This window comes from Gouania willdenowi, chromosome 8, assembly GCF_900634775.1.
Source record: "Gouania willdenowi chromosome 8, fGouWil2.1, whole genome shotgun sequence".
Classification (NCBI taxonomy): Eukaryota; Metazoa; Chordata; class Actinopteri; order Blenniiformes; family Gobiesocidae; genus Gouania; species Gouania willdenowi.
Genome location: NC_041051.1, coordinates 28,648,915 through 28,793,093, shown reverse-complemented (window position 1 = coordinate 28,793,093; position 144,179 = coordinate 28,648,915). Strand labels below are relative to the sequence as shown.

Here is a 144,179-nt window from a genome sequence, read left to right as displayed (position 1 = left end):
ATCTCCTAGCTCCCAGGCTAGCGTCCCTGTATCTCCTAGCTCCCAGGCTAGCGTCACTGTGTCTCCTAGCTCCCAGGCTAGCGTTCCTGTGTCTCCTAGCTCCCAGGCTAGCGTTCCTGTGTCTCCTAGCTCCCAGGCTAGCGTTCCTGTGTCTCCTAGCTCCCAGGTTAGCATTCCTGTATCCCCTAGCATCCAGGCTAGCGTTCCTGTATCCCCTAGCTTCCAGGCTAGCGTTCCTGTATCCCCTAGCTTTCAGGCTAGCGTTCCTGTTTCTCCTAGCTCCCAGGCTAGCGTTCCTGTGTCTCCTAGCTCTCAGGCTAGCGTTCCTGTGTCTCCTAGCTCTCAGGCTAGCGTTCCTGTGTCTCCTAGCTTTCAGGCTAGCGTTCCTGTTTCTCCTAGCTCCCAGGCTAGCGTTCCTGTGTCTCCTAGCTCTCAGGCTAGCGTTCCTGTGTCTCCTAGCTCTCAGGCTAGCGTTCCTGTGTCTCCTAGCTCCCAGGCTAGCGTCCCTGTATCTCCTAGCTCCCAGGCTAGCGTCCCTGTATCTCCTAGCTCCCAGGCTAGCGTCCCTGTATCTCCTAGCTCCCAGGCTAGCGTCCCTGTATCTCCTAGCTCCCAGGCTAGCGTCCCTGTATCTCCTAGCTCCCAGGCTAGCGTCACTGTGTCTCCTAGCTCCCAGGCTAGCGTCACTGTGTCTCCTAGCTCCCAGGCTAGCGTTCCTGTGTCTCCTAGCTCCCAGGCTAGCGTTCCTGTGTCTCCTAGCTCCCAGGCTAGCGTTCCTGTGTCTCCTAGCTCCCAGGCTAGCGTTCCTGTGTCCCCTAGCTGTCAGGCTACCGTTCCAGTCCCGGCTCCCCGCACCCGGCCGCCGCCTGCCCTGCCGCCAGTCCCGGCTCCCCGCACCCGGCCGCCGCCTGCCCTGCCGCCAGTCCCGGCTCCCCGCACCTGGCCGCCGCTTGCCCTGCCGCCAGTCCCGGCTCCCCGCACCAGGCCGCCAACTCCCAGCTTTCCTGTCTCGTCTTCGCCCGGCCCGCCGGAGGTCTTCCCGCCTGTCCCGTCTTCGCCCGGCCCGCCGGAGGTCTTCCCGCCTGCCTCGTCTGAGCCCTCTTCGCCGGAGGTCTTCCCGCCTGCCTCGTCTGAGCCCTCTTCGCCCGGCCCGCCGGAGGTCTTCCCGCCTGCCTCGTCTGAGCCCTCTTCGCCCAGCCCGCCGGAGGTCTTCCCGTCTGCCTCGCCGGCTCCGCCTCAGGGGAGGCCGCCGGACTCCGGGTCCCCTGCTTCGCCGGCTCCGCCTCATGGGAGGCCGCCGGACTCCTGGTCCCCTGCCTCGCCGGCTCCGCCTCATGGGAGGCCGCCGGACTCCTGGTCCCCTGCCTCGCCGGCTCCGCCTCATGGGAGGCCGCCGGACTCCTGGTCCCCTGCCTCGCCGGCTCCGCCTCATGGGAAGCCGCCGGACTCCTGGTCCCCTGCCTCGCCGGCTTCGCCTCATGGGAGGCCGCCGGACTCCTGGTCCCCTGCCTCGCCGGCTCCGCCTCATGAGAGGTCGCCGGACTCCTGGTCCAGTTTCGCCTGCCCGGCCTCATGGGAGGCTGCCTTGACGGGGTCTGATTCATTGGTTTGCTCTTTACACTCACACATATAGGACAGATACCTTCCTGACACGCATCCCCTGTTTGAGCAGTTACACTTACAGTAGGTGGTACAATTGAGCAACAAACAGAGTTGAAGACACTGTTACTGAAGTATGCTGATGTTTTTGCAGTGCAGGATGAAGACCTGGGCTACACAGACAATGTCCAACACAAGATCCCAATATTGGAAAAGACCCCCGTTAACCAGCCTTACAGACGGATCCCACCAAATGAGTACAAAGAGGTGAGGGATCGCATCTCCGAACTGCTAAAAAAAAAGAAGTGATCAAAGAAAGTTTGCGCTCCTACGCATCACCAATACTCTTGGTCTGCAAATCTGATGGCAGTATAAGACTATGTGTTGTATTGATGAAAGCCTTAACGCATTGAGTGGTGCAACGTTCTTTTTGAGCATTGATCTTGCAAGATGCTTCCACCAAGTTGCAGTCCATGAAAAAAAACAGGCACAAAACCGCCTTTATAAATTCATTCGGCTTATGCAAATTTCTACGTATGCCGTTCGAATTATGTAACGCGCCTGCAACTTTTCAGCGCTTGATGCAAGCAACAATAAGCGACCTTGTCTTCCAGATTGTTCCTGTCTACTTGGACAACCTGCTTGTGTTCTGAAAAACATTTGAAGAACACCTTGAAAGACTTGAAACTGTCCTCCAGAGACTGAAAGAGACTGGTCTAAAAGTAAAAGTTGAAAAGCGTTGCCTTCTCCAGTCAAATGTCAAGTTCTTAGGTCATCAGGTTTCAGCGCAGGATGTAGGCACTGATCCTGAGAAACTAAGTGCTGTAAAGACCTGGCCCACTCCAAGTTCTGTAAAAGAGCTTAGATCTTTTCTTTGGTTCTGTAGCTATTACAGGCGGTTTATTGAATGGTTTTCCCCAAGCCGCAGGGCCACTTCATGGCGTTGTTAATGCCTGTATTAAAGAGAAGACCCCAGCTAATACCAAACAGTTATCCCAGTCAACCTGGTCTCCAGCATGTTCTGAGTCATTTGAACTGCTCAAAGCAAAGTTAACAGATGCACCCATGTTAGGTTATGCAGACTTCCAGTTACCCTTTTTTCTAGAGACCGATGCAAGTAACCTTGGTTTAGGTGCAGTACTGTATCAAGTTCAGGGCAGTAAGAAAAAAATCTAAGCATATGCAAGTCGCAGGCTTAGAGGGGCAGAGATAAATGATAAGAATTACAGTCGCATGAAGTTAGAACTTCTCGCATTAAAATGGGTGTACACCGAGAAATTTTGCAGCTAACCCACTCTGTCACCTGTCCACAGCCAAGTTAGGGGCTATCCAACAGCGGTGGGTTGCACACTTAGCTGTGTTTGATTTTGATGTCAAGTATCGGCCTGGTTGTTGTAATTGTGCAGCCGACGCCCTATCCAGACAACCCGCTGTAGCAGAGTCTGATCCAGACTCAGATGATGCAGAGTTTGATGGTTGTGTAGCTATCTGTGACAGTCTCAGGATAGGCACTGCTTTAGGTTGTGAGTTAGCAGCTGCAGGGGTTGAGCACTGTAGAGTGAGGCAGTTAAGTGTTGTAGACCCAGACATTGACAGTGGTTTAGTCCAAACTAACATCCTCACTCTTCCCAGTTACACCAAAGCAAAACTACAAACATTCCAAGTTCAGATCCAACTCTCCAAGTTTTAAAAGAGGTCTGGGCCAAGAAACAAAAGCCCTCCTTGCAAGAGAAAAGAGCCCGACCAATGCCTGTGTGGTCCCTACTGAAACAATGGCTCCACCTCAGAGAAAAAGATGGACTGAAATTGAGGATGTAAGCCATGGAAAATGTCACCAGTTGTTGTTGCCCACCTGTCTCAAAGAAATGTTCTCACATGTGTACACGATCAAATGGGACACCAAGGAATAGAACGGACACTTGGACTGTTGAAACAAAGATGCTTTTGGGGTGGTATGCATGATGATGTAGAGCAATAGATTAAAAACTGTCAGATGTGTGTGTTAAAGTTGCCACAGCCCAAAGTTCAAGCTCCGCAAACCCCATTTCTAGCTACCCGTCCTCTTGAAGTGGTTGCTGTCAATTACACTATACTGTAACAATCGAGTGATGGATGTAAAAATGTACTTACGGATGTATTCACAAAGTTCAGCCAAGCATTCGCCACAAGAAATCAGAGAGCAGACACAACTGCAAAAGTCATACTGAAAGAGTGTTTCGTGAAATACAGAGTGCCTGAGCGCTTGCACTCAAATCAAGGCAGAAATTTTGAGAGTGCTGTGATTGCTGAACTGTGCAGTTTGTATGGGGTGAAGAAAACTCGCATCACACCTCATCACCCTCAAGGAAACCCTTAATGTGAGAGGTTTCATAGGACCTTGCATGACCTTTTGAGAACACTTCACCCTGAGAAAAAGCACTGCTGGCCTGAACATCTAGCTGAACTTATAATGTGACCCCACGCTTTTCAACTGGTTACTCCCCCCATTACATGTTGTTTGGAGTACACCCCCATCTCCCAGATGATGCTCTGCTTGGGCGGGAGGAAAGACAAAGTGAAAATACAAAGTGGCTCAGAGCCCACAAAGAGCGACTTCAGAATGCACATGAGCGAGCAAGAAGGTTTGGAGAAAGAAAAGCAGCTGAAAGAATGGTCCACCAGAATGCAAAGGTGTACTGTCCACCCGTTGAAGTGGGGCATTATGTGTATCTGCGTCATCGTCCTATTGGCAGAAACAAAGATTCAAGATGCATGGTCATCTAAAGTGTTTAATAAATTAAAGTCATTGATGAGCAAGGAACAACACATGCAGTTGTTCCAGTGAATGGAGGTCCAGTAAAAAGAGTGCATAGGTCCAACCTTCATCTTTGTGTAGGCCATGTACTACCTCCAAGGCAAGAGACTCAAACAGCTCCAGTTGTTCATGAACCAGAAGCTGATGTAGACTCAATAACACAGTGTCATTCACGCCAGTTGTATTGTCCCAGGTGTTAGCAGGTATGGTTCTTTACACGTCAAAAGCTATGGCTGATTGTTAGGAAGTCACTGAGGGGAGAATGTAGCCAGGTCAAATATAAACATTATAATTTCAATAATAGGTGGCTACGGTTCTCTGTTTGACCAGTAGGTATCACTGTTGCAGCATGTATAGTTGACAGTGGTCAGGTGTGGTCGCACACGTGACGTCACCGTGGCGACGTCTTGAGAGACGCTGAGAGCCTCGCTGACACGTTTGACACATAAAAATGGTAACAGTCATCAAAATGATGATTGAGTGCAAAAATGATTTTTGATATTGTTAACTAATGTCTTAAATAGCATCATATTCTAAGATTATATTTGCTCTATGAATGTGTACAGATGGAGATTGATGTTGATAGAGATTGAGTTACTCAGAGGCTACAGACAGCCGCGTGCCTGCGTAGTGAAGCTGTTTAACTGCGTGTTGGTGTGTGTGGAAAACAAAAATCAGATATCAAGTACATATTTAAGGTTTTTATTATTGTTTATTCAGACTTTGTGCATTTTGTGGTTAATGCAGAGGGAGGGGTAGCACTGTCCTGTTCCTGAGATTCACATGCATTTTTGAAAATGTCAAAAATCCCAAATTAATGCTGTCCTCCGATTGGAGGCTGTCGGAAATAAAAGAGTCACATTGTTCTTTGGGAGCTGCCTGCGTCTGGTGCTTTATTTTCTTGTTGTGTCCAACCACATACCAGTGTACCTCCTCCCCACTGCTGCATATATACACATATATAAATGAAGATTTTTTTTATTCAAAAAAATCCAGCAAAACTAATAACTTTCAAATATACTTCTATAACACAGCACATGCAAAACATAACCTATTAAAAACATTGGCAAATTTATTCTCAAACAATTTTAATCATTTTCATTAAAATTTCTCTGAAAGCATAGAAAAGTATGAAGAAGAATTTTGTTTAATGTTGAATATAATAAACTAAAAAAGTAAAAAACGGTCAAGTTTAAGGTGCCTAACATTTGATCGGCCAATTGTTTTAACTTTAAAGCAAAACTAGTGAATAAATATTTGTGCTATGGAGTGAACAAGAACACAAAAAAATTATTACCTCAAAACACAGTGTTATGGTAATTTTTATATTCATCATACTATCGTCAAATGTGTGTTCATGTGTACAATTTGTCATGTTTTAATACATGATGACTGCATTACTATTCGCACTTTTGAACAGCTGAGTCATGTTAGATTAAACAGTACAGATTGTATTGTACTCAGTGCAACACAGAGTCTCTGCTGAAGGCCATACACACGAACACACACACTATCAAGGATAGATAAGAGTGGCGCCCAATCTTCCTCATAATATACACATCTTCATCATCCTCAAATGTTTCCACTGTTGGGCATCTGACTCCCTCCTTCTCCTCACCTCAGGGTGGAACTTTTTCTGTTAGCTGTATAAAAGCTTAAGCTGTGAAACTGTTAGTTAGAGTGGGTCTTGCCTTTTTGCTCTGCCACGAGTCTTTTGCCTTTCATTCTTTCAGGATGGAAGCATCTTTTTTTACTCCTTTTTTATTTAATTTTATAATAAATCTTTTTTATAAAATCATCAATGCCTCGCCTGGACTCCATCATTCAACCAGAGCATAAATCATGTCTCCAAATGAGGTCAACCGCAAATTTGCCGTGACAACAGTACACAAAATGATTTTAAAAATGACACATTATTTCAATATATAAATTAAATTGTCTAAACTAAATGTAATGTATTGTGACAAAATAAAGTGTATACATATACACACAAATATAAATTAAGATTTTACATTCAGAAAAATCCATCAAACCTATTAAAAAGTAAACTATTTTTAATAAATACTTCTATAACACAGCACATGCAAAACACAACCTATTAAAAACACAGAAAAGCATGAAGAAGAATTTTGTTTAATGTTGAATATATTAAACTGAAAAAGTAAAAACCGGTTAAGTTTAAGGTGCCGAAGATAAGAATCAGTCAATTGTTTAAAGCAAAACTAGTGACATGGAATGACACTCAGGAAAACACTTAATTTTTTGTTAAAAGTCAAAGGAATTCAGTTAAATGTTAAGGTGACGTATGCAAACACAGTAGTTTACCTTATTTTGGATGTAGGCACATCTTTGGATATTCCCATGGCTTGGTTAGCAGCCTTATAAAAGGAAGGCAGCAGCAGACCAAGTGCAATCGAAACAAGAACAATAAATGGAAGTTGCAGTTTATGGCGTAGGGTCACCTGTAAACACACATGAAAAACTAAGAATAGGAAGATGACCCACAGCTTATTTATTATATTTGTGTTGGCCAATCTTAGCATTTATTCCAACACAGAAACATTTGTCTTACCATTGTAAATGTAACATTCCTTTCTGGATTATCTGAGAAACAAAACAATTAAATATAAATTTAAGGTGATCAAGATATCTTAAGTATTTTTATAATTCTTTAACTTTTGTCATGAGATGCCATGGATTCTAAAACATTTACAGACTGAAACACCTTATAATTACCATTATTATATTAATTTATAAAGACTATGGCTCACCTCTGTTGAAAAAAGTCCTCTGCCTCCTTTATGCCACTGTGGCTCACTCCCACATCACTTGCCAAGCAATGAAGGTGTGGCAGTGTCCATTTACAGTTTACCATTGGACAAATGTAAGGTGACCTCTGACAATTGAACAAGGTGTTTTTACAGACTGAAACACCTTATAATTACCATTATTATATCAATTTATAGAAACACAATGGCTCACCTCTGTTGAAAAGGGTCCTCTGCATCCTTTATGTCACCGTGGCTCCCTCCCACATAACTTGCCAAGCAACGAAGGTGTGGCAGTGTGGTAGAGTGTGTTGATTAAAAAGGTAGCAGACAACGCCACCGTGGGAATTTTGCCCCCGGAGATAGTTCTAAAGAACAAAGAATTAAAGGACTCACAGGTTCGCTCACAAATAAGGGCTGGAGACGAGATTTCCTACACTACAAAGTTTATTTTAAATCACTCAAATAAAAGATTGCAATTATTCATTACAACCAGGTGTATTTGCTTATTGCTGGGGAGGAACAAAAACCACAACTGTACATGAAGCAGAGGGTTGGTCTTGTCAAGGCAGCCAGCAGAAAAGGGCTCAACCTAAAACCATGTGACACACCAAACCAAGGACACCAAATGTGAGTGGTACTTCCCAGAATAAGGAAACATTGCCACAAGGGGTTCTGGTTGCCACGCACCAAAGGCTCAGAGCACCTGTGAGGCACAAAAGAAACAGTAAATACCCCCAGCAATAAGAAAACAAAAATCAAGGGGAAAAATAAATAAATACAGAAATATATTTATAAAGAGAAATAATCAAAAATCAAGATACCAACAATCCAATTACTGTAACTAGACAGACTGCACACTAAACTATAAACAGCCATACAATAAAAGCACACAGACAATGAAAAGTTAAAACAGCGTGCTGCACATATGGAGGGAGCAGCCCAGCCGTGCAGCAAGGTGATGTGGGCTGATCCCTGGACAAACTGAGAGTGAAAACAAGACATAAAACACAAAACAAACCACAACATTAACTCATTCAGTGCCAGCCATTTTCAGATTTTCTACCCCTCTCAGTGCCAGCCTTTTTTGAGCATTGACTGATTTTTAAAGGCCCATAGAACACTTTGTACTATGACTATCTGAGATCTGAAAACAGATTCTGAAAGATTGAAGCCTCTACTTTCATCAGTCAGAGTTGAGTGGATTTTCTTACCGTCAGTCTGCACACATGCAACTTCCTCTTCCTCCCGGACATGCCGAGTGTCACTGCTTGCCCCATTTTCTTTCATCGTTTTATCTCACCATCGCCACACTCTCCAATAGTCCATTTAGGTTCCACACATGCTCTGGTCGGGCGTGCGCTGCTGTGTGATGGTGGGAACATCGACATCATCTCTCGTAGCGCCATTTTCTGTCTCGTAAACTCCTTTCCTCTCCATCTGAGCTCTGCATCCTAAGGAGTGCTGCTACCACTTACATGTCACCTATTATTTTGCTATCTGGCTCACAGTTGAGGCCCATCCACCCCCTGTCAATCACACAGATGTAACTTCCTCTTCCTTCCGACACGCAGCGATGACCGTTTTGGCTCGGTTAGTTGATGGTTTTACCTCACAATCGCAACATTATCAATAATCCACTCAGGTCCACACATGTTCTGTGTTAGTATGTGGTGCTGTGAGCTACTGGATACTTCACAATATCACTTCATAGCGCCATAATCTCCCTTGTTCCTTCTTCTCCCCCCAGCTAATGGTAGCATCAGTGGCTAATCTCTCATCTAAAGGTGCACTGCTGCCACCTTCAGGGCACAGTTAATCACTACATCACCCTACAGCTTAGATATTGAAGAGGGACCTCCGCCAGGGAGTTTTCTAGTAATCTCCGTGAAAAACGCAAATGACGAGTTATCTCGTCAATGGCACTGAGCTTTTGGATTTGAACTGACAAGTTATCTCGTCAATGGCACTGACGAGTTAAGTGAGTTAATAATATAGCCGCAAGCGGAGATAAACGGCCCTCGCCTTCGCCGCGAAGCCTTTGCCGCGCTGCCTTTGCCGGCATTATGATATGATAGCCTAATATGAAAAATATAAGAGTATCCTATGGATGTTTTTAACCCGCCAGAACAGAGAAGAACAGAGAAGAAGACATCGAAACACGTATGAAAGTAAGTGAAAGTTGATTAGGATACTATTATATATTTCATATTAGGCAATCATATCATAATACCGGCTATCATATCATAATACCGGTCCGTCGCAAACACTTCCGTTGTGGAAACACTTCCGTTGTGGCCATTTTGCATTCGTGTTGTGACCATTTTGTATTTGTGTTGTGACCTTTTTGCATTCACCTGACACTTCCCAGCCACCGTACTAAACACCCCAAACCTGCAACCCGTTCCCACACTTACTGAGGACTTGTGTTGGCTCAGTTGCGTAGAGTGTTCTCTGCTCTTCTTTATTCCAGCAGGTGAAGCTTTAATCACCTGCTGCACTCTGCACACACTGTGTGTGTGTGTGTGTGTGTGTGTGTGTGTGTGTGTGTGTGTGTGTGTGTGTGTGTGTGTGTGTGTGTGTGTGTGTGTGTGTGTGTATGAAAGGTGATGATCCAGGGTCTGTGTGTGTGAACGGGAGTTCTGGTTCTGGAGTCAGTGCAGGTATCAGGTTCAACCACAGGGGGGCGCTACTGTATCCAACAGGAGCCACTGAAATCCTGACAAGTTCAGACTAAACCTGCATGAAAATCATTTTAAAAAAGAGTTTCTACAAACTGACATAGACTAAACTTCATGAAAGCCATCCGTATAGTACACAACGTAGGATTTTATGCACACACCAATTTACTGTTTTTGAAATGAGGTAACCTTTGGTGTCCTCTCTAACAAAGCGTGCATTAATCTCATACTTATTTGCATTTCCAGACAATGAAATCTAAAGTAAATTCAACTCTAAATATGAAGGTAAAGCAGCACTTTCTCACATCTGGAACAGAACCAACTGTCTGCTTTTCTGTAGGACGATCGACCAATCAGAACTCTGAAGGCGGGACTAAGAAGTGAAGCCACATTGACTTTCCTTAGATGATAGCTGTAATAATGTGACATACAGTATATGTCTCATTAGACCATAACTAAATCAAGAAAGTGGAGCTGCTTGTTTGTACTTTAATATAAAGCACACGCCCGGGGGGCCAAATCCAGCACTTCAGAGCATCTCCTTCGGCCCACGGCAGCAGAAATTATTGTGTAAAATACCAACTAGTTATCTCCAAATTTACAAACAAATTTAATGAAAATCCATAATATAATTTTTTCCAAAATCCTGCAATTTTCTGCAAATTATTCCATAAATTTCATAAAAACGGATCACAAAAATGTAATTAATTGAAAGTAAAGATCCTGCTGGAACTGAAATCTGACACTTATTTAATTGATACTATCATTGACGTACATATTTTATCATTTATTTATACGTGGAAGTGCAAACTAAAGCACAATGATTACATTACTAATTTTCTCTCCAAAAATCTGTGGTCCACTTAAAATAAGCTTATCCGTATTTGGCCCCTGAACTAAAATGAGTTTGACACCACTGATGTAAAGTAATGATTGGCACTTTCACCTTTCTGTTGACAGCAGTCAGCCACTTCCTGGTTAAATCACTTCCTCTTCGTGTTGAGAAGAGTTTGGCGCGTAGCATCTGCTTTAGCCTACTCAACAGCACCAAGTTTATCTGGTATAATAATGTTTATGTGTCAAGGCACCTATTGTGTAACTTTAATGAATGCTGATGCTATGATTTAAGCTACATATCATAATGCCATGAAATTTGATGTTAATTCAATTCCTGAAAAGAGAAAACCATTTTAAAAGGATAAAAAATAAATATGAATGTTTAACATCTTCTGTTCATGGAGTTTGATTCAATCTTCTCACTTGGGAAAGTCACTAAAAGCAATCACTGCAGAAAGAAAGGATAAAAAATGATCAAAACAACAAAAATACAATGAGAAAAACCATCGAACAAACAAACTTAAAAAACATCACCTGATCAAGAGACCTAATGAGTGAAGGCAGAAAAATGGGTTAGCATTAAATTAAACAGGACATTTTTATACTTTGATAGGACGTCCTCAACTCGGCAGGGCTTAAGTGAAGTGGGCAGTGAAGTGGTTCATCCAATACCATCAGTGCTGCTTTGACTTATTGAAGTCTGAGCTAATGGGTATAAACCGTATAAACCCCTTAATGGCCCACGTCACGACTGACGTTGCTGGAGGCAAAAACAGGAAATGCCGCTGGCTAAAGACTGTGGAGGCTAGAAATGCAGCACCGCCTTTTTCTGCACCGCATTTGCCGCATCGCTTTTGCCTCCTTCACCAAATTGCACTACCTTCGGCAATCTGCGCCGCCTTTGCCGCGCTGCCTTTGCTGCGCCGCCTTCAATGCGCTGCCTCAAGTTCATACAAAGACATAAGCATTGAGCTGGTTTAGGGCTGAGAGTTTAACAACTGAGTCACATTTGACGCAAATCTGACTTCGTATGTGCAAATGGGAGCATTTAAAAAAAAAAAAGAAATACATTTAGGCCAAGATTCACAGCTCCGCCCTGCAAACACCGTAAAAGTTATCAAAAATCCATGGCTAACTTTTGATGTCCCACTTCGCTAGATGATCTCCATCTACGAGAGCAGGAGGGCTTTAGCCAGCTCGTGGCGCTCGGGCCTAACAAGAAAACCTCAGTCTGCAGTAGTAAGGGAATATCTTGGAAATATCTTAATGTTCATAACAACAATAAAGGAGAGAAAAATAATAATAAATCCAAAGTCCAAATATTGTGCTTGGTTAAAACAAATAGAAAAACCGTAATATATACTACTCAATCAAAAATACAGTATCTTCTTCATTGCAGTCGCATATGCAGCAGTCACGTGACCATGTCACAGCAGGACCTAGATATTCTAGTTTTTATAGTCTGTTCTAACTTTTATTCTATTTGTATTTATTCTTATTTCCTAATTGTCATAACTCCATCCTCTTAAGACATTTGCTTTTACTTATTGTACATAAGATATCTCTTTTTACTATTAACTGTCTACACATTTCTTGTCTATTCTGCACACCCTGAGTGATCTTACTGAATGCCAAATGTAACAAGTAAATTTCTCCATTGTGAGATCAATAAAGGATTTTCTTATCTTATCTTACAGTTTACGGCAAATACAGAACAACATGCCTCAGTATTCAACAGTCAGTTGCTATATTTCAGAAACTTAAGTGTACTTGGCACACGAGAAAGAAAAGTTACAGACCAAAATCAGCCAGTGGATTATTTGGACACATCACAGATGTACACTTCCACTTCATCAGGAGAACGGAACAGCAATGTTTTGCCGTTGTCCTGGACTTGACGAGTAGCGGGGTAGATCATGGCATATTTTATATCCATGTCGCGGAGCTTCTTCTTTACGTCAATAAATGTACAAGCTCCTTTTTGTCACGGGAGAGGTGAAGATTTCTCAGGTTATCCTGAAAGTGCAGGAGCTTTACGAGGATTGACCGTGGACCTGCTTTGGGATCCCGTCTGAATCCAGGGAATTGATGGGCCCAGTCAATGACCAGAGGAGATGGGATGTTGTCTCTACCAAAGAGCTCAGCGAGGAACTGACCGACAAAGCCAATCATGTCACGGCCTTCAGATCCCTGAGGTACAGTGAGAAGGCGGAGATTTGAAGCCCTGCTGCGATTCTCTACATTTTCAACTTTTTCAGTCAGGTAAGCATATTGTTTCTCCAGGGTTTTCACCCGTGTCTCCAGAGCAGACAAGGTGCCTTGATTAGTACTAACCCTGGTTTCTAGCTCACCCACTTTAGCACCCATTGACTTAAGTGATTCTTTCATGGAATCAATGCTGATTTGAATATTCTCGTTTAGAGTCAAAGTGAGACAACATTTCGTTTTTGAACTGCTGTAAGGTGTCGGTCAAAGATTTGTTTTTTAACAGCTTGATCCATGCTTGAGTGATCTGATAGAACAGGTGTGTTGAATCACACTGCAGACGTCTATGCAGAGCTAGTTGTTCAAAAATCAGCTCAAGACAGGTGCCAGAATAGTCAACAATGCAAAATCAAGCAAAGCAAGTGGCAAGATATATTTCCATTAAACAAAAGTTGAGTAGATTAGCGCATTTATAAAACTCTGCATTACATTATACTGTTTTTGAAGTGTGCAGGAGTAGGGGGTACATGGCTTCAAGTTAAATGTCTGAAGGGGGTACGGTACTGTGAATAGTTTGGGAACCACTGCCATAGAACATCACTAATTCTACTGCTTGCGTTTCCAGCTGCTGGGAGCGAGGACAGCTGTTTTAGCCAAGGAAGAGATAGACTTCTGAACATGATGTCTGATGAGGAGCATGGCACAACTGATGGGGAAGCTGGGTGGATTGTAGGGATGTAACGATTATATTTTTTTGAGTTACGATTACTGTGAGGCAAAATATTGCGATTTTACGATTATTCGCAATTATTGACAATGAAAATAAACGGAGATATATGGATTTTTTTGCCTTTTCAAAAATGCTTTATTAATATTAGAACTTGGAACAAAATAAATGAATACAAGTTTTAAGTGACATTAAATAATCAATAAATAAACAAAAACTAAATAAATACCACCATAAAATACTAACATACAATGCAACGCCAGACATATCTGTGGTATACCGTGGGTTCTATTACCCCCACGGTTATCCTACCGCGGCCGAAAATATTCGCAGTTATTGAAAACCGGTTAATCATTATATCCCTAGTGGAAAGTTCGGCCCCCATCCTTCAGAAGCCAGGAGCTTTCTGCTCTGTGTTCAACATTACTGAAGAGACTGAAAAATGACCCCAAATATAAAGCAACCCACCACAAAAGGCTGCATTATGGACCACCCTCCAAAAGGCCTGCTCCATCTTTTTATAACCCTGAAGCAGCCAAGAGGCACTTGAGTTAAAGTTTTAGTGTGTGACCCAATGGGAACACAGTGTAATGTTTTTTAAATCAAGCTCTACTTTCAATATGTTCCTCCTGTGTCTCTTATTCTCCATGAACTGCTATTGTGATGTGTAGTTCTCACTCAATATTATGATTATTATTATTAATAATATCATTAATATTAATATTATCATTATTATTTGTGTCATTATTCGTATAAAAATGGAAGGGGCATATATGACCCTGTGTCCAGGGTGGCCTTTCAAAATCTACAAAAATAAGTGACTTTAAAGGTTGCACAAATTAACACGAATTAAATTAAATGCAAAGATACATTTCAAACATTCTAATGAACTTTACATTTTTAAACAACAAAAATACACATTTTAACCACTCTTTTTAACCTTTTAAATTATCATTTGGCTACAACTGGATCCCAGTCAGCCTCAGAATAGACTTTAAAGTTCTGCTGCTGGTGTATAAATGTGTGAATGGGTTTGGTTCAGAATACATCAGTGAGATGTTAGTCAGGTATGAACCCAGCAGGTCTCTCAGATCTATGGACACAGGTCAGACAGTGGAGCCCAGAGTTTACAGTAAACATGGTGACGCTGTGTTTAGTTGTTATGCTGCAACGAAGTGGAACAAACTGTCAGCAGAGCTGAGGTCAGCATCACATGTGAACATTTTTAAATCAAAGTTAAAGGCACTTTTTTTCTCTACTGCATATGCATAAGAGGGAGATTTTTGGTCATGTAATACTGTATGTTTGTTGATGATTTCAAATGTTTTTACTTTTGATTAAAATTTTTCTTTTAGTGTCTGTTTTTTTTTTGTTTTGCTGCAGATCTTAATGTTCTTATTGATTTTAAGCTGTTGAATGTTTTCTGAGGCACTTTTTCATCATGTAAAGCACATTGATTTGCCTTGTGTATGAAATGCGCAATGCAAATAAATTTGCTTTGCCTTGCCTACAGGTCCTGTTGACATCCAGCCTTGTAAACAGAGTATTTTTCCACTCTAATCATAAATACTGTACATCATCAAATGACTATACAAGATTTTCTCATCATTAAAATTAATTTGTAAACATTTTTATTTAAAAATCCATGTGAGTCTATCTCCATTTGATGCATTTCAGGTGGTTTTTGGAGAAGTGAAGCCGGAATTTATGCTCCTTGTCCTTCTCTCCAGGTTTCCTGAATTTCATGTATTCTTTATTTGTTTTTGAGTTTGACTGATGGCCGATGCTCACTCCACTGCACGAGGCAACCATCAAAGACCCCATTCCATCCATGAAGACCTCTGCAGAGAAGAATATTACAGTTTTAAAAAGCCGCTTTCTGGGAGCGTGAGGAATCATCACAGGATTTCTGCATCTACCTGAATGTGCAACTCGCTGAAGCTTTGGGTCAAATCCCACCTTACGCATTGAATCCGTGCGAGCGAGGAAGAAGTTGACCACCCCATCGGTCAGAATGCATTCTGGGAAACCCGGTAGAGTGTGGAAGTGTCCATCAGACGTCTTGTACAGGCACCTGGCCTGGGGTCCAGTCCCTGCTGGCTCTGGGCCCGCCGGCCGTCTACTGGGCATGGGCCTTGGCTTCTCTGCTGGGGTCTCAGGCGGGGGGCTCTCTGGGCCCTCCCCTCGAGGGGTTGGGTGTGGGGGTGAGAGTGGTAGGGTGGATGTTGGTGGGGAGCCATGGGGTTGGGGTCGGTGGCGGGCAGCCTCTCAGCTTGGGGTCTTGTTGGCATCTGGGGGGCTGCTCGGCCGTGGGGGTGTTGCCTGTGCTCCCTGCCATATTTTACTGTTGGTATGAGGTTTTTTCTGAAATACGGTGTTACTTTTACACCAGATGTAATGGGACACAGACCTTCCAAAAAGTTCAACTTTTGTCTCGTCAGTCCACAGATTATTTTTTCAAAAGTCTTGGGGATCATCAAGATGTTTTCTGGCATAAATAAGAGAAGGTTTAATGTTGTTTTTCCTTAGAAGTGCTTTTCATCTTGGAACTCTGCCATGGAGGCCATTTTGCCCAGTGTATTTCTGATGGTGGAGTCATAAACACTGACCTTAACTGAGGCAAGTGATGCCTGCAGTTCTTTAGATGTTGTTGTGGAGTCTTTTGTCACCTCTTGGATGAGTCGTCGCTGTGTTCTTGGGGTAATTTTGGTCAGCTGGCCTCCTGGAAATGTTCACCACTGTTCAATAACTTTTTTTTTCTCATTTGTTCCTGAATGTTTGGATCTCAGCATGATGTTTATAGCTTTAGAGGATCTTTTGGTGTACTTCACTTTGTCAGGTAGATCCTATTTAAGTGATTTCTAGATTGAGAACAGGTGTGCAGTCATCAGGCCTGGGTGTGGCTACAGAAATCGAACTAAGGTGTGATCAACCACAGTTTCAACAGGAGCTTGGGGGAAAAACTTTTTCACACCGGGCCATGTAGCTTTGGATTTTTTTTCTTCCTCATTAATAAAACCCTTCTTTTAAAAACTGCATTTTCTGTTTACTTGTGTTATCTTTGACGAATGTTTAAATTTGTTTGATGATCTAAAACATTTAAGTGTGAAAAATGTGCAAAAAAAGTAAGAAATCAAGAAGGGGGAAAACACTTTTTCACATCACTGTATATATACTTATTAATATAATTGTATCAATTGATTTGTTTTTATTGCTTTTTATTGTGTTTGGTGTTGCTGTGACACACATTAAGTTGTATTGTACATGAAATGTGCTGTACAAATAAACCTGCCTTGCCTTTATATTTACCATTAACACATTTAAATTTATATTTAACATTTAAATTGAATAATATTTAACATTTACTATTTAGCATTTAGATTTTATAGCTAACATTTAGATTGATATTTTACACTGACATATTTTTACAAGAAAAGTAAATATCAAATTTCACAAACATTCCTGTAAATCTTGTCAAAAGTAACATACAAATATTTCACACGTTTTCTTGCTGTTTATTTCAAACATGTGCAACTTCAGGTGCCCCTTACAACAGCATCTCCTTGTTTGTCTTGAAATGACACACTTCATTTGTCTTTAGCCCCGCCCAATTTCTCCTAAGCCATGCCCCCAGTTTTACCCCTCACTCACCCTTCCCCTTCTGCCTCCTCCTCCCTAAACACCCCAAACCTGCAACCCGTTCCCACACTTACTGAGGACTCGTGTTGGCTCAGTTACGTAGAGTGTTCTCTGCTCTTCTTTATTCCAGCAGGTGAAGCTTTAATCACCTGCTGCACTCTGCACACACTGTGTGTGTGTGTGTGTGTGTGTATGAAAGGTGATGATCCAGGGTCTGTGTGTGTGAACGGGAGTTCTGGTTCTGGAGTCAGTGCAGGTATCAGGTTCAACCACAGGGGGGCGCTACTGTATCCAACAGGAGCCACTGAAATCCTGACAAGTTCAGACTAAACCTGCATGAAAATCATTTTAAAAAAGAGTTTCTACAAACTGACATAGACTAAACTTCATAAAATCCATCCGTATAGTACACAATGTAGGATTTTATGCACACACCAAATTACTGTTTTTGAAATGAGGTAACCTTTGGTGTCCTCTCTAACAAAGCGTGCATTAATCTTGTACTTAACATTTGTATTTCCAGACAATGAAATCTAAAGTAAATTCAACTCTAAATATGAAGGTAAAGCAGCACTTTCTCACATCTGGAACAGAACCAACTGTCTGCTTTTCTGCAGGACGATCGACCAATCAGAACTCTGAAGGCGGGACTAAGAAGAGAAGCCACATTGACTTATCTCAGAACATAACACCGCTACAGCTGTAAAGACTGCTGTTTAATAATGTGACTTATATTTCTTATTCGATCATCAATAAATCCAGAAAGTGGAGCTGCTTGTTTGTACTTTGATGTAAAGCACACGTGTCAAACTCAAGGCCCTTCAGAGCCCATGTCAGCAGAAATGATTGTGTAAATTACCAACTGATTCAGTTATCTCCAAATGATTACACAAATATTATTAATTTACTACAAATTATTACAAATTACAGAAAAATGGATCACTAAACTAATAAATTGAAAGTAAAGTTTCTACTGGAACTGAAATATGTCACTAATTTATTTGATCCTATCAGTGAAGTACATATTTCATCATTTATTTATAGGTGTCAATGCAAACTATAAGCACAATAATGATTACATTACTAATTTTCCCACCTAAAATCTGTGGCTCACTTAAGATAAACTGCTGCGTATTTGGCCCCTGAACTAAAAATGAGTTTAAAACCCCTGATGTAAAGTAATGATTGGCACGTTCACCTTTCTGTCGGCCACTTCCTGGTTAAATCACTTCCTCTTCCTGTTGAGAAATGGTTGGCACGCAGCATCTGCTTTAGCCTACTTAACACCACCAAGTTTAACTGCTATAATAATGTATTAATTTATGTTTCAAGGCACCTGTTATATAAATTAATAAAGTTTTATCTTATGCTAATACTATAGCATAAGATAAACATAACTATGTGGGCTAATGACTCATTAAATGCTTTGCTAAATGCCATTAAATGTGATTAATTTAATTTAATTTATATGATTTCTGAAAAGTTCTTATGTTGCAGTTTTACAGCAGGTGAGAACACTTTTAAAGGGATAAATAAATAAATAAGAATGTTGAACGTTTGTCCATCAAGGAGCTTGATTTAATCTTGTCACTGAAGGCAATCACTGCAGAAAGAAAGGATAAAAAAAATATCAAAACAAGCACCAAAAAAAAGTTTAATTAGAAAAACCATCAAATAACTCAAACAAGATCACCTGATCAAGACACCTGATGAGTGAAAACAGAAAAATGAGATTGCGTTAAAGGAAGTGGGACGTTTTTATACTTTGAAAGGATGTCGTCAAATGGGCGGGGCTTAAGTGAAATGGGGAAGTTCATCCAATGCCATCAGTGCTGCTTTGACTCTTTGAAGCAGGGGCTAATGTGGTGATAATCCAAATTCTGACCATTTGTCAGCATCTAACATGACCTTTTGTTCTTTCCTTTCACTTCTTTCTCTTTCTCTCTGATAGAAATGTATGTAGCACAGTTCCTCGTTTCATTAACCATCTAAAATCCAATTGTCTATTAAGTGTCAAAAGAGTGAAACTGAGAGCCAAAACATTTTCGTAATCACTAATCAAGGTTAAAAAAAAATTACAAAAGACAAACATATTGATACTTAAAAACAGCCTAAATTAAAGAAGAAATTACTTTTACTTTACAACAAAGAAATCAGTGCAGTTATATAGAATAGATGTATCTTGTGTCATTTTTAATCAAAATGATCAGTGACACCATGTAGAAGCTGTTATTAAGTCCGTAATGCTCAACATGTGGCTCTTTATGTCTTCATTTTAATTATTATTCCCACAGAAAACCTTAAAAGGGGGAACTTATTAACCCCGTTTTATCTATTTCCTTTGGCCATTTTGCAACTTCTTTTTGTCCGATTTATGCCACTTTTTTCAATTAGAGGTCCCTTTTTTCAAATTTTTTGTTCAATTTTGTTAGTTGTTTTTGACACTTTTATCCAATTTTTGTTTTTTCTTTAATTTTTATGGCCACTTTTAATTCAAAGAATCTAACTTTTGCCCAATAAATACCACTTGTTTCCCTTTTCCCCAACATTTTGCATCTTTTTGTTCCATGTTTGCCCTTTCTCACTATTGTTTACCACATGTTTGCCCATTTAAGCTGCCCTTTGCCATTACACATCACCTGGTTCCTCTTTATTTGCCCATTTTTTGGCCACTCTTGACTGCTTTTGGCCCATTTTAGTCACTTTACACTCTTTTCTTGCCAAGTTTTTGCCACTTTTGGACCATTTTTGGCCACCTGTAAACATGTCTGCCTCCACTTGCTCGTCAAAAAAACAAAACAAAAAAACATAGCAGACTGGTCCGGCCCACTTTGGGTCGATGGCGCACTGGGACGATGCCCGGTATGCCAGATGGCCAATCCACCCCTGATAGTCACTCATCCTCAGGTCTACCTACAACAAACTCTAACATTTTAACAATATTTTAATCTTCAAGATTAGAAATATATGTCAAAGCATGAATCTTCTGAAGGTGAGTTGAGGTTTGAGAATCTTTCTATCGCATAAGTGGAAAATGCTGCTTCTTAAAACAGAGAAAAACTAGGTGTCCCACCATGAACAAGGCAAAGAAAAGTCGCTATAAACTTCCTCCTCCTGTAACCTAAAGCCCCAGTAATCCCATTTGAAAACCACCACTATAAAACTTCAAAACCAGGCAGGTCCAATCTAAGGGGTGCCTCGTCTTCGCCTACACATGGAGACACAGCATCTTTATGCAAAGGCCTCTTGCTAACGTGGCTAAGTGCTAACAGAAACCAGAAGTGTGTTTTAGAGGTGTGCAGGGGTTTAAAGTCGGGGGGCTGGTTAATAGGCTTTCAACACTGCTAATATGGAAAGAAGGACTGCTTAAAATTGCTGAAAGGGAGAGAACAGGGGACATAAAAGGAGAAGAAGAAAGGAGAGGAAGAGGTGACCTGTGGACCCCCCCTGATGCCATACTGGAAACCGCCAGAGGGGGGCATTTTAAAACTCACTCCATAAAGACGTTTAAGAGTTTAGGGGTTGCCAGCATGGCGTGCTGATGTTTTACGTTCATGTGTGGACGTATGTTCAGGTACTTCAAAGCCATGTTAGACCAAAGCTAACAGCAAACATTGCTGCATCAGACGTTATGTGTTGGTAACGTTTGCCCACAAACCAAAGGTTGAAAAACACTTGTTACAAATATCTATGTATTTGTTTACGAATCGCGCCTTTACTTTGAAGCACTTACAATGCCGTTACAATCACGTCTCTGGTGATTCACAAATACAAAAACACGAAGGCAAGCAAAAAAATGAATGCGAATGGAAAAACAGCTTCAAAATGAACGGAAACATCACTACAATACGTTGAAAAACTTCAACTGTTAGCTGTTGTGGTAAAATTATATTTCTCTAAATTCTGATTTAGTTCAGTTAAGGAAATTGACTCTGAATTTTGAGAACTGAACATAAAATAGTCTTGTTTCAAATTTTAAAATGGAATTAAAGTTTCAAATTGAAAAATAACTTTCAAAGCATCCAGTTTCAAAATACTAAATACAATATAAACTCATGTATTTAAATTCTAAAAGCCCTTATTCAACGTGTTTCAACATTATTTTCATAAACGTCTAATCTAAACGTATTCTACTTTCATCGTAACGTTACCTAAAATCACATTCTATCACCACAAAGTTCACTTCAGATTATGCATTTTAATAGCTAGGATTAGCCACATGGTACAATGTTCAAGTGACTCTAAATTCTAAACATAAGATTGTACGATGCCAGTAAATATTCTACAACAAAGTGAGACCCATGCAATGCTACATTGATTTTAGCTGAAGTTTTAAAACACTGAAAACTATTTTTTGCTTACTTTTCGAATTTTTTGCCCGCGTTGTGTGCGTGGAGATAATTGTTTGTCGGAACACAGCTAACCATAAGTATTGATGCTTAAGTTCGTGTTGTAGCTTTTGCATTTGTGTTTTTCTCGTATGCATTTGTGTTTTTGTATTTGTAAATCGTCTGACACCTACCGGCCACCATAGTTACGGTATGTTACCGATATCGTAGATGAAATTTGAGTCGTCTCAGCTCGTGACACCGAGACAGTCCAGGGCTCAGTCTGAATGGGCGGAAACATGCCCATAATTCTAACTTCCTTACGTCTTGATTTCAACTTGCTTTTGCATTCACAGTGCAAGCCTAAATTAAAGAAGAAATTACTTTTACTTGACAACAAAGAAATCAGTGCAATTATATAGAATAGATGTATCTTATGTCTCTTTTAATCAAAATTATCAGTCACACCATGAAGAAGCTGTTATTAAGTCTGTAATGCTTCAACTTGCTTTTGCAAAATCTGATGCAGTTCATGAGTTGCTCATTTGGGGCACTGTTACTGAAGTAGAACATTCTTCCGGTTCTTGTTCCTACTCATAAGGCTGTGCGCGCTACGGCACGGATTGTTCCAAGTCGGGACAGTTAGTAGTAAAACTGCAAACGAATAACTCCAAACCTTTTACGTTTACGCGATAAAGCGTCAATTTGATTTTGTCCGTATTCGAGTGTCTCAGTTGAAAGCCACAATATCAACACCTGACATTGTTTCGTCAACAACTTTCAAGTTTGTGAAACACCAGAAATGTTACTTTGGTTATTTTTACAGGATGAGAACGACTTTTCGATGAAAAACAGGTACAAGTTATAAAAAGTAATTTGTGTGTTTAAACAGGTGCTAGTTTTCCAAGATCATATAACATCATACCTACCGATCCAAATAACATTTTATGACAATCTAGTTATAGTTCCAGAAAGGCTAGATGTGTGAACCAGATGGACAACAGACAACAACTGGTTATCCAGAGTTATTGACTTTTTCTGTTGCTGCTTTTTCATTTGCTTCACTTTTGGCTGCACTGTCGCTATCAAGAAACTATGTAAATTCCTCAAATCAAGTAATTTTGGACAGTAATTGTCTGTTATGTGTCTTAGCCCTGCGATGGACTGGTGACTTGCTCGAGGTGCACCCTGCTTTCTGCCCTAAATCAACCAGGCTAAGCGAAATAAGCCATAACCACATAAGTGTATCTAGCTAATAGATGGACGTTCCTATCGCAAGTTTTTATAATATTTGGGTTTATCCAGGACATGGGAACTGAATTTCGTTTCCACTTAATGTACTTAATGAAGGTTTTTAAGAAGTCTTCATTGGCATGACCAGTACATCATGACAATGAAGACTTCTTAAAGACCTGAATCCTTAAATCAAAGCAAGAAAACAGAAATGCTAATTCATCAACATTTTCTTTAATTCAGGCCTTTTCTTTCCAGCTGACGTTACACAGCCGTGCAGAAAACAGCTAAAGGAGAGCTTCTGGTTTGTAAGGAAGCAGTAAACACTCCAGGTATCCCACCACACTCTGTGCTTCTCTCCTTCATCTTTTAATGTCTTAAAACCCGGTGCCGCCGGCAACAGCAGGCGCAGCGAGAGCACACACATGCTGATGCAGTAAAAAAAAAAAAGAATCTTTCAATAAGCTACATTTTAATGAACCTGAGCTTTAGTATCACCTGCAGTAACTGACTGTAGCTGTGCTGTTATATACACTATCAATGGTTTGTTTGTGCACTTTTATATTTCCCAGAATGCATTTTACCACATAGTTGACAGTGAATGTTCAACTACAAAGTGTTTGAAGGTTTAAATCCTTGACTGTATATAATTCATGATGGTTAAATGACATTTACTCATTCTAAATGTGTGGTGTTATTCATGGATTTGCCAAATAATGTGTTACATTTGGTAAAAAGGTGCTTTTTTCTTAAAAAATGTCAATACCACTAATGTTAAGACATATTTCGTGTTGCTAATGGGAAGAAGTGACTAAGTTTAGGACACTTTTTTATTTACTATCTTTACAAATACATGGGCTATGGTGATCATTGAAGCTACTTAATCACATAAGTCCCATTTTTTAAACTTGTATGTCAGGGAAGAGCAACAATCACAGCGAGGGCCACATAAATGTGTTTGTATCTGATCCGAAGGCCACATTATTAACATTTATATCAGCATTTGGAATAATGACCAATCAGAGCATTAACACATGCAGGGGGGGAAGGGTTTTGTCTTTTTTTCTCTTTGTGGTTTTGATGTTGTTTTGTCATATGTGTTTTTCTTTTTTGTGTTCTTGTTTTAATTCTGTGTGTTTTTCTGTCATTTTCTGTATCGTTGTTGTCGATTTGAGCGTTTTTGGGGTCACTTTCTGTATTTTTGTTGTTGTTTTCTGTATTTTGCTGTCATTTTGTGTGTCTTTGGAGCTGTTCTCTAGCGTGTTGTTGTTGTGTGTTTTTGTTGTCATTTTGTTTGTTTAAGTGGTTGTTGCGTCTGTCTTTAATGCCATTTTATGTTTTATGAGTCAGTTTGTGTGTTTTGGGAATTATTTTGTGTGTTATGTTGGGCTTCATATTCCTTTTAACTTCTTCAATTATAATTTTTAGAGATTTGCTTTGGGGGTCGCAAAATATTTGACTGAAGGCTACACGTGGCATCCAGGCCGCCAGTTGCCTAAGTCTGTGTCATTCAAAGATTGTTCTCATCCACTACTGATGCCAGTGTGACCCTAAACACGCTAACAAATCATCAATGTTATTTCTGGTGTTTTCACCAGTTGAAATCAAAATCTAAATAATTGCAGATGTTGATGTTGTAGCAAAAACCTGAACATGGAGTGACGTCATATCATGGGGAACACGAACCTTTGTGAAAGTGCCGAATAGTCCGAAGGGCTACCGGTTTGAAAGGCACTTCTTAAATACACAATGTTCACGGTTTCACTTTATTCAGAGAATAAGATAATGAGGGAAGATTAGCAGTAACTTTAAAAAGGTAGGAAATATTTAAGTTTCAACCTGTAACACTTTATTTCTCATAATGTATTAAACAATTGTTTCATTTTCATTTTATTCCCTCGCGACCCTGAAAATCAGGAACCAGCGGGTCTGAAAATGGATGATGGATCATCATGTTCCAATTTCACAAGCCACTAATTAATCATAAAACATGCAACCTTTGGTACAATTGAACAATTATGTAATATTTTATGAAAATCTACTTTGCAGTTTATTTGTTTTTTTTTTTTAAAAGATCTCACCAAGACCCATAAACCAAATAAAATATGCAACATTTGAAAACATTTGTCACAATGTTTCAGTGAAAATAAAATTTATACAAAGACATGTCAAGTGCAGCGGTATTTCACTCTACTACATTCATCATCATGTATTTAACTTTGTGAGTTTGAATCCTGGCAAGTAAATACGATTTTAGACAAAGCTCATTGGTGACTAGAGCTCCTGAGGGCCCCTCACGTGGTCCATGCGGGATACCTGATGCCCACGGGCCCCCTGTTGGTGAGCCCCTGCGATAAAAAACAATGACTAATCAAATCAATGGCTGCGTCTGAATAGTCCCTCCTATCTCATTTCCTATCCACTTTTCCATAACCCTGTGGATGACATCTTGGGGTTAAGGAAAAGTGTTAGGAGAGGCGTTAGGGAAAGGTGATCACGTTTGTTTTGACGATCAGACGCACTTCCACTAGGTGACGTAATAATCTGACAGCCGCGTCTCCTTTCCTCAGCTTAAGGAAGATTTGAACACTCTTTTATCATGGCTATTACTTAAACACTTCCGGGGGTTAAAGAACAGTGGATAGGAAAGGAGATAAGGAGATAAGGAGGACTATTCGGACGCAGCCACTGTCTTCCCTGTCTGACAAAGAAACACATGAAATCAATGAAAGAATCAAGTAAAAGACACTTCTTAAAGACACTTCAGTGACATCTTTCCATTCTTATATGGGACTACAATTCCCACAAAACTTTCCAAAGTTACACGACCATAGTTATTGGTGGAGTCAATAACTTTGAGTTGCCATTTCTATCTTCGACTTTAGTGAGTAAATCCCTATCAGACGATTTATGGGAACAATGTTTGTTTGGCATACAGATAAAAAATGTGATTAAGCACAGTTTTAAGATTTACCAAGGAAGCATAACACTAAAGAGATTCATGCGATTTGAGACATTTGAACTTTCAGAGAACAGGATGTGATGTTATTAGGGATGCACCGAATATTCGGCCACTGAATATATTTGGTCGAATGTTGTAAAAAAAGGAACATTCGGCTTTCGGCTTTGTGAGTAAAAAGCAAGGCCGAATAGTAGCGTGTGACGCAATGACGGAATCAAACAACGTGCAGTGGTTTAGAGTTGGAAAAGTGTGCGCGCGTTGCTGCACAACCAGCAGCAGCAGGTCTTCCTTTCCACACACAAACACAGCCAGACTCTCTCCTTTCCACTTACCGCCCTCTGTCGTCCATCACCGCGTAAAGTTGGAAGCCATTAAATTCCACAACCGAGTCCGTTGTTAGCGCTTTGAGCCGTGAATCTGGAAACATCCCCATTTTTTCCTCCTCAGTTTACAAGCTGCATAGGCCAGTGTAGCATTAGCACAGAGTGCTAACAGCTGATGTGTGTAAACAATGGCCGTGGCTCTAAGCAGTGACTCCCAACACGATCGGCAGCAGGAAAAGTAGTGTAGTTTGGGCGTCTAGTAGTGTAGTTTGCATTTACATATATGGCAATAAAGTATAATATATATTCTATATTAAACAGTAGTGTTCGTTTTAGCTGTTAGATAGTTAGAGAGGGAGGAGCTCACATTCTAGGAGGCGTGTTAAGTGACGTCACCTACCAACGTGGGCAAAATCCAACTCGCCCGTTTAAAGCTGCATTTTTACAAAATTTTGCCCTCAGAATGAGGCTAAAGGTGTCACCATTATAAAGTGATTTTTTTCATCATACCTCCCCTTTAATGCACTTTAGATTTTTTTTTGGAATGCATGTTTTGTTTTATTTGAAGGCCTAATAAAATGAAAAAACTTTGTTGTGCTTTTTTTGAAAAGCAAATCCTACTGGAATTTTTTAAAAATCTCATAATATTCAACAAACATTTACTTTCTTCAAAAAACATGTCTAAAAATGTATTCTAGGCTATTAATGCACTGTTTAAAAAAATAGTGAAAAACTTAAACGCAATCGATATTCCGTATTCGGCCTCAAATTTTCATTTCGGTGCATCCCTAGATGTAATATCACAAAATTCTTAAAAGCCACACACTCAAAGTAACTCAGGAATGACATGAACTTTTCCCACAGCTGTTTCAAATGGAGTTACAGTGTTTTAAAGGAGTTTTCCTTTAATAGAAGAGCGCCAGTAGCCTTAACGGTAATAGCAGCGTGGTGAACAGCCCCTTAAACACACTCGTCCACTCTTCTCTTCTCGCTGTGCCACTAAATGAAAAGGCTGCAGGCATTTTAAAAGCCTCATCACACCTGCTGCCACTCCAAAGTATGTTAAGAGCACAACGAGAGGCGTTTTAGGGAAGAGGGACACTACGTGTTGACGGATGCTTAGAGTTTTATTTTTCATCAGAGGGCTGGCGGACAAGAGGTGGTGGAAATGGGGGAAAACAGGATAGTGATGAGTTCTTTAGCGACTGTAAACATGCTGAGGGGAAGCAGAGGTTTGCATGATTATTCAAAGTAATGCCCACAAAGTAAGCCCACTTATATACAGTACAACTGCTTAAAAATGGTTAAATATGGATAATGTTTTTTTTATCCATTCCCTACAGCTTAGCACTGCTCTCCATGGTTTCTATTCAGTTATACAATCTGTAGCTGCATTTAATAATTACACATTAATATTTCAAACAGATGTTCAATAAATGAGTAAGTAATTCAGTTAATTCATGTAGATATAATTCATTTATTTGGTTAAAATCACAGAGAGACACAGGGGGAGATCTTGTTTTTTGTTCCATTATATTGCGTTGCAGGGGGTAATAAGTAGCTGTGGCACTCCAGAGGTGATGATAGCCTATCTGTGGTGTCTGAGAGAAGTTAATAAAAGGATATCTAAAGTTGTCATTTAAGAAGAAGACTTCAGCTTTATTCCCTTGGAGTTGATGCATCCAATGAGGTATTTTATTTGTAAAATGTGTGTGTCTTTTTGTGAGTTAATTTGAGTTTTGTATTTGAGTTTTTTTAAATTGAGTAACGTGATCCAAGGATGGATGGGAAATATAAATGTTTATCCTCAACTCTGGTCCTGGAGAGCTCCTGTTCTGCATCTTTTAGATGTCACCCTGCTCCAACACAACACTGATAGTGTCTTAGCGTTGAGACTGTTTAGACTTTAGATTATCCATCCGTCTATTTTCCAACCAGCTTGCTCCGTTTAAGAGGCTGTTTAAATTGTTTGCAAAAAGGCTAAACAGAGTGATAGAAAAACATAAACGGAGGATAGAAGGACAAAGAGAATCACAACGCAGACACAATTTAAGAGAGACATGAAGAAGAAAGAATGGACAAAAAGACAAGCAGAAGGATCAAACTATTGAATGTCCAACATAAGTTAAGTTGAACTAACAAAGCTTGGTTAAGGAAACAGGACCGGCTAAAGCACGTGTCAAACTCAAGGCCCGGGGGCCAAATACGGTCCTTTAGAGCAGTGGCTCAAGTACCCCCTTTTTTCTTACTTCTGAATCCAAGTACCCCCTTTTTTCAACTGCAACATTTTCCTTAGAAACCTATTAAAAACAACTATAGTGCAAAATAATGGAATGAATGAGTGATAACACACATTTTAAAGAATCTCATTTTGTAAATAAGTCATCGTTAAATAATAATTAAAAAAAGAATAATAATTCAAACAATTTCAAAAATCTATTTACATTTTTCAGAAATTTCAGGCGAATCCACATAGGGTCCTGATCCCAAGGTTGAAAAACACTGATTTAGTGGCTCCTAAATAGATTTATTTCTATGGTTTTTATCGTTTCTGTTCATCTCACGCCTGACTCTTTATTTGTTAATTTTCCACTTTCTCTCTCAAGTACCCCCTGTAGTACAATTGTGTACCCCTAGGGGTACACGTACCCTCATTTGAGCAACACTGCTTTAGAGCATCAAATTCAGCCCACTTTAGAAAGTATAAATGATAGAAAAAACATTTTCAGTCTAATTCAGTTGTAGATATCTCAGCCCCTCCTAATGCAAAAAATAATTAAACTCAACAATATTTATTCATTCTGATTATTCCACAAAATTGCCCCTCATTCCCAAAATCAAGGAAATTCAAATGAAGATCCTGCAGGGACTGATATACTCACATACTTTATCATTTAATTATCATTCATATGTGGAAGTGCAAACCAGGGCACACTATTGATGAGTGATGAATTAGCTCTTTGTTTGACACCCCTGGGCTAAAGGAGGAAGGAGAAAGTTAGAATGGAAACAGACTGAATGAAGGACGGAAAGGATAAAAGAGAAAGATCAACCAGTAGACAAAATGAAGATGTACGGACTAATGGACAAACAGAAGAACAGACTCTGACTCACAGGGAAGACGGAAAAGAAAAATGACCAGAAAGGTCAGATAAAGCATGAGTGAAAAACACAGGAGGAAGGAGGACAGATCAAGAGATCTAAACATGTAGAGACAGACAGACAGACAGAGCATTGACCAAAAAGAAACAAAAGCAGTGTCTAGAACACAAGTGTCAAACTCAAGGACCGTGGGCCAAATCTGGCCCTTTAGAACATCCAATTCGGCCCGCAGCAGAAATAAAAGAATTAAAAAATCAGAGAAACCATGACTCATTGTGTAAATTACCAACTAATTCAGCTGTCGATATCTGCAAAATAATACACAAGTTCAACAAAACTCCACAATATAAGCAGCACTTATATTTCCCTCATGCTTATGTCACATGATGACAGTCATTTTTAATCTCAAATTGCTAAAAGAACTCTCAATTCTTGCCAAATCCTACAATTTCCTTAAAATTATTCCACAAAATTTCCACAAATGACATAAAAATGGGTCACAAAAACACATAAGTTGAACGTGAAGATCCTGCTTTGATATTATCAGTGACGTACATTTTTTATCATTTATTAATACGTGGAACTAGAGCACAATAATGATTAAATTACTCATCTTAAGATAAACTGCTCCGTATTTGGCCCCTGAACTAAAATGACTGTGACACCCCTGACCTAGAAGAAAACGAGATACTTAGTGATGTCCACAACAAAGGATGGCCAAACAAAGAGGGCCAATCACCAAAATAGACACACACACACACACACACACACACACACACACACACACACACACACACACACACACACACACACACACACACACACACACACACACACACACACACACACACACACACACACACACAGTCTCTAATTTGATGTGTATTTAAAGCCGTCCGAGTGGACAGCTTGGTGGATGGAGGAAAATGTGGAGGCGTGATTACACACCTTTTTTCCAGCATTCAAGCACACACGCGCACACACCCCTCCCCCCACCTACCAGTGAGTTACACACATACAGACACTTTGATGTCACTGCTTTTATTCTGAAAGGTCTACAGATATTCACCGATCATACACTACTTTGTCACTTGCACAAGGCTTTTCAAGATGAGGTTGGAGGACCCACAGAATAGTCATTTAGCTGTTCCACATTTTTTTCATTTTTTATGCCTTATGACTTTACTAAAAAAAAAAAAATCCAAAATGTTTCTATTTTTATGCCTTACTATAGACTTATCTAAAAAAAAAAATGTCTGACAGTTTTTATAGAATTTCCATGACAATTACAAATGCAAAGTCTATTATCTGAACTCAATTACAAATTAACTATGATTACAACAGCAACAGATTTTTTCAAATACAATTACATTTATAATTCCGTTATAATTGTGATTAATTATCAATTACATGATTACAATTATAATTGACCCCAACCCTGCCGTACTTTTCCCAACCAGGCTTTTATGAGGCCTTTAAACGTCTTCATCCATACCTTGACTTTAGATCTTCACATTCCTCACATGTGACCACCTCTTATTTAATGTGTCACAATCCTAATCCCAGATGGAATAAACAGAAATGTTCCCCCTCTTTTCATCCTCAGTGTTGCTGTGTAACGCCTCACCTCCTTTTCTTATTCCTCACAACCTTCCAGTCAGCAAACCTCTAATCATAGGAAAATAATAGGGGTGTCAGTGTAATCATAAAAGCAGGCATATTTCTGCCTTCTGCTGCTATAATGTCCTCTATTACAGACCACAAAGCATCATGGGAAACACCTGCTTGGGAGCACACAGGTGTTGCGGCTTGAGCAGGAGAGACGGGTTCGGACAATGAGGGATGTGAGGGAACGTGTAATTCAAGGTGTTTTAACAGAACAGGTGAGCCCCGCTGCAGGAATGCCTTTAAAAGATTATAATTATATTTTTGAATGAGGGACTGCCGTCTCAGGCAGGACATACGTTTGCAGTAAACACTCTCAGGGATGTTGTTAAAAAATATATCTACTTTAAGTCTCGATTCTGTCAGTTTTACAACTGCTCGGTTTCCTGTGGAAAATCCAACTAGATTTTGCCAACTGTGTAGAGCAGACATGGGCCACATGTGGCCCTCAGCCTTGTTTTGTGTGGCCCCCAAAGTAAACGCACAGAATGATGAATCCAAAAATACACAAAATGTCTTTTTATGTAAACAGAAAAAAGTACAAAAAAATACACAAAATGACAACAGAAACACTCAAAAGACAACTAAAAGAAACAAAATGACACACAAGGCCAGTAGAAAAATACTCAACAAACAAAAAAAACCTACAAAACAACAACTTTACTGTGTGGCATGGGCCACATGCGGCCCTCAGCCTACTTTTGTGTGGCCCCCAAAGTAAACACACAGAATGATTCCAAAAATACACTAAGGGCCTATACTACAAAGATAGATGACCTCTTATCGCACTAACTTCCAGGATTTAATCAATGTGTGTTGGACTACGAAGCTGGCTTACAGAGCTAAATCACCATGGTAACTTAGGCTGAACGACTAACCTGGCCAGGACAAGTTTTTTTCTGGCTATAAGATCTGAGTGGTGGCACTTGGTGTGGGTTGGCGGGACCTGGCTGGGGTGCTTGGGTTCGCCCGCTTGTCGGTTGGTGGGTGGCGGGATGGCCGTGCTTGGGCGGCTGATAGCGTCCTCTCTTGCCGGGGGGCCGGGGCCGCCTCCCTGTAGAGGGCGTTGTATTGTGGTGCCCTGCTGGCCCTGATGCGGGCGCGGGCTTCTCTCCCGCCCGGCCGCTCCCTGTTGCGGCGGGGGGGGGCGCTTCGGGCTGGCGTGTGGCGGGGTCGCCCCCTGGACTGCTGGGGGGTGTGGCTGGTGCCTGACCGCGTCTAGGGGGTGGGGGTGCCGCCGTGCCCTGTGGGGCCGACGTGGTCTGGGGGGTGCCGCGGGGTGGGTCTCCGGCCGTGCTGCTCGGCAAGTCCCTGGGGTCCGCTGTGCCGAGTGCCCGTCTGCGCCATCTACCCTCTCCGGTGGCCCGCCATGTGGATGGGCCGGGCTCGCTACAGACAGGCCTTCTAAAATGAACACCTCACTTCACTCCCAGCTGGTCTGGCTCACTCACTTGGTGCACCACACACCCATACCCAACCCTTGGGGGGCTGGATGGTGGAGCTGAGGGTGGAGGGTGCCGCCGCCTGTGCTACTGAGTAGTGGCGCGGGGGCGGCATTCCCACCTCAAATTGCCCAACCAATCCGTCCAATTTTAATCGCATCTCAACACACCACCACCTGGAGGGTGTGACTACCACTTCCACCACATACACATATATTGCACCTCATACATTCACTAAACACACACATTCACACAGTGGATAGGGAAGTGCCTCTCCAAGGATTTTGTTTTTTACAGTACAAAATGTTTTTAATTTTTTAAATTTGCACATATTTTGTTGATATGTAGTACATTAAAGCTGCTGGTAACTTTTTTTTTTATTAGAAAAAGACAATGTGTGTCTCATAGATCAATAAATCGGGAGATAATTCCCTCAAACAGATGTAAAAGGTTTGATTTGCTGATTGAAAGTTTGTTTTAATCCACGCTGTAAACATCAGGTTTGATGACATTGTCCGAAAAGTTTTGCCCATTGCATTGTGGGACGTAGTGTCCTGTAGGCGGATGCATAGAAGTGTTTACAAGACAAGGAGGGCAGTGATTTACTTGACTCCATATTTGTTCTAGTTTGTTCCCGGATATTCAGAGAAACTGGGAAAAAATGATGAGCAAATAAAACAATGACACATTTATCCACCATAGCGTTTTAATGTTCACTGAGGTGTACTGGGACAAAAATTCAGCCCTGGCATTTTCTGTCCAGACCAGCCCACTACTTTATCAGAGACACTATGTAGAAGCTGTTATTAAGTCAGTGATGCTCAACATGTGGTTATTTATGTCTTAATTTTAATTATATTTCCCTCAGAAAACTTTAAAAGGCAAAAACTTTGTAACCTCTTTTTTCCTATTTCCTTTGTCCAATTTTTGTCCCTTTTCAAAAAGATCGGACATTTTTTTCAGATTTAAGCTTCAGATTTGCCAATAAATATCGCTTTTTTACCTTCCAATTTTTGGTCGAGTTCTTTTTGACACTATTTTTGAGATACATTTTCTTTTTCTTTTCTTGAGGTTCACTTTTCATCCAAATAAGCTAACTTTGTCCAACAAATACCACTTGTTTCCTTTTTTACCTAAACTTTGCCTTGTTTTCTTCCAGATTTTTGCCCTTCTTCACTATTGTTTGCTACATTTTGCCCATTTAAGCTTCCCAATTTCATCGCAGACCGCCTGTTTTCTCCTTATTTGACTGAATTTGGTCCATTTTAGTCACTTTTCACTCTTCTCTTGCCACTTTTGGACCATTTTTGGCCACATGTTACCATGTCTGTATCCACTCACTCGTCAAAAAAAAAAAAAATCTAGCGGACCGGCCCACTTTGGGTCAACGGCCCACCGGGACGATGCATGGTATACCAGATGGCCAGTCCACCCCTATAGTATTGAGCCCACTTTAAAAACATGCAGATAAAACCAGCTGATTTAAGGAGGACTCTGAAGTCCAACTGGGATGAAAACAGCTTTGGCTTTCTTGCACACACACAGACACACACACATACGCGCACACGCATGCACGCATGCACACGCAGGCACACACAAGCTGTGGCAGACTGTAGACCTATGTAAGGGAGTGGTAGTGTGAGTGTGAGAGAAACCAGAGCAGAGGGAACATTGACAAAGAGATTAACTCTTTACGTTCCTTTGCTGCTGATCACACGTCACCTAATCACAGAGATACTAAATAAAAGAACTCATGTGAGACTTTTGTCAATACTTTCAATATGTGTGCAGCTTTTGGAAATGCTTTGCATCCACTATAATTACTTGACTGTACTAAACATTCAAATGTGCCATCTGAGTGACCCATAAAAAAGGCTTAGGATGTGATTTGAAGACCAATCTCAGACGAAAGGGGAAGGATCTTGCTAAGGACACGAAAAAGTGGGTGGGAAATGGAAAGTTTAGACAGAATTCCAGGCAAAACGCAGAAAATGGATGAAAAAGTGCATGAGTTGTGAGTAAGAGGGGGATACTGGAAGTAAATGGAAAAAGACAAAAGGGAAGACGTGAAATCCATGAGGGAGCGACTCCATAAAACCAGAGATAGGGAAATGTGAGTAGAAACGAATGAGGAAGAGATAAAGATATGACATCGAGAAAAAACGTAGCAAGGGGATGGAAGAAAAGACAGAGAGGAAAAGAAGTCCAGAGATTTTGTAAAACATTAACTCTAAAGCATGTTGCAAACAGCGTGGACAGAACACGCCCAAATCGCATTGTCTTTTTTGTTGTTTTTTTTAGATATTTTAGGACTAATTCTGGCCATTTGAGATATTGTAGGACTCTGAATGGAGTCATGTTCAGGAATATCTCGCTGGCCAATAGGAGCAACTTATAAAGTCACATGACCACTGTGGATTTGAAATGTTATGAATACAAAAACAAATCAAACTAAAATGTGGAGATGACGACCCACCCTTGAACAAAGCTGATTAAAGGAACTTGTCAAGTGCTCCTTGTTTCTTGTGATCAACTTCCTGTGTGGTTTGATGGCTGCCGCTGGTAGTGCTACGTACTAAAATATGGAAGACAGTTCCTTACTGCCCTCACAAAAACTGTGTAAGAATATTAAAGTCTGTAATCTTAGATTTTCTAGCATCTGTTGTTTGTCTCGCATTAGCAACGCAGTCGATAGTCAGTCACCAGTTAATTTGGATACTCCTTGGACCGTAACACCACAAAATTTAAACTTGAAAGTGAGCTGCTTTTTAGGAGCTGAAACAAACACAGACTGCATGACAACAGGAGTGGCACTAGAAAACTGCATGTGGGATACCATCTGAAATACACCCTGAACAATAATATCCTCAACCTGGTCCAGGACCTGGGGAGTGAAAAGGGGTGCAACGGACTTCCCAAGAGTTTTGGTCCTGTTCAGTCCAAACAAATCTGCTCTGTATGCAGCGTGTTTGAGATCAGGGGTCACCAACCTTTCTGAAACGGCAAGCAACTTCAAAGCTAGTGAATAGTCCGATAGGCTACAATTTTAAATAATGAGAAAACATGTAACATGTTTGTACAATTTAACCGTTATGTTATATTTTACAAAAATCCACTTTGACTTTGTGTTTTTTTTCAGGGGTGTCAAACTCATCTTAGTTCAGGGGTCGAATATCAAGTCGTTTGACCTTTAAGTGGGCCTCAGATTTTAGTTGGGCAAAGGAGCAATTTCAACAATAATTTCCCAAAGTTTGCACTTTGACGTAAAAATGATACATGTAGTATGTAAGGCACCGACAATATCCAAGCAATATGTGACTAATATCAGTCCCTGCAGGATTTTCTCTTTTAAATTTCATTGATTTTGTGACATTTTTTTTATTTCATTTTGGGAAATTATGAGAGATAATTTCAGGAACAATTTGAGATTTAGGAGGACAGCAATCAGACGATAAAAGCATGGGAGTGGAGTTTCCTTGAATTTATGTATTTAGAAGGGTTGAAATATCTACAACTGCATTATTTGGAAATTTACACAATATATTTTGTTTTTTCTGCCTTTTTTTACTTTCTCCTGTGGGCTGAATTGCAGGGTCTAGGACCGGATTTGGCCCCCAGGCCTTGAGTTTGACACGTGTCTTATCACAACCCATATACCAAATCTGTGATACCTTTTGTCACAATGTTTCAGTGGAAAATAAACATTCAAAGATGAGAGCTACAGAACAGGCCTGAGGGCCCCTCACATGGTCCATGCGAGCACCATGTTAGTGACCACTGCTTTAGATGTTGAGGATGTCTTCTTTATCGCCACACTGAAATGTTGACGATTGTTGTATTTCTGTTCAGGTCTTTCTGAGTAAGGTTTGCATGTTCTCAAAAAGACAGATTTTCTCTGGTTTCCTTCCACAGTCTAAAAGTAAAGGTGAGTTCACATCCGTAAGCCGTGGCTAATGCTAACAGAGAGTGAGGTTGCAATCAAATTCCCAGCTCTGACGTTAGTGCATGGTGACAGCTTGAACATGCATAACTGCTGCTCTCTAGGAACAAGACATCAGACTTCTGTAGTAAAGTAACCATAGTGTTTGTTAGCTTTAAATCATTATCATGTAAAAGACTGAGATGTATTCTTTAATTATTTTTTTTTAGTCGACTGTGGTGGATCTTTGTTTTTACGGCTGAAATGTATTCACATCTACCTTCCCCTTTTTAAAACATCTGGCAGTGACGTCACAGATGTGGGACTATCCCATCAACCTTAAAGGGAGTGACAGATGTTCTAGCAGGAGTTTTATTTCAATAACCGAGCGACGTCTCAAAAGTCTGATTATAGATTAAACAGGGTTTGTCGTGTTGTGAGCTCCACGTGAGCGTTTTCTTCCTCTGGTAACACACAGACATTGCAGGATACAGTCAAAGACGCTGTAAAGCATTGACCTCAATGGAAAAGAATGCAAACCCTCTCTCTCTCTCTCTTTTTGTCGACTTGTCTTTCTATTTTTCTGACTCCGCCCCCTCGTGTGTCAGACAAACACATCTTGGATGGATTAAACTGCCACGGCGAGAGAGGGAGAAATAGCTATTTTTCCCATATTTGATCCCTCACTTTCTAAATGTCCTCTCACCCCTCTCCAGCTCTCTAATGGTTCAGCCCGAGAACTGAATTATCACTCAGGGAAAAACAGGTCAAAGAAAAGAGCCCAAAGCTCAGGCAGATTTTATTATAATAATGATAATCCTATACGTACAATAATTTATTAACAATCTGAACAACTCATGCAGCAAACTAAATTTAATGTATGTACTCCCAATCCCTTACTAGAAAATTTGACTAAATCCTATAATAATAATACCATAATAATGCCTAACAACAATACGAACCAAAACTCTGAACAATCCCTAAACATAACCATAACTGTCTGATGGAGTTTCATTGAGAAAGCTTACCTTAACCTAAACTTAACCATGAACCTAACCTGAATTGTAATAAAATGCCATTTTTAGACTGGGAACGTGTCCTTTTGATTTTTGTCAGTTTTGATTCCGTCCATTTGGAATATTTCCATCACCCTTCTTTAATACTCAAATGGTATCTCCTTTGTTTATATGCCACAAATGCTCCAAGTTCAAAAAATGGTTTTAAAAAAAAGGAGTTTGCAAAATCTCCACAACTAAACTATAACTTATTGAGAAATACAAGGACTGAAGAGTAGAAGTCACAGATAAAGTTGTGTGTACGGGAATATCGGCAGAATCTTCTCTAGTCTTTGTGAATCGTGAAGAGAGATTCTCAAAGTGCTGGTATTCTGTGAAACGTTGGGGATGAAAAAAGAGGATTGTATTACTATGGCTAAACGAATGATTAAAAAAATAAAAAATCTGGCGTAGGAGTTTCGATGAACTTTTTTTTAATCCACCCTCCCTCTGCCTCTCTCTCTCTCTCTCTCTGCATGCTTGTCTCTCGGCCAACCTCTGGGTTTGTTTTCAGCTCTGCAACGTCACCCTGCCACGTCGAGGATGAGAAATCTGCTTCTTTCTCTCTGTCTCTCCTCTTCACATACTCAACAAGAAAAAAGCTGTAGGAGGACAACCACAATAACCAAAAAGGCTGGATGGGTGTGTGACCCCCGTTTGTGGAAGGAGCTCACTTTGATTCCACTCAATCCCTGTCTTATTGATAACTATTAATCAATTACACATTATTCATTTGTTTGTCTGTTAGCCAACATTTTACCAAAGATAGACCTTAGGCCAAGAATCCAGATCAACATACTGATTCTGGATCAACTTCAATAAACAAAAAATCCCTATCTCTCATCATTAGCAAAATTTCAAAATTTCATATTTTGGTTCGTGATTGACCGATTATGAAATTTGCCTCAGTTATGTTGGGTTGGTTCCTCAATGACCTCGCCAAGTTTCATTAATATCAGATCTGGATTGTGCATTTCATAGGGATTCCAGAAAACTGTGAATATCTGGCAAAGAGAATATTTGGTGCTTCTCGGAGGTTGAAGCAGTTTTAATCACTGCTAATTAGCTCCGCATGCAGATTCACACCAGGCTACTTTAGCTTGGTTTTGCCGCGCTAACTTAAATTTCAAATTTCTGGTGTATGTTCTATTGCTGGCAGCATGATTACCGTTGGGCAGAAGGCAGCTGTGGAGTGGGATGGATACAGAACTGTGACAGTAAATTAGGTTCTGTGATGCACTGAGGCAGAGCAAGTCATGGAGTCAGTCGCTGTGTTTCCATTACAGATTTTTACAAAATAAAAGCAATATTTCTAAACGTCGACAAAGTATAATTGCGCTTTGAGCGTGTTTCCATTGAAGGTTGTATTGAGCAGTAGCCTTATAACTCCCATTTGTGTTCCAAACCACCTTATAACACTCCCGGTCCCGATCTCTTCTTCTGTTTACATGTACCGCGCCATGTTTTCTCGGAGAGAAGTAGTCATGTGACTAGGTCACATTCTAATGTGTATTTACGTAAAAAGTGTTTCCATAGCACTTTTTGGACACATTTCAATATCGAAACATCTGAAATCCCTCCTCATGTAAGGTTAATAACATTTTAGCGATATTTGAGTGCTTTTTCAAAATTCAGGTGTTTCCATTATCAGTTTTTATTGCGCTATTTAGATTTTGCGCATTTCCAAGGGTAATGGAAACACAGCTACTAACTTGCTTTGCCTTTTTTTTTTCACTGTACAAAATGAGTTGTAGTGCATCAGAAGTTAACTCTTGCTAAAACAATACATATTAAGGTGTTAGAGTCCTGGTCTGAAAGCAACTTTAGTCACAATGGTTGTTGTCAATGGTTGAGATAATAATTCCATACTATACTAGTCACAGACCTATAAGGTCACTCTCTGTTTCGGTAATTGTAGAGCACGTTGTCTATAATCCCCACACCTTGGCTTTGCTTTTCACTTTCACAGCCCAGTGAGGTCACTGACCTTTCAGCCAATGAGACGCTCTGTTTAGCAAAGATTGAAAAAACACGTGTCACAGACCTCTATGGGGTTCTGCAGCTCCTTTCTCTGAACTGAGGCTTCAAACACAGGATTTGCAGAGTTTCATGGTGCTATAGAGTCTATGAAGAACTCAGACTTTACAATGAAGGTCTGAGGGGTGATAAAACAAACAGTAAAGGATTAACAGATGGAGATGAGGCACCTGGCGGAGCTTATACTGTCAACCCCCGCTGACCTTTGACCTCCAACGGAGAATAAACTGGATTGTCTCTAACAATGACATCTGATCTCCCGTGTGGAAGACTACCATACACCTAAACATGAACTCCTTGACTTAAAAATGAAAATTTAAATGATCAATGTTGAAAAACAACCATGATTACCAAATACCTGAACATACATCAAATGGTTCCAGCGAGATTCATTTTGTTTATCAGGAAATTTTTATCTCCCGACATATTTCGACTGTCAACTGCCAGTCTTCTTCAGAGGAGTTCTGCTGATCGCCTTTGGTGTTGACAAACAAACCAGTTGCTAAGCTAAGCTAGCTGGACATACAGCTGAAGGCTAACAGGAACAGCCAAGGCAGCAGAACAAACTGTGTAAAGTTTATAGCTAAACTAAATACAAACGTTTCTTATTTCAGTGATAACTTTGAGAAGATCTGATCTTCTCTCATATCTCACCTGTTAGTACTCGACATAATGAAACATACCTGCAAGTATATGGAATGTAGAATAATTAGACCTGAGGCGCTATAATGCACTTGCATTGGTGGAGAAGGTAAGAAAAGCAATCAGAAGCAGCTGAACGTCCTTCTGCTGCTCCATGGAGAGCACCCGTACTGGGTGATCTGCAGCTGCACCTCAGCACAGAACAAGGAAACGCTCCAGGCGAAAGAAAAAAGTCACAGTGACGACCGTCTGCTCACATATAAACACACAGGTAAAGATTTAAAGAGCAGGTCAGCCATGCCTCAGGTGCACAACTCACAGCAGCATCACATCCTGGACATTACGTTCAAATGATTCCACCAAGTCACACATGGACGACTGGTGACAAAGCAGGTACACAAACAGAAATACATCAACTGAAAGAAATATTACACAAAATCAAAGAATGGCTCACAGTACACAAAAAGACAATAGAAAAAACACAAATTGATTCCAAAAATCTACAAATTGACTCCCAAAACACACCAACAACTTAAAAACACACAGAACAACAACACATATATACAAATTGTCCCTCATTTATCAACCAATCATAAGTTAGTTCAGGGGCCAAATACGGAGCAGAGCCGATTCAACATTAATGTGCCCTGGTTTGCCCTTCCATGCATAAATGATTTATAAATGATAAAGTATGTGAGTATATCAGTCCCTGCAGGAACATCACTTAAATATCCCTGATTTTGGGAATTTGGGGAAATTTCATGGAACACTTTGAGGAAAATTTGCCAGATCTATAAAAAATGTAGAGTTCTTTCAACAATTTGAGATTAAAAATGACTGCTGTCATGTGATAAAAGAACTGGAAAACTAAGCTGTGCAAATATTGTTGATTTGAATAGATTTTTTGTATTTGGAGGGGCTGAGATATCTACAACTGAATTAGTTGGTCATTTACAAAATGTTGTTTGTCTTTTCCACTATTTTTACTTTCTTCAGTGGGCCGAATTTGATGCTCTAAAGGGCTGGATTTGGCCCCCGGGCCGAGAGTTTGACACATATGATCTAATGGATGAATTTCACACCCTTATAAACTATACAAGTTCATTTCTACCAAAGTATTCCTGGAGTGTTTTAGAACATCAGTGACATTCCCACTCACACAGTAATGGGACAGAGCTGCCACGCAGGGCGCTAATAAAGCAACTCATGCTTGAGTGTACTTGAACAGGTAACACACAGGGACAGATATACTTTGGAATTTGCATTAATTATCCAAAGAATAAAGGTTATTCTTTCTGTCAGCCACATAGCTCTGTTTCCTTGCCTCACCGGGAATCTTTAATCCATGTTTTACAGTCAGATAAACGTGGCAGAGCCTTCCTCCTCAGCCTCTACGTCAGCACTAGGAGGTTCTCCACTCACACGTGACATCATCCACCAGCAGCCAATCACACAGTGGAAGTCAAAGTTCAGATTGTTCAGGTGAGCAGGTGATGCATATGCTCTGATGTGAGCTGAACGGGAGGCAAGGACTTCAAGGAGGAATTTAGAAAGTGAGCTTCCAATGGCTTAAAAAAGGAAAAGGGTTGAAAAGGAAAAGGAAAGGAAGAGGCCAGCTGAAAGTGAACGAATGGAAAAGCAGATGGAGGAGTGACTAAGTGCAGCCACAGAGAGAGAGAGAGAGAGAGGAATGTTTAACACACTGAACGTCCCTCAGTTGCTCCGACTTTCACTGTTTCCCAACATGCAGAGAATATCAAACCCATCCCCCTTTCTCCTGACACGCACACACACGCACACACACACACACACACACACACAGGGATGGAAACTATGAGTGGTGTTCTGCTGCCAGACAGAAATAATCAACACAGTGAAAATGTCCAGTTCAACTCCAGCTTCTCCTCCACAGACAGAGATTGACTCTCATTGAATGAAGATCATCAAGCAAACACATGTTTAACTTCAAATAACTACATTTTAAAGCAAAATACCTAATTTATCTGCATCTGAAAGAATACAAAGCTCTGAAATATTTACCTTATGACATTTATTCCGTCTAAAACGGGAGTGTCAAACTCATTTCAGTTCAAGGGCCAAATACGGGCCAGTGGGATCAAAAGTGGGAAAAAACAAACACTTTCAACATTAATGTGCTAAACTTTGCAGTTCCAGTTATAAGTTAGACATAAAGAATGGAAGGCATCAACAATATCTAAGCAATAAGTGACAGATACTTAAATGTCATTTGATTTATTTTCAAATAAATTTACAGCAGCACATGTTGTGTTAGCTCGTTAGCACTAGCGCTGCAGAAGCCTCAGGCTTCACCATCAAGTTAAAAACAAAAAGTAGCAGGTTAAACCACTGCTCATTTAACCTGAACAGATCTTGTATTATTCTAATGTTGAAAAATAACATGCAGAAGAGTCAGGTAAACCATGTATTTTTATTGAAATCGAGTATTGAAAATGAGGGCAGAAAACGTTAACATTCTGTTAATTTACACCAAAGTGTTGGTTGGACTTCATTCAAATAAACTGTGTACAGTAGTCCCTCGCTATATCGCGGTTCACCTTTCTCGGCCTCGGTTTTTCGCAGATTATTTTCACAGTGCAATTTTGGATGCATTTTTTTACAGCGTATGAACGTGCATTGTGTTCTGTGTCCTGATTGGCTAATGCTGCGTTCTCCCACCAGCAACACAACCTGCACACCTGCAATAAACAAGGGACTACTGTATTCAGGTATTTATTTCACAGTCACTCTGGTTTAATTATTATTTTGGCTAAAAAGTTACTGAATAGTTCCAGATCGAATCGTTCTTTAACCAATATCGTCCTGGAATCGAATCAAATCGTTGCTAAAACGAAGCCTTAATGATATAAATCAAAGCTGCTGGAGACGATCATTTTTATGATGAAATAAAGACATAATGTAGGCCTCATAGATCAATACACCAAAGATTGTTACCTCGAGAGAAAAAAAGGATGAAATTGCAGCTCAATTTATTTTTTTTTAATCTCCACTGTAAACAATCTCTTACTGACAATGATGGAAAAGTTGTGCCTATTGCATTGTGGGATGTGGAGTCCCGTAGATTAATATTTTCAATTCATTTTTACTCAGATTTATTGTGTTTCTTTGCCAGCCAATGAGAGCTGTGATTCAACACCATTTTTTGTTTTGGGTTTGTTCCCGGTATTCCCCGTGATATCACCTCATGTGTCTGAGTTGCCCTTAGATAACAAGAAGAGAACAGATTTGCTGTAGGTTCCTGGAGGTTTTGTGTGTCTGGGTTATTTCTCATCATTTAAAAACTCATTCTGCTGAAAATGTCTTCATAAAAGGATGTTTTCCTCATGTTGAAATTATGGTTTTTCCTCTTTATAATCAATAGGAGTGAAATTAATGTGACTAGAAAAAACTCTCCACCTGCTTCAGACATCGAGGGGTCACCAACCTTTTTGAACCTGTGAGCTACAGTACTTCATCCCCCTCACGTTTTACAGAGGGATTCATTGTTGAAACGTATTGGTCCAGATAAGTGAATGATGATCAAGCCAATCACAGCCAGCCATTTGACGAAGCCACCATTCTGAGAACGTAAACACAAAGTCAACAGTGATGAGTAAAGTGACAAAAAATGTATGGCATTTGCAACAGGTGGCAAGAAAAGAATGAAAAGTGACTAAAATGGGCCAAAATAAGTCAGGAGCGGCAAAACAAACTGACAAAAAAAGAGGAAACAGGTGGTATTCAATGGCAAATGGCAGCTTAAATGAGCGAAATGTGGCAAACAATTGTGAAAAAGGGAAAAATGTGGAAGAAAAATAGGGCAAATGGAGGGAAAAAGAAGTAAACAAGTTTTATTTACTGGGCAAAAGGTAGCTTGCTTGGATGAAAAGTCGCAAAAAATGGTTAAAGAATCGACAAAAATTGGATAAAAGTGTCACAAAGAACTTTCAAAAATGGCCAAAAAAAAATCAGAAAAAGTGGATATTTATTAGCCAAAGAAAGCTGAAATCTGAAAGAACAAAAAAAAAATGTAAAATATTTTAGAAAAGGGGCAAAAATTGGACAAAAATATGCAAAAAGGTAAAAAGAGGTGAAAAAGTTTCCCCCTTTTAAGGTTTTCTGGGAGAAAAATAATAAAAATTGACGTTGAGTATCACAGACCTAAAAACAACTTTATCATGGTTTTGCTAAATTGATTTAATAAACTAAATTGGGAGTCGACGGTTGCCCTTAGAACACCCTCACTTTTAAAATCGCTGCTCCACCCCTGCCAGTAACTTAAAAAAGGTTGGAGATAATGAGATTTCAACATGAAACACTTTACTTCTCCTAATTTGTGCAATTGTTTTATTTTCATTACATTTTATAGAAAATCAACATGTTCCTATTTTACTAGATACTAACAAACAACTTTTAACTAATTGTGAAACATGTACATTTTAACAATTATGTCATTTCTTAGGAAAATCCATGTTGTGTTTAAAAAAAAAAATCACATATCATATTACATATTACATAACACTGACCAGACACCAGATCTACAACACTTAAAAACATTCACAATGTTTCAGTGAAAATAAACATTTAAAGATTGTTCATTTAATACTACAACTGTATCACGTGCAGCAGTATTTAACTTTACTAAGTAATAACCAGAGGTGTAAAGAGTACTGATACTGTATATCCTACTCAAGTTGAAGTACTGTTACTTCAATGAAATTGTACTTAAGTACAAGTACAAGTAAGTGATACATAAAATACTTGAGTACAAGTAAAAAGTGGCTCATTTAAATAGTCAAAGTAAAAGTTACTTCCACATCCAACATTTATTTTCAGTAATAAATCTTGCCATGATTCTCTTGCATACAGTAAACATCTCATGTATAAACCTAAAAAGGAAGAGACCAAATCTTGCACAATTGGAACTTAATTTATTTTGGTTTGTCAAAATGTACAATTCTTTTTTAGATAAAATAAAAAATTAATTAAACTGAAAAAACTATTCTCAGGCTTTGAATATGGTGAAATTTATGAACTCTAACACTGAAAAAACAACCTCCATTCAATGCTGTTTTGGTGTGGTGCATTACGCTTAATCTGATTGGTCAGCTGTGATGTGATGCATTTGACTGTTGTCTGGTCATTTCGGCTCTCCTCGCGGCGGCGGTGGCGCTCCCCCAGACTCCCCGGCCTCGCCGTCATCGGCCCCCTTCGCCGAGGGTAGGCGCGGCAGCCGAAGGGGATGGGGGATGGGCGACCCGACATGCGTGGGGTGGTGTCCGGCAACAAGCAGAAGGCGGGTCGGCGAATGGGGCTGGGTCTCGAAGCAGTTTTAAACATTTTGCTTGCCTCGGCCGTGACCAAGAGTCGAACAGGCAAAAAAAATACTAGCAAAAGCCTTTTAGCCCAATGAGTATATCAGAGCCTGTGGTCACGTGACTGTTGTAAAGCAATGCATTCTCCAGGTCACATGACCCGTCCAAAGACGGTTCGTCTCTCCAAACTTACATGGGCGGTATTTCAAGAGGGAAGCCCCGCTCGGAGCATTGATACTGTCAAGTGCTTTATATTGGCCTGAGGAATCATTTACAATAACTCTTTAGGTCAAAATGTCCACGTTGTGCCTTTAAGTAGAAGTAAAATGACTGATTTGGACCAATAAAAGCACTCAAATACAGTAGCGTGAGTACTTGTAATCCGTTACGTTTTCCTCTGGTACTCACTACATCTCTTATATGTATTCATCTTTGTGAGATATTAGATGAAGCTCATTGGTGACTAGAGCTCCTGAGGGCCCCTCACATGGTCCAAGTGGGCTACCTGGGGCCAGCGAGCACCGTGTTGGTGACCCCCGATCTAAAGCTTCACCTGCAGACAACTCTGATGACTACAGTGTATATGTGTGTGTGAGAATGCTGCTGCTCTGAGTTCAGGTTGACCTCACTGACAGTGAGAGAGAGGACGAGACTAAAGAAAGAGGAGGGTGAGTCATACATGTGGACGTGGCTTCCCCCCTCTCTCTCTCTCTCTCTCTCTCTCTCTTTCTCTCTTTCTTCTTTTCTTTGGCCCAAATCTTTCACACAGCCTACATCTTTACTCCTCTTTCTTTCAACCTCCCAAACCAAAGTGAGGCCTTCAATTATCTGCTTTTGGCAAAGAACAAAATAGTAAGAGATGTAGAAGTCTTCTCCTCTGCTTTGTTTTCATGCTGAAACTACTCTAACGTCCTCGCTCACTCTCAGCTGTAATACCAGGACGTGACTGTGGTGGAAGCAACTGGTGGCCCCGGGGCCACATGCAGCCATTGGTCTATTATTGTGCAGCCCCCGAGAGTAAATACACAAACGGAGAACACGAATACACAAAAGTGACTGCAAACAAAACAAAATGTAAAGAAAAATTACACCAAAAGCAGACAAAAAGTCACAATAGAACAAGAAAAATTGACATATAAATGACTTAAAAGAAACCTAAACGACAGTAAAAAAAAAAAAAAAAAAAAAATTGGACAAGAAAAATAAACAGAAAAGACAACAGAAATAGACAAAAATTACTGACAATTATAGACAAATCCTTTGTTGTTTCCTGTATTAATGCTCTGATTGAAGAAAATGTCAGAAAAATATACAATACGGTCCAAAAAACAGACAAAATGACAAAAATATGCAAAATGTATCAAAAAAATATACTAAATTAGAAAAAAATACGCAAAATGTATCCAAAAACACAAAAAACAACAAACACAAGACAGAATATTATACAAAATCAGCAATCCACAAAATAACAGAAAAATATACAAAATGACAACAAAAATATGCAAGATGTATCAAAAAACAACAAACATATACAAACTTAGAGAAAAATATGAAAATAGACAACAAAACTATATAGACATTCAAAATACGCTAAATATATCCAAAAACAACAACAGATGCACACAAAATGTCAGAACGATATACAAAGTGACCACAAACACACACAAATACTTTGCCCTTTCTTGTATTTATGCTCAGATTGGTCATTATTCTAAATGAGGACAAGAATATTGATCATGTGGCCCTCAGGTGAGATAATCACATTTTTGGGGGGCGGGCTGTGATAAAAGTGGCTCATTTTGTGTTTAGGAGCATTAAGCCTTTTATTTGTTGACAAAAATGTTAGTCTAGCCTAGGTTTTGTCACATGAAGAAGTTGAAAATAACGCTGTTAATATTTATTATTTTGTTCCAAATTAATAAGCTCCGACTTTGCCACAATTACATTTTTCTTTGGCACCAACAGCAGCTCATTAGAGCACCCAGCCTAAACATTAGGTGCAAACCTCACGCCTTTACACTACAAACACTGGTGGTAAATCATTATTAGGAAGGGGGCCTGTAAACACACACACACACACACACACACACACAAGCATAGTATGCATAAAAAGCTCAATTCCACACCTTGACTGTTTTTGCCTGTAGCGTAAACTTCAAACAACCAATAGCTTCCGATCATAAAGACACACACACATGCACGCACACACAAGCACACACACTAGTGTCTTGCTGTGTGTGATGACAGACAGCTGTGTGTTGGGGCTTTACAGCATGAGAGGAAGTGCAGAGTCGACATCAAAGCAGCAGCTACTGCACTGACGTATGAAATAACGCTCTTTGCTTTACATACACACACAAAAATACACAAACAGCTCAGCAGTAAAGCACGTTTTACGATCTCTAATGTGACAATCTGACAACTGATCGGTCACATATGGAGGTGATAACAGATGCAAGAGAACATGATTTACTATCTGCAATGATACCCAATAATCATTGTAAAATCCCTAATTACAGCTTATTTATATATTTTCTGTACTGTCTAATAATATCTATTATTTACTTTCTGTATTTGTATTTCGAGCTCTAGCTTGCTTGCTCTTTGTGTCTTTGGCTACTGTATCAAGTTCATTTCTCCACTTTTGTTAAATTAAAGTATAATCTATCAATCTATCAAACATTTACATTTGTACAAATGCAAAAAATTTTAAAGCACACAAACAGAAGAAACACTAAGTCCATTTGCACAGAATTGTCAACTCCACTTTCTATAGTTTCTAACAGTTTAGATGATATATATTTACATTTCGAGCTGAAGAACAGTGGCTTTCAAAAGTTATTCTTAATGTCTTAGTATCTATCTATCCATCTATATACCCATATATATATATATATACACCAATCTATCTATCTACTGTATCTATATACCCATTTATCATCTATCTTTATCTATCTACCATCTATTTATCTATATACCCATCTATTTATCTATACATATATATACCCATCTATCTATCTATCTCTCTATCTATCTATCTATCTATCTACAGTATCTCTCTATCTATCTATCTACAGTCCCCTCCAAAAGTATTGGAACAGCTTGGTCAATTCCTTTGTTTTTGTTGTATACTGAAGACATTTGGGTTTCAGATCAAAATATGAATATGAGACAAAAGTTCAGAACTCCAGCTTTTATTTCATGGTATTCTATTTACATCTAGATGTGTTAAACAACTCAGGACTGAGCACCTTTTGTTTGAACTCACCCACTTTTCACGTGAGCAAACGTATTAGAACATGTGACTGATAGATGTTTGCAGTTGCTCAGGTGTTGCCTTTTAGATTAATTGCTTAAACATTAAAAAGTTCTTGTTTTTGCCTTTGGGTTTCACCTGTGAAAACTGCATTTGCTGTTAAGCAAACATGAAGACCAGAGAGCTGTCTATGGGAGAAAAGCTAAGAGAGAAGATGTAAAATGGATCAGAGCTATTGCACAAACATTGGGCATAGCCAATACAACAAATTGGAATGTCCTGAAAAAGAAAGAAACTACTGGTGTACTGAGCAACAGACATGGAACAGGTCGGCCAAGGGTATCAACAGCAGTTGATGACAGAAACATTGTGAGAGCTGTGAAGAAACACCCAAATACAACAGTCAGCGACATCACTGCCAACCTCCACAGGGTAGGGGTGAAGGCATCACAATCCACTGTTAGAAGAAGACTTCAAGAGAAAAAAACTTAGAGGCCATACCACAAGATGCAAAACACTCATCAGCAAAAAGAATCAGAAGGCCAGATTGGATTTTGCAAAGAAGTACAGAGATGAGCCACAAAGTTTTATGAACTGATGAGACCAAGATGCACCTCTACCAAAGTGGTAGAAAGATCAAAGTACAGAGAAAGAAAAGATCTGCTTATAATCATCCAAAACACACAAGCTCATCTGTGAAGCATGGTGGAGGTAATGTCATGGCTTGGGTTTGCATGCCTGCTTCTAGAACAGGTTCACTAGTCTTTATTGATGGTGTAACTCATGATGGTAGCAGCAGAATTAATTCTGAAGTCTACAAAACCATTTTCTATGGCAAGTTACAAAAAAATGGATCTATATATATACCCATCTATCTATCTGTCTATCTACCTCAGATCAGATACAATCACATTTTTGCGGTCTCTCACTGCTAAAAGTTGTCTATCTCTGCACTAAACTATGCCTGTAGGTAAGAAAGTCGCAACAGTAGCAAAACAATTAATAGAACTAATATTGTTTTCTAATATTTTTGTCTGTGTTTCCTGTATCTTCATACAAACAAATCACAGTCTGTGAGTTTATGGTAGAAGTGATGATTGGATGCAGATCATTTGCGTTATAGTTCAACATCAAGTTAAAGAGCGACAAAAATGTGTGTGTGTGCGTGCGTGCGTGTGTGTGTGTGTGTGTGTGTGTGTGTGTGTGTGTGTGTGTGTGTGTGTGTGTGTGTGTGTGTGTGTGTGTGTGTGTGTGTGTGTGTGTGGTTACACCAGAGGCCGCTCCACCCTACAGTCTGCCTCTGACTGACTGACCACAGAGCAGTGAACGCAGCACAGACGGACAGAAACACAATCACTCAGTAATGACAGCTTCTATTTCAGACTGTTTGGAAAACTAACAGCCTTCCAGCCAGCCAAGGACACACACACACACGCACACACATAAACACTGTTCTTTTTCCTTTTATTCTTCTGTTTCTCGTCCTTTAGGTGTAAGCGTCACATTGATCCAATGAACTGAATTGTTTTCGTTCATTTCCTACTTTTCCTTTAAGTCTTTTCCCAGATACACACTGTACACACCCTGGGCCTTCCACTTTAATCACATTCTACCCTCCCTCCCTCCGTAACTTCCATTCTTAACATCTTTCCTAAACTTTCTTCCTAAAAACCTTCCTTTCTTCCATCCCTCTTCCTTTCCTCCCCTCCTCCTCCTTCCGCCCTTCCTACTATCCTAGCTTCCCTGACTTCCTCCTAGTACTTTTTAAACATGCATTTCTTTGAAAAGATTTGTCTAGCAAAGATTTTGGTCACAGTACAGTAAAGATGTAAAAATGGTAAATACTACAGTGTTTGTCGTTATGACTTTGTTTGATGTAAACAACAGAATGTGCTTAAATTAAAAAGTGAAGTTTGATGTCCAAGGTTGTCTGTTAGGTGGAGAAGGTTTTGAGTTGTTTTTTAAAGGATTCAACTGTCTGTGGGGGTTTAATGCTCGTCGGTTTAGATTGGTGCAGAACTACACGTGAAATGACATTATGTCCTTATCTGCAAGTTAAAAGAAAGTTATGTTCTGGTTTTGTTTGAATGAATGCCATTTGAAAATGTCGGTCACTGATGCGCATAGCTAAGTTTACTGTGTCTCAGATCTAAACTGGATGAATAAAAACCTCCCTGTGTGCATTTTATAAACGTGTGTAGGAGTTTAGCTCGCTCTGAAGTGGAGCCATTTCAGAACCAGAGCCAAGGGGGAACTAAGTTGGGAGTGTAAATTGTTGTTTTTGGTGATGGTAAAAATTTTAAGGGTATGTATATGAAAAAAATGAGCTTGAATTATACTTTTTATTAGAAAAACTTTCAACCAAACAAAAAGGCTGGTCGCAATGTACAAATATACTCCATAGAAACTTCAGAAAAATGTTAAATAAATAAATACAAGATTACAAAAAATAAAGTTTTTAGCTGTCCTAACTTGCTGCTTAAGTACATCACTTATAGCTACAGTTGACATTTCTGGAATACCTTTACACACATGAATACCTGTTTTCAGTTCAAACACTTCCAAAAGTATAAGATTTACAGAGAACAATTGGCTCCGTCTCTCTCCATCCCTCCCATTCACATTTTTCTGCCCTTCATAAGATCTGGTTTTTAACGATGCTGTCGAGGACTGAAGTGAAAAAGTCTCCCACCCGGGGGGGAAACAGCTGGGACGGAGGACAAGAACTGAAGGTTTAAGGTTTAAGACCCTCCTGAAAACACAATGACTCGCCTCCAAACCTGCCTCTGCAGTAAGAGGAGCAGAGCAGCACAAACACCTGGACGGACAGCCGCCTATCAGTTAAAGAGACAGAGCGTCGTCTGTTTCAGTGACAAGATGCTGATTATCCACATTCATCATAATAATAAATCTCCCACTGCACTGTATAAAGAACGCCCACTGCACCTGTAAATATCTGTCTGAACACGAAACACATTTTTCATAGATTTTTTTTTTTTTAATCAATAATAATAAGCCCAATAATAATAAACGCTAACAGTTGAAAAAAGTTGAGATTTTTTTGAACAAAAAAATAAATTTTTAAACCTTATTGTTTAAAGAAGTTGTTCCCCTAGTCTGCCCATCTTTGTTGGAGACAATAAATATATCCCTATCAATAGGCTACGTGCCACAGTCCTTTAAAGTAGCTGTAATCAAACCCCTTCTCAAAAAACCTACTCTTGATTCCAGCACTTTAGCAAACTACAGGCCTATATCTAATCTTCCTTTTATTTCAAAGATTCTTGAGAAAGTTGTGGCAGCTCAGCTCTGTGAATTTCTTCAAAACAACAGCCTGTTCGAGGACTTCCAGTCAGGCTTTAGAGCTCAACACAGCACAGAGACTGCTTTAGTTAAAGTAACTAATGATCTACTCTGGGCTTCAGATGAAGGACGACTCTCAGTGCTGGTTTTATTAGATCTTAGTGCAGCTTTTGACACTATAGATCACTATATTCTACTAGAGAGATTAGAGGAATTACTTGGAATCACAGGGACTGCCCTAAACTGGTTTAAGTCCTACCTATCTGATAGGTACCAGTTTGTACACGTGAATAATAGGTCTTCTGTGTACACTAAAGTAAGCTACGGGGTTCCTCAGGGCTCTGTGCTAGGTCCAATCCTCTTCTGTATCTATATGATCCCCCTTGGTAATGTTATGAGAAAATACTCTGTTAACTTTCACTGCTATGCTGATGATACCCAACTGTATGTATCAATGAAGCCAGGTGAGACAAATCAGCTATCTAAACTTGAGGCCTGTCTAAAGGACATTAGGGCCTGGATGGACCAAAATTTTCTTCTTCTTAACTCAGACAAGACTAAGGTCATTGTACTGGGACCACGACACCTTAGATAAACCTATGCTAGCCTAACTGGCCTAGATGGCATTACTCTGGCACAAAGCACAACTGTTAGAAACCTTGGGGTTCTATTTGATCAGGACTTATCCTTCAACTCTCACATAAAACAAACTTCAAGAACTGCCTTCTTTCATCTCCGTAACATTGCTAAAATCAGATCTATCCTGTCTCAGGGCGACGCCGAAAAACTAGTCCATGCTTTTGTTACCTCTAGACTGGATTATTGTAATTCTCTTTTAGCAGGCTGCCCGAGCAAGTCGCTTAAGACACTTCAGCTAGTTCAAAATGCTGCAGCACGTGTACTGACTAAAACTAGGAGAAGAGATCACATTACTCCTGTATTAGCCTCTCTGCATTGGCTTCCCATAAAATATAGAATAGAATTCAAGATTCTTCTTCTCACTTATAAAGCCCTAAATGGAAAGGCACCAGTCTATCTCAAGGAGCTTGTAGTGCCATACAATCCCCCCACAACACTACGCTCTCAAAATGCTGGACTACTCGTTGTTCCATTCGTCTCTAAAAGTAGTACAGGAGGAAGAGCTTTCAGTTATCAGGCCCCACTTCTCTGGAACCATCTACCAACCACGGTTCGGGGGGCAGACACCCTCTCTACCTTTAAGGTTAGGCTCAAAACATTCCTCTTTGGTAAAGCTTTTAGTTAGGAACCAGCTCATAGCTCATACTTAAGATGCAATAGGCATAGACTGCCGGTGGGGGGGTCTGGCATGCTCGGTTGAAGAGAGGTTGGAGAGGGCGTTAAGAGAGAGGTCATTTAGGTTAGAGAGGGACTGGAGAGGGTCCCATTCCTCTCTCAAACACTCCCTCTATGTCTGCTTCTTCCCTTGTGTGTTTGCTCCTGTACTCCTTCTGGCTTTTGTCTTGCAGGTCCGTGGGATCCTTAGTGTGGAGTTACAGAGTCTCAACAACTCTGTCTCCACCCTTTCCTCTGCACACACCCAACACAGCATAACGTGGATGGCTGTTCATCATAGGAATGGGATCCACACAAGGTTCCTGCTGCTTAACAGAAGGTTTTCCTTGCCGCCATGATGAATTCATGTTGGGTGTGGGATACATATGTATGTGTATATACGTATATATGCATGTGTGTATCTATAAAATGAAAAGTCCGTTCTTAAGACTGCTCTACTGTAAAGTGTCTTGAGATACCATTGGTTATGATTTGGCGCTATACAAATAAAGATTGATTGATTGATTGACAATAACAACTTATGTATCATATTGTATTTTGCTGTTACATGGTAGATTCAAGAAAATGTCGAGTACTTTGAATATGCCGAAGTCAGCCCAAGTGTCCTCTTTTTTGGAAATCAAAATACGTTCACCCTTCGTTCATCAAGTGGTCGGTTTGACCAGAAATGTAACATTGTTTAATATTAAAGAAACAACAAAACGCTTCGACCTTTTTAAACCACTTTAACATCATTAGGTCACGAGCTCCGAACACCTTGATGCCCCGCCGCAGATGCTCATTATCCCATTAGCCGCGATGCTAACATTACAGCAACAGAAGCAGCGGTAATGACAGTGACGCTCGCTATGGTAATATGAGGTCTGAAAGGAAAACTCTTTCAGCTCAGCGCTCATTTCAGAGAGCAGAAAGCGTGTCATTTGTCCATTTGTTTGCAGCAGAGAGGATCCTGTGTTTTGATGAGAAAATATTCAAAGTATTTACTGTCTGTAATTTGTAGCATGTTTGGGAACGAAGTTCAGGAGTTAACGTTAGGCTTTGTTTGGAGCAACAGCGGGAATATAGTTTCACTGTTGGGTCGACCATAACATATAAATACATAAATAGCTTAAAATAATAAACAAATTAATAAATAAAAATACATGAACTTACACCCTAGGCTGCAGAATGAGGTAGCTAGTATAGGCCTGATCACCTTGACCAGGAAAAGAAGGTGTAGAAAATGATAAATCTATGAGACAAACTTTTAGTTTATGGTAAATTTGGTAAATACTGAGCTATCTGCATCCCAAGATAAGATAATCAGGAAGTATGAAATAAAGCCTGAATAACCCAAAACAATTCACTGCATACATAAGAGTAATAAAATGGTTTTTTTTTTTAAAAAAAACAGTAATATATGTATTAGACAGGGGTAAGGGTGGTTCACAAAATTAATTTTTACCAAATTTTACCATATTGCTTTTTGCCTTGTCCCAATTGACTTTGTGAGCATCTGTTACCAAAAATGGAGTCAATTGCTGCACATTTAGTGGTGGCACACCTTTTCACCATGTTGACATTGTTTCGATTTTCAGGAATAGTGTTTGAACTGTTCAAATAGTCTTACTCATTTGGTATAAATACAGGGAGAGACTATTAATGACCAAACTTACCATTATATCTTTCAAATTTCTGATATCTGTGAAAGTTTTGCATTCTTCAGTTGAGTAATAAAAAATGTGAAAAAGTGTGCCACCCTTTACCGGCGTTATATTGGCTCAATTTTTGGTACAGATGTTCAAAATGTCAATAGGAAAAAGGCAAAAGATGATCTGGCAAAATTTAAAATCAAACTTTAATATTGTGAACCACCCTAAATGAAAAATGTTATCGATGTCATGAATCGGTTCTTAAATTTCCAAATATCAATTTCAATATTTTAAATGTAAGAATTGTTAAAAGTACAATTTCAGATGACACAATTATCACAGAAACCTGTATCTTATTAAGTGTCCCCTCGTCTCCTTGTAGATCTCCATTATTGGCTCGAGCATCGGTTAGCTCCTGCCCAGCAGATGTGCACACTGGAACAAAACTCTCCTCTTCAGTCAATAATAACAGGCTTTATCATCAACATTTAGCAAAAAGGCTTTCTGAAGCAGCACTGGATGGATTCAGTTGCTGTGAGCTTGAACCAATGTGTCTTTTACATGCTCTGACTTGAACTTGCCTGCATTTTTACTGAAAATTATAACAGCCGCAGAAAAATCTGAAGCTCACAGACATTGAGGAATTTCTTGAAACGTAACAATGTGAACATACATGGAGAATGAGGAGGACAGTATTTAACAACAGCACAAACTACATGTGTGTGTTTGTGAGCGATCAGAGCTGGAGGTCGGACCAGGGAACGATGAGGTGGCGGTTTCCTCCCTTTCTTCTTCTCTGCCTCTCTTTCCTTCTGACAGACGGGTTGCATTCCACTCCCTTCCCTGTTTGAGGGGGGAAAAGAACAGGCAGACACATGGATAATGTGGAGGTATCTGTAGCATGTGTGTGTGCGTGCGTGTGCGTGTGTGTGTCAAAGGCAGAGCGGAGCAGAGAGGAGGAGTGATTAGAGGCTTGCCTGGCCAGCTTCAGACTGTGCTACGTGGATCAGATGGCAGAGAGCTGCGGCTGCTGCAGCTCATCTGCTTCATAATGTCTGCTTTCTGCTTAATTACAGCTCACCTGCAGCCGGGCCGGCGCTGTTGCCTTTGCAGGAGAGGCTGGGTGGGGTGGGGTGTGATGGGGGGGTCTAGAAAATCACCTGTGTAAATCTTTATTTGGACTTGGGGGAGGGGGAGATGGTACTACAGAAGCCTAAACACTAACAGGCTTTTATTATTCAGGGCCAATAACAATCATAATGTCTGCAGACCCCATAATTGTGCAGGCATTTCCAAACAGAAGCCACTTGCCCAAAACTGCTGCTCTGAGAAACTAGCCTCGTAACCTTTTATACAAAGATGCAAACCATCATCCAGGTTTTCCTCTGTCCATCTTATCTTAAGCTTATCAGGTATTCAAAGATCAACAGAAGAAATACAGGCTTGGGTTCTTGTTTCCTTCCTTTATGATAATAATAATGGCTAATATTTATATAGCACTTTTTTCAAAGAGACTCAATGCAAGTACAGACATCCCTCACACCAGTCATACTGGTGGTGGTAAGCTACAATGTAGCTACAGGTGCCCTGGGGCAATAATGACAGAAGCGTCGCTGCGATTTCGCGCCTACGGCCCCTCTGACCACCACCAACATTGATGCACAATTCTTAAGAGGTGGGTAAAGTGTCTTGCCCAAGGACACAACAACAATGACCTGAATAGATCTGGATTTGAACCACCTTTGGTTATTGGACAGCCAAGATTTTACCACTGAGCAACATTCATGCGAGGCAATGTGGGTAAAGAGCCTTGCCCAAAGACACATTGACAATGACTTGGATAGAGCAGGATTCGAGCCCTCAACCCTTTGGTTTTTGGACGACCCCCTCTACCACTGATCCATGGTTGCAAATAAATAGCAAATAAATAGCAAAGTACTGCCTTTTCAAATATTGGACCTTCGAACAATGTCTTTAAGCACAAATTACATGTTTGCTTTTCCCAGTTACTGAGTTTCTATTTTAAAATCATCTTCCTAAAGGAAGATATTTCTCTTTTTTTAACACGTGCCGCAATTTAGGACTTACGTCTACTGCAACAAAAAACTCCCATTAACAGATAATTGAGATTTAATTCTGGAACGTTTTAGTTTACGATCGTTAAATTCCTTTGTAACACTGCTAATTCTCTAATTATTTTGGCCACACAGACATTGAGTTTAACACATTGAACTATAGTCCGGGTAAGGAGGTTTAGATTTTCAGCTTTCAGGCTTTACAATGAAAACAAAGAGAGCAACTACAATTGTTTTTGCCACTTGAATAACGTGTAAAGTGTAGTACCCGAAGACAGCTGGAAATAGGCATCAGCATACACCCACGACTCTGAAAAGGAGCAAGCAGGTTGGAAAATGGATGGATTGATGGGTTAAAAACTTGCTCTGCAGTGTGTTTAGTGCTGTCAACAGACTACATTTATGTATCTGATGGTCTGGTACAGTACATAAACCAACTGGTAAAAATCTCTTATAACAAAATCATTGACCCTCAGACTCTCTATCGTTCTGTCTATGAGGCGCAGGTTGTCATTAAAGCCAAGTTCATATTTGACTGTGAAACACTATATACTCCCTTTAAATTAAAACTGGCAAAATTTGCACATGAAATGGGTTTCGGACTTGACACATGTTGATCTACATTTATTGTATGTGAATGCAGGTCATTTGAATATATTGCTTTTAATCCTGTGTCTCACTGGAAATCAAGTTTCCCAAATTGTTCATACGATAAGCCTGAACTAAGACGCTTGGTTTCTTGTTTTGCAGTCCAGAAACATATGTTCTAGGGCTGGCAAGCCATCTAGTAGGCCCGATTAGCCCCCAAGGTAGACCTAAGGGACCTCACTAAGACACCTTTATGCATGGCATTAAGATAAGATATCCTTTAAAAAAAAAAAAAAATGTCCCACAAAGGAGAGATTTGCAGAGTTTCAGCAGCAGATAAATAGGAATATACTGTATATACATGGACCTGTACACAGTACATACAGAAAGAGGAAAAAAATGTTGCAAAAAAGCAAATTGCACAATAAAAACAATAAAACAGAATATATACATATACAAATTAACAAAAACAATAAAAAAACAGAATATATACATATACACACTAAACTAGCTGACTGTTGTCTGTGGATTGGATGCCAACGTTCTGGTTATACATTAACTAGAATTAGCTCAAGGGTCTGTTCACACCTGCAAATCCTAGAGCGTTTTCATCGCTCTAGGATTCCTTTTGTCTGGTAGGTCCCCTTCATTTGAGCCAGTGTGAACATGCAAACAAAGAAAGTCTACTTCTTTGAATTCTAGTTGGACTGTTTCCCCATGTCTTGGCGCATTTTCAATTAAAGTCTAGAGCAATTTCGTTGCACTACAAACACAGCCATGCTTGGCTTAGACCAATCATAGGGAGTATTGATGATGACGTAGAGAGTACAGTATTATAGGTGGGAAGAAGTACCGCCAACATGGTGAAAGAAGTGCTGGATTGTTCGCCATATCATCTGTTGGCAGGAAAAGGCAGAATTTTTTGCACGCTTTGACCAATAGATAAGACGTGCTGCTTCTTTTCATGTTTTTTGAGGAGAAAATAGAATCTACACACCTTCACGACACACCAAGCAAGCAGCTCAAGCAACCTTTACTGTTTGGAGTGATTCCAAAATTGCACTGTGAATGCAATTTAAGCCAAATCAAGGTGGTAAAATTAGTCTCTGCCCATTTGGCACGAGTCTACTATCCCCATGTTAAAGCAGCCTCACTTCTACATAAACCTTTTTAAGGGGGTGGTTACTGGTTGCTGCAACATCATCAAGCATAGAAGCTGTAAGAGCTCACACTGTGGGGACTAGTTGACACAGGACAGTATAACTCTGTTTAAAACATGACTCGTGGAACTCTAAATTTAAAGAAGAAAAATTAAGTAGCTGGATTACTTAATTGCCAGTTGATAGTTTGTGACCACAAACCATTGCATCCTTTACCCTTAAATTACCTAGAATATATGTTGTGGATCTGCATTGAAACAGATTTTTACTTTCGACTCCACAAAGTTCTGTGTTCTTGCTAAAGCAAAACATACCAGTAGAAGTAAATGGAAAAAAACTTCAACAATACAACTTGACGACTACATTGAGTTTTTAAAATTGAAAATTTTCAGTTAATGGGCAACATTTTTGAAGATTTTGCCAATAAATGACAAGAAGGATCTTTACCCGGAGTTTCCACTGGATACGTCTCCGCTGCGCCACGGCACCGATCCGGTATTTCACCGCTGTCCGGTAATTCACACCGGTTGCGTTTGGAGTGCGCCGCGGTGCTCTCCGTTTGAACGACTGTGACGTCACGAGACAGATCAGTTCTCACAATATTTATATAATCGCGCGAGAACGCAGTTAAATGTATGTGTTATAAACGCAACAATAAACAGACAAACAGGTCAGTATTCCTAACGAAGGAGAACAAGAAAGTTGGAATCTCTGGATTTGTCATACACACATTTTTTAGCAACAGCCAACAGAGAAGAGATAAAACTGCACCATTCAAACATGAACTAAATCAAAGTTGCTGCAGTTTACAGTGTAGTTACAGTATGAGAGGAATCAATATAGTGGATGTGAATTTGTTTTTACACATTATGACGTTTTGGGGATGTATTTACTTGAAATATAATCTGAAGTGTTTTATTTTGAAAAGTAACCCGATATTTTATTGCGGAGTACGTGCTTAATTTCCTGTTTAGCTTCATTTGCTCTGTGCTGATTGATGCGTCGTGCTCCGGTGTCTGCCAGAGATAGAAGCCCTGCGTATATCTGGCACAGGGCACCGGACTACCGCATCTGGGAAGGAGCAGACACGCACCGCAGCGGACCCGGTGGAAATTATCACATAGACTAAAATGGAAACCTATCAGCTCCGGTGACGCGGCGGTGACGTTCCGCAGCGGAGCCGCATCCAGTGGAAATTGGGGGTTAGTGCGAACCTCTAGCAACAGGATTGTAGGGTCGCAAATGTACATCCCCATGATTTATAGTTATACAATAGAAGTGGGACAATGCTCTGAGTTCACAATACAATATGATATACGATGATGGACTCGTGGTAATGATACAATATTTTTTGAAAGGAAAAAAAGACAAAAAAATATGTTGTAAAGTAACCATGCTTTTATTTTACTTTAACTTTGAAAATATATTTGTACTCTGGGTAGGACCTTTTCAACTTAATAGGAATAGTGAAAATAAAAACAAATAATAATTTGATGTGTAGTAAATCATGTGAAATTTTTTAATAATTGCGACGAGTCATCTTGTGAAAGTTTAATAATGCAATATTTTGTTGCACGATACATCATCCCACCTTTATTATACACAAATCCATCTTCCTTTATGCTTATCCTGTGCACAGTGACTCAAGGCAAACATACAAAGGGACGAAACGGAAGTTAAAGTGGTACCATTATACCAATATAGCTGTTTGTATGGCGTTAGTGAAAATTGCTTCACTTCAGGGCTTTTGTTTTAAAATATGAGCTATATTTGGAGACTTCAGGAGTCAGTGTGTTGAAGCTATGATGATTCCAAGTAGATTAAATTAGATTCATGCAAAAGATAAAAAAGATTATTTTGGGGTTGTTTGGCAGTGCAGTGGTTGATGGGATTACTTGCGTTTCAAAAGGTCTACCTTTCCTTAACTTAGATTAGAGAAACTTTATTAAACTTATTTGCCACAGAGTTGCACGGTCTACACACACAGTCCACAACATGATGTTAAAAGCACATACAATTAAAAAAAATTTAAAGAAATAGATAAAATATAATAAAAATGCCATATGATTTAGAGCTTCCACAGAACAGACATTGCAACAATTCACAAATGTTCATTAAAATAACGGACTGCTGCCAGAATAAAAGACCTTCTTAGCCGTTCAGTGGAAGATTTATGCATCACCAGACAATCACTAAAAGAACTTCTTAGTCCAACTTTTCAAAGCCAGCAAGTCTGAGTGACATCCAAGATTTAAAGCAAACATCTGTGCATCCACAGCTCTGGTCAGAACATGTTAAACACCCAGGCTGCTGAGGCTATATCACCACAACGTGCTCAGATCCAGCTCAATGCTGGATGGATGTGGCGGACTGGGCCTTTAGCAGGCCGCTATTAGATCATCATGGAGTCAGGAAGCAGAACCAAAACTAAAGACTAGATGAAGTACAGCTCCGTTTCAGGACAAGATCCTCTTCCGACCCTCTGATGCTCCTATGGATCAGGTTTCCTCCAGTGCAGCCGCCCCCCTTCCTTCCTTCTCCTCTGCTTCCAAAACTCCAACTCTTCTGCTGTGAAGTTATAGAAGGAGGGACCTTCTGTTTTTCTTATTCTTTCTGTCTTTTCCTCAGGTTTTTTTTTTCCTTTGAAGGAGGTGTCCATTCTTGTCTTCCCTAAACGTAAGCTCCAGCTGCAGGAGGAGAGTAATGAGGGTGCGTCCCCCCCCTGGATCCCCAGAACCTCCCAGTTCTTCTGACTCCCATATAAAAGCCCCAGTGGAAAGTGAGTGTAGGCAGTAGGGAGTTTTCTGCTGGGGTCAGGAGGACTGTGAACCGAAGAACGGACCCTGCCCCAAACATCCGTGTATGAGTGGAGTTTAGCAGAAAGATAACCTCCCCAGCTTTTTTCTTTCCTCTCTTGCCTCAAAGAGTCTACATGTCTAGTGGCATCTAGACATGTTCAGCTTTGTGGATTTGCGGCTTGCGCTGCTGCTCGGCGCAGCAGTGCTCTTGGTCAGAGCGCAGGGCGAGGAAGACAGTAAGTTTCATCACTGTTTACCGGAGCTTCTCATCGCTTTTTTTGTTTTGTCATCCAGACCTTTTAAATGGTTTTTGACTGGTGGACTGAGTTGCTGCACGGCTAGACCTAGAAGAGGAGGAAAGATAAACTGATGCAAGAATAAGAACTTTGATGCGTTGTTCACTTTTCTCTGTAAATAAAAGGATAGAGAAGCAGTAGATGGTGTACGTAATGCACTGAGCATCTCAAGGCCTCTCCTTCCCTGCCTCTGCTTGCGTTCCTTTACGACTTTCTGCCCCCCCTCCCTCCACTGAGCATGCAGAACGAGTTGCTGCAGGTTTTCCAGTCTTTCCTTCAGGCAAAGCTTTTTCAGCGGAGACTAAGAGAAATGCACATATTTGAACTCTGTCCTTTTAAAGAATTAGTTTCCTTCTCTGTCCTTTTGATTCATTTTAGTTGCTTGACACAGCTGAATGTGGTGACTTCACCATGAATAGCAGGTCTGCTTGTAAATGTTGCCAAAGCCTGATCAAGGCCTGCAGAGAAACAGCCTGAGGCCAAGACTAGAGTTGGACAGGTTTTTATGTATATCTGTCACACAGGTATATAAAAAAAAACTTTTGGCTTGAAACAATTCCAAGAGTTTATTTTAAAAAGGATGAGATTGTTTCATCTGATTTGAGTTTGATGACTGCGGCATAGAACAGTTTCCCTTCCGAGTTCCAACATATTGCTCTTGCGAGCAGACAAAGGAAAACTCTGGAGACGAGAACCTCAGAGCTGAAAATCTACTTTTCCAGATGTTTCTCCTCTAGTCTGAGAAGGACTCGACCACTTGGCTGTCTATCCAAAGCAGATGTGCTTTCAACCATGCCTACTGTCTCATAGCGCCACCCAGAGGCTCGTCTGCACATCTGAAGACACATCTGGACGCCACGTCTCTCTCTCTCTCTGTCTCTTTCCACCTCCTCCTTTCCCCTCCTTCTTTCCACCCTTTCCTAATTACAAACACATGCAGAGTGTTTCCACCAGCTTCTGCCAAGTCGAGCGTCTGCAGCTCCTCTCTGAGCTCAGCACTTTGGCACGCTGGGAGATTTATAAATCCTCTAAAAGGAACCTCGCTTAAGTTTAGATGATCCCGATACATACAAATGAGCAGCAGTGTAGACTTAACGTTGACTCACAGCTGAAAGGAAGATCGCTCCTTGATCTGTGGGCAACGAGCACCTTTCCAAGCAAAACCACTGCATGACCTGCATTCATCCCCAGCATGGCCTCCCAGTCACCTTTGACCTTTCTGGTTTGATACTGAGGCCCTAGTTTCCTGTTCAAATCTGTACAAACACAAACTCCCCTGAAGGGTGAACTAATGTTACCTTTTAAACCATTTACTAACAAATGGTGGATTTTGGGATAATCTGCTGTTTTCTAATGGGCTTTAAAGCAGCCTAATCAGCTTAAAGTGATGATGAGGCCAGAGAGATAAGGATTTATTTCTGAAAAAAATTGATAACTTAAAATATAGTTTCCATAAGTTTTTTTTTTTTTTTTTTTTTTTTTTTTTTTTAATTTGTATTCCTTATATTTTAATTTTTTTGTTTTTTTTAATTATTATTTTTTGTACATTTTATGTATTTTTTGTGGCCTATTGTGGGGTCACTAAACATATTATTACAATAATAATTGTTATTATTTATTATGATATCTATTTTTTCTGTGAACATGCGTGTGCACCTGTATGTATCTGTGTGTGTGTGTGTGTGTGTGTGTGTGTGTGTGTGTGTGTGTGTGTGTGTGCGTTCATGCCTCTCACCTGTTCCCATGTCCATCATCACCCTCAGAATTGGACACAAGCTGCACCTTGGACGGCCAGGTGTTTGCTGACCGTGACGTGTGGAAACCAGAGCCATGTCAGATCTGTGTGTGTGACAGCGGCACAGTGATGTGCGATGAGGTCATCTGCGAGGACACCACCGACTGCCCCAACCCCATCATCCCCCACGACGAGTGCTGCCCAGTCTGCCCCGATGACGGTAACCCTCCCTGCATTACAAAAGCACAGCACCAACAACATTAAGGCTACTTTTTCTCCACTTAATCACCTTTTTTCATCTCACACTTGGCTGCACATTAAAGACATGTATGTGATTTATTAGATGCATCTAAAAGCTATTGGATTGTATTCTCTTTAATTATCCCACTTCTTTTCTGTTTCTGTCTTCCTATTGTATCATGAAGGTTTCCAAGGACCAGTTGAGGTAAATAATTTGTACTGTTTTTTTAATCATCATGCAATAATAGTTTATTGTTATTTTGACTTCATAAATTAATGATACAAACAATTCTTTAAGCTCAGTGACATAGTTGTGCACTACACACACATATATATATTGTCATTATTATTCATATTTTTATTATTATCCTACCATTTCTGTTTTTGCACCATCCACCAAGACAAATTCCTTGTGTTGTAAACTACTTGGTAATAAAACTTTTTCTGATTCTGATAGTTGATCCATATAGTCAAAGTCTACCCTATAAAATTAGTATTTTTTTCTGTTAAATTAAGATCTTTTTAACCTCTTCCTACCTCAGGGACCCAAAGGACCACGTGGACCTAAGGGAGACCCGGTAAGCTACTGTTTGCTTTACATTTTAATTCCCTTGTGGCACAATCTAATAACACGATGCCTTCTGAGGGCCAACTCTAAGGTCATATGTGTTTATGTCGGCGCTCACGCAGAGACAGTGACAGATCATCAGAAAGTGCTCGTGTTTACTTTAAGACTTTAAAGATCAGAGCCTAAAATGTGAGGAATTCTAAATAAACCTGACATGCCTTATTGTTGTAACATTAAATAGGATTGAGTTTGACGTATTATACAACGGGAATATCTTATCAAAATCATTGAAATCTATTGGATTTCACCAACACCTGTAATATTTGACACATTTTAATGTTGGAACTACTTTTGATCATATTAAGGAATCTCTATCGTGTTCTTTAGTAGAACTACGTGAGGTAACTTCTGGAGAACTAAACTTGAGCACATTTGATTGCATCGCAGCACAAAGTCGTGACAAAAGTAACAATTAAATAACAGTGATGAAAACGATTCACATCCACAACTTTTAACATGAGCAGAACTTGGTTTTCTCAGTTAGAAACGGTTAATAAAACCCATCATGAGAAAGTTTTCTTCACCACTAAACTCTCGTTTACCACCCAATGCAAATTCCTCAGTCTCTTTCATTATGGACAGATTTGATGGCAGACAAAAAGGAAATATAACATTTAACACCCAGATTTAGTCTGATGATGTCACTCTCACAGGCAGTCATGTGACCTTCCAACACAGACATGTAATTTTAACTCCCTGTTGTCTTTTTAACCCCAGGGTCCTGCTGGCCCCCCTGGTAACGATGGTATCCCAGGTGCGCCTGGATCACAGGGACCTCCTGGCCCCCCTGGCCCCCCTGGCCTCGGTGGAGTAAGTAGTTGATTATTTTATAACTGTTTTTAACCCATTTGATTCTAAAAACGGTTACATGACCTTAATGCACATGGTTGATTTTATGGAGGAGGCGTGGCTTTGCTGACGCCATTTACGTTTTCTCACATGGTCACAGAGAAATAAACCAAATTTGTGTTTTACACACGAACTACTTGCCTGCACAATTTAAACAGTAGTACAGTAGTAAATTACATTTTAATTCTTCATGATAGGTATAAGTAAAAGGGATAGTTAAACAAAATACTAAATATTTATACTAAAATGTATTCCACCTTTATTCATGTAGTCCTTCCTGTTGGGTGTTTGTTTTACATGTCAAATGTGTAAGTTTCAGCCAACTTTGTCCAACTCTAAGTCAAAAGTATGAAAAGTTAAAACATTATATTCAAAACGACTCATAACAACAACATCAAGTGTGAGTTAAAATAAGGGGTCAGAAGGTCATGACTTATTTAACTGAACGGAAAGATGCCACAACAACTAAATGTGGTTCAACTTAGCCTACTAATTGATTTAGAATTAAAACAAAGTTAACATTTGTACATAATTATTAATTAGGATATAAATATCAAATAAATGTGATTATTTAGTATTTTGTCATTTAAAATTTTATATTGTCTTAATATATTGAGGGCTCCTATTAACAAACTGCTTTATTCATGAAAATCTATTCAAAGGTCATGGCTTAGAGTGTAATGAAATCATTTGAAGATGAATTTTGAGAGCTTAAAAACACAAGCTGCATTTCAGAGTAATCAGTGGAAGGTCTTATCTTCCCACGAAAAGTGAAATTCCCACAATTACACACCAGTGGCCTAAACATCTTAGTTTAGCAATAAATAAACCTACATGAACCTTGTTACTGTGCAGATTATTTATTTTATCAGTTATTTTAACTAATTCACTGCTAATGGAGTGTAGGATCTGCTCTGGGAAGGCTATGCAAATCTAAAAATATGAAAACATGCTATTGCTGAATAGTATCCTATGCTATTGTAAGATTAGCATTGAGATGCTAATCGATTTCCCCAAGCTAATAGTTAGAACATGAAATAATCAATCTTTACAAAGGTCTTTTATCTGATTTAACCATTTCTGAGCGCTCTGGTGTGTAGAATTGTAATTATAATTATACTCAGCTAACATCATGTAATGTTCCCTCAAAGGATGCTATTGTTTGTATGCTAACCTAAATGACTTTCTCTGTATAATATTATAATTTTTTATATTATAATTACACTCAAATATTGTAATATTGTAATACCCAAACGGTGACAATTCTTAAGCTCATTAAAATTTTCCTGCTTAAATAAAGGTAAAAAAAAAAACGACAACAGAGAGCAAGCTGACATTTTAATTTCTGTTAAAAAGGCATAATCTTCCTATATTATTCATCGGTATAGTAATAATAGTGTACCTTTGATTAGAAGTTAATGCAATCAAAACTCAGATGAATAATATCAGGAATTGGTATCCTTGCCTTAAAATCAAATCATTTACGTAGTAGCTTGAGGTTTGGCGATAAAGGAGAGAAAAGATTTGGAAATTTGATTGAGAAAATCTGTATATTTAGCAACTTGATGACATCAAATGCTCTATCCAAATTTGCTGCTTATCTAATCTTTCGAGGTTTATAAGAGGTTCAAAATGTATGGATTTCCATTTCAGTTCTTCATAAAAACAAGTTTTACCTAATATGCCACCTTCGTTTGCTCACTCTTTACTATGTAGGCATTTCATTATATTTTTAATTGTCCGTTTAGATGTTTATAGCAAACTAGTCATTGTCCTCTTAAAGGTATCAGTAGTTCCCTAGAAAATCCCTTTGAAAAATCAAATGGAATAACAATATTATTATTAAGGAACACAATAACACGCCAACTGCTATTTCTGTTATCAAACTGGAAGTTTTATATCATGTCTGCAGTGGTAATAGTTGTGGAGATATGTAAGCAGAGAGGAGTTATTTTTGTACTTTTTGTTAAGTTTTATTTAATAGAGTTTATGAAGATTTATCTAAATATTTTACATACAGTCAAATTCATGTCAACACGCTGTTTTTCTTACATTCTACACTTTCATTTGAATATCACTTCTTTATCCGTGTAACACTAGAGCTCAGTAAGCTCAGTATCTTCATACATTTTTGTCAGTGAATAACAAATCTTTTTTCCCCAACAGAACTTCTCCCCTCAGATGTCCGGCGGCTTCGATGACAAATCACCTGCCATGCCTGTTCCTGGCCCTATGGTAGGATGTGCTTCCATAAATACATGCAAATGTATCTTAACATTACTAATAGCAGTGGATCATCGAACGTGGGCTCTTTTTGATTGACAGGGACCAATGGGACCTCGTGGACCTCCTGGACCTGCTGGTTCCAGTGTAAGTCTAGTGTCTTTTTGATTTCATCAACAACTACTTAATGGTTTTCTTTGATTACTGCATTAGTCAGAAACTTTGGCAATACTTTCACACATATCTTTTAGGGTCATTAAACAAGAACTTTAATAATTGCTGGTGGGAAATCATAGATATAAGGAACAGAGGACATGTAAAGATTAAAAATGCAAACAATACTTAAAGGCCAAAGCTTGGGATTCAACAAAATTTAGCAGAAGTTTGACATCCCAGTGAGACATGTTTGCTACCAAACGTTAGTAAAACTCATTGTCAATAAAGATTTGAGGATTTAAAGCCAATTTTCTGTTATTAACACCTTTGAGTGACCTGATCATTAAATTCTCTACAATTAAGGTATCAAGGCAATTCACCTCAGGGATCTTTAAAACCAGATACAGTATTCTCTCATCTCCTAAAACCAGATCCCTTACTAACTTCTGTATTTTTGATTGTTTCTCTATACAGGGACCTCAAGGATTCACTGGCCCCCCTGGTGAGCCTGGTGAGGCTGGATCTGCTGTGAGTATTACCAACAATGGGTGAAAATAACACCTGAGCACCTGCCTGTTGACTTTCTTACCTTTGGTGTCTTTCTGTCAGGGTCCCATGGGTCCCCGTGGTCCTGCCGGCCCCCCTGGAAAGAACGGAGAGGATGTAAGTGAACCAGATTTTTTTTGTTGCTTAAATACTCAAAATCCTCAAAACATTTGTTCATCATTAAACCTTTCTTGCTTTCAGGGTGAGTCTGGCAAACCTGGTCGTGGCGGTGAGCGCGGACCCTCTGGCCCACAGGTAAGGAGCCAGACACACATCTACTTTAAATTCTTAACAACTGAGATGGGATAACGGTTTTTTTTCTTTCTTTAGGGAGCTCGTGGCTTCCCAGGAACCCCTGGACTGCCTGGTATCAAGGGACACAGAGTGAGTTGCATCAACCAGTCCACCTGAGATTTTCTACTGTCATCATGATAAAGATCTCAAAATTAACAAATGTATTCTTTTCAGGGATTCAGTGGTCTTGATGGTGCTAAGGGAGATTCTGGCCCTGCTGGTCCAAAGGTGCATGTTCTTTTTGTTATTTTAAACACATGTCCATCTAAACATCCAATAATTACTTGGGCAGTAACAGTGACCAAAAGTAGCCTACTTCAAGATGATGCCTTTTCACTTGTATAAAGTTCTTTAATTGTCGTTGTTTTACAGTGAGAAATGTTACTTGACCATTAAGACATATTCACAACTCAAGGAATAGACTAAATCAAAAGAATTTTCTTTTCAGCAACATGGCAGCTAGTAATATAATAGCTGCTACTTGTAGCAGCCATAAGCAAAGTAAAGGTCAAGCTAGCAACAATGGTTGCGAGCCTTCAACTGATATTTTAGTCTTCAGTTTGTATTGTTTTCTTCAGCTCACTCTCCTGTATTTAATTGTTTCCATCTAGGGAGAGGCTGGAGCCTCTGGTGAGAACGGCACTCCTGGTGCTATGGTGAGTAAAACAAGCTATTTTTCTCAGTTACAAAAAGTAGTTGCAATCTTGTTCCTCACCTCAACTGAAGTTTAGTACTTGTCAATACAAAGTGAGCTTATCCTATTGTGGTCTTCCTCAGGGACCTCGTGGTCTGCCAGGTGAGAGAGGTCGCACTGGTCCTTCTGGAGCTGCCGTGAGTCTACACTCAGACATGCATGGTCACATCCTATGCCAACCAATTAAACCATAGCCAATTCATTTGCAAGCAAACCGAATGACTTATTGGGTTTGTTATTTTGATGCAGGGAGCTCGTGGTAACGATGGTGCTGCCGGTGCTGCCGGACCCCCTGTAAGTCTAATTTCAAGGTCTAGCTATTATGAAATGTCTTAAAGGAGAGTGGTGATTGTACCTTATTAAGGTTACCATATCAAATTTATTAGTTAGATATCTCATCTTCGTCTGAATATCTATGATCTTTTGCTCTCAGGGTCCCACTGGCCCCTCTGGACCTCCTGGATTCCCTGGTGGCCCTGGAGCCAAGGTACAACCAAGTCAAACATAATGCATACTTTGCTTTTCAGCACTTTCTACTTTAAAAATGTTACATTTTCATTGTAAAGTTATAGCATCATATAACGCTATCTTCTCACTCATTCAACATTATTTGATAGACTTAATGCATTTCATATTAGTTCAATATGAATTTCTATAACACTGAATTTAGGATTATATTATATTTTTCTGTTTTAAAAAGACATTGGTTTATCCTTAGTGTTGCTTTGAGTTTTTAGGATTCAATTACTCTCATTAGTTATCTTTATTTTTCATTGGAGGTCCTACTCTGGCTTTACTAGCTTCCAAAAACTTCACTCTGTGCAGGGAGATGCTGGACCTCAGGGGTCTCGTGGATCCGAGGGACCCGCTGGTGCCCGTGGTGAGCCTGGAACCCCCGGACCTGCTGGTGCAGCTGGACCTTCTGTGAGTGTACATCTTAGGCAGGCTCAGGCACAAAAGAGTCATAAAAGACATGTTCATGCTTGAATTGTTCTTTCTTTTAGGGAAACCCTGGAACAGATGGAGCCCCTGGAGCCAAAGGAAACCCTGTGAGTAACTTTCCATAAACATTTACTTCCTCCATATTAGGTTAATGAGTTTGGGTACCATGTTGGCCTTAACAATTAAGTATAGTGCATTAATGCTTAATCTAAGGTCAGTTTGAGGCTGCGTAGTTTATGAATTGTTGTCTGCTGCCCCCTGCAGGGTGCTGCTGGAGCTGCTGGAGCTCCTGGTTTCCCTGGACCCCGTGGACCTCCAGGACCTCAGGGTGCTGTTGGTGCCCCCGGAGCCAAGGGTAACAATGTGAGTAGAATGTTTTTTTTAAACAAAGTGATTTATGTGTCTGTATAAATCTTTGTTAATGAAACTTATGGCAAAGTGTTTACTCACTGAATAAGCAAAGCTGTGGTTCTTTGATACAGATTTACCAATAGGTTAATAACTTCTCATCAATTGTTATGGTTTTCACTGTAATGTTTTTGTTGTTTGGTTTTGTTTTTAATCTTTATTTTGTGCATTCTCACAGGGTGAAATCGGTGCCCCAGGAGCCAAGGGAGAGGCTGGTGCCAAGGGCGAAGCTGTAGGTTTACCCCAAATCAGTGAAAAACCTCCCCAAATGAACATATTCATTCAGCTTCTTATCTCTTTGGCATTTTCTCCAGGGTGCAGCTGGAGTTACAGGAACCCCTGGACCTGCCGGTGAAGAAGGCAAGAGAGGAGCCAGAGGAGAGCCTGGTGTTGCAGGGGCTCGTGGAGCTCCAGGAGAGAGAGTATGCTTTTTAATTTATTTTAACTGTACAATGTTGTGTGAATACTTAAGATCATGTGTGTTTTGGTTTCTTGTTAGCTGCAACATCTACTTGTTTGTAAAGCTAAATAAGGTAAATTTGCTTCTACCATCAGGGTGCCCCTGGTGGTCGTGGTTTTCCTGGTTCTGATGGCCCTGCAGGAGCCAGAGTAAGTTCACCAAAACCATGATGTATAATGTTAATTCCTACTGTATTCAAAATTGTAACTTAACTTATCATTGTCCAACCTCCCACCTAGGGTGCAGCTGGTGAGCGTGGTGCACCTGGTGGCGTAGGAGCTAAGGGAGCTACTGGTGAGCCTGGTCGAACTGGTGAGCCTGGTCTTCCAGGAGCAAAGGTGCGATTTGTATGATTAAACAAATTGCAAAATAATCCTCTTCTTATCTCACAGACCCTCACTTACCCTCACTCACTTCTGACATTTGTTCTTTAGGGTATGACTGGCAGCCCTGGCAGCCCTGGACCTGATGGCAAGACAGGAACTGCTGTGAGTTCCTGTTCAGTCAAATAAAACTAATCTGAATCTAAATCTAAATACACTTCCCATAATCTTCTAAATCTATGAAAAAATCCTCATAGGGATCCCCCGGACAAGATGGTCGCCCTGGACCTCCAGGCCCTGTTGGTGCTAGAGGCCAGCCCGGAGTCATGGGATTCCCAGGACTCAAAGGAGCTGCTGTGAGAATAATTTAACACCCACAATACCAAACAGTCGAACTAAAACTTCTGAGGTGATCCCTGAACTCATGATCTCTGGTTCTGTTGATTTCTACTGCATAGGGTGAGGCTGGAAAGTCTGGTGAGAGAGGCGTGATGGGACCCACTGGCCCTGCTGTAAGTTTCTATTGAGTTCATAACACTTACTAGCATAGAACTTATGCGTGTGGGCCTTAAGTCTAAATACACAGCTGTTCTTCTTCTTAGGGAGCTCCTGGAAAAGACGGTGAAGTTGGTGCCCAGGGTGCACCCGGACCTGCTGTAAGTAATCACTTAGACACAAAAACGTTCACTTTCAAATTCGTCATTCCCTGACAAATTGTGATCTGGTCGTATTTAGGGTCCTTCTGGTGAGAGAGGAGAACAGGGAGCTGCTGGAGGTCCAGGATTCCAGGGTCTCCCAGGACCTCAGGGTGCTGTTGGTGAAAGTGGCAAGCCTGGAGAGCAGGTAATGTCTTCATCATACTAATGAATATGCTAACATGTGTTAGTAGACATAACCAACTTCAAAGTATTTGGCTTACGAACTTGATTTTGCACAACTTCAAATCTCTCTTGTCTAGGGTGTGCCCGGTGAGGCTGGAGCCCCAGGACCTGCTGGATCAAGAGTAAGTTGCTATGATCATAATCACAATTACATTTGCTATTATATTACCATACAATTAATTCACTGATTATCAACAAAGCTAGACCATCACTGTCAATACTTACTGGCTTTAAAGGATACTGAGCAAATATACCAAGCTACTCAACAAATCTTTTTCAAATTCATTTTCTGTCCTGGGCAGAGGTGCTAAAGCATATCGCTCTTGGACAGGATTCCTCTCTCTCTCGCAAGGCTAATTCTGTCAGTTTAGAGAATCCAGTAGATCTTACAAGCAGTGACACTTCTTTTCCTTTTGGCTGTTCCCTTCATGGGTTGCCACAGTGAATTGTCCATCTATCCAAACCTTCTGCATCATTTTCTCACACACCAACTTACTTCAAGTCATCTCTCAATACATAAACATTAATTTCTTCTTCGGTCTTCCTCTTGGAAGTTCCAACCACAGCATCCTTCTACTGATATATTCACTGTCCCTCCCATCTCAGTGTGGCCTCTCTGATTTTATCTCAAACATCTAACATCTAAACATCTGTGCCATCTCTCTGATGTACTCATTTCTGATCCTATCTATCCTACTCAATCCCAAAGAGAACCTCAACCATTTAATCTCTGCTACCTCCAGCTCTGCCTCCTGTCTATTCCTTAGTGCCACTGTCTCTAAGCCATACAACATGGCTGCTTTCACTACCATCATGAACACCTTTCCTTTATTTATTGCTGATCACACATCACACCTGACACTTTTCTCCACCCATTCCAGGCTGGTTGCACACACTTCTATTTTAAATACCTGGAGGAATCCTTCACAAACTCTAGCACATGTACAGTTGTCAAAGAATAAGTGGGCACTCACCAACAACCTGTTAGCTTAAAATTAATATCATTCTGCAGGCCATTGTACTATTTACTGATCACTGTGAATCACTGGGCCTCCCCGCATCTAGATTTTTAATTATTTGTTACATAAATACCATTAAAGATGTCTTTTTTTGTTGAAAAAATAAAGCAAGACCAGCTAAACTATCAGCTAGCTGTGTGTTTATCATGCTAACCAAAGGACAAGTAGATACAAATACTTCAATGCTATAATGAAAGGTAAAGTAAAAGTACGGACTATTACAAATTGTTGATTTTGTCAGACCAAACTTGTTCTTATTGTGTATTGGTCATTCAATTATCAAGGTAGTCCCAGGGAGGAAAGTTGGTGGTGAATTGGCAACAAGGTTAGGGCATACTGCTGCTCATTATAATACCAAAGGAGGATTATCTTGATACAGAAATAACGCTCTGAATAATATCGCACGATGACAGTTTGTCATTCCCAGCGTGACTTTTTTCATTTAAACCTAAAACTCTAACGTTTTCCCTCAGGGTGACCGTGGATTCCCTGGCGAGCGTGGTGCCCCTGGTGCCATTGGACCCGCTGGTGCTCGTGGAGCCCCCGGATCGGCTGGAAATGAGGGTGCCAAGGTAGTTAGGGGCAATTTTTTTACAAAATGAAAAGGTTTAGGGTATTATTCAAGTTCTTGACATGACCATTATGTTGGTTTTGAAATATTTTTCTTTCTCCTTCAGGGAGATGCTGGTACCCCCGGATCTCCTGGAGCTCAGGGTCCTCCTGGACTGCAAGGAATGCCTGGTGAGCGTGGTGCTGCTGGTCTTCCAGGACTGAGAGGAGACAGAGTGAGGGTTTTTTTTTACTACTGCATTCAGAATTGCTAATGCATTCCTCAATCATAACATTGTGTACAACAATACTATATTAAAGGGTGATCAAGGAGGAAAGGGTGTTGATGGAGCACCTGGCAAGGATGGTGCTCGTGGTTTGACTGGACCCATTGGTCTTCCTGGACCTGCTGGACCCTCAGGAGATAAAGGAGAGCCTGGTGCTGCTGGCCCCGTTGGACCTGCTGGAGCCCGTGGAGGCCCTGTAAGTAGTGATTTTAAGTCCAGATACCAAGAGACTCAAATCCTGTATGGCAGTGTCTAATGTGCTTAATTCCATCCCATTTCTGTGTTGCATTCTTTGGAATAAATGGGTTATTGTCTTTTAAAGATATCTTGGTGTTTTATCCAGTCCCATGTCCTGTAGTGTCAATTTGTTAAATAAAAATATTAGATCACAGACTAATTCCTTTAAAATCCTTAATTTCAAATAATTTAAAAAAGGTAACTAAGGATGTCTTTATAATTGTTCTTGGGTCCCAAAATATTTTAACAGGGTGAGCGTGGTGAGGCCGGACCCCCTGGACCTGCTGGATTCGCTGGACCACCTGTAAGAGCTTTTTCCAAAAATCTCTTACTTTTAACTTACTTTACTCTTAATATAGCTTAGCTATCTTTATTTCTTCACAGGGTGGTGATGGACAGCCTGGTGCAAAGGGAGAGGCTGGAGACAATGGTGCTAAGGGCGATGTTGGTTCTCCTGGTCCTGCTGGGCCCACCGGTGCTCCTGGACCCCAGGTTCGTGATCTTGTATTGTCACAAATTATTTTTTATACATTGTGTGTACTCAATGATGACATTTTATGTCTATATTCTGCACAGTATGTTTCTTGAACCTTTTCTCATTTCTCTTTAACACTTGCTTATTTCTTTTCAGGGTCCTGTTGGAAACACTGGATCCAAGGGAGCTCGGGGACCCGCCGGTTCTCCTGTACGTTTTCCGTACAATAAAGAGTTTACACTAACCACTTTATTTCCACTACCATTTACATATCAGGAGAAGCTCCCAATCCAACTTTGTCATGTGTCTATCCATGTAGGGTGCTACTGGTTTCCCTGGTGCTGCTGGCAGAGTTGGACCTCCTGGCCCCGCTGTAAGTTATTTTCAGATTTAAGAAGTTATGATTTTCTTTTTTGTTTACTTTTCATGCATAGGTGATATATTCCTCTTCCTCATTATTCAGGGCAATTCTGGACCTCCTGGACCTTCTGGCCCCGCTGGCAAAGAGGGACCAAAAGGAAACCGTGGTGAGACTGGACCTGCTGGTCGCCCTGGTGAGGTTGGTAGTGCCGGAGTCCCAGGACCTGCAGGAGAGAAGGGTAGCCCTGGTTCTGACGGTCCTTCCGTAAGTTGTATTTACCATAAAACTTCAATACGGCTGACATTCAATGAATATAAAAGTTGCCAGATTGGATTGCGTCAAATATTCTCTCCCTTATCACCTCCTGCAGGGTAGCGCTGGTATTCCTGGACCACATGGTATTGCAGGACAGCGTGGTATTGTAGGTCTGCCTGGCACAAGAGGAGAGAGAGGTTTCCCTGGTCTTCCTGGACCTTCTGTGAGTCTAGATTGTTCCTCTGAAACAATAGCTTCACTAAATTACCATGTGCTGTTTTTAACTAAATGCCATTTAATTCACTTAAATATAAAAAAAACTTCTTCGAGAGAAGCTAAGGTTTACAATGTCAATAGCCACAAAATACGCCATTTTCAGTTCAAGTAAATCAGAAAATGTGATTGATGCAAACTGACTCTGGCTGTGTTGCCCACAGGGTGAGCTTGGAAAGCCAGGACCCAGTGGACCCGGTGGCGAGCGTGGACCTCCTGGTCCCATGGGACCCTCTGGTCTGGCTGGAGCCCCTGGAGAGCCTGGACGTGAGGTATAAGCCCAAAACCTTGCCTGAGTGGAAAGCTGTGTCACTTTCTTTTTACACTACTTTGTTAATGTCATTTGCTAATCTGTGAATGTATCTGTTCATGCTTTAGGGAAGCCCCGGTAATGAGGGATCATCTGGTCGTGATGGAGCTGCTGGACCTAAAGTGAGTTCATCCATCACCAATCAGACATTTTTGGCCTTAAGTGGTGTTAAAAAAATATCTAAAACTATATCCAAGATGACAACCAGAATTTTTACTTAAGTCAAACACATGCTTGTCACTACAGAATAATAATAATGGCTTGGATTTATATGGCGCTTTTAATGACACCCAAAGTGCTTTACAGATACCTTACTCATTCACACCAGTGGTGGTAAGCTTTCATGGAATTATACTCACGGCTGCCTTGGCGCATACTGACAGAAGTATGGCTGCCCATTTGTGCCTATGGCCCCTGTGACCACCACCAATATTTATGCACAATTCATTTGAGGCAATGTGACTAAAGTGCCTTGCCCAAAGACAACAACAATGACCTGAATAGAGCTTGATTTGAACGGACAACACTTTGGTTATTGGATGACCAACTTTCTACCACTGAGCAACGGGAACATTGATCCAGACTTACTACAAAGCCTTTATGCTTTTTACACTGTGTTCTAGGGAGACCGTGGAGAGTCTGGCCCCTCTGGAGCTCCTGGTGCCCCCGGACCCTCTGGTCCTCCTGGACCCGCTGGACCCGCTGGAAAGACTGGTGACCGTGGAGAGTCTGTGAGTTTTTTAGTCACTTTAGATTTTAAATGTGGAGTTGGTTTTTTAATAACAATTATTTATTGAGTATTTATGCTGCTATGTGTACATAAATTAAGATATTTCTGTGTTCCAGGGACCTGCTGGCCCCTCCGGCCCTGCTGGTCCTGCTGGACCTCGAGGCCCTAGCGTAAGTAACATCACAACCGATAATAAAGTTCTTGTTTACATTATACACCACTGAGAGAGAATAACTAAAATCTGCAAATTCTACTCCTAAACAGGGAAGTGCCGGAGCTCGTGGAGACAAGGGTGAGACCGGAGAGGCCGGAGAGAGAGGCATGAAGGGACACCGTGGATTCACCGGCATGCAGGGATCTCCTGGAGCCGCTGTATGATTCCTTGTTTTTGTGCTTACTCAGGATGAATAGAAACACTGTTTACAGTACATAGATGAATAATTTATTCTATTTCAATCTTAGGGATCTTCTGGTGAGCCAGGACCAGCTGGTTCTGCTGGACCCGTCGGACCTAGAGTATGTTCTTAGATCTTTACTTGTTGTGAATTACTGCACTCTTGCAGAACATGACAATCAACCTTGATCTTCTTGCCACCTTTAGGGACCTGCTGGATCTGCTGGTTCTCCTGGTAAGGATGGTATGAGTGGTCTGCCTGGACCTACTGGACCTCCTGGACCTCGTGGACGCTCTGGAGAGATGGGACCTTCTGTAAGTCCACCATTTGATTAACTAGTCACTCATTCAATGTGTATCATAACGTCCATTGGTTTTGCTGGGAATAGCAAATCATCATTTTAACTGCAACCTTATTTAGATGTGTCAATGAAAAACTGAACTAATCAAGAATGCCCATGCTACTTCTTTTTGACTAGGGTCCTCCTGGACCTCCTGGACCTGCTGGAGCACCTGGTGCCCCTGGTGGTGGATTCGACCTTGGTTTCATTTCCCAGCCCCAGGAGAAGGCCCCTGATCCCTTCCGCATGTTCCGTGCTGATGATGCTAGCGTTCTCCGTGACCGCGACCTGGAGGTGGACGGCACCCTGAAGAGCCTGAGTCAGCAGATTGAGCAGATCCGTAGCCCAGACGGAACCCGCAAGAACCCTGCCAGAACCTGCCGAGACCTGAAGATGTGCCACCCTGACTGGAAGAGCGGTAAGGCTTTACAGATAACTTTTTGTATAGTCTTCAATGATGAGTTTGGATTTTTATGAACCTGGACTTGTTGTTCTACAGGCGAGTACTGGATTGATCCTGATCAGGGCTGCACTCAGGATGCCATCAAGGTCTACTGCAACATGGAGACGGGAGAGACCTGTGTATCACCTGTTCAGAGTGAAGTTTCCAAGAAGAACTGGTACATCAGCAAGAACATCAAGGAGAAGAAACACGTATGGTTCGGAGAGACCATGAATGACGGTTTCCAGGTAAGCATCCGCTTTCCTCTTGTTTAAGTCCCAGTTCTGCTCATTTACCTTCCATTTCCATTAGTATTTTTTTTCTATGCACCTTTCCTTTCACCTCACAGTTACGGTCAGTGATTACTTCTCTTTGGTTTCCACAGTTTGATTACGGCAGCGAGGGCTCCCAGCCTGAGGATGTCAACATCCAGCTGACCTTCCTGCGTCTGATGTCCACCGAAGCATCCCAAAACATCACCTACCACTGCAAGAACAGCGTTGCCTACATGGATGCCACCGCCGGCAATCTCAAGAAGTCCCTCATGCTCCAGGGCTCCAACGAGATCGAGATCAAAGCCGAGGGCAACAGCCGTTTCACCTACAGTGTACTGGAGGATGGCTGCACGGTAAGAGGAGATTCTTGGATACGCACTGAATCATATAAACTTGCAATGCTAACAGAAGCCAAATACGCACAGGAAACAATCATAGGTCAAAGATTCACATTATTAAAGATAATGACTCACTCATATGATTTTGATTAAATCCTAACACCCTTTAGTCTTTAATGGTACGCTAGCCATCTTTGGTGTCTAAACTTACTCTCTTTTTCTTCTTCTCTTTCTTCAGTCACACACCGGAACATGGGGCAAGACAGTCATCGATTACAAGACAACAAAAACATCTCGCCTGCCAATCATTGATATCGCTCCTATTGACGTTGGTGCTCCAGACCAAGAGTTTGGCCTTGAAGTTGGACCCGTCTGTTTCTTGTAAAAAGAGAAATCTGGACTTGAAATTGTTGTTGTGTGCGTGCGAGTGTGTGTGTTTCATTTTTTTTTTAGCAGTCATCTCTCCTTAAAGAAAAAATCCCACCAAAACATTCCTCTAATGCCAGTTGTCTGAAAACTCCCACCCCTGGTGTCTTTTCGGCCGTTGTTTTAAAACCTGCACTTCAGCAAGAACAAAGATGGCGGCAATGTGGCGGTGTCATTGTCGCGTTTGGGACCACTACTTTTTCTGTCTTCTTTTTTGTTTTTTTCCCCCCCCCCATCACCAACACCAAGGATCCTGTAGAGAAGACCTTTTGTTTCACTGGCAACAAGAAAATAATATATGCCTCTGTAAAGTGTAAAAATCCTCCCCCCTCTCTTCATCCGGCCAACGCAGGCCTGTCTGGAGTTTACAACAGAGAACACACAGCTGACTTTTGTGTTTGATTCACCTCTGAGGCGAGGGGAATGAACGGACAGTCCCGACAGACAGAACCCGAATGCTTTGTACCACGTTTCAGGTGATGATGAATAAACGGTGAAACTGACAGCCATCTTTGTCTCTGTCGTTCTGGCCTCCTCCCTCTCCACCAACGCAAGAAACCTCCACCCAACTCGCTGTTGTAGCAGCTGTTGCGATTGGTTTTGTCATTGTGGTTGCTCTCTTTTGTTCCTGTTTTTCTTTTTCTTTTTTTTTTTTAATGTCACATTAAAACCACCAGCAGAGAAATGTGGGTTTAAACTTGTTTTTTTGGCTACCTCAGGAAAGCATGGGAGAATGTTTGGTGTTGTAGAGAGGAAGCTTGCAGGAGAGGGAGAGGGGTCCAGGTTTGTTGACACTATCAGACGCAGGACCAGCTAAAGGTGCTTCTCTTTCTTTGAAGTGTCCTGAATGTCCAGAGTGGCTCGATTGTTTTGTGGTGTTGCAGTCTCTCTGGTTTCACCAGGACCTTCTTGGTGCTAAAACTAAAACTAAAAAAAAAAAAAAACACTCAAGCTCTTGGTGTCCAGATAGAAACAAACAGCTTTTTCTACTTCGATCAATGGCAGCATTTGCCTCCAAACTAAGTTCTCCTTTTTTCTTTTTTTTTTTGTAATTTCTGCACCTTTTTGTGATTCAAAAATCTTCTCCTCACTTCATTCCCAAAGCTGTTGTAGTTAGTCTTGTTTTTCGTGCAATCAATTAAAATAAACCCACAACAACAGAAACAACAAAATTCGGAGTTAGTGATTTTAAATAAAATGCACAGGAAGAAAGCAGGATAGCTGTGCTCGTGAAAGAACAACATCGCAAGAATTTGCCTGTTTTGTATATGTATATGAAATTGAGATGTTTTTAATTATTTTGAATGCTGAAATAAAGCATGTTAAGTGGTCTAACATTGCATCCTGCCTAATTGTATGCCTGAACCCAGAATTTAAACACCTTTAGGAATTAGAAAATAGAAAAATAACTCAGATTGTTGCTTTTCTCTGTTTCTCTCTCTCTGTGTGTGTGTGTGTGTGTGTGTGTGTGTGTGTGTGTGTGTGTGTTTAAAGCAGTGATTCTTAACTGGTAGGTAGGGACCCAAAAGTGGGTCACAGAGCTGTACTGGCTGGGGTGCGTACAGCTGGTTAAAAAAAACAAAACAACAAAAACACTTAATGTCTCATGTTGGACTCGTCTTTTACTTTGAAAGAAACTTTTCTTTTGATAGGCATGCTGTGAAATGCATGTTGCACAGGAAAATAAATAGATTTATGTTTTTGTTTTTAATTACATGTGTGTGTGTTTTCAACAGGTATTTATGAAAAACAAAATTTGGTTGGTTGAATTCTGAAAAAAAAAAAAAGAAAAAAAAAGTGGGTTGTGATTTAATGACCGTGGCAAAATGTGGGTCCCAGGGTGAGACCAGTTCAGAACCCCTGGTTTAAATCAGTGTTTCTCAAATGAAGGTACGTGTACCCCTATGGGAACGCAATGCCACTACAAGAAGAACTTGATTAGAGGGAAAGTGGAAAATTACCAAATGAAAGCATTAAGAGTAGTCATCATAATAATGATGATAAAAAGTATCTTGATTAGAACATGAACTGAAAATACACACTTGGTGAGAAACAACCAGAAATAATTAAAAACTTTAGCAATAAATATATTGGAGACATTAAATAATTTCTATACTTGTTTTTTCAAAATATTCTGAGCAAAATGATGTAGTCAGACAAAGAAGGTACTTGGATTCAGAACTAGGAGAAAGGGGGTACTTGAGTCAAAAAAAAAGTTTGAGAACCACTGGTTTAAAGGACCTGCCACTTGCAGAAAGTAGGAATTTTACTTTAAAAAAAAAAAAAAAGCATAATGCATGGAATTAACAGGTCATGAGCTACAAATGGTTTCCATTTTGAGCTTTGTTGTCAGAAAAGAAGATATGACTTTACCTCATAGGTGAATGGAGTGTCCCCAGTTTGTGAGAGCAGCTCATTCCTTCATCATTTAAAAATATAAAAGAAGAATCCATAATCCAGATAAAGTCAGGTTCCTGGTCTTCTTCACACTCTGTGCACACTGAAGGTTTTGCTGGGCTGTTCACCACCAGCTGGTCTCCACAAAGACCCTGATTGTCCAGCACCTTTGAGGGAGGGCTGTGACACAGGAACAGGGCTAGCTTTGCACTCCCAGTGAGACTCTGGAGCCCAGGACCCTGTTTGAGGCCTGGGCAGAGGAATGCCAGCCTCTCTGGTTTCAGACAACAGAGGAAGGCTCTGTGTGCAGAGAGGAAGCTCCTCTTCCTCCACAGGACCTTCACACTGAGACAGAATGAAGAAGATGAGACCACAGGTTAGGAGGAGGAAGAAGAAGAGTCAGCATGTTTTTAAAATGTTAATTTACCTTTTAAATTTTACTTCGTGTATAAAATGTTCAGAAATAGATGCATATGCTTAAAAATGATGTCTGTGTATTTACTGTATTATATATTTGAATATAAAATAAATAAAGAAATGAAATACTTTAATCGAAAACTGCACACACTGGCACATTACTGCCCCCTCGGGTCAGGAGTGTAACTTCACCTCTGGTAGAGTTTACATTTAAAAACAGCTCAAATATAAATAATATAAATAATGATCAAATATTAGAGGTGTAAAGAGTACTGAATGATACATCCTACTCAAGTAGAATACTGTTACTTAATTAAAATTGTACTCAAGTACAAGTAAGTCATGCATAAAATACTCAAGTACAAGTAAAAAGTAGCTTTTATTAGTGGTAATAAATATTGCCATGGTTCCCTTGCATACAGTAAACTTCTCATGTATAAACTTAAAAAGGAAGAGACACTGACACAATTGGAACTTTATTTATTTTCCACAAAGGAAAATACTGTATAAAATAAAAGGTTTGTCAAAATGTACAATTCTTTTTTTTTTTTTAAATAAAATAGCATTAATGACTTCAATTCCGAATAAAAAAAATCAAGCACAAATACAGTTGCATTTATGAACTTTAAAACATGTGTTTTAGAGTTTTGTGTCTGGTATGGCACCGTACATTACATTTAATCTGATTGGTTGGCTATGATGTGATGCATTTGATTGTTCTCTGGTCATTTCATTTTTTTGTAGTTTCATAATGTCTGTTGATCATTTCAAAACAAAAAATAATAATTTAATAATTTATTATAATTTTTATAATGCATGTAATGTGAATATTAAACATGTTTTAGAGCGAGCAAGCACAGAGACAGAAACAAACTAAATGGCAAAGATAGTGCTTTATTTTGTACAGAAAACCAAAAATTAAAATCACGAAAACAGTTTGACCCCCTGAGAATCACATTTCATGCTTGTTTCATTTAAAGGTCAGTGTTTCTACATGAGAGACATTCAAGTTCATCAATAACTAAAAGGTGGCACAATTTATTGCATTTGTTTGGCTTTAAAAATGATTGTTCGTGTAAGGCAACAGCAGAAGAAATCCGCTTGCACTGACCTGAGACATTATTCAAGTAAACAATCATTGTTCAATGATTTGTACAATCTGTCACTGAAATCTGAAAACAGATTGTAAAGCTGGACCAGAAACGCACACAAACATTCATGGCTGGAAAAGACGCGGCTGCATCATGACGAAGCTGAAGTTGTAGAACTGTGGGAGGCCCTGGTGGACTACACTGCTGAACTGGTCCCAGTTAAACGGCGGGAGTCCGTCCTGCGTGGTCGGCCCGTTCAACGCCTCTGCACGGAAGTCTTCGGCCATGTGGAAATCTGTCACCTGAAGAAGAAAACACAACAATCACCCCAAAAGAGACCAGTGCGAGGTTAGCAGACGAGGTGATGGGAGGGTGAGTGTGATGAAGAAATAAAACTTGAAATAAATGGAGATAAAATTGAGCGTGTCTTTGATACCAAGTTTTTAGGAGTCATATTTGACCTAAATTATCTTAAAGGCAACACTAATTATATAAAGACAAATAAATAAATAAATAAATAAAACACTTGGTGTGTTATATAAAACAAAATATTTACCTAATTACAATTCCTTGTTGATAAGTTATTGTACTTTAATACTCCTATATATGACATACTTTGTAGAACTATGGGGGACCACTTTTAAGAACATATTGTATTGTTTTTTTGGCAAAAAAAAAAAAAAAGGCCATACGATTGATGAACCAAGCAGGATAATATGACCACACACATCCATTATTTGTTAAATCAAAACTTATTGAATTTAAATATATTGTTAATTATAAAATAACACAGATAATATTCAAAGCTAAAATAAATGCGCTCAAAAACACTTCTCACTACAGACCAGCAAATACAGCCTAAGAGATCCATTTATGTTTATTTTACCAAAAACAAGATTAGAAATAAAACGAAGATGTCTGTCTGTTCTCGGCGTTAAATTGTGGAATAATGTTGATTAAAAAAAATAAAAATGAGTGACACACTATTTTCAAAAAGAAAATGTCACAATATATTTTAGAGGGTGAAGTGAAGCAGTAGAAATATGTTTGTGTGTTTTGTTAAATGCTGTATATAAAAGTGCATGTGTGATTTTTTTTATTATTTGACAAAAGGCAACTCAAATGTACTTGTTGAATGCTTGCATCTTTTGTATGTATTATTGAGAAACAAATGTTTCGATTTATGTTGGTCATGTTAGCATTTTTGTTTCAGTCTTATGCATTTCTAAATTGTGATTAATGTTTGAATGGGTTTTTGTTAGACTGAAACATAGAAATAAACTGGAACTGAAATGATGGCGTACCTTAGTGTCGTAGCAGCCTCCTGGGGAAGGACGCTTCGTATTCAGGTCGTTGCGGCAGCAGATGGTCTTACATGGATCACCTTTGGAATACGGATCCTTCTTATAGTCTTTAAGACAAGAAAACAAAGGAGTGTCACAAAAACACAGCAGCAAGAGAAAAAAATCTTAGGTTATTCCGTTTCAAAACCAAATTAAAATAAATAAAGAGTGTGATTACTTTGTTTTACTGGTTTAAAACCAAAACAGAAATACAAAAAAAAAAACAGAAAAAAAACAGACGAGCAGCGTTTTTCTGTTTTAAAATGAAATATTGTTCTGTTCGTGTGATATTTGAATATTTACGGGAAAACTAAGACGAGAGCTTAATGTTTTAAGGTCACCACACAGAGGGGACCCACAGACAGGGGCGGACTTTCACTCCTGGACAAAAAAGAACTGGTGAATTGAAACGTTATATAACAAAAAAAAATTGAGGTTACGAAAAGCATGCACATGATATATGATTAAAGGAACCTGAGGTAGTGTAATGACTCTACTGGTGCTCCTCCTTTCTTGTGATCAACTTCAGTTTATGTTGACGTCTGCCGTTAGTGGCAAAACGTGCAAATAAATACTTTACCTGCCTTCAAAAAGGTATGTATTTGTTTATGCAACAGTGTCAAATCGTACAAGTTCTAACATCTATTGTTCCTCACACCGGCCCTACAGTCGATAGTCAGACACCAATTTAATTGGATACTATTTGGACTGTAACACCACAAAACAAAACTTAACCGTGAGCAGCTGTTACAAGCTGAAACATCCACAGACTGCATGAAAACAAGAGCAGAACCAGAAAAAACTGCTGAAATAAATTATAAAAAGTAATTTTGTGTGAGGAGACCTGGTGCAGTGGACTTCAGTTCTGGTTCTGTTCACTGTGACAGATGGTGACATGCTTAAGCGCTCACCCTAATTTCCCTCTAAATATCCAAATATCTCACAAACACAACAACATTTAATTTTAAAACAGCTGCTTAGCTGGTTTTTTAATGTTTCTGTTTTTCTGTATTTGATTTGTCTTAGTAAAATAAAATAACCACACGGTTTATTTGTTATTTTGATTTGGTTCTAAAATGAAATAACCAAAGAACAGACAGTACACAGACTGAGAAATCACCAAAAATCCTGAATAGAAACCTGTATCTCACATTTAACAAGCTCACTAAAGTAAAATTGTGTGAAAATCAGCCGTAGACACACCGTTAAACCTCATGATGTGCTTCAGAGAGTCCAGGTCCTCCACGTCTCCCTGATCCCGACGGAAGATCTTGGCTCTGGGGCAGAGATCGTAGGAGAAGTCGTCTCCATGTTGTTTCCACATTTCCCCATAACCGCTCAGCAGGTAAATCCTCCGGTGGAACGGGACGTTGTAGGACGGCCAGTAACCTGCGGTAAGAAAAAGCAACAACCAAAGACGTTTCAGCAGTTAGCTACTCCAATCTAGGCTCATGTCCTAAACGTGTGGAGAATATTGATGTTAACTCTGCTTTGTATTTATATTTCTGTTAATGGTCTTTGGAAAAAGAAGTTAAAAAAAAAGCAGACAAAAAACAAGAAGAAGAGAAGATTAAGTAGATCAGTAAGACAAAGAAGACAACAAACAAGACCAACATGTTCAAAGTAAATGTTGGACAATACAAGTAGAAGATAAGATAAACAAGATAGACATGAAGAAGAAAACCAAGAAGACAAAGTAAAAGACAAGACCAACAAGACAAAAAAAGAAAACAAACAAGACCAACAAGATTAAATAGAAGACAAATGGAACAAAGTACAAAACCAACAAGACAAACTATAGCACGGACGACACCAAGAACAGGACAAACAAGACAAAGTAGAAGACGAGCACGATGTAGAAGATGAACAATAAGACAAAGTAGTAGACGAACAAAACAAAAAAGATGACAAACGACCAACAAGATACAAATCAATGACAAACAACACAAAGAGCAGGACAAACAAGACAAAGTAGAAGACAAGACCAACAAGATAGACAAGAAGAAGTAGAAAACAAACAAGACAAAGTAGAAGACAAGACCAACAAGATGAAGTAGACAAAAAAGAAAACACACAAGACCAACAAGATGAAGTAGAAGAAAAACAGAATGGGTACAAGACAAACAAGACAAAATAAATGACATAATACACGAAGAACAGGACAAACAAGACAAGGTAGAAGACAAGACCAACAAGACGAAGTAGACAACAAACATGACAAAGTAGAAGACAAGACAAACAAGATAGTCACGAACAAGATGAAGAACAAAAAAAAAAGACAAAGTAGAAGACAAGACCAACATGACAAAGACAATTAACAACAAGATAAAAGTAAATTACAGACAACACAAAGAACAGGACAAACAAGACAAAGTAGACAAAAAACAAGGCAGACACAAATAAGACGAAGAAGAAAACAAACAAGACAAAGTAGAAGACAAGACCAACAAGACAAAGTAAATGATGGACAACACTAAGAATAGGACAAACAAGACAAAGAAGATAACAAACAAGATGATGTAGATGACAAACACTAAGTAGAAGATGAACAATAAGACAAAGTAGTAGACAAAGAAGACAAAGAAGACCAACAAGCTTGAACCTGTGTACAATTTTGTTGACTTCAGATTTTCATCATTAGATTTTTTTTAAGTGACTATTGATATTTTTGTTGACTAATACAAACTAAACTATAATATTCACATGGGACAAAGTCCAATCAGAACTATCGATCAAAACCCCTTTTATTGAGTGGAAGGCGGGACTTTCCTTAATACCATCTCATTTCAGGTTGGTAAATGGTAATTGAATCTTTAAAAACTTTATAAGCTCTCATGCTTTGTGTTGTAATCGACTGTATCATAATCAATTTATTAGACTAAAATCTTAATGTCATTTAGTAAACTAAAACTAGACTATAACTAAAATCGTCCTAATGACAACATTTTGACCAAAAACTATTTTAGTCAAAAGATGACGACTCAAGGTTTTCATCGACTGAATTCCTTTAAGTGACAATAACGAGACTTAAATACATATTCATATTTTTATTGACTAATAAAAATTAAACTATAATTTTGTTACATGGGACGAAATCCAATCAGAACTTGTAATAACATTTGGTCTTACACATTGATCACATCAAATCGGTGTGTGTATTTATAAACATCAACATCCCAAAAGACTTTTTTTTTTTTTTTTTTAATCAAACCTCCAAATCAGTCCCACACTTACATTTGTATTGTTTCAAACATGTATTTTTGGTCATTTCTTTGCATCATGTGTAACATCAGTGGTCAGTAAAGAACATCTGATAGAGACGACCTACCGCTGCGCAGAGCCTGTGTCTGGTCAGAGAACTCCACCAGCCCTGGAATCTGCTCCACCACCGTCAGAGCGCCTTCACTGATGCTGTGACCCAGCTTCACTCTGCTCCGGTCCACAACCATGTACTGGTTGTTGTATGTTCCTACACAAAGTCCAAACAAGGTGTTAGCGCATGCAGTGATTTAAATTCACTACCACACTGAATGCCTCAACCAAGAGATTCAATATCATTTAAGACGAGAGTAACTATCTTACTTGTTTAAAAAAGAATTCTCATGAATAAATGACATGTTTTATAGTTTGTACATTGCAAAATTTTTCTTATTTTGTACAAGGAATGATTACTGATGTTACATTATTTTCAGATTTGAAATTGCAATTCAATTACGATTACAGTGACATTTTATCCTCAGAAAATCAATTACAAATACATTCTCAATTACTAAAGTTCAGTTACGATTAATCACAATTACTGAGCTTGAAATAAATAACCTTAGCTTAATATGAGACAATTGTTAACTACATATGTGTAGAACTGTACATAGAATTGTAATATGGTTCCCCAGTTTTGCGTAAAATTATTATGGACAATTTTAACAGATTTTCATTGGCAATTACAATTATCTGAACTCAACTACGGCAGCAACAGATTTTAGAAATTACAATTAAAATTACACCATAATTGTAATTGATTGATTGATTGATTGATTGATTGATTGTACTTTATTAATCCCCGAGGGAAAATTCAGTTTCAGTTACATCCCGTCCCAAACCCTGCTAGATGATATCTGCAATCTGGTGTGAGGATAAAAAACAACATCAGTTATCGGCCAAACGATATGTCAAATATCAGCCAAAAATCCAATATCGTGCATCCCTACTCAGCAGTGTTAGCAGTTAGCTTGCTAGGCTGACCTGAGTTGTGCCTGGAGAAGGTTTTGGCCCATTCCTCGCCCGTGTGAGCCAAACTGTGAGCCAGACGCACTCTCTGCCAGGCCAGCAGGCTGTGTGGTGTGACGGCATCAAACAGGGTGGAGTTAAAGACGTTGTTGGTGGTCTGTGTCATCATCAAGCCACTGCCCAGGAGGTAGAAGTCATCCAGAGACACCAGGAAGCCTGCAGACACCATGGGCACCATGAGGCCCTGAGCACCCGCTGCCTGCTGCAATGCACAGTGGGTAACATACCGGGGTAGCTGCTGAAGGACAGTTTTCCGGTGGCTGCGTGAGGATCGGCCATGTTGAAGTCCCAGTGTTTGTAGATCCGCATGGTGGCGGCGTACGTGTACCAGCTGGAGTGAGCGAAAAGCATGTTTTCAAAGCCGGGTAGCATCTGAGGAGAAAAAAGCAGCGGTTAATTCAGAACGCTGCTGCCCGAGTCCTCACAAATACAAAGAAAGTGGATCACATAACTCTAGTTCTTAAACCCGTTCACTGGCTTCCAATCAATCAGAAAATTGACTATAAAATAATATAGCACTACACGGTACAGGACCCAAATACATCGCAGACCCTCTACTTCGGGATCAACCACCCAGAGGTCTTTTTATGTTCCGAGAACAAAAACCAAACATGGAGAAGCAGCGTTCAGTTGTTATGCTCCTCATCTGTGGAACAAACTCCCAGAAAACTGCAAGTCCACCCAAACTCTCAGACATTTTTATTCAACAGTCACACTGTTTCATCTATTATTCTGTTTCATTGATTGATATTGTTTTAAATGTTTTGATTTTTTAATGTAATTTTCATGGTGTGCTAGTGACAATTGTTTAGTGTAAATCACTTTGAATTGTCTTGTACATGAAAGGTCCTCTATAAATAAACATGACATGACATAATTTAATGGCAGTGATTTCAGATCTGAAGTTAGTTTTGCGGTTTCATCGTCTATCATGAGAAATATGTGATTAAACTCTTACATTTAGCTGGTGATGGAAAAATAAAAAATGGATTTTTGTGGATATTGTAGCAAAATGTATTGATTGTCATTATTATTGCTAGTTAAACTGTCACATATATGCATACTAATATATTACTCATACAGAGTCTGATGTCAAAATGAGTATGCAGTGCGTTCACATGAGATAGTATGAAAAAATTGAGTACTCGGGAAATACCTGGATATATACTATATGGGAATATATTTTATATGAGTGTGCACAAAGGGCACACTAGTCATACTCAACCGTCCCATGATGCATTGCGAGCGGAATGTAAAATGGTCCTGGGACCAGCTTCAAGCTAAAAATCAAATATTGCCTTTTTAAAATATAAAAGCATCTCTTCTTGTCGTCCATTTGTTTTTTGACTCGTTTGTAAATAAAGCTCTTGTTTTGAAGTTAACCAGAAGTTTTGTCACTAGCACAATGAAGGGCCTCGGAAAATACCTCAGTGTGCTTCAGGTTTTTGTCATTGTAGGTTCAAAATGCATCTTAGGAAAACTTCAGCTGGCATCCTCATCATCCTAATTATACATATAGTATACAGTAGACAGTATATACTCATTGAGTTTATAGTGTATAATACGGTAGCTATATGCTATAAGCTACGCTTGCTAACCGACCTTTATAAGGGCCGAGCAGTGACCCATTCCAGGGAGCTGGAAGTCTCGGAGAAAGTGTTTGGAGTCGGGAACCAAGGCCGGGATTAGATCCAGCAAGTCTCCCACCGCGTTCAGGAACTGGACAGCAAACAGAGACAAAGGCTGTGGGAGCAGAAACACACACACGGTCAGTGAAGGGAAATAATCAATGATGAAGATGGAGTTTGAACCTAAACAACGTATAGCAAAAAAATCCCATGAGGAAAGAAATCCGTGATCACGCAAAATTGGACGGAAATCACTATCATTTATTTTGATTTTTTTTTTCCACTTTGTCTGCACATGCTGTCGAAGGTCAACACTACAAGAAGTGCAATCTTTTTAAGACAGCAATGCAAATCACTGGAAAAATGGAAATAGCAACATGACACGAAATATTCCCCACAATTACATGTTTTGGAAGAATATTGTACATTTACTTTATTTACTTGTTAAACAGGTGGTTAAACCTGCAGCAAGTATTTGGAAGAAATAAAAAGACGAGCACGTCAAAAGCTACGAAATCCCACTCATGAGATTTGAACATACATGTTTCGGCTAAAAAAATAACTATTAAAAAAATGTATCTTTATCATTCCAAACTAAGCATTTTTGTCATGATTTGGGGACGTTTAGTTTGTCAGTGAGTGTATGATGAGAGAAATGCGAATGTTGTTTTTTTACATTCATTTTATATTGTAACATGCAACACATGACAAAACATCATATATATATATACAGTATATATATACACATGATACACAGACATAATACAGTACATACACAATACAATAGGACAGTAGGTGAGGAGTAAATATTTACATAATATTTATTATTTATACCATGTGGGGGGGGTTTAATCTGAGGGAAGGGGTAGAAGGAGTCGAAATAAATTAAAATAAAATAATAATATATGTATTTATAGAAATAAATAAATAAACCAGTTAACCCAGTACCCACACAAACAGAGGGGCACAGCCAGAACCTAATCGGCACAAGGGGATGGGGGTTTGTGCTAGTGGGATCAACCTCCTCCTTATTTATTGTAAATTTATTTTATTTCATTTTATTTTATTTAACAGAATTTAGGAACATTTTATATTGAAAATCTGAGGCCCTAATAACTTCTTCTTTTTTTTTTACTTTTTGAGGTCCTATCTACTAAAAGTAAAAAAAGAGATTAATTCAAATGCATTCATAAAATTATGTTTATGTTAAATGTACACAGTAGTTACTAAATAAATGTGAAAAATAGAATATAATAAGAGTGAATGTAGGTGATCATGTGACCTTTTTCCCCTGTTTCTTGGCCCAGTCTGCCACTCCAGCATGCAGCCCGTCCATCTGAGCCACGATGAAGCCGGCGTGTTTCCATAGAGGATCTGAGCTCCTGTTCAGCTTCACCTGCTGCCTCACCCACTGGTCCTGCTTCCTGTGAGCACCAGAGACAAGCTCTTTACCCACAATGCACTGAGGCAACACTCAGCTCTAATGCCTCTGCACACGTTACTGCTGCGTGCAGACACACACGTGGAAAATAAACATTTCTCCTTCCCTTGGCCGTGAATAAAAAGAGAGGGAACTCACATCATGAAGTTCTGGACGGGATGGAGAACCTCTGGTTTGTGGATCAGCTGTGGGTACATGTTGCTGTAGTGATCCATCATTTGCCTTTGGAGGAGAAGGTTCTCAGTCATCACGTCGTGTTGATTTGAGCTCAGTTATTGCAACTGAATCTGAAGTTTAGCTTAAAAACATTTCAACTCTTGGAGGAATCTTTAACACTTTGTTTAGATCAGTTGATACATAAAGAACCTGAATTTTAGAGCATGTTTAGATTTTATTGAATTAATAATTCATCAATATTTTTGTAAATCCGCCAAAAAGGTAATAATTTCATGGGCGTTCATCTATTTATTTGTTAGCAGAATTAAGTCAAAAGTACTAACTGGATTATAACGATATCCTTACATACTGTAATTGAAGATTGTTGTTATTTTATGTAGTTTGTACTAGTAGTTTGCATCTTTATTTGTATTTAATTCATCTATTTATCTATTGTTTTTTTATGTAAGGTTATTTATGCAAACCTGCTTTGCATTTTTAATAGACTGGACAACGGGACTCAAAACGCCACTCACTTTGTTGTTGTTCTTCTTCTTGTAGTGAACACTAGCTAAAATCACTACTCCTCTGTTATTCGTGAACGGATCGGAATAAAATTTGGTAGCTATAATCTATAGATGTGTACGCATCGATGCTCGAGCCCGATTTTTGATTTGTGCCCTAAAAGAAAATAAAACAAAAGTAAATTTCTCATTTATTTGCGAGTCAAATATTACGACAGTTGGTGGTACCGAATCATTGGCACATACCAATATATAGTAAATGGGGCCCATTACCCCGTACGTGTCACGAGGGCGCCATTTTTCAAATGACTACTCCTCCGTTAGTTCTCATTAGATCAGAATGCACTTTGGTATGAATACTCTATGAATGATTATGATAAGATGCCCGAAGCCCTTTCTTTGAAATGAGGCTCAGGGTCAAGCCCCCTTTTCCGGTAATTTATAAATTGATCGGAACACAGTCGTGTGATGTATCGTTTCAAAGGTAATTCAACACAGATTAAGATTTTACTTTGTACAATTTGATTTGTTTTACTCTGAGGAGCCGAGTCAACAAATAAAGGGTTTTTAATCAATTGTGGGGTAGCATTACCCGTTCTACTTTGGTAAAGGATGCATCAATGTTTCCTAACCTAAAGGACGTTATAAAGGAAGCTTTGAGCCTCCTTTCCTTAGCTTTTAGAGAATCGGAACACTCCTTATCATGGCCGCCACTTAAACACTTCCGGGGAAGGAACAGGGGATAGGAAAGGAGATAGGAGGGAATATTCAGACAAACCCTTTTGTTAATATTGACAGTTGGAGCCCTCACTGGGCCTTGACAATATGAAAGGTGAGGACGGTGGCACCACGTACTGGGCAGTGAGAAAACCTTCCAGGTATCCAGCGAGGAAGAAGGTGATCTCGTCCGTTTCCGGAGTCTCCCCGTAGCCGGCACGGATCTCCAGGACACTCCACCCTGTGGTCAGCAGCGTGTGGTTGAGGTACCCGTAGGCGTCGCCCTCCTTCTCCATCACGCCCTCCTTCAGCAGAACCGTCTTATGTTGGGGTTCCCAGTACACGGTGGCTGCTGTCACCTCTGACACAAACAGGGACAGGAATAAACAATCTAAGGTGCCAACTCTGCCTTTAGCTCATCATGGAGTAACAAAGTTTGCCACGCAGGCCTGCACTCACATTCATCACGTATGTTCATTTAGGACATATGAATGGCCAGGTCTGGGCGAGATGCACTTTTATTTTTTTCCCAAAATGGCAATATACAATATAAATCTCAATATTTTTAACTCAAAAAGACATTGATAAATAAAGACAATTCTAGGTTCAATTTGCTGATGAAAAATGCCACTTTTATTAACAAACAGCTGGAAAACGTAGTGAGGCCCGGCATGTGTTGCTGACCAAGTTAAAGACTGTTAGAATTCATACATAAGCAGCAGATGGTCAGTTAAAGTTAAAATACCAGCATTAATTTGTGCTCATGTGTGTAATCCTTGTTTGTGTGCACGTGGAAGTGCGTGTGTGTGTCCATTAAACTGCACAATGTGTAGTGTGTGGCAAACACTAACCACATTATTAGGAATACCTTCCATTACCAGGTTAAAGCACTGCTCAAAACTGTACTCTTGAACTATTTGGCAACACTTTTAGGTGTTTTATATATTCAAACTATATTTAAAGTTGCATTGTTTTATATTCTGGCATTATTCTGACAGCGTTACTCAATTCTCTCAGAAGCAAAGACCAGTTATTCTGCATTTCTGCACAATATTTGTAGTTTTTATAACTTTTTTTTTTTTTTTACAATATTAGTATTTTTTAACATTTATTTAAACATAAATCGAATTCTAAAGTTTAGTATGATACAATATTAGTATAATACAAAGACAATTGCTACATCAGATTAGCAAATGTTAATTAAACAGTTATAAAGCAATGCTAAAATGGGCTTTATAGAAAAATTAAGATACAATTACAACAATAAAAAAATAAGCAGTTTAACAACTTTTAAATGGAGTGAATGAGTCAGATGATATTTATTAGTAGTCTTAAAACTCACAGACAATTTGTAAAATTGGCTGCAAATGCGTCATACTTGCATTAATAAATGTGAACCACAATTTAAAAAATATTAATAATTACAAGTGCAATTATTTGTCGAATATGTAACATAATGTCACTGTAATTGTTACTGTACTCTTTTTTATTTTTTTATTTTTAAGAAAATTGTCAAAAAATAATAAAGTTTTCTGAATTTGAATAGTAAACAAACCTCACCACGCATGCGCCATTCCACTTAGCTCTGATTAGATTGGCTTTTATATTATAAACGTGAAATGCTGACATAAGTAAAACTCGCAGTCTTACTTATTATTTTTTTTCTTCAGCAGGATATTAATTTCTAAACGAATCTAAAGTGTACGTGCTAAGTTTTTTTTATTAAGTTATAAATACATTTTTATTATATATATATATATATATATTTTTTTTTTTTTTTTTTTCATAAATATCCAGTTTTCTTTATTTTACCAATATACAATATAAAATGAACAGTCAGTGGATTGGAGAGGTTTTAATAAACACAGCATTCAGACATTTAAGAGTCATTTACAGGTCAAATACAGTCAGAAAACAGCATTAAATCCTTACACAACAACAGCAGGACATTTCCCATGAAGTCGACCTACTTACTGTCTGCTGAGGCGAAGGAGGCGGACACAAACAGCAGAAAAGCAGCATAAAAAAGCTTCAGTGAAGCCATATCTGTGGACACAATCCACGACTAAACGCTAATAATAAAGTGCACAAACAGGACAAAACACAGGAGTGGATTAGAAGGAATAAGAAAAGAAGCAGGAGGAGGAAATCACGGGTTGTGAGTCTTTTCTGATTGGCTCAGCGTGAACGGAAATGGGAACAGAAAGAAACACCTGACTTAGAACGATGATTAAGCACATGTTCCTCAACACTAGCATGTTAGTGAGCATAAAAACACATTAGACTACTAAACACTAGTTGATCGTGCGACAAAAAATGCGAAATAAAAAATTTCACCCCAGATGGGACTCGAACCCACAATCCCTGGCTTAGGAGGCCAGTGCCTTATCCATTAGGCCACTGGGGCTAGATACCAATGTTTCTTGAAACAACTGTATTTAAACAATCCCATGGAATAAAAGAAAACCGTGATATATTGTAGGTGCGAGCAACTCTATCACCACGAGGGCCATAAACTGTGATTGTATCTGAACCGAGGGCCACATTATGGTAAAATGGTAAATGGACTTGATTTATATAGCGCTTTATCACCACACTGAAACAGTCTCAAAGCGCTTTACATATCAGCTCATTCACCCAATCAATCTCACATTCACACACCAGTGGGACAGGACTGCCATGCAAGGCGCTAGTCGACCACTGGGAGCAACTTAGGGTTCAGTGTCTTGCCCAAGGACACTTCGACGCATAGTCAGGTACTGGGATCAAATCCCCAACCTCTCGATCAGAAGACGACCCACTACCACCTGAGCCACGGTCAACATTTACGTCAGCATTTAGGGTGAAAAACGGATGTATTTTATTTATTTTTCTGTCTTTGTCCGTTTTTATAAATTATTATTGTGTAATTTATGTCAATTTGTCACTTTCCTGTATTTTGTTGGTTTTCTTCGTTTTCCTGTCATTCTGGGTAATATTGTGTCTTCTGTAACGTGTTTTGTATGTTTTTGTGGTTGTTATATTTGTCTTTGTCATTTTGTTTTATGAGTCCTTTTTAAAATATTTGTGTGTACTCTGTGCATTTTGCTGCCGATTCGTGTGTTAAAAAGGCCAATACACTTCTTTTTTCCCCATTTATTTTTTTTAATTTGTGGCTGTGATACAAACCGTTGAATGGGTCATCCAATGTCACATCAATCATTAAATACCGACAAAAATATAACAATAAATATCAGGTCCCTTTAATTGCATTCCAGTCATTTAGAGAAACTAAATGTTGTCTATTTAAAGCTTATGTGCACTCAGTTATTATCTATCAGTGGTAATGCTGCCCTCTAGTGATCAATGCTGAAAACAGGGGACTTTGTGCAACCAATAAAACTTCAATGGTAAAGATTCACAAAACACCAAAGAGAAAGAATACATTAAATGTTACATAGAGAATGTATTTTCATTAGGAGAGCTAAACACAACCTAGTAAAAAATAAATAAAGTGAAACGTCAGTAGAAGACAAAGCCTTTGCTAGATTGCTGAATTACAGATGTGAATAAACAGCTGAAATTAAGAGATAAAGAGGAAACATGGTCCATTTAACAGCATCGACACTTTAGAAAAGATGAAGCGATTATATAAAGCCGACAGATTTGGACGTTTATATCGTGTCTACACTTTCACTTTTCAACAACTCTTGAATGTATGCTGCACACAAACACAGAGCTGAGAAATTGCAACATAGAAAATCATTACAAACAGAGGTTTAGGATCCGACATGTTTTGCGCAATGATGCAGTGAAAAAAAGGCACACCTTTTAATACCCACACACAACATCCTCCTCTGAATCACTATAACCCCTTCTTGTTGGTGCAGGAATGACCTCGTGATGTTACGTCAAAATAACAGATGTCCATTTGACGGCTTACCGGGAATAAAATGCAACCAGAAGATCAAAAAAAGGTCAACGCGGACATAAACACGAGCAACATTCAGCAAAAAGCTCGACCTGACACACACGCCACGCCGTCAGTCGTCATCGATCAGCTTCTCTGCGCCGTTCTCCGCCTGATCCCCAGCGCTGCTTCTCCTCCCTTTCTCTCCTCTTCCTCCTCCTCCCTCCATGCCTTCCTCCTCCTCATCGTCAGCATAGGACAGAGACTGGCTGCTGTAGTTGATTGTCGTACGGGAGAGGTCGACCTCGATGGGGAAAACGTCGGCCTCTTTCAGGACGGCGTAGCACTCGTCGTAGTAATGCGACATACCCGAGACGAAGCGCTGCAGCTGGAACACGATGTCCTGAACTGGAGAAGAGTCAGATTTAATCAGATATTAAATAACAACCCAGGCCGCCCTCCTTTACATGCACACTATGATGTTCTCACACATGTAATACTGCATTACAGCATGGGGCCAGGCTGCTCCCTCTGCCACAAAGCGCATGGGCTCACTTTACAATCAAGCAATAAAAATGATGGACAAATAAAACAATCCACTACCATCACTGCATTCATCTGGAGAAGCATTCACAAACTAACATTCAAACGTATCAATAACCTGGCACCTGAGCCACTCACTTCCTTTATCCAGAGACAAAACAGCAGTAACAAAGTCACCAGAGCTTCCATCGATCACAACTGTCAGATCCCACACTACAGGTCTTTATTTGGTCAGTCTGGATTCATTTACAAAAGTGCTAAGTAAGTAAGTAAGTAAGTACTTTTTTATTTATGAAGCGATTTTCACAGATAAAAATCACAACGTGCAGTACAAAACATTCTAAACATTCATGCAACGCAAGGATGAATTCACAAAGTGCTGTACAAAACATAGATGAATTTAAAACAACAGGAGCAACGTCATAAAATGGATAACAAAAGTAAAAAATCCATTAAATCAAAGTTAAAGGCACTTTTTTTCTCTACTGCATATGATTGAGAGAGAGATTTTTGGTCATGTTGTTGATGTAATATGTTTGTTGATGACTTGAATTGATTTTACTGATGATTTTAAATGTTCTTATTGATTTTAAACAATTGAATGTTTTATCATGTAAAGCACATTGAGTTGCCTTGTGTATGAAATGTGCTATACAAATAAATTTGCCTTGCCTTGCCTAACAAAACGCTTTTCTGAAAAGCGAAATCTTCAGATGCTTTTTAAGAGTCCACACAGTCAAGCTCATGAAGGGACTGGTGCAGGTTATTCCAGAGTCTGGGGGCCACAGCCTGGAACGCCAGGTCTCCCCGGGTTTTAAAATGAGTTTTAGGGGTCTTTAGGAGACCCTGACCTGAAGACCGAAGGCTGCGCTCTGAAGTGTAGGGTCACAGTAAGTCAGTGATATACTAAGGAGCCTGACCACGCAACGCACGGAAAGTCAGAAATAAAATTTTAAACTTGATGCGAAATTTGACTGGAAGCTAATGAAGAATGGGGGTAATGTGGGCTGATCTGGGTGCGCCGGTCAAGGGTCTGGCAGCAACATTTTGTACAATTTGAAGTCCTTTTAGTCGACTTATTAAAACAAGTGAAAACAGAATTACAATAATCAATGCGAGACAAGATGAACACGTGGAAGATAATTTAGAAATCCGATTTTGACAACTAATTCCTCACTTTAGAGATGTTTCTCAGCTGTGTTTTTGGTAAGCTGTGGAATCAACTACCCACTGAAATCAAAACCATATCAGATTTTGAAACGTTCACCTATAGGCTTAAGTCTTGGCTGAAAGAAATTTTGATGTGGCCCTCATACGCCGTCCTGAGCACCAACACACCCACCGTGTTTCTGATCCAGCAGCTCGATTTTCTCCAACACGTCCTTCCTCATTTTAGCGAAGCGAGCGCGAGCCTCCTGCCGACACCGCAGCACCAAACGGTACTCGTAGTTACCGGTGCTGACCCGGTACAGAGGCTCTCCCATTGCCTGTGGGTTAGAAGAACATGGTCATGTGATTAATCTCACAGCAACGCCTCAATGAGACGATTGAAGTCTTCATTTGGATTGAAGATTATCTATCTTTGAGGCTCCAAACACATACATTTAATGAAAAGCCATAATATTTGCAGGGATCACAGTTTCCTTGTGCTTATATCACATGATGACAGTCATTTGTAATCACAAATTGCTGAAATAACGCTAAATCTTTCCCAAAATTCTGCATTTTTCCTCAAATTAAAATTAAAAACGTTTCAACATCAAGGAAATTTAAAGTAAAGCTCCTGCAGTGACTGAAATCTATCACTTGGATATATTTTATATAATATTTATACGTCGAAAGTGCAAAATACAGCACTATCATTTTGCAATTAGTTGTTTTCCAGACTAAAATCTTGCTCCCACTTAAAGAATAAAATTATAAAATAGTCTGTATTTGACCCCTGAACCAAAATGTGTTTAACACCCCTGTTCTACTGCATTGGTTTATATGTATAGAAGTAGCCTCGACAATAGTTTAACATGCAATCAACAATTGGAAAAATCTTGCAAACTGAGAAAAGGCTCATTAATGGATCCAAAGAAGAACAAGTCCACATAAACAACCTGCACCAAGTTAGAGTAATGTATATTTAAACCCTCTGTTATGCTTTAGGCTGCAGAATGTGGTTGTTGTAGTTTTTTGGCCACATTAAACTCAGCAGATTTAAAACAAACAAAAAACATCTTATAACCAAAAAATGTATAATTTCAACAAACTTTTTTATAACAAAGACTTCATAACGCTCATAAACTAAAAACTAAACATGTGACTTAGTTTAAATCACACGTGTCAAACTCAAAGCCGGGGGCCAAATCTGGCCCTTTAAAGCAGAGATGGGCAACTTCTGTAAGAAAATGTGATTGTCTGATCAGAGGGCCACGTTATCAACATTTATGTTAGCATTTAGAATAATGACCAATCAGAACATTAACACAGGAAATAACAAAGGGTTGTGTCTTTGTCATGGATTTGTGTGGGTTTTCTTGGTGTTTTTTTTAGTTTTGAGACATTTCAGGTGTTTTTTCATTCCTTTTGTCTATTTTCTTGGCATTATGGCTAATTTTTGTTGCCTTTCTGTGTTATTTGAGTCACTGTGTGTTTTTGTGATATATTTTGTGTGTTATCGTTGTCTTTTTCTGTTTTTATTTGTCAGTTTGTACATTTTTCTGTCAATTTGTACTATTTTGTTGGCATTTTGTGCGTCTTTTAAGTCCTTTTGCATATGTTGTGTCTTTGTTTTCCTTTTCTGTACTTTTGTTGACATTTTGTTCATATTGCTGTCATTTTCTGTGTTTCTGGAGTTTTCTGTGTCATATTAGGCTATATATAACTTCATTAGACCGAGGGCTGCGCGTGGCCCCCGGGCCACCTGTTGCTTATGTCTGCTTTAGAGTATCCAGTTCGGCCCGCAGCAGAAAACAAAAATGACAGAAAACGTGAATTATTGTATAAATTAGCAAATATTCCAGATGTAGATATCTCAAATTCACCAACTTTACAAAACTTGCATTTTCCCTTTGGTTTTATCACATGAACGCAAACATTTTTAATTACAAGTTGTGGAAAGAACTTTAAATTTTTCCACAAATTCCACAAAATTCCTCCAAATTACACAAAAATTGGAAACAAAATCAATATTTTTTTAAGTGAATTAAACTGATATTGAAAACTAGGGCACGATAATGTTTAAATCCATAAATCTAAAATGAGTTTTAAATCAACTAAATTAAATGCACATGCATGTTTTTTTTTACTTTTTTTGTCTGTTAGCACATTTTAAACTCACAATGCAGCTGTACTCTTCATCGTCCATCTCCTTCACCTTGAGGCAGTACGACTGAAACACAATGAGAAAAAAAGATGAACCAATGCTACGATGAACTGGTTTGAAGTCGAGCTCGTGGCCACAGGTAGATGGAAACTCACCAGATACTCAAACTTCACGTCCAGGTACTTGCGGATGGTGAGCTTTGTGTCTGGTATGGCTTTGTGGAGGTACGTGTTCAGATCATGAAGCATCTGCAAGACAGGACGCGATAGTGAAGAGAAATCTGACCAATCAGTGGCTTTGGAGTGGTTAGAAAAACATCATTTTCACTCACAGGTCTAATGGTCTTCAGCAGCTGAATGCCGTATTTCTCGATGTTTCTGTGAGCGTCTGCAAATTTCACAAAGGCCTCGCTGGCTGCAGCCTGCGGCTCTCGCACGCCGATGACAGAAAACACGTCTCCGAACGCTGAAAAGAGAAGACTGTGTCATTAAAGACCTTCAAGAGTTATATAATGTTTAGGTTTTATGCATCCTTTTGTTTCGATACAGAAATGAAGGGACACAACTCGACAATTTTGTAAATTAATCTTAATTTTTAAAAGGAGAGAAGAAAAAAATAACAATTTTAAAGCTAGAAGTAAAATATTTTTTACAAATTAAAATATTGGAGAATGAATATAAACATTTATCCTATTTAAATATCATTCAATCTATTTCATTTAGAGTATATAACATCAAATACAACCAAGTCATCTCATGGTATTTATCATTTAAATATTTAATATTGTCACATGAGCGGGCACCGGTGACAATAGGCAAAAAATCTGAAAAACTGAAAATTTGAACAAAATAAAAATAGAACAGAAAATGGTTTCGTAAAACATCTGTAATTTCAAATTAGTGTAAATTTATTGAATGAAAATGAAGTGTTTGAGCCGTGAAAATTGTGAGGAAAAAAACTGTCAAAATCTAAGTAAAAATTAGATTAATGTAACTACAATGTAGAAAATAAACTCCAATATTGTGACCATAAGAAGCTGCCAGTGTGTTTCTTCAGTGTCAACACTGTCATATGTTAAAACCTTTAGTTATTATTAAGTAAATGGTTGTATTTTTTGTTGTGTATTTAAATTCTATTTTTTTTAATTAGGCAAAAGTTTATTTCATTGATTACACATTTAATCAATGGAATCAATAGAATACTGGATTACCAAAATATTGGATAGCTGCAGCCCTAATATTCATCATCTTCACTAAAAACATCTTCAAAGATGATTTTAGGCATTGCTCTTCCTGTGTGGAATGAATCTTTATGCTAATATAAATATAAATATACTATATATATTTCAGTAACTCGGCGGTAAATAACTGACCTCTGTGAGTCTGAGAAAGCTCAAAAAAAGCTCGAAGGAGCCTCTTCGTGTGCTCCATTAATCCTGAAAGCACATAAAGGGAAGAAAACGGTGTTGAAATTTACATTGTTGGTTAGTTTATTTGACTTTTTACACATAACTAAAACATCAGGTTGGAGTTCTTCTTTACCTTTGTAGAGTTCTGCTGTTTTCTCCAGCTCCTCCAGTCGTTTCACCAAACCATCTGTCAGAAAAACAGTTTATCAGCTTCAAATCAATGAGCACGGACTAAAAACAACACACTGAAAATAAAGTGGCACCGTTGCATAGAATGGCTCGGCTGAGTCCGAGTGCATCGGCTGTGCCGGAGCTCATGTTCTCCACCAGGCGATGTTTGACTTTCTTCAGTACTGAAACGCACAAACGTTGAGATTTAGCTTATGACAGCGAAACATTAGAGCTGCTGTGACAATGTGGCAAAGTCAAAGAGGATAAAAAAAAGCACCGATATCCAGGGATTTCCCTTGTTTTGGGTCGGCCTGCAGTTTGTTGTAGTGGATTACAGCTTCACCCTACACAAACAAAGACACACTGTAGTAAACATACTTCTAAATCCCTCCTTTCATTCCATAAAACTAAACAGTGTAGTGACAACTACCAACGATTCCATTCCAATCCCCATATTTTTTTATAAAACTCAAATCAAAGATTGGGATGTAATGATGCACTTAACTCCTTTCAATTTGAATACATAGAGATCATATTTTGGAGAAAAACGGTGTGTGCGTCGGTGTTTGTGCGTGTGTATGTATGTATTGTGTGTGTGTGTGTGTGTGCGCGCGTGCATCGGTGTCTGCGTGTGTGCGTGCGTGTGTGTGTCGAAGCACAATTGGTGCTGTATAGATTTGAATCCCCTCTTATTTGCATTGATGTTTAGCCTGTTTAGTATACAGGTATATCCTTACATCTCTATTTAATATTGCATCTAAAATTTTCCTCATTATTTAGTTGAAGGTAAAATTCCCAAGCAGCATTTTCACTGACGACCAACACACTGTAGTAATCCTTTAATTCCCACTCTGACCCTGTCGTTATTTCAGCGTACAGGAAGTCAGGACGTTCCTCTGAGCGTGAACAAAGGATGTCAGAAACAACACGACCCGTTTGCCGTCAGTGACGCTAAACGCTACAAGCTATTGTTCAAAGCTCCATCCATTACAAGCCTTTCACACAGTGAACTGTTGGACTGCTGCACCAGCACAACAACGTACGGTAAGGGATTCTTTACACACATTTATCCTCATGACTGATTTATTTCTTTTCTTCATACTGGAATCTAATGATGGTCAGAAAACCTGATAATAAGCTACTCTTTTACAATCAGGCTGTTAACTGATGCTTCACTGATTAATTCACGGCCTGAAAGAAAGGTGACGGTGGGTAAACCCAGGACTATGTACAGTATGTTTGGAGTCAAACACAGTGTAATCTGAAGGTTGTCTCAGAGAGCTCGGGACTGTGTTTACGCTCTCACACTGTGAGTACCTGCACAGCTTGGATCATCTTGGCCACTTCCACTTTAGTTTTTCCCTTCACTTGTTTTCCATTCACGCCTGTGATCTCGTCTCCTGCAGCCAGCGTCCCTTCCAGGGAGGCTGGTGTGTTATCAAAAACCTGGAAAGCAACAACATTTTAAAATGTGAACCCTATATGTAGCATATAGCAAAGGGGTGTGCCATCTAAGGAACCTCACCATTAGATCTGATTACGATTCAGGGTGCTACGATTCAATTTATCAACAATTATCACAATTTTTATTTTTTAGACCTTGTTTTTTATTTTCAAAGTAGACAACTGGTATATTTTCAAAGACAATTTCCTAACTTATTGCATTTTCTAAAATTCTTACAGCTGTATCCATATTGTGTTGTGATTGACAGACGGAAACGATCTTATTCAGCCACAATTACATTACTTTAGCGAAGTGACGTTATTCATGAAGGCAACCAGGTGAGGACGAATAAAAAAAAAGAAAAACAAAGTGGTGGAATCGAAACAAAAACAAAATGAATAAATACATTTAAATAAATAAAAGAACCAGATAAGGGGGATTGACAAGATTGGTTTAGAGTGAGTGGATTAATATGTGGGTGGGTTCAGATCATTTTATTGCACGATTATGGCCTCAGCAGGTTTCCATCTAGTAAAAAATATTTCTTTATTAAGTTACATGTGAGTTATGTGGTTACAGGTATCTTCAATAGATGGATGGATGATTCTATGACTGAATGGTCATTTCTGACTGATTGAGACGGGATAACACCTTCATTACCTGAACAATGTAGAGACAAGGACAGTACTGTGCTCCCCCACCGATGCTGATACCGATCAGGTTGTTAGCATCCTTCTTCAGACTAACAGTACCAGGTACTGTCGGTATCCCCCTGTAACCAAGGGAGCAGGAACGTTTTATTAACACATTCTCAGAAATCTACCATTTCCTATTACAGCTACTACTGTTTCAAAAACTTCAAACAATTCACCCTAACCTGCTTAAATATCACTGAAACATGTAAAAAAATTATAATAATGCCGTAGTAAAAGAGCTAAATTAATTATATGTTGGACTCACATTTTGTCCTCCTCCAATTCAAAGTCCATGTCGCCGAACATTGCAGGGCAGTGTTGTCCCTGCAAGACCTGCAAAAAAAGCAATAACACTTTCAAACATGTAATACTAGACAAATACATAATTATCATTAATAAGATGATGATGCAAATTCAATTGCTATGGCATTAAATGGGCTAAAGAGTTGAATCAGGAGTGTTTTAAGAAATAAATCAAAATTCCCCAGATATAATCCTGTTCAAGATCTGCAAAATCCGAGTGAAAATAAGTGTAATCCTAGAAGATACTTTCTTCAAAAATATATACATTTTTTTATTTTTTTTTTTTATCTAAATTTTACATTGAAGAATTATTAGGAGAGGTAGATAGGCCTTAGCAGAAACAGTTTAATAGAAAACCCCACCATAAGGACACAGATACATCACTTATCAGCGTTATTACAATTACTTTGAATTTAATGATCAGTTTTTGGAGGATTTTTTTTTTCATCTTAATTTATTTATTTAAATTGTTTTAACAGCGAGCCACCTGTGATACAGATCTACTGGTGATCGACACAGCCGAGGTTTTCTGTAAAATGAGACACATATTACTACATCTTTAAAGTCTACCAATGACAAAAATAAATCTGGTCAACATGTAGTGTATATTTAGTCTTTGCATTCTTTTTTACTTCTTAAAAAAATAATAATAATTCTTCCTGAAGACAAAACCCAAATTAAGATACAGACTTAATATCAAAGTTTGAACTATATAATCAAGTGTTTATGTTTGGTGTCAATGGCAGTTGCTAACTCTTCAGGAAGCGCAGCATCAGATACCTTCTAAACCACAAGACTCGTAACACCAGCGACAATTGCTAGCAGCTGAAAATTTCTAGAGTAAATAAGCCTTAATCCAGAAACATAGACTTTTGTCAAAACCAGCAATACGACAGAAATAAGTAGCATAAATTAACGTTAATAGACATTTTCGACTCACTAACGCAGCTTTATTTAGCTTCTGACTGCTAGAGGCTAATGACAGGTGCAGCATCAACTATGGCCGAAACTAAGACAGTAATAAAGTGCTTACACTTTACCTTTTTATATGTCACAAAAAAATTCTCATTCAGGAGTAATACTATGCATAAATATTCGAAATATGTCCTAAAAGATGACTATTTTATTCCGCTGTTGAAGAAGCTCTCGAACACGGCAACCACTCTGTTTACTTTATTTCGTCATTTCCTGTAAACAGCGGAAGTGGTGATACAGTAGAGATAAGCAGTTCAAAAAAATAAAAAATAATGTAAAGTTTATGCATTCTAGTATAAAACTGCTGCTCGGTTTTCGCAATTTATTGTAAGTTTGACCATGATTTTTTTTTTTTTGTCAATGTTTTGTATTGTGTTTTAATCAGTTTTGCTATATTTTGCTATTGTGGGTAAGAAAAAATAATAAATTAAAAAAATCCTTTTGATTGTTGCATTTAGTGCTACATTAGTATTCATTTATTTTGTGTGTGCGTGTGGGTGTGTGTCCAATTAATTTTTCACCAATGTCTTACATAGATTTTAACCTCAAACATAAGAATATTCTGCATTTGAATAGAATAAATAATAAACGAATTAGATGAAACTGAAAAATAACCTAAGAAAATCTGATAGAAATAAAAAAAAAATTGTAAAGTTGCGCGTCCCAAAATAAACAGCAACTTTTTGCCATATTTCGCAACAAGCCATGTACATTTTTTTTTTAAAAAAAAACAACTTTACAGCATTATTTGTGAAATTTGTGATTTTTCTTCCTGTAAAAATGTAATGCTAATGTTAAATCCAAAATTTTAAATCTAAATATTAAATCTAAATCAAAATTTTAATTATTAAATCTAAATCTAAATGCTAAATATTAAACCTAAATAAAAATGTAACATTTATATATAAATGTTAAATCTAAAAATAAATGTTTAATGTTAACTCTGAATCTAAATGTTAAATCTAAATCTAAATGTTTAATCTAAATGTTAAATCTAAGTGTCACGGGGGAAACTAAATATTTAGCTACTATGCAAATTCACAGTTTAGATTTAGCATTTCACATTGACATTTAGATTTAACATTAAGATTTAGATTTAATATTTAAGGTTTAGATTTAAAATTTAAATTTAAATTTAACATTTACATTATAATTTTACAAGAAAAAAAATACCAATTTCCCAATTAATGTTGTAAATCTGGTCAAAAGTAACATAAAAAAAACACATACGTTTTTTAAACGTGGTTTGCTTCTAAATGTTGCAGAGCGTTGGTGTTTTATTTCAGAATGCGCAACTTTAGTTGTGGAGCCTGATGCAGCAGAAAGAGGGAGAAGCCACTTTACTTTCATCACTAAACACTGTTGAAATGAGTGATTTTCAGATGACAGTGTTTGTGCAGGTAAAACATTGTTTAACTTCCACCGAGATGTTTACTTTCTCCTCATTGTGCATTCATGTGTCATGTGAATGTAAAATAATCAATATGTTGCTCCACCCAGCCTCATAGTGTAGCTAAAAACACGCATGTCTGTTGCTGATGCAGTGGTGAACACGTCAGCCCAGCTCAGGATTGACTGTGTTTTTAGAGAGAACCAGTATCACTTACTCAGCAGTGTGAGCTCTGCATGATCAGACCTTGTTTGTCCTTTTATTCCATTCTTCTCACACTGTTTGTTTGCCTGTTTGTTTTTCTTAAAGCAGACCTGACAAGGACCATTGATCTTCCTTCATTGACTTTTAACAGCATCCAGAATGAGTATGGTGAGTTGTATCTATGTATATGAAATGTAAATCTAAACCAAAAATATAAGCTTTTAAACACATTACAGGCTTTAAATGTTGGTGAAAAATTACCAGCTGTGACATCCCCTAAAGGGAAAATGACAGGAGACAGACTTTCTTTTTTCTTCTTCTTCTTTTTTTGGTAATAAAAGTACTGAAATGTGTTAACCAATGTTCATTTTGTGTACAAAAAGTTTTTGTCATAGTTTTCCTCGACTGATGCTAATGTGTCAATTGCCAACGACACAGGACTAATTAGAAAAAATCACAAAAACTGTATCAGAATATGTTTATATTACTGATGAAAACTAAATTATAATTTTGCCACATGGGACGAAATTCAATCAGAACTCATCTGATCATGTGGTTTTAGGCAGTGATCACATCTAATCTGTCTATGTGTATTTACAATTATATATATTTACACCATCCTATATCAGGTTGATCAATTGTTATTAAATCTTTAAAAGGATATGCATAAACTTGTATGCTTTTTATTTTAGTCGACTATTTCTGTAGGGTTAAATTATTCGTCATGTAGTCGACTAAATTACTAAAACTAGACTATTACTGAAATTGGAAATTTTACTAAAACTAAGTTTCAATTTAGTCCAAAGACTATTTGACTAAAACTAAATCAAAATTAGCTGTCAAAGTTAACACTGATGTTAACTCTAGGGAAACGTGCAATAAACTAATTTACACTTTTGCCAGCGCTTTAACTTTGACTTCCTGCTTATATTTGGTGACATACCTCTGCAACAGAATCAATGTATGTCTATTGTAGAGCTGGGCAATATATCGAGCTTCATGATATATCGAGTTTTCTATTTTGATGATATAGAAAATTACATTGCCCATATTGATATATCTGTATTTATACAGTATCTTATTTTGTTTTAAAATACTTGTTTTACAAGTTGCTTGTTTTTACTAATTCTGAGAACAGCATGAAAAGCTCAGTTAGATGATCACTGAGTGCATCCTAACCTAGACCTTCTAGCCACACTACAGAACTCACTCACACGTGCTGTCCCTTAGAGGAGAAACAGCTAAACTGGCACATAATGATCGGCTGCTTGTAAATAAATATACTTGTGTGGTATTTTTCATCAGCAAATTTAACCCAGAATTACTGTCTTTCTGATTAGATTTCATTTGAAATAAAATTGTTGATATTTATATTGTATATCGCTATTTTGAGAAAAAATATCGAAATATGAGTTCTGATCCATATCGCCCAGCTCTAGTCTGTTGTGCTGCTCGGATGCCTGAATCTCCACCTGTTGATACTTTTACTGTTGTGTTTGCATGAAATTATCTCTCGTTTTTTTTATGTAAATGAATGTGTCTCTTAGTACGTTAGTGGTTCTGTTGACGTCGGCTGGCTGGCAACAGGTGTAGGTGGTTGCTCTTTTATCCTCTGAAGCATATTAATATAAAATGTTCAATTTCACGAGGGAACGGAGCAGCTCTTGACGTCTGCCCTACATTCACGCCACCATCAGCTGACTCGTTCTGCTCTGTTAGGCTCTAGTTGCCAATCTCAACCAAGCCTTCCACCAGCTGTGGAGAATGATTAACCCCCCCCCGCTACACCTGTGTCTAATCATTCATAATGAGGCTGACGTTAAAGTGTAACTAAACATTTTTCTGCTGAAAACAAATGCATTAGGTATGACGTAATGCTGTTGATTGATTCTTGTCCAACTCTTGACATTTTAGTCAAAGTATTTCAATTTGCAGTATTTTGTCTTAAAAATGCAAGAGTGACTGCCCTCTATGGGTTGAAATCCAGCTATTACAAATGGATATCGCTATTGGCTGAGAATGATGGTTTGTAGTGTTTTGGCAGAGATGTAAAGACTGCTAGTATCTCCTACTCAAGTAAAAGTACTGTTACTTGATTGAAACTGGACTCAAGTACAAGTAAGTCATACATAAAATACTCAAGTACAAGTAAAAAGTAGCTCAATTAAATGGTACTCAAAGCAAAAGTTACAAGTTATTTTTCCCCCACGTTTATTTTTGATAATAAATCTTGCCACTGTTCCCTTGCATACAGCAAACATTTCATGTAGAAACTTAAAAAGGAAGAGAACAAATCTTGCACAGCTGGAACTTCATTTATTTTCCGCAAAAGCATCTGTATAAAATAAATGGTTTGTCAAACTGTACAATTATTTTTTAAATATAATAACACCAATTAATTCAATTGAGATGTCAGACTCTAAGAATAAATTTATGAAGTCTAGAACTGAGAAAATAACCTCCATTCAATGCTGTTTTGTTGCTGTGCATTACATTTATTCTGATTAGTCGGCTATGATGTGATGCATTGATTGTTGTCTGGTAATTTCATATTTTGTAATTTCACGATGTACGTTGATCATTTTAAAACAAAAAAATAATAATTTACTCAGTAACGGTTAGGTGTAGAAATTTAATAAATTAATTTACTACTTTCAAAACGTACTTAAAAGCACACTGTGTAACTTTTGACCACTAGGGGCGCTAGACCTGTAAGTTTCACGTCAAATGTCTCTAGTGGCCACAGGCACCGCAGCACTGTCGCAAAAATCAACAAACAGTCAGTCGGGCCAGCCTCCCTAGTCATTTGATTTCAAGGATTGGCTGTAAGGGCTGGGGCGCGAAGCGGGGCTGGACTCGCGAAGCGGCTGGAGGACCCCTGACGAAGGGGGCCGACAATGGCGGCGAGGCCAGGGAGTAGGGGGGGAAGCGGCGAGGCGGGCCGAGCACCGGGTCTCCGGCGGCAGGGAGAAGAGTGCAGCGGTGGCAGCTGCTACTGCAACCCATAGACTTTAGCCACGGCGCACCTTAGCCCGACCAACCCAGCTCTGAGAGCCAATCCTTATCCCGACGTTACGGATCTGACTTGCCGACTTCCCTTACTAAAGAATCCATTTTTAACTGAACTATTGCGCCTATTAGTGCACCATTAACCCAACACGGAACTACTTTTAGTTGTAAACAGAGGCGAAACTCGTTTCAGCTGCCCACAGCAATGGCGCCAGGTCGGAAAATGCCTGTATGTTGTGACGTCACGTGACTGCCATAAAGTGATAGGTTCTCCAGGTCACATGACCTGGCCAAAGACGGTCCGTCTCTCCAAACTTACATACAGTAGTTGGTATTTCAAGAGGGACGCCACGCTGGGAGCATTGATACTATCAAGCGCTGTATGTTGAAGAATCATTTAAAATAACTCATATGGGTCAATTTTTTAGGTCACAAAGTCCACAGTGTGCCTTTAAGTACAAGTAAAAGTACTGATTTAGAAATGTACTCAATAAAGTACAAGTACCTATGAAAGCAACTCAATTACAGTAACGTGAGTACTCACATCTGAGCATAGCATAGACTGAGCGTAGCCCCGCCCCTAATCAAGATGTTTTTTTTCAATTTCAGTCAAAACCCTATGGTTTTAGTAACTCTTATGTCTTTAAATTCTACATAAAATGAATGTAAACCTTGGACTTTCTCTTCCTGTGTGTTTCAGATACTTGAGCTGAGAAATGTTACAATGACAGCCGGAGATGAGCTGAAGATAAAAGGAGAGATACTCGATGACGCCGAGAGGTCAAATAATCACACCCAATGTTTGTAATGAGAAAAATCTGGTATTTTAAAACTGGTATTTTGCATGCTTCTACATCCAATCAGATTCCAGATTGACCTCGGCTGTGACAACGACGACCTGGCGTTGCACTTTAACCCTCGCTTTGACGACGACACAGACGGACACGTCCTCGTGTTCAACTCTAAGACGGCGGGGTTCTGGGACGAGGAGAGGCGGGAGACGGACAGTCCCCTGCAGAGAGGCACTGACGTCAAGGTTGGGGGAATTAAAGGATTTAATGGAATTAATTAAAGAGAAAAAGGTCTCTTTCTAAATTTAAAACTCATAGTTTCATAGGAAAAGGAATAACAATCAATTAAATTATTTATTATAACAAGAGCACTCAGAAAGCACAAACTTGTGTGTTTTTTTAATGTATTTTGAGGCTAAAAGTTGATATAAATGTTTCTAAATCAAATTATGAAGAAGTGTTTATTATTCAGCGTTAGAGCGATCATCTAAAGTAGGGGTCACCAACCTTTCTGAAACTGTGAGGTACTTCATAGGTACTGTATAGTCTGAAGGGCTACCAACTAGAAAAACACTCACTTGGGCGACCATTGGTAGAGTGGGTCATCCACTAACCGAAGGGTTGGAGGTTCGACTCCCTCTCTACCAAGTCACTGTCGTTGTGTCCTTGGGCAAGGCACTTAACCCACATTGCCTTGTATGAATTGTGCACGAATGTCAGTCTGCCCCAGGGCAGCTGTGGCTACATTATAGCTTAACACCCCTGGTATGACTGATGTTGAGTGACTGGTGTGAATGAATAATGGTTGTACGCACTTTGAGTCTCCTTGAAAAAAGTGCTACATAAATCTAAGTCATTAAAAGTATTTTTACTTCTTAAATACAAAAACTTCACGGTTTTAATAGTATGAGTATAAGATAATAAGTAAGGCTAGCAGTAAATTAAAAAGGTAGGAAATGTTGAGGTTTCAACATGAAACATTTTATTTCTGCGAGTTTATGCAGTTGTTTCATTTTCATTTCATTTCATAGAAAATCATGTTCATATTTTACTAGCCACGAACAAACAACTTTTAACTAATTGTGAAACGTGTAAAATTGAACAATTATGTCATATTTTACAAAAACCCACCTTACTTTTTTGAAAATATATCATATATAGCATACAACTGACCATATGCCAAAGTTCTGCAACACTTAAAAACATTTGTCCAATAATGTTTCAGCGAAATCAAACATTTAAAGATGGTTTATTTGAATACAAAAACCTTATCAGCAGTATTTAATTCTACAAAGTACAAATGACCTCTGTCATCTGTATTTATCTTTGTGAGTTTGAATCCTGGAATGTAAATCAGATTTTAGATGGAGCTCATTAATGACTAGAGCTCCTGAGGGCCCCTCACATGGTCCATGTGGGCTACCTGGGGCCCGCGAGCACCATGTTGTTGACCCCTGATCTGAAGATAATTTATTGGATGGGTTTCTTATTGCTTTAATTTTAACCACAGAATTCAAGTTAGTCTTCTTTATCCTTCTGAGGAAAATGAAAAAGTCTTATTTAGTTCATAGAATTCTTCTTTTTCGTCTATTTTTTTAACCCGATCAACTCTTCTTTTTCTCCCTGTGCTGTTTAACTGATATTATACTGGTTTAACTGGTATATTATTTCTTATTGGCTCATTAACCAACATGTTAAATGAATCTACTGTTTAACAAAATGATTTCAAATAGAGAGTATTTGCATCTTCTGGAAGTTTTTATTATTTCACTATAAATGTTGAGTTGTGTATTTAGTTATTCCTGTTGTTTGTTTGCATTTAGTATTAGTTTAGTTTAGTTTTCTTCAAGTCAAAGTGAAAAGTTGATGAAAACTGTGATATTAGTCTAAGGAGTAATCCTAATCCTTTGGACTAAAGGACTAATCCTAATCCTTTGGACTAACAGAGGGATGAATGGTTGCACAAGCAGACGTTGAGATGAAACATCGCTCTTGTTTCAGATCGTGCTGAGACATTCTGGGGACGTGTTTGAAGTGCTGCTCGCTGACGGACAGGAAGTCCAGTTTCCAAACCGCGTTGGTATGGACGTCATCAGCTACATCAGCATCAGAGGAGACTTCAGGCTCACGTCCTTTAAGATCTGCTGAGACGGGCTCACTGCTGCTGGAAACCGTTGCAACGTTAAAAGGAAAGAGGTTCAAACGTGAAATAAAATTTGAAGCTATTGTAAAAGATATAAATGCTGAAAGCTTTCTGTGCAGATTCAGATTCAGGCATTGACACATTCATTAACATTAATTTCCAAAATAAAGAAGTGAACTTTTTTGAAGGTTCACCAGCAGCAGCAAAACCTCCTACAACTCAAAATTTCCTTTTTTGGGTTTTTTTTAATTTTTTTATTGTCTTTTATTACAGAAATTACATTACGTAGTTTAGGAGTGTCACACTTTTTTAATCCAGGGGTCATATTTGATCTGTTGTCTTTGTTTTTCAAGAAAAGAGCGGTTTTACCTTTTATTTTTACCCTAGTTTTAATTTTAAAACAATATTTTATTTCATTTTTAACAGACCTTCAAAGCCAATATTAAGAAAATCTTCGATATTTTTGTAAATAAGATAATTTTTTGGTAAATTATCTTCTAGGGATTTACATTCATATTTAAAAATAAGATTGATATTGTTGTTTGTGTATGTTTTAGTCTTGATTTAATTGACTTTATCACCCATGCTTCTCACAGAGGTATCGCTTCTTGCTTCTTGTTCACACTGTTTTGCTCCTAACCCTCAAAATTGACAAAACAAAGTTTGTTCCGATTGGTTTTAATATTTCCGAACAATTTAATCAAGTTTTTTTTTTTTTTTGGACAAATGTGAATTTAAATTATAATTTAATCATCCTGCCTTGGCCTATATTTACACTTAGTTCAGTTTGAATCAGAGGGGAAAGGATCGATAACGAACGATATGAGGGAAAAAAAACAGTGGCTGAAATCGACACTGGTTTCAATTTACTTTCTCTCTGTGTTTTAGAGAGAAACAGTAACAGATTTTGTGTGTTGGGTTAGTTGTGTTATTTGATTTGCTTTGTCATACTCAGCCTGGCTGAGTGATTTCAGCTTGAAACAATTCTCAATGCAAGATGGTTGGATTTAGTACAAAGTTAAACATTATTATGTCTCGCAGATTTAAATCTGGTAACTTTCGGCCAATGGACGAAACACAGGAAATACCAGAGCAGGTGTAAGAAAGAAGCAAAGAAAAACCTAGTCATTTATTTAGTATTTATTCCATTACCCAACCTTTAAAAAAAGATTTCCTGATGACCTTGTTTTTAACGGTTACAAGAGGAAGCTGCAATGGCTTCAGATGAATATTTGGATTACACAATAATACAAATGATACCAAATAGTTGATGTACTACCAAAAACTACAGGAACCCTAGAATAAGTGTTTAGACGTTTTACAAATGTAGTACTTTTAACTAAACAGGACTGACTTGGACCTCACCAGACCTCTGAAAGTGTGCTGTGGTAACTGGAACCAAAATGCAATTTCTCCAAGCCTATCTTTGTTTTGTGGCAGCATCAAGTGCCAGCATTTCCTTTAAAGCATATGTTCTCAACTGGTGGGTAGGGATTCATATGTGGACCTTTTTTTTTCAGTGGATCTCCAACATTTTTATACAGAAAAAAGATAGTTCTTGCACTTTTACTTTGAAAGGACATGTGTTTATGTAAAAGAGCAAATAATAATCTTCTTTAGACCTCAATTTTTTAGTAAGGTATTTTCAGGACTATAAGTCGCACTGGAATATTGGTCCCATCCCCAGAAAGTTACCGTTTTTGTGGAAAAACGCACAGATTTATTGATGCTGGCTGCTTTGTATTTGCTCGGTGCAATGCTGATTGGCATCATTTTTAGTTAATAGTGTAGTGTGTCTCTTTGCTTACGAGGTACACTATAGGCTGAATAATGTGCTGATCATCTCTAGACCCGAAGCGTAATTGTGGGCGGGCTCTTGTTTCTGAGAGTTTTTCCAAGCGATAAACAGAGGTTCACTGCTTTCCTGTCAGTTTTTACAAAGATCGACAAACACCTGCTCCTCCTCACTGCTCCATGTCTGCATCTCAGTTCATTTACAGCTTTTTATTGTAATCTTTCACAGTAATCAGGCTGCTGCTAACCCGCTACGCTAACTGTCCTTCAGCTCTGCTTTACAGGGCAGAAACCAGTCTGCTTTTTTTGTTCCACATCAGAGCGCAAACAGACAAGATCAAACTTAATCTGGTGTTTTTAATAGTTACGTACTGATAAGATGTACTTTTTCTTCTGAGCTCCACTTTTTCGTTTGTATGTTTTGAGTTTCTAGGTATAAAAACATCCAAAAATTGAGATTTTCTGCATTAAATGGTCTACATCACATTTGTCAAACTCATGGCCCGGGGGCCAAATCCGGCCCTTTGTAGCATGAAATTCGGCCCACAGGAGAAAGTAAAAATGACAGAGAAAACATGAACCATTGTTTAGAAAAACTCAATATTTGCATGGGCTCACAGTTTTACCAGTGCTTCTTATATCGCATGATTGCAGTAATTTTTAATGTTAAACAGAATATTATTACAAAATCCTTCAATTGTTCTCAAATTATGACATAATATTTCCCTTCATTAAAAAGAAAATTAACAAGAAATCTAGGAAATTTAAAGTGAAGATCCTGTTGGGACTGATATCTGTCATTAATTGCTTGAATATTCTCGGTTTCTGACATATTTTGTATTTTATGTATACGTAAAAGTAAAAAATACAGAGCACAATAATGTTGAAATTACTTGTTCTCCCCCATGAAATCTGTGGCCTACTTGAGGTCAAACTGCTCAGTATTTGGCCCCTGAACTACAATGAGTTTGACACCCCTGGTCCACACGCTCTGTAACAATGCTAAAGAAGGTATGCAATCAAAGGTTCTTGCTTATCCAGTTCATCATGAATCTGGTAAACGTTAGAAAAATGAAACTGAAGAAAGGGAAGAACAGCAATCCTGGCTGAAGGTAATACAAACATCTCCCATTAAGGTTTTTAAACAGCCAGCCATAACATCACAAGAAGGTCCCACTATGTTTCCGTATCATTCTCACATAGAATATCTGAACGATGAGCTCCAGGTAAAGAGGCAGATTCGTTTGTGGCTGTTTCTGATCTGTTTAAAGTCAACAAAATGTGATGCTGTCTATGTTCTGACACAGTTTCATCAGAGGCTAAAGGAGTTTATTCACCACTTTTCCCTTCTTGTTCCTTTTATGATGAACCCTGATAAGGAACGTCCTTCAAAAGGTGCAGATTTAGAGATGCCTTATGTCAGCTGGTTCATGTTCACTTCTTCTAATACCGAAAAAGTTCCCAGGCTTCCAAATGAGTCAGGATGACGAGATAATAATAATAATTATTATTATTATTTTGAGTGTGTATTATGAGCTAAAGCTAACGAAGCTTCAGGTAAATAAACACAGTAAGCATGGAGTAGAATATGGGACGCAGATTGTGAAGTGGCACATCCTAAAAGAAACAGCAACTTTTTGCAACATTTAAAAAAACACATGTGAAGTTTTAATTTTACATTTGACCAGATTTACAACTATACTTTTTTTTTCTCAAAAAAATGTCAGTGTTAAAACTAAATGTTCAATCTAACCGTTAATATTAAATCTAAATGTCAATATTAAATCTAAATACTAAATCTAAGTCTAAATGTTACATCTAAATGTTAAATCTAATTGTTAAACGTTACATCTAAATGTTACATCTAAATCTAAATGTTAAATATAAATGTTAAATGATGTATCTAAATATTAAATTGAAATGTTACATTTAAATATATACGTTACATTTAAATATATACGTTACATTTTAATATAATTGTTACATCTAAATGTTAAATTTTAAATATAAATATCATTGGTGAAATACCACTTGTTATTGCAATGAGCTTTTATTTTAGTACTTTTGTTGAATTTTCATATTAGCTGAATATTTAGCTTCACATTTCAACATTTAGATTTATATTTAACATTTGACACTTAGATTTAACATTTACATTAGATTTTGATTTCTGTTTTTACAGGGAAAAAATATCACAAATATTGGCATAAATCTGGTCAAAAGTAAGATAAAAAAATTCACATATGATTTTTAAACGTGGTTTGTTGCTAAATATTTCAAAAAAGTTGTTTATTTTAGCATGCGCTACTTCACAATCGGTCCTCAGAGAGATGTTTCCTACAGGAGATGGTAAAACATGAGTTGTGAGAATCAGACTTTGATCTCCTCCTCTTCCTCGCTGAAGGAGCAGGAGTTCTGGGGGCTTTTGGAGAACGCTGGGGAGGCCGTACTGCTCCCACTGCTGCTGAGACTTGTTCTCATCGTTTTCTTGAAGGAACCTCCTCCGTAATGACGGGACAGCACATCGGCCGCACGCTGGAACCTCTCTGCTTCCATCACTGTGTCCGTCGTCGGGGGCGACTCGGCTGATGCGTCAGATGACCTCTGTGACCTCTGTGACCTTCTGTACTCCTCATCCTCCTGCTCCATCCTATTAGAGACGTGAGAGCGCCCCTTGCTGTCCATGTTCCTCCTGAATGACCCACAGCCTGCAGAGGGGTCAGGGGACGATCCTGCAGGGGTCTGCACAGGTGCATCAATCAGAGGGCTGTTCTCCTCCTCTTCTTCCTCCTCCTCCTCCTCTTCCTCACTTCGACTCCTCGCTCCTGCTGCCAGGCTGTGATTGGACATTTGAAAGCCACCAGGATTGTCAATCAGGCTCAACACCTCAGTCATGAGAGAAGGTCCGAGGTCCACAGTGAAGGAGGCCAGGGAGTCCGAACGGGTCAGCTTTAGGGCCTCCCCGTCTGGTAGCGACACTTTACAAACGTCTCCATCTTGGTAATGGCGGTCAAAGCGTGGGAAACGAGGCAACGTAACGAAGCCAGACTGTAAACCTGCAGAGACAAACACATCAACTGAACCAAAAGCATTTAGGTTTATTAGAATTTTCATAGATGTACTATTAAAGTAAGGAATTACAAGTACTCACATTACTGTAATTGAGATGCTTTTATGGGTACTTGTACTTTTTTGAGTATATTTCTAAATCAGTATTTTTTCTTGTACTTAAGTACATTTTAAAAGAAGTAATCAGTTATATTTCTACACCCAACCGTTACTGAGTAAATTATTAAAAATGAAATGACCAGACAACAATCAAATGTTTAAATGAGTTACTATTTAATTGTACTTGAGTATTTTATTTCATTTCATTGGAATTTTTTTACATGTTCAAATATGATTTTTTCTTTGTGTTTTGACGTATTTGACTAAAGCTAAGTTTTTTGGATTGAAAATATTTTTTGGGATTGAATAATAAAGACAAAATTCCTATTCAAATACAAAAAGATACTTCAATCAAAAAAAATATTTTCAATCTAATAACACTTTAATCAAACAAAAAAGGGTTTAAATGCCTTTTTTGGCGGGGGGGGGGGGGGGGGGGGGGGGGTGTCAAATATTCATTTTTAAACACTTTTTTTTTTGTCTTTGATTTTTTATTTTTTTTTATTTTGTGAAAAATAGTATTTATAATTGAAGCAACTTTTTCACTGAATAATAAAGACTAAAATCTACCTCCATAAAATAAGTTTATAATAAGACAAACAACTAGTATTTCTGACTTAATCAATTCATTACATTATATTTACAGCTGAGGTGTCCAAACTACAGCCCACGGGTCAAATGCGGCTCGCCGTCTGTTGTGATTTGGCCCACAGAGAATATTAGAAAAATGTGGGCCCCAAACATAAAATGTGTGTTGTTGCTGATCTTTCTGGCTCTAACAGATTATAGGAATACAGAGGAACAGAGTGAGAAAATCAAGTGAAACTCACTCTCTTAATGACGCTGGTTAGATATTTAACACAAGCATAGTGGGACAGTACACAACAAGACTTCTTCCTGCACACAGTGTTCACTCTGCTATAAAGTTTAACAGACACGCAGCAGAGTTAATAGCGTTATCCTAATCATTGTGTACACGGACGAGCAAAACTGAGCATAGTTAGTTCAGGCAGGCACGGAAGTCAAGCTAGTCCATCCCCTTCATCTGTCAGTAGCTGTTAACAACTGACAGCCACCAAACCCCTAATCAGTTAATCATCCAGCTGATCATGTTCTATGCTTCCCATTGGTTAGAGTTGGTCTCAGTGCTGCATTTAAACCACGGCAACACGCCTACTTCTGCACACTATGTCTGCACATGCCTCACAGCCCACCCCCACTCCACCTCTTCCTCTTCTGTCTAATTAAACACTGTTTTTTGTTGCCATCTAAACATCTGTGCTTCTGTTCCAGGGGGGGTCATGCTGACCGCTCTCTCTGCTTATGCCTCTCCATGCAGCTCATGGAAAAGCGAATGGGAGCTCTTTTAGCTTCGGGCTTTCCACGCAGCTGCTGGAAAGGGCAGAGCCTTACTGCCAAATCTAAAATGCATGCTAATGTGTATATATATATATACACATATATATATATATAGTTTCACTAAACCACAATAAAAACTAGTATGATGAGGTAGTACCTTTGCCTCCCAGCAGGAGACATTGATATAGATATATCTTATACTCCTTCCTTCTGAAGTAATTTTTCTTCAAATTATTTAAAAATGAGGTAAAAATAATAATAAAATAAAGAACAATAAAAAAAATAAAATAAAATAAAAAAGTAAAAAATAATAAAAGTAAGAAAAATTGTTCATATCATCATGATTTTGAAATGTCCAGACATGGCGTTTCAATAGTTCGAATTACCAATTTTTATTATTAGCTAGTTTTATGGAAGAAAATATAACTTTAGCTCAAAATAAAGTAAACTCATATTTACAATAGATTTCAAACCATCAATATAGCGTGGTCACCAGATGGCAGCAGTATGCAACACCCTGGGTTTCAGTCAAGGACACACAATTCAAAAAGTGACAAAACAAGAGCAATTAAATCCAGATTTAAACTATTGGATCACCTTTAACCAACAGGATACCAGGATAAAGCTACAGAAGCAATGCCTCCAGCAAGCAGAAAGAAGTCTTATTTAATGATCAAGTTTATTGTCATGGATTAAACACAGTTTATTGTTACAATCCTCAAAAATATCATATATCCTTAGATCCTTAGAGATTAATAAAAGCCTCAATACATGAATCATACAAATATTTGATAACTTGATACTGTTTTGATGGTCAGTGAGAACATGCAAACTCCCTGCAAAATCCTATATCATATTATATTGAATTACATTACATTGTATTACATTACATTACATTGCATTACATTGTATTGTATTGTATTATATTATATTATTTGGGACACTAAATATACACATTTCCAAGTGACTATTTATTAAAAGCAACTTTCTCATAGTATTGTATAGGTCGTGCATCTACATATTAGCATAAATAATAATACTAGTAATGACAATATCGTCATCATATTACTAGGGGGCCAAGGCCGTGGAGCCTGGGAAAAATGGTGCTGCAGGCTAAACCGTGCAAGGGAGGGTAGTGCAATTTGGAGGGTTGGTCCAGACCCCTCCACGTTCCTCGAACGCAAAAATTCACATATGTCTGCCTCCAGGTGGCGCTATAACCAAGGTCAACGCATTTTGACCTACAGCTCCCACACTGTAAGTCGTACATTCAAAAAGCTCATTACCACAGACTCCCTAAATAGCACTGAATCACCTGGACTGGGCCACGCTCATTTTTACCTATAATTGTGTTGGAGTAAAATCACAAAAACTGGAAAACCTACTTTTTCAAACTCCTCCTTGGGGTTTTGTGCAATCAGCGTGAAACTTGGCACGTAGTCTTCAGTTGGACCTGATCTGAAGTTGGGTAAATAATTTAACGCGAGTTGTTGCATATCTCGGTCAAATTAAATGCTAACAACACCAAATCTGAGATCCTTGGTTGGCATGTGACTGTGGGGGTATGAGCCAAATTTGAATAACGTAGGCCACTAGGGGGCACTGCAAATATGGGAAATGCATATCTCCTAAATGGCAAGACAGATTTTTACTAAAGTTGGTGTGTATTACCTTGAGTCGCTCCTGAGGCCATATTTCAAAGTAAATCGCGATTGGTCAAAGTGGGCGTGGCTTATTACCAGTATTTGGAATAACAGCATTTAAAATAATGGTGTTAGGTAACAGCGTTTTGTTTTTTTTCAGTAACGGGGTAATTTAACTAATTACTTTTTACGCCGTCACAACGCTGTTAACGTTACTGAACGTTAAATGCGGTGCGTTACATGCATTGATTGAATAAACTGTTATCCAAAAGCACCCCTGGCTTCATACGCAGTTGGAGGTGAGGAGGTGGGTTAAAAACAAGGTGAGCGATTATGATTGGCTAAGACGCCGTCATGTGTCACGGTAGCCAATGAGAGCCAGTGTTTTTACACACGTGCCAGCACATGCGCCACACACACAACCACTACAGATTGGATGAATCAGCAGAGATGGTGAGCGTGGAGCAGTCCGATGAAAAGTTGACATTTTTAAGGTGACGATACAAACACAGCTTTAAATTAATTGTGGTCAAAGGCAAGAATGTGTATGTGAACTGTTCATTATATCCAGGAGTGAAGACTTTGTCGATATCCATTGTAAGCAACTCAAATGTAATGAAGCGCCTCACGACGACATCTAAAAATTCTGAATTCTTTGCCATATAGCAACTTTTTTTTTTTTTTTAACAGTAACGCATATAGTTACTTTCCTTGGTAATGAGTTACTTTTATTATGGAGTATTATAGTTACTTTTTGGAACAAGTGAGTAACTATAACTAATTACTTTTTTAAAGTAACGTTCCCAACACTACTTATTACAACATAAACCAGGGCCAGCCTTCCCGACAGGCAACACAGGCGGATGCTCAATTTGCTGGAGGTGCACCAATTTGCATCCCCCTAATTATGTATTTATTTCTTTTATTTTTTATAATAATTTAAAAAGGTATAATAAGCGTGAAACACACACTTTACAATCACGGTGCGTGTTTTCTCTTAATTGAATATTAATAATAAAAAATATGTACTGTAACTATACCTGCTAATCTTCTACCCATATTTATATTTATATTTATTTTAATTATTGTTCTATTCTATATAATTTTTCCCACGGCATATTTCTCTTTGTAAGTCACTACACATCAAAAACCTACATTTTGCAACTTCTAGTGTTAAAGCTCTATCTGCACCAAACTTTGCACATACAATTTCCAGACTTGCATTATATCCACAGATTCCCTGAATAGCATTGAATCACCTGGGCTTGGCCACGCCCATTACTATTACAACGCTGTAAATGGCACGTAGTAGGCCTGTGTCCTGACACTCGCCCCAAGCTGCTTGCAGTTCTAGTTATTATTATTATTGTTGCTATTCTTTTATTTCCATTAATATTACCTACACTTTTTATTGTTTAATCCCAGATTATTAAATTCTGATTCTGATATTAAATTCTAATTCTAACACTAATTCCTAAGTCTGATTTTAATTCTATTTTTAATTCTAATTGGGAATCCTATTCCAATTCTAATTTGGATTTTAGATTTAATTATAATATATAATACAATATATATTATATAATATAATATACTGCTCCCCAAGCGCCGCAATATGGCTGCCCACTGCTCCTCAGGGATGGGTTAAATGCAGAGGACAAATTTCATATATGTGTTAGTATATATGACCAATCAAGGCGAAAGCCCCAATTTAATCTGTACTATACCTCTGATTTATTTTGATGTCAATCCTGATTCTAATTTGGATTCAGAAAGTAATTATAATCCTGATTTTGATTCTAATTTTAATGGGTGACCATGTGTATAGACCTTCAGAGTATCCTGATGACAGTACAGTATCTCATTTCAGGATAAGGCAATATTACATGTATCGAAATAGTAAATGAATGAATTGAGAATCACAGAAACCAGTTTGAAGTGTTGACCAGCCAATCCTATTGATGTCCAAGTTGTTAAGGCTAAACTTTACAACCTCCAGACACCTCAGCACAAAGGCAACAAAACAGCACCAACACAATTATTAACCAAGGGCTCATAATGTCCTGGCTGATAACAAAAACAGAATTGTGCTTTTGTTACATGTGCCCTGTCTGTATCCCTTGCTCGGACCAAATTCCACATGAGTAATGTAATGTTAATCCATGACGGGAAAGGGGATTTCCATGCACTGGTGATGGTTTTGCACATACAGAAGAGTGAACGTTGTCCTTCATGCACATAGAAATATGACAGGAAATGCCTTCTGGGTATCTCTCCCTCTGTTCAGACAGTTCTTTTTGTTTCTGTATATGAGCGTGCTTGTGTACAGCTGTTACCATGGTGATTGCTGATGATTCAGAAGAAGCTTGGTGCCTGGTTGTCAAGGGAGAAAAGCAGGAATGATGTTTAAAAGAAGAAGGGAAAGTCTCCCAGTGTGCACGCTGACTAGCATTTATGGCTCTGAATGATAAATACTGAGCTGACTTTTTACTGCAAACCATAAAGAAGGAATTCCCTTAAACTTTCAATCTGTTATACACTTTTTAACTTGTCTTTGTGTTTTTAAAGGCTTATTTTCTACATATTGTTCATATTACAGTTCTGGTATTAATTTTCCTTCATACAGCAGCTTCTTCAGAAAATGATCACAGACATGGGCAACTGATGGCCCTCAATCTAACTGTATGCAGCCCCAAAGTAAACAAAAAAATTACAGAAAAATACACACAAAAAAAGCACAAATACATGAAATACAATTATATTGCAGGAAAATACAGTAAAAGACAAGAGAAATACAGAACATAACAGAGAAAACACACAAAACTACTACAAAAATTAACCACATACTACACAAAATGACTCCAAATAACACAAAATGACAACAGAAATACACAAAAAGACAAGAAAAACACAAAAAATGACTCAGCAAACGCACAATTCTAACAAATAAGCAAAAAACAACAGAAATGCACAAAAATGACTCCAAAAACAAGCAGAACAACAACAAACATACACAGAATGACAGAAAAAAACACACAACTCCTAAAACTCTTTGTTCTTTCCTGTGTTAATCCTCAAATTGTTGACATGAATATTGATAATTTGGCCGTTCGATCAAACAAACACATTTTTGTGGACCTGCTGTAATAGAAGTTACCCACCTCTGCATTAAAGGTGCAGTCTGTATAACTCTTATAAAAGTGACTTTTTGTCACATTTGCTAAAGCTGTCACTATGTAAGGACAGCTTTACATCAAACTAGTAATTTGTGTAAAAAAAACAGGCTCATTGAGTCTCCCCTGCTGCTTCTGCTGCCTTTGGCAGATTGCCAGAATGCATCGCGACCGAGCAAAAAGAACCAATCAGAGCCAGGATTGTGTTTGATGGACTGTCTGACAGCTGTTGACACAGTCCCCGTCCCTTTCCATGGCCTGGAGTGCCATAATAATGCTCTCACTGCAGCCTCCGTGTGGGCTGCTGTAAGTGACACTGTTGTTGCGCTGCTGCTGCTGCTGCTAGATTGGAGTGTACACATTGAGAGAGAGAAGTGTTGCAGTAATATGCTTTTAACAGTGCATGTTATATTACTGTGATGTTGCTCTCTGGCTAACATTAGCTTGTTAGCTCCTCTGAGGGAGGGACTTTGGAGGCAGGGCAAGAGAGCAGCGGGGAGGGAAGGGGAGGGAGGAATCTGAAAGTTGCGGACTGCACCTTTAAGGCATCCAAAACTACCTGAAGTGGGCGTGGCCAGACACCACTCATTTGCATACCCGGAAATACACTCAGAAACAGCCTCTTCTCAGGGGTGCTCATGACAGCAACTTTTTAGACCTCTGAAATTTGGGAAGACGGATGTGTTTGAGGCTATACAGTACTTCAAATACTAATTTGTTGGGCTACTGAGACCGATGTGAAATGGTATGAAAAGCAGTATAATATTTGACTTTTTATAGTACCAACAATAAATATGTATGACAGGTAAAGGTGCAATAACAGTATTTAGGGAATGCAATCATCTGCACCTTTAGCATTGATTTTAGCACCCTGTTTAAATTTGCTGTTTATTGATGTATTTTATTGTGCTGTGTTTTATGTGGATTCATTAGTTGCTTAATTGAAATTAGCTCTTGCTTTAAATTTGCACATCCACATTTTTACTAATGTTTATTTTCTAATGATTAAATCTGAAATAATGAGTGTTACTGTCCCAATCCAAATATCATTGCCCGTTTGGTATTTCATTAAACATCAAACTTAATGCTCCCTGACAATAATCCTGTTGTTAAGATGCTTCCCTGAGCTGCAGGTGATAATCTGTATTATCTCACCATATGTGCAGAAGGAATCGTCTGCTGAGCTGATGGAGGTGGGGAACAGCACCCTCTCCAGGCGCCCGTTGGTAGGGTCAATGTTTAACTGCGGCAAAGAGACGGCGTTCTTGATGATGGGCGACACTTCCGGTGGCGGTGATGATAAATCCCGGGAGCCCATACGCGTTCGTAGGGCGGAGCCTCGCCGCACGTGACGAAAAGTGCGCGTGAAGAATCCGGTCGTCCTGGAGCTGTTGGCCGAGTCTGGACTCCCAGGTTCTCGGGCTCCATAGTTGCTAAGAAACGAAGTGTCACCAAATACATCCCCACCTCGACCCACATGCATGGTGTGGCGGAAGTCAGCCAGCGGCGGGCTGATCATGTCCACAGAGAGGTCGCTCTTAAACCGACGCTTTCCCTGAGAACCTGAAACCAGGCCTTTGAAGCCTGGCAGCTTCCCTAGACTCATAGTGGACAAACAGACGTGTAGTTTCTCTCTAAAGTAAACAAAGGCACCCGGGCTCTGATTTCATGTCAGTGAAACTCTGGTTCGGGGCCCACTGTGGAGAGAGAGGAGAAATGCAACATAGTGAGAAATGTGGTTACATTCAATAATCCAATAATTAACCCATTTTCAACCCATTTATACCTTTTTCAACCTTATTATAATTATCAGCTATTGGTAGGTTAATGCTTAGCTAATGCTAGGATAGTGTTAATGTTAGGCCAATGCTAATGTAAGGTTAGTGTTAATGCTAGGTTAATGCTATTGCTAGGTGAATGCTAATACTAGGTTAGTGTTATTGTTAATGCTATCCTAATTTCATTGTTATGCTAATGCTAATGTTAGGCTAGGTTAATGCTATTATTGGGTTAATGCTAATGCTAATGCTATTGATAATGCTATGCTATGCTATGCTATGCTATGCTATGCTATGCTATGCTATGCTATGCTATGCTATGCTAATGTTAATGCTAATGCTAATGCTAATGCTAATGTTAATGCTAATGCTAAAGTTAATGCCAATGTTAATGACAATGCTAATTAAGGCCAATGTTAAGCTAATGCAGTGCGATGCGGGCCAGCACCTGCATCCACACTTGCATTTTCTTCAGGAAATGCAAATATTCTAGTTACAACAATTATCGAGTCAGAACCCATAAGTGGACCAGGAATCTGTTTTCTGTGAGTCACAAACATTCTTTAGGTCAAAAATAATATTATATGATCCAGTCTTAGGTTTTGCTTTTTCATTCAATAACTGGTTTAACATTTACAGTTACATTACAGTTTGAAGCAGCAATATATTTTCATTTTAGAAATCTCAAACACTTCCTTGATTTGGGTTCCAGCTTTTCTGATGGAGTGATAGTGAGTGTAAAGCCAGCTATGTTCCCGTCTAGACTCCTCCTCCGTCTTTGTCGCCTCTCTATCCAAAATACTGCACAACAGCAGCCATAAGTCACAGGCAGTGCAAGGTTATATTTGTCTCCGCTGGTTACTGCTCGGCTTCTGTGGTTGGATACTTCAGGAGACAAACGTCTGTTTGGAAAAGTGGAATCCAGCCGCAGCTGTAAATATGCTGATGTTTGATTTGTGTGCGGGACAACAGCAATAAAAGCAGCAGGTGTTTACATGGTGATGCTTGTATTTAGACTTAAAAATCTGGCTCTGAATTATGAGTTAGCGGTTGGCTTGTTTGGATCACAGCGTAACAACGCACAGGAAGAATAACATTGAATAAAACATCCCCCTGGAGCTCAGTCAATGCAGAAAGGAAGGTACAAACACTACGTTGTCCAACTCTCACCAACACCTTCAAATACCTCGTTCTCCTCAGCCACCTGCTATGAAATGGATTGGTCAGTTTCCATCTTCCAGGAAATTCTAGCTGTACACGCCCTTGATTTCCACTGCATTTACAGTGAATACTTTTCCCTCATTGTTATACCCGTGCCTGGTAGAGTGAGACAGTGGGCAAGAAGTTAAAGAACCTGGAATCTGTCCAAGCTCTGAATGTCAATTTTTAAATTTAGACTAGGGCTGGGCTATATTACTAAAACTCATATCTCAGTATTTTTTTAGTCAAAATGGGAATACACAATATAAATCTCAATATTTTAAATTCAAATAAAGTCAGACCAGAAAAACAGTTCTGGATTAAATTTGCTGATGAAAAATGACATACAGGCACTTTTATTAACAAACAACTGCACAAAATGTGCCACTTTTGGCTTTTTCTCCTCTTAGGGACAGCATGTGTGAGTGAGTTCTGTAATGTGGCTTGTTCAGTTGAAGATCTGGGTTAGAACAAACTCAGAAATCCATCAAACTGTGCTTTTCATGCTGTTCTGAGAAAGCAGCGACTCCTAAAACTAATACTTCATTACAAAATAAGCTATAAAATATATATATATGATCAATATTGTAATTTTTGATGTTGCCAAAATAGAAAACTCGACATATCTTGGATCTCGATATATTGCCCAGCTCTAATTTGGACCAATTGCTATTCTTTTTTAAAAATACACAGTTAGCATTTCCCCATTCATCAACTTTAATTCAAGTGTTTGGTACAAACAAAAAGTGAGAAATATTTCTGATTAATAGATCAATCTTTCAGACGTTCACATACTGTAGTTACAAATCAAAAAAAACTCTGCTGGTATTGTGCAAAGTGTGCTGTGACACTAACAGTCTGGCAATGAATTAATCTCTTCATTTGAATAAAGCTGGTGGAGTAGTTTGAACTGACTTCAGTTTGTGGAATGTTTTGGTTGTTTTTAGTGTTTCTTTTGTTTGTATTTGCTTCGTTATATTGTTTCTCTCTTTGACTGCTCGTTGTGTGTTTGTTGGTCCGTCTGTGTTACCTCCCATGCTTTGTTTTCACGGCTACACCAAAGTCAAGCAAACAGACTTGTCTTAGGTCGATCTGCTGTGCTTTTACAGTGACAGAGGTTAGAATCTATAAAGTTTATGTGCTGCTGTATTACTTGTTTGCTCATCCACAGATGCGTCTGCGTACCTCAGTCCTAACTTGTAACAATCGTCTTGACAAAGTCAACTCATCCATCTAAGTTGTAGGACGGGTATAAATATTTGGGACAAACTCAGCTGTGCATGCTTCTGCATTCCCTTCCAAAATAATTGATTGTGTGGGCTGTAATCACACAACCTCAATACCTGATTAAACTTTGGAAAATACTTTTTGAAAATGATAGAAAGAACCATGCAATGTGTTCTGTTTTGCAATGTAAGTAAAAGGTAATTATTGAACTTTAGTCTATATCTTAAGAACTTACTCGACTGCGGTAAATGGAGGCCAAAACCCGATTTGATTTTTGCTAAGAGATGAAAACTAAATAAAAGTTACGTTTTAAAAATAAAGACTTGTTTGAATGATCTTCTTAACATTCCTGGGCGATGTATTTTAGGACTAGTGGTCCAATTTGTCATTGTTCATTTTATTACCACAGATTGCTCACAGATAGTAGAAGGCAAGGTACACCCTTGAAGAGTCACCAGTTCATCACAGGGCCAACAATGACTCAATGACTTCCGTGAGCTAACATGAGCAAACTAAGGACTAGTAATGTGTAAGATTTACATGGAAAGACTGAAGTCACTCATCCATTTCTCTCTGTGATGGACATGTGACCACCACAGTGTGCGGTGCCCTTTAGTCTCCATAGTTCAACCTCTCTGAACAGGACAGTAACTATAAATGATACCTGAATGCATGGATATAAATTTTAACAGAATTTAAAGAGATAATTTAATTAAAAAAAAAAAAAAAACATCTGAATGTGATGAAAGCTTTGTGTATCTCACTGGTGCTTGAAGTCTTGTTGATCTCGAGCGACTCGTCTCCTCGTTCTCGGCAGACAAGCAGGAAAATAAAAGCCCACTGGTGGTCCTCCTCCTCCTCCTCCCCCTCCTCCATGCACCACCTCCCTCTAATGAGATTTATCCATGAGTGGCTCCACATGGCCCGAGGGACATCCTGTCCCCAGGCCTGCTGCTTTGAAAAGCAGAAAAATCCAAAGAAAAACGAAGAAATGCTCTTCAAAAGGTCCACACACTAAAGTGCTGTAATCCAGCAACAGTTATGTCTGTGTCGCCCAGGATGTCTGATAAAGCTCCTCAAGGATTGTCCATCCATGGGATTAGCTGCTAATCCTTTCTGTCTTCCCTCCCTCTCTCAGTCTTGGCCTTTTTCAATCCACTTAGTTCCTCGCTGTGCACAGGTGAAGGCGGGGGTCTCGGTTCAACTCAGGCAAGCTAGAGAGAGAAGCAGAGAAATTTGGGTTACACATGACATCAAAGAGCATAATATCAAGCCATACGTGGTTATGTGTCTAGAGGGGAGGCACAAAAAAGGTGTTAGAGGAGGGGACTGGGACCGGAATTTAATAAATACTGTAAGTCCAGGGATAAAACAGTGCAGTGAAGGTAATCAGTGGATGAGAAACACTTGTGACAGAACAGTGGGAGAGGAATGACTTTCTGCACTTACACAGAGACACAACAGGGGGCGCCAAACACAAAAAAGGACAATCGCCTTTAGAAACAATGACAACTTCAGTTTCTGTAAACTTACTCAGAACCCCAATGAACAAAACTGGAAAGGGCTCTTAGAAGAAACACAAAACAAACCCACCGAACCCAATCGTTTCTTGTAAAATGAAAGACCTGATCTAATGGGAAAGGAATATTTGTCATCTATAGCCAAGATATTGCTTCTACAGATCTTGCAGAGCTGCATTTTCTAATGAAGCCCCAAGCCCATGCAATAATTTCCAATAAATCTGAAGAATGAAGTACTTCCTTCTCTAAAAGTCTTCAAGACTTAACACTCTCCACCCTGATGTCTTTTTGAGAAGAAATTGAAGTTTTGGCTTGTTTAGCTTCTTGAAAACTTCAACCTCAAACCAATCAAACATCTAACAAATCACAACTTTGTTTATTACCTGATACAATCATTATCAGACCACTCCAAGGATGTTCTTTCTCACAGAGTTTCAAATGCCTGATTTGTCTGTCTCATGCACCATTGATTCCACCATGTTCTTATTCTCCTTGCACTTCATTTCTTACCCAAAGTAAAGGAAGCACAGCTAAGCTCCAGACACGTGGCTGTGCACAGTGTTGGATTAACGCCGTTGGTCGCTGAAGTCACCGGCCGAGATGGTGCCAGGCACATCTCTGATATAACTACTTGTTTGGAGGAGATAGTGCCACCCTGGCTAAGCATTGGGCTCAAATAGGATTAGCGAGCACAAGTTTTCCTCTAATCCCAGTTTGTTCAGCAGTTGTAGGTTAAAACGTTTGGATGCCGCAATTGGTAAGTGCCATTCATGATCCTGAAATAAATGGATAAAGAGACGGAGCAGACAGACAGATGGATGAGACGGAGAACTTTTTATGCAGGACAAAGTCAGGTTTAACATTTAGTACCACCTGAATGGAATACTCGACCTATTGACACAGACAGCTTTACGAGAGGTGGTTTAGAAGCTGCAGATGCAATAAATAAGCACTTTCATCTCACGTTTATGGAGGTTGACATGTTTGACAAACTGTGATGTAGTGATTACTCAAGGAAGTGCTACATTTATGTATCTCACACTGGTTTGATGAGGTTAAAGGCATGTGATGGTTGCCATGGTAGCGCAGACTTCCCCATTTTAAGGCGTCTTCCTTGTTCAGCTGAAGGCCTGCGTGAATCTGTAGTAAGATGGCTGATAGTGGCATCAAATGTTGCACCAAAAGTCCCGTTTCTCCTTTCCTGGCAAGTGCAACGTCAAAATCCTTCCACCGAAATGTTCTTGGTTTTCTTAAGAATAACGTCCAAACTGGATGATACTAAAACATCATATTGAAATGCTATTTCACAACAGACTTTCTATGGGAGCATAGATAGGAAGCGTTAACCTGATGTGACGTCAACGCTGATTGGCTGAAAACTCCAATATGGCGATGACCACATATAAAGGGATATTGTGTGTACTTAAAGGCTGAAAGTTGATATAAAATGACCCCAAAGACATTTTTGACAAGAATTTCTCTCCGATTCTGACCGATCAATTGATCATCAACATCATGTTTTTACACTATTATTTTACACCCTGACTTTTTTTCATAAAGGGATTGTCAAAATAAAAGTCTTAAAGGTCCCAAATTATGCATTTTTCACCCATCTCCATTTGTTCTAAGAACTCCAAAAACATAGTATTTGAGATTTATTTTCCCAAACTCGCCTGTTTTCCAGAGTTTTAGCCTCTGAAATGTCACTTTCTGAACAACGGGCTGTTTACTGCCTGTTTATGCATATTCATGAGTGGGCGTGTCTATACACTGACTTGCCTGCGAGGCTCCTGCATTACTCGCTTTGAGGCAGATCAGTGATCACCAAAGCCATTTTCTCTTGCTATCCACACACTGTTGTTATTGTTTTCAGACAAAAAACTGCACATTACAGTAAAACATATGGCTATTTAAGAGGCTATTGTGTGAGTCTGTCTCCGCGCTGTGTGTGTTCATCCAGCAGCAGCAGCAGCTTCAAACACTCACCAGAGTTTTAAGCTGCTAATTCACTTTCTTCTCCTCCTCATCTTTATTAAATACAGGAATAGTGCATTTAAGGTGATAATCATTTGTTTATCATCCTCAACCGTTGCATCGCATTGGGTCAGAAACACGTCAAGATCAAGTCAGAGGCGATACGATTATACTCCCTGGGTGCCTACACTGCAGTGTTCACCGTGGAGCCGCTGCACTTCCTGGAGGAGGCGGTTCATAATTCTAGTGACGTCACTAGAATTTGAACCACTCGTTTTTCAGAAGAGGGCAGAGAAGCAGCTCAGAGAGCAGGATTATTGAGGATTTCTCAGAGATGCAGGAAGGAAGCCCAATAATATTTTAGGGGTGTTTTTGATAAGGAATTAACATTGTAACAAGGTTAAAAGCTCAAAAAAAGTTGATTTTCACATTATCCGACTGTTTCAGATAAACATGGTACTAACCACTCCCCTGACAATTCAACAACAATCTACCTGAGTCAACTGATGGCAGTGACCCTATATTATTCTCATGAGTTCATCAAGGCTTATCGACTCTGCGCTATTAATACCAGGCTTGTTAGTTTCAGAAGTGATGAAGCCTCTTGGACAATAGGTGACATGTCAGTTGCCTCGACTTAGTTTCCATTAACAACACAACCTGGATGACCAAGAACTGTCAAACAAAGCAAGAACCACATCACTAGCTTTTTACTCTGTGGTCTCAAAACACCAATTTATGTTCGAAAAAATATCTGTCAGCTCTGTGACTTAAAAATGAACTTCCCTCCCTCACCCACTTCAGTTTGATCGAGACAATGTTTTTCTACCAATAGTTCTCTTTGAGAGCAAAGCAAATATGCTTGGCTTTGATAGAGCCAGGAAATCATTGACTCCATTCATGAAAGTTTTTTTTTATTTTGAAGATCTTTTTCAACCAAAGGTGAAGGGAAAGTAAAGCCAAGTGGCAGGAAGTGCAAACGCATATCAATCTATAAGATCCAAGTCAAACTAGCTGTTTGCAAGGCTTGTAGAAGAAAGGTGAACACTGTGATGAGATCTTTGTAACTCATATACTTGTGTGCTATAAAATACAATAGTGTTGATTTTAACTCACAGATTATTAATGCGACAGCCTTATAGTGTAGTGTTAGCATGAGTCAAGTCTTGTTAGCTCATTTTCTGTGAGGGAAAAGCAGCTAACAAGAGGAATATTGTCTTTAAAGTTATTGGAGTTGAAAAGATTTGTTAAAGAAGTTAAAGTTCTTAGAGTTAAAATAAAAAAGAAAAAAAAAAGTGAAACATTTGTGTATAAAGAAGTTTGAAAAGTAAAGTTAAAAAAGTAAAACAGTGTTTTGAAAGGTTAAAGAAAACGTTTTTTTTTTTTTTTAAATGCAATTCTTAAAGTTATGAAAGATTTATAGTAATTAAAAATATTTAAAAACTCTTAAAAAAATGTTTTAATAGTTTAAAAAAAAAAAAAAACGTTTAAAGATTTAAAAAAAAAATTTTTTTCGTTTTAGAAGTTGTTGTTTTTTTAAAAGTTAAAAGTTTTTTTCAGTCTTTTTAAAAGTTGAAAGTAAGAATCCGAAGTTATTTTAAAACAATAGTAAAAATTTAAAAGAATTTGCTTGTCTTGTTTGCAGTTTCTTTCTTTCTTGATTTAAATAGATTTCTCTGTATTCCTGTCATTGCTTTTACACTGTGTATGTTTTGTATGTTTACAATGTTAAATTGTACTTTACGAACACATTTACCTTAAAACACCTAATATACTTGGATTTAAAGGTAAAACACTGTTGTTGCAACTTAGTATGTGAGTTCCTAATTTATGGTTGATCTAACAAAACTGTTGGTGCATGAGAGGACGGCACATATAGCCATATTGACAGGAAACTGAGATGTAAAGTGAATTGTATTCCATCATTTTTCAGCAGTTGATTTTTTTATAAAGCTGAGATACAATAGCTAAAGTCTCATTACCAAAGATTCTTGTGCAGCATCCACCAAAATAAGTGCTCAGTAAATCCAGACCAACCTTACCTTAAGTCATCCCTTTAGTTTAATGTAGCTCCTCTTTGTCCTCCTGCTCAGATTTCCTTCAGAAGAAATGAACTTTAGATTCCTTAAAGTGCAGCAGAGAGGCAGCACTGTGTGGTCTCTACTGCTGCTACTCACATGCAGACTGAATACAGGGGAAGGGAGGAGAGGGTGGACCCAGACCACTGAAGGACCGCTGTGCTGAAAACACTTTAACAAGAAGAGAGGAAAAAAGACAACTGACAGAGGAGTTCATGGAGTATAAGTCGTTCAGACGGTAAACTTTGTCAAGTAGTTGAAAATGTGACGAAGTGATGAGGAATTGACCAAAAGACTTTCTTCTGTGACAAATGTCTCATACAAACTCTCCTCCTTCTCTTCTACGACACTCAGTTTTACATAAACTACTGTACAGAAAAATCAGCAACAAAAAATACAGAAAATGCCTTTAAAAACACACAAATTTGACTTTAAAATTCAGAAAAAGAGAGAAAAATGCACAAAATGACAACAAGAACATGCGAGACATTAACAAAAACACCCATAATGACTGAAAAAATTAAAAAAATGAGCAACAAAATTCCAAAAGTGACTGAAAAGTCCACAAAATGACATAAAAATTGATATTACAAAAAACAATTAAATCAACAGCAAGAAAAAACATTGTGAACAAAAATGCACAAAAAAACTCAAGAAATTCACAAAACCATTTAAAAAGGAAACAATGTCAAAACCCTTTGTTTTTTTATATATTAATGCTCTTTTTTATGCTGACATGAATGTTGATAATGTGGCACTAGGGTCAGACAATCACATTTTTCTGGCCCCGCTGTGATAAATAAGCCCATCTCTGTTCTATACAATACGATACATGTTGAGGAACAAAGACAAGTTCAGACTAAACTAATGCAAACACTGCTTTGCTTCACGGGGTCAGAACACATCATATACATCAGATAATAACACAGCATTTTTACTATCAACAGTTCACCAACATCAAAGGAGGATCCATCAAAGGAAAGCTATACTTAGCCACACACAGAGGTCACTGGCAGAGCATTAATAACAAAAAGTCCAGGTACCTTTACTGAGTCCTTTTTTAGCCTTTAATCTCAGATTAAGACAGGAATGAAATTAAAACTAAAAATGGAAGTGGCGAAGAGAAGAGAAGAGAAGAGAAGAGAAGAGAAGAGAAGAGAAGAGAAGAGAAGAGAAGAGAAGCGAGGAGATCAGTGAAGAAAAGATGATATTAGTTTGTCTGTAAATGATCGATCACTGTGACAGTATACACTAAACACTATAAAGTGGTTAAAACTAGCAATAAGCCCAAATCATGGAAAATTAGCATAATTTAAAGATGGATTCCATAAGAAATAATCAAATCTTCTGATAGATAAATCTGCTTTAGGAACAACATGGCATTCCAAGTGCTTTATATCAAACAAACAAGGAAGATATAGAAATAGAAATGCATTAATCAAATCAAGAAAAAAATTAACTACAAACAAGATAATAAGAGTAGATAATGAAACTAAATAATTAATAAAAGGAAGCAGGAATTTTTTAGTTTTTCAAAAACATTTTCACTTTTTAAATGTATTTAAATCTTTCTAAGCTTTTTTTTATTTTATTTTATTTTATTTTATTTTATTTTATTTTATTTCATTTTTATTTTTATTTTATTTTTATTTATTTTTTTATTTTTTTATTCAACAACCTGCTGTAGCTGCTATTATTCACTGGGTTTCCTCCAGTTATGTTTCAGGACAAAGGTTCTAATCCTATGGGTTTAAAACCCAATCCCACCCTTAGATGACGTTTGATGAAGTTGGACTGATTATCTTTCCTCTGTCTATGTCCAAACGCTGCTGCTGTTTCCTGAGTGTTGGCCAGAAACAATGGAGTATTGTACTGTGATTTCCAAATTACATCAAGGAAACAGGAATGAGCAGCTCTCCATCTGTGAGGGTTGTTTTTGTAGACGTGAGTTTGATCAGGAGTCCTCGACTCAATATCTTCTCCTGTATTTGTCGATAAATGAAAGACTTTTTCACAGATAATTGATTATATTCCTTTAGTTATTGATCTCAGTGGGATTTTCTCTATGATACTGGCCTTTTACAGGTGAAGCTAATCACATCAGTCATGTTTTATGTTTTTCCATTAGCTTCTTAAATTTTCTGATCAGTTTTATTCCATGAAATATGGTGCAACCAATGGAACAGGATTTTCTTTTGAAAGTGACAAAGTACAGTTGGTTTTGGGCATGGGTGGACTGGCCCTCTGGCATCGTCGTGGTGGGCCGTTGACCCGACGTGGGCCGGTCCCGTTCGCTATGTTTTTTGGGGGTTTTTTGATGAGCGAGTGGAGGCCAAAAATGTGGCAAGAAAAGAGTGTAAAGTGACTAAAATGGGCCAAAAGCAGGCAACAGTGGCCAAAAAAAATTGGCAATTAAAGAGGAAACAGATGGTATGTGATGGCAAAGGGTAGCTTAAATGAGCAAAATGTGGCAAACAATAGTTAAAAAGGGCAAAAATGTGGAACAAAAAGAGGTCAAATGTAGGGAAAAAATGAAACAAGTGGTATTTATTGGGCAAAAGTTAGCTTATTTGGATGAAAAGTGGCCAAGAAAGGACAAAAATTGGATAAAAGTGTCAAAAAGAACTAGCAAAAATGGACAAAAAAAAGGAAAACATTTATATTCATTGGCAAAAGGTAACTAAAGTCTGAAAAAAGTTTCAGAACTTTTTGAAAAGGAACAAAAATGGGACAAAGGAAGTTGCAAAATGGAAGGGTCAAAAGTTTCCCTCTTTTATGGTTTTCTGGGGAATAATAAATAAAATTAAGACATAAAGAGCCACATGTTGAGCATTACTGACTTAATAACAGCTTCTACATAGTGTCTCTAATAATGTGGCTGGTCTGGACAGGAAATGCCTGAGCTGATATTTTGTCTCAGTCCACCTCTGGTTTTGGGGCAAAGTGGGGCAGTGTTTTATATGAACTCCCACCTCCTTCTTTTTATTTTTTCTAAGTATCTTTTAAAGGGATGAACTGAAAGCCTATAACCTTTCCTAGTGTGAATGAGAGGTGATTTAGATGCTGCAGATGCAATAAAAAGCACTTTAAACTCCCGCTTGTAAAGGTTGACATGTTTGTCGACTCAAGGAAGCGCTCGATTCAAGCAGCTCCAATTGGTTTGATGAGGTAAAACGTAAGGCATCTGATGGTTGCCAACGGTAGCAAAGACTTCCTGTTTTAAGGTGTATTTCCTTGTTCAGCTGAAGGCCGAGCTGTGTTCAAAATGTCATACTAACGTACTACTCATACGAAGTCAAAATTAGTATGTAATGTGTTCACATTAGATAGCAGGAAAAGATTGAGTATGTGAGAAATACCCAGATGTATATTATATCGGGACATTTTTTAAGTATGCACAGTGGGCACACTAGTCATACTCAACTGCCCCATGATGCATTGCGAGCGGAATGTAAAATCATCCTGGGACTGGCTTCTATAGCTAAAAATCAAACATCTCCTTTTCAAAATAAAAGCATCTTTTCTTGTCTTCCATTAGTTTTTTTTAACACTTTTGTAAATAGAGCTCTTGTTTTGAAGTTATTCAGAAGTTTTGTCTCCAAAAATCTCCAAAATGTCAGAATGAAATGTGTTTCCATGAATTTCATGGATGAAACGAGCACATGTTGATATTCTACTTGGTCATTTTCTCACTTAAAACGTTTTCAGAACTTTCAAAGGTGGAGAATCAACAGAGATATTTAACCTCAGTGTGATTCAGGTTCTTGTTGGGAAACTTGGAAGTATACTCCAGTGGTAACGCTCATTGGATTAGATTAGATAGCTTTTTTTGACATTGTACAAGACAAGTCATACAACAAAATTGTAGCGGCTTAGAATAGTGTTATGACACATTAGGAAATAAAATAAGAATGAATGTTTATTGTTTGTTTGTTTATCATCCTAATCATACTTATAATATACAGTAGACAGTATATACTCATTGAGTTTGTAGTGTATAGTAAATTAGTGTTACACCTCGAACACAGCCACACCCAAACGATCTGCCAATCCACATTTTCAAAGTCCCATTTCATCTTCTCTGGTAAGTGCAACGTCAAATTCTGTCCACTGTAAAGTTCCTGGTAAATTAAATTTACTCAAGTAAAAATAGAAGTAGTCATCCTACATACTTACATGAGTAAGAGTGAAAAAGTACTCAAGTACTGGGTAACATTTATTAAAAAAATACATTAAAATCACAACATCTATTCTTAGAACTTATACATTCAAATGCTTTGTAAGGAAAACGTGACAAATAAAAGCAATTTTTACCCCCCGCACACCTCTCCTTGTCACACCCCTCTATACCACCCCATCCCCTTTTTAAGCCTTCCCCTCCTCTTGATGCTGAGCCTCATTTTCCTATTTACTTTGTGTCAGTATTAATTGTATATACTGTAGATAAATGGACTGAAAAAACCAAAATAACTGCTAAAACTTAGAGTGACATAAGCTCAGGCTTTCCAGGGTGACCTGCATTTTTTGAGATAAAAAAGTCACTTTGTGAAGAGTCGGTTCATTTTCAACAGGAGTTGATTCTCAAGGTTTCTCCCAAGCAGTTTGCTGCTTTTGGCCCTGAAAAGGATCCCAGTGTGACCAAATAGTCTCTCACAGGTTGCAGAGGCAGGCAGACCAGTGTCGAGCGTGACTGACAACTGCTTCACTTGAGGGAACGAGTGTAAAAGCTCCACAGGTGGGTAGAGTAGCCAAAAACAGTACTCGAGTAAAAGTAGTTACATGTAAATTAAATTTACTCAAGTAAAATTTGAAGTATGCCTCAATAAATTTACTCTTGTTAGTCCATTTTTTTCAAAAAGTTACTCAAGTACATGTAACAGAGTTAAAGGTAGGGTAGGTGATTTTTCAAAAGCTCGCATGATTTTGAATGTAGGCTCCCTGATGGCTCCGCCTTTACCCCCCTCCCTCCTCACCTTTGTGCTCCGTCTCACTCACATGCATGCGCACAGCTGCTGCAGAAGAGGAGCTCAGCTCATCACTTGTATTGTGTAGAAACGTTGTTGTCTCATGTTTCATTCAGCTGTAAGTAAACAATAAACTTTACCATTATATACAGGTATGTTAAAAAAAAGTAACCAAAAACTCTGTTTTAACTCTGTCAGCGGTGATACGCTTTCAGTGTGAGCTCGTGCATGCGAGGGATCGAGAACGAGCAGGGAGACGTGATTGGTTAAAAAAAACGGTTTTGTTTTTTTCCATTGGTTGAAGTTATTACAGATTTACAGCTGCTACAGTTGAGTGTATAAAAGTGTATATGTACATTACTACCCACCTCTGTATTCTTAGTAATAACGTCATAACGTCCAAGAAAATGGATCAAACTAAAACATCAGATTGAAATGTAATTTCATCATAAACACTGTTGGGGAGGAATTACGAAGAGTTAGAAATTTCCAAAATGGTGATGCCCACATATAAAGGGACATTACGTGTGTGTGCAGAGCAATCATCTGAAGTGCATTCATAGGATGGGTTGGTATCGCTTTAAAATGGTTTCTGTTTATTACTCTTGTTGGAACTACGGTACCTCTGCAACGTGACCTCGGTTCATAGCAGGTGATGCACAGACCATGTTACTCCACAATTGTAACACAAAGGAAAACAGAGACACGGGCTTTTAGCTCTGACAAACATGTGGGCAGCTGGGGTTACCGATGTTTTATAAGGACAGTCCAACTGCTCCTGTCTCAATTTGACTCTTAGCACGCGGTTGAAACGCATGCATTTCTAACGCTGCATATTTGGAGCGTGATGTGCACTGTGCAGCGGTTGGTGCAGCTGTCTCTCTCTTTCTGTCTGCGACGTGAATGTGCGGTGCAGCGCCGATTTAAACGGCTGTGCTACACCCTGTAATTCCAGTGTCAAGAAAAACCTCACAGCTTTGAAAGGAGAGAGGCAGGAAAAGGAAGTGCCACGGTGAGTGTTTTCACTGGAACGGCAAAGTTATGTGTCCTACAAATATGTCAGATGAGAGTCATACACTGGGCATTGCAATGCAAAGACGTTTAATGTAACTCAGTGGATTTCATTCAGATACATTTACATTGGAAAACATACATTTTGTGTAAATCTAACATTTCATGTTTGTTTTTTTGTTTTGCGCTACCTGTGGTTGTGGGTTCCTTTTGTTTTCTACGTTTGGTTATATTCCATTTTTTTATTGCCCCCCCCCCCTTGTCTTGTCTGGTTTGGTAGATCTCCTTCTTTCCCTTTTGTTGTCTTACAGGTGACGTCCATCTCATTGATTACTCTTACTATTTAAGGAGTTCTTGAACACTGTGTGGACGCTGGTGCAGTATGGCAAACCGTTTTCACATCTATTTTTACATTTATCCTAGATATGTGTTAGGTTAGAGATAGTGTAACCATGTCAGAAATAAACTGAATAAATAAATAAATATAGTGCCAATTGTGTCGTTCTGGCAAGCGCTCTGTGGATTACTGTATCTCGTTTAAAGTTTGCTCTTTTGGTAGGTTTCAGTGTCTGTTTCTGACAGCTAATATCATAATCGTGGCATTATTTTCACTCTTACTTACGTCACGATCCCAGAAAGCAGACCTTCTGTTTGGTGAGAGCAGCAAAGAAAGAGCAGTGCCACGTAGAAAAACACACAGCAGAGTGAAGAAAAGAAAGTGGTTTTTGATTGAAAATGTCAACAAGAAGACAATTTTAGTTTATAAAACCTCAATGGCGGTTTAGATGTACATATAGACAAATGTGACGCGCCATGACAAAACCAGGAACAAGTCAACATGAGAGAAATGGAATTATCAAATAAAGTGTGAGTCTTGGTCCTACCCTAGGTGTGAACCAACTAGAAATAATTAAAACTATAGAAATAAATCTATTCAGGCACCATTAGATCAATATTTTTCAACCTTGGGGTCGGGACCCTATGTGGAGTAGCTTGGGGTTTAAATGGGGTAGCCTGAAATTTCTAAAAAATTTAAATAGATTTTTTTATTTTTTTTATTACTATTTGTATTTCTATACTTTCACTTTGTGAAATATAAATCCAGTTTAACTGAAATGCAGTCAAAATAAATAAATATCTGATCTCAAACATGATCGAAAATTAATTTTGGAAAAAAATGTCTTTGGGGGCCAGAAATTCTTGATATCAAAATGGGGTCATGATCCAAAAAAGTTTGGGATCCACTGCATTAAATACTGTTTCGCTCCACTTATTTACAAAACAAGATTCTTTAAAATGTGTGTTAACACTCATTAATTCCATCATTTTGCTTTAGTTGTTTTTAAATAGTTTTCTAAGCAAAACGTTGTACTCGGACAAAGGAGGGTCTTGAATTCAGAACTAAGAGAAAGGGGGTACTTGACCCAAAAAAGTTTGAGAACCACTGTTTGAGACTCTTTTTTAGTTTCATTGGCTTTGTTTATTTCAGTACATGTTTTGAGATTTTGAGTTTGCACTTCTCCGAGTTTTTTTTTTTCAGTTTTGGCTCCATACCTGCCTCCTCCACCTCACCCCTCGACGCCTCACCTCTCTGACAATAACACTGGTTTTCTGGTTCAGTGTTTGCAGCATATTTGTTGCATTGTGAAATAAATGGTTGTATTTACACAAAACATTCACACAGTGTCTGATTTCAAGTACAAAGATGTTTATGCTTGCTGGGTTATGAACTAATTACGAAAACATCCAAACTGTGTTTCTGTGCTTTGTTTTTCCAAACCACTTCTTTACTTTCACAGAGATTCTTTCCCCAGATTATTAATCTTGGCCAAATGTTAACAGGAAATTGTTTGGGATAATTACATGGTTGCATTAACACTAGAAGTCCCAATTGCATTCAGACACAGGAGACAAATTCACCTTTTACCTTTTATTAAACCAGCAGCAAACCAGCTTATCCAGTCAAGTTCCATAATGATTACTGATCAATACATCATTACTGATGATAATAGTGATGAAGTCAGACATTAATGACAGCAAACAAGTTCATCAACTCTCAACAAAACACAGAGCCTCTGCTCCCATGGTCACAACACACACACACACACACACACACACACCCACGCACACACCTAATAAATGCATACTTTTTTAAAAATTGTAAATATTTGTTTTATTACTTGTAATTTGTACTATTTTTCTGTTTTCCTAAACTATGATAAAAGAAAACAAAAAAAAACAAATCTCAGTTGTTCTATTGTATATTTCTCATGTCACACACTCCTCATCAATAAACCTCAGCAAGAACTGAAAAAAAAGTGGCTCCGCCTCCTGTGGTGCCTTGTCTACATAACAAAAGCGTCTGTTTGCAGCTTAGAAGAAGGTGTTAGGTAAAAACCTTCAGCTCAAGTGACCCTTCTGTGGGCTCCATAGGTATGAATATAAAATGACCCATCAGTGGGACTTCTAGTGTTAAACTACAGTGTTGTTGTCACAGAGGATACACTACATTTACCTCGCCTTCAACATCTTGGGGAAAGTATTTTTCCCATTACCAGAAAATGAAAGTTACCAGGCTGGACACTTTCTATCTCTATTTTGCCAAAATTCAAGAGCAAATAATGAAAGAGGCTATGTGTGCTATGAGAGAAAAGTGTGTTCAAATGAGCAAAAAAACATGTCCAGTTTTTTGCAAAAAGAGTGCAAGAGTTTTGGAAAATGTGTGAAAACCATGAATTGTGTCCTGCTTTTGAGAAATGTGTGTAGTCAGTTGGTGCCTGTGTGCCGTGAATAGAACTAAGTGTCTTATAAGTCAAAAACCTTGGTGTTCTGATTGACTCAGATCTTACATTCAGCAGTCAGATCAAATCTATCACAAAAACAGCTTCTACCACCTAAAGAACATCTCCAGAGTGAAAGGTTTAATGGCTCAGAAAGATCAGGAGAAACTGGTCCATGCTTTTATATCCAGCAGACTGGACTATTGTAATGGTCTTCTGACAGGAATCCCCCAAAAGAGCATCAAACAGCTACAGCTGGTTCAGAACGCTGCAGCTCGGGTCTTAACCAGAACAAAGAGGTCAGAGCACATTACTCCAGTTTTAAAGTCTTTACACTGGCTCCCAGTCAGCCTCAGAATAGACTTTAAAGTTCTGCTGCTGGTGTATAAATCTGTGAATGGGTTTGGTCCAGAATACATCAGTGACATGTTAGTCAGGTATGAACCCAGCAGGTCTCTCAGATCTATGGACACAGGTCAGATAGTGGAGCCCAGAGCTCACAGTAAACATGGTGATGCTGCTTTTAGTTGTTATGCTGCAAAGAAGTGGAACAAACTGCCAGCAGAGCTGAAGTCAGCATCACATGTGAACATTTTTAAATCAAAGTTAAAGGCACTTTTTTTCTCTACTGCATATGATTGAGAGAGAGATTTTTTGTCATGTTGTTGATGTCATGATGATTTTACTGATGATTTTAATTGATTTTACTGATGATTTTAAATGTTCTTATTGATTTTAGCCAATTGAATGTTTTATCATGTAAAGCACATTGAGTTGCCTTGAGTATGAAATGCGCTATACAAATAAATTTGCCTTGCCTTGCCTTGCCTTATAAATCGAGAAAAACTGAAAATATAAAAAAATTTTGTTGAGTAATTTAAGAAAGAAATGCGAGTTCTTTCTTTCGTGGCGTGCATTCTACCACTTCATTAAATATCCCAGTGTGAGGTCATCATAATCATCTTCTTCTCTTTTGTCTAAAAGTGTTTCCACCATCTCATACCAGCAGATGACTGAGCTTCTCTGTCTGCCTACAAAAGGAGCTTAAATCATAAGTGAATTGGTCTCCATTACTCACACTGAGTCCCGTTACTCTCTCTGTGTGATGTTTAATAGAAAGGCACATTCTTCACTGACACAAAGAGGCAATTCTGTGCACAGTAACAGCCCTGAGAGGTCAGGACGCTTGTGCTCTGAGTGGGAAACACTGGCAAACATTTCACTCATTTTTGCAGTTGCAGGATTTTGGAAAAATTGAGAGTTCCCTCCACAATTTTAGATTGAAATCACTGCATTCAAGTGATAGAAGCACGGGAAAACTGCAAGCCCTGCAAATGTTGTGGAGCAGACATGGGCAACTGGCGGGCTGGGGGCCATATACGGCCCTCTGTATCCTATACTTAAACTTTATCAAATATAAATCTAGTTCAA

The 144,179-nt window shown here is 38.9% G+C and overlaps 6 protein-coding genes and 1 non-coding gene across 11 annotated transcripts in view; 2 read left to right on the top strand and 5 right to left on the bottom strand.

The window, feature by feature from the left end:
• LOC114468492 (beta-1,4 N-acetylgalactosaminyltransferase 2-like) overlaps nt 1-7,696 on the bottom strand; it is a 24,787-nt gene extending 17,091 nt beyond the window's left edge. Inside the window, exons 1-4 of one of the 2 annotated variants that reach the window (XM_028455424.1) lie at nt 7,376-7,696; nt 7,165-7,289; nt 6,966-6,997; nt 6,719-6,855 (exon numbers count right to left, since the gene is read on the bottom strand). In XM_028455424.1, the coding sequence (XP_028311225.1) occupies nt 6,719-6,855; nt 6,966-6,968 (140 nt within the window). In that variant the 5' untranslated portion in view covers nt 6,969-6,997; nt 7,165-7,289; nt 7,376-7,696. Of the gene's footprint in view, nt 1-6,718; nt 6,856-6,965; nt 6,998-7,164; nt 7,301-7,375 lie in introns of those variants that run through there. The other variant, XM_028455425.1, reaches the window with a different exon arrangement.
• A 53,689-nt stretch (nt 7,697-61,385) lies between these two features.
• col1a1a (collagen, type I, alpha 1a) lies at nt 61,386-79,027 on the top strand. The gene is made up of 49 exons (XM_028456193.1): nt 61,386-61,652; nt 63,476-63,667; nt 63,873-63,892; nt 64,230-64,265; nt 65,033-65,125; nt 67,331-67,399; nt 67,490-67,534; nt 68,018-68,071; nt 68,153-68,206; nt 68,291-68,344; nt 68,420-68,473; nt 68,558-68,611; nt 68,995-69,039; nt 69,161-69,214; nt 69,327-69,371; nt 69,511-69,564; nt 69,903-70,001; nt 70,082-70,126; nt 70,284-70,382; nt 70,606-70,659; nt 70,742-70,849; nt 70,983-71,036; nt 71,127-71,225; nt 71,322-71,375; nt 71,468-71,566; nt 71,669-71,722; nt 71,813-71,866; nt 71,946-72,053; nt 72,169-72,213; nt 73,584-73,682; nt 73,788-73,895; nt 73,981-74,142; nt 74,434-74,487; nt 74,568-74,675; nt 74,815-74,868; nt 74,978-75,031; nt 75,122-75,283; nt 75,390-75,497; nt 75,712-75,819; nt 75,926-75,979; nt 76,481-76,588; nt 76,704-76,757; nt 76,852-76,959; nt 77,050-77,103; nt 77,189-77,296; nt 77,461-77,740; nt 77,822-78,012; nt 78,150-78,392; nt 78,616-79,027. Exons 1-49 carry the CDS (start codon nt 61,571-61,573, stop codon nt 78,760-78,762), a joined length of 4,341 nt encoding a protein of 1,446 aa, XP_028311994.1. The 5' UTR covers nt 61,386-61,570; the 3' UTR covers nt 78,763-79,027.
• A 3,464-nt stretch (nt 79,028-82,491) lies between these two features.
• On the bottom strand, nt 82,492-94,983 carry plbd1a (phospholipase B domain containing 1a). 2 transcript variants are annotated; one of them, XM_028455116.1, is made up of 11 exons: nt 94,779-94,983; nt 92,943-93,165; nt 91,546-91,629; nt 91,249-91,390; nt 89,941-90,081; nt 88,566-88,710; nt 88,294-88,494; nt 87,380-87,520; nt 85,255-85,440; nt 84,013-84,119; nt 82,492-83,010 (listed from the first exon to the last, which is right to left on the bottom strand). In XM_028455116.1, exons 1-11 carry the CDS (start codon nt 94,846-94,848, stop codon nt 82,834-82,836), a joined length of 1,617 nt encoding a protein of 538 aa, XP_028310917.1. In that variant the 5' UTR covers nt 94,849-94,983; the 3' UTR covers nt 82,492-82,833. The 2 variants fall into 2 exon arrangements, with proteins under 2 accessions (XP_028310917.1, XP_028310918.1); XM_028455117.1 differs by lacking the exon at nt 94,779-94,983 and having other exon boundaries at nt 92,866-92,994.
• A 155-nt stretch (nt 94,984-95,138) lies between these two features.
• On the bottom strand, nt 95,139-95,211 carry trnar-ccu (transfer RNA arginine (anticodon CCU)). The gene has a single exon. It is a non-coding gene; the product is annotated as a tRNA-Arg (tRNA).
• Nucleotides 95,212-95,924: 713 nt separating this feature from the next.
• pick1 (protein interacting with prkca 1) lies at nt 95,925-105,747 on the bottom strand. The gene is made up of 13 exons (XM_028456124.1): nt 105,611-105,747; nt 104,533-104,600; nt 104,233-104,344; nt 103,446-103,574; nt 102,406-102,472; nt 102,221-102,310; nt 102,091-102,144; nt 101,922-101,984; nt 100,881-101,014; nt 100,705-100,797; nt 100,565-100,615; nt 98,579-98,723; nt 95,925-97,101 (listed from the first exon to the last, which is right to left on the bottom strand). Exons 2-13 carry the CDS (start codon nt 104,571-104,573, stop codon nt 96,827-96,829), a joined length of 1,254 nt encoding a protein of 417 aa, XP_028311925.1. The 5' UTR covers nt 104,574-104,600; nt 105,611-105,747; the 3' UTR covers nt 95,925-96,826.
• Nucleotides 103,134-113,294, top strand: LOC114468943 (galectin-2-like). 3 transcript variants are annotated; one of them, XM_028456127.1, is made up of 5 exons: nt 103,134-103,172; nt 107,248-107,307; nt 110,849-110,928; nt 111,013-111,184; nt 112,941-113,294. In XM_028456127.1, the coding sequence occupies exons 2-5, from the start codon at nt 107,299-107,301 to the stop codon at nt 113,085-113,087; spliced, it is 408 nt and encodes a 135-aa protein (XP_028311928.1). In that variant the 5' UTR covers nt 103,134-103,172; nt 107,248-107,298; the 3' UTR covers nt 113,088-113,294. The 3 variants fall into 3 exon arrangements, with proteins under 3 accessions (XP_028311928.1, XP_028311926.1, XP_028311927.1); XM_028456125.1 differs by lacking the exon at nt 103,134-103,172 and adding an exon at nt 107,059-107,160; XM_028456126.1 differs by lacking the exon at nt 103,134-103,172 and adding an exon at nt 107,085-107,160 and having other exon boundaries at nt 107,245-107,307.
• Nucleotides 113,295-117,087: 3,793 nt separating this feature from the next.
• On the bottom strand, nt 117,088-134,094 carry cdc42ep1b (CDC42 effector protein (Rho GTPase binding) 1b). Its single transcript, XM_028455502.1, has 4 exons — nt 133,958-134,094; nt 129,186-129,635; nt 125,372-125,913; nt 117,088-117,932 (listed from the first exon to the last, which is right to left on the bottom strand). Exons 3-4 carry the CDS (start codon nt 125,820-125,822, stop codon nt 117,247-117,249), a joined length of 1,137 nt encoding a protein of 378 aa, XP_028311303.1. The 5' UTR covers nt 125,823-125,913; nt 129,186-129,635; nt 133,958-134,094; the 3' UTR covers nt 117,088-117,246.
• Nucleotides 134,095-144,179: the final 10,085 nt, after the last annotated feature.

What these genes read in the sequence shown, in the direction of transcription:
- col1a1a (XM_028456193.1), top strand. Translation starts at nt 61,571, where the DNA reads ATGTTCAGCTTTGTGGATTTGCGGCTTGCGCTGCTGCTCGGCGCAGCA. An exon ending in GTGGACCTAAGGGAGACCCG is followed by an intron (nt 64,266 to 65,032) that starts GTAAGCTACTGT and finishes TTTTAACCCCAG; the next exon opens with GGTCCTGCTGGCCCCCCTGG. An exon ending in CTGGACCTGCTGGTTCCAGT is followed by an intron (nt 67,535 to 68,017) that starts GTAAGTCTAGTG and finishes TTCTCTATACAG; the next exon opens with GGACCTCAAGGATTCACTGG.
- plbd1a (XM_028455116.1), bottom strand. Translation starts at nt 94,848, where the DNA reads ATGGCTTCACTGAAGCTTTTTTATGCTGCTTTTCTGCTGTTTGTGTCC. An exon ending in CTCCTTCGCCTCAGCAGACA is followed by an intron (nt 93,166 to 94,778) that starts GTAAGTAGGTCG and finishes TGTTTGTGTCAG; the next exon opens with AGGTGACAGCAGCCACCGTG. An exon ending in ACTGCTCGGCCCTTATAAAG is followed by an intron (nt 88,711 to 89,940) that starts GTCGGTTAGCAA and finishes TTTTCTCCTCAG; the next exon opens with ATGCTACCCGGCTTTGAAAA.
- pick1 (XM_028456124.1), bottom strand. Translation starts at nt 104,573, where the DNA reads ATGTTCGGCGACATGGACTTTGAATTGGAGGAGGACAAAAT. An exon ending in TGCTGAAGACCATTAGACCT is followed by an intron (nt 100,798 to 100,880) that starts GTGAGTGAAAAT and finishes CCTGTCTTGCAG; the next exon opens with ATGCTTCATGATCTGAACAC. An exon ending in ATGAAGAGTACAGCTGCATT is followed by an intron (nt 98,724 to 100,564) that starts GTGAGTTTAAAA and finishes TCTAACCCACAG; the next exon opens with GCAATGGGAGAGCCTCTGTA.
- LOC114468943 (XM_028456127.1), top strand. An exon ending in ATACTCGATGACGCCGAGAG is followed by an intron (nt 110,929 to 111,012) that starts GTCAAATAATCA and finishes ACATCCAATCAG; the next exon opens with ATTCCAGATTGACCTCGGCT. An exon ending in AGAGAGGCACTGACGTCAAG is followed by an intron (nt 111,185 to 112,940) that starts GTTGGGGGAATT and finishes CTCTTGTTTCAG; the next exon opens with ATCGTGCTGAGACATTCTGG.
- cdc42ep1b (XM_028455502.1), bottom strand. Translation starts at nt 125,822, where the DNA reads ATGAGTCTAGGGAAGCTGCCAGGCTTCAAAGGCCTGGTTTCAGGTTCT. An exon ending in CGATTCCTTCTGCACATATG is followed by an intron (nt 117,933 to 125,371) that starts GTGAGATAATAC and finishes TTGTCTCTGCAG; the next exon opens with GTTTACAGTCTGGCTTCGTT.